The 132609-nt window shown below is 38.6% G+C and overlaps 3 protein-coding genes, 1 long non-coding RNA gene and 1 pseudogene across 8 annotated transcripts; 3 read left to right on the top strand and 2 right to left on the bottom strand.

The window, feature by feature from the left end:
* The first annotated feature begins 25133 nt into the window (after positions 1 to 25133).
* On the top strand, positions 25134 to 26333 carry LOC146723354 (uncharacterized). The gene is made up of 2 exons (XM_085482451.1): positions 25134 to 25604; positions 25917 to 26333. The coding sequence occupies exons 1-2, from the start codon at positions 25134 to 25136 to the stop codon at positions 26331 to 26333; spliced, it is 888 nt and encodes a 295-aa protein (XP_085338577.1).
* Positions 26334 to 38267: 11934 nt separating this feature from the next.
* Positions 38268 to 39214, top strand: LOC114940755 (toll-interacting protein B-like). Its single transcript, XM_085482450.1, has 4 exons — positions 38268 to 38340; positions 38420 to 38648; positions 38867 to 39035; positions 39104 to 39214. Exons 1-4 carry the CDS (start codon positions 38268 to 38270, stop codon positions 39212 to 39214), a joined length of 582 nt encoding a protein of 193 aa, XP_085338576.1.
* A 13693-nt stretch (positions 39215 to 52907) lies between these two features.
* Positions 52908 to 53851, bottom strand: LOC146723353 (uncharacterized; annotated as a pseudogene).
* A 13055-nt stretch (positions 53852 to 66906) lies between these two features.
* LOC114940758 (uncharacterized) lies at positions 66907 to 70376 on the top strand. Of its 2 annotated transcripts, none has more exons than XR_003821532.2 (4): positions 66907 to 67193; positions 67818 to 67931; positions 68126 to 68241; positions 68314 to 70376. It is a non-coding gene; the product is annotated as an uncharacterized LOC114940758 (long non-coding RNA). The 2 variants fall into 2 exon arrangements; XR_003821533.2 differs by lacking the exon at positions 66907 to 67193 and adding an exon at positions 67421 to 67436.
* A 1309-nt stretch (positions 70377 to 71685) lies between these two features.
* On the bottom strand, positions 71686 to 87625 carry Usp16-45 (ubiquitin specific protease 16/45). Of its 4 annotated transcripts, none has more exons than XM_029315504.2 (13): positions 87440 to 87624; positions 86773 to 86906; positions 86515 to 86699; positions 85359 to 85524; positions 84747 to 84914; positions 84162 to 84383; positions 83630 to 83892; positions 82746 to 82954; positions 81580 to 82066; positions 79701 to 79998; positions 78585 to 78854; positions 73253 to 73434; positions 71686 to 72677 (listed from the first exon to the last, which is right to left on the bottom strand). In XM_029315504.2, the coding sequence occupies exons 1-13, from the start codon at positions 87522 to 87524 to the stop codon at positions 72605 to 72607; spliced, it is 2742 nt and encodes a 913-aa protein (XP_029171337.1). In that variant the 5' UTR covers positions 87525 to 87624; the 3' UTR covers positions 71686 to 72604. The 4 variants fall into 4 exon arrangements, 2 of the variants coding, with proteins under 2 accessions (XP_029171337.1, XP_029171339.1); XR_003821530.2 differs by lacking the exon at positions 71686 to 72677 and adding an exon at positions 75687 to 75942 and having other exon boundaries at positions 73382 to 73434; positions 87440 to 87625; XR_003821529.2 differs by lacking the exons at positions 71686 to 72677; positions 73253 to 73434 and adding exons at positions 74205 to 74271; positions 75687 to 75942 and having other exon boundaries at positions 87440 to 87625.
* Between the last annotated feature and the right edge of the window lie 44984 nt (positions 87626 to 132609).

Genomic DNA, 132609 nt, shown 5'->3' with positions numbered 1-132609 from the left:
GGCCTAACCTTTTCATTTTTATGATTTTTTTAGGATATTAATATATTCGAGAATATTTAGGATGTATTCAGGAGCATCTAAGGATAGCTTGTGCTGTTTAATAACTATTTTTTTAATTGCATATATTTTGAGATAAAAATTATCACAATTTAAACTTTAAATTTTTTACAATAATATATTTTTAAATTAAACATTTTGTAAATTAAATAATTCAAGAAATTTTTTTACGTAGCAGACAAAATTTAGATATACTCTAAGAATTATTACTTTTTTGTTGTAAAAAATTATATACTTGTCTTATGGGAATCCTATTTGCTATTACAATAATAGACACAATCTGCGCTAATAATTGTCATCATTATCTACGAATTAAATTTAAAAATTCTATAGAACCAATTAAAGAAATAAAAACAACTTAATTATTTTATTTTTTTTAAATACTTTCAAAATCTTATTTAATATCTGTCCACACGTATACATATATCTTTCTTTATCTAATCAAGTGATATAGAGTATGTGATATGAGTGTTATAGAGTATATTTTATTGGACTTTTACGTCTGAGTTTTGGATACTTGGAATTGAAGTTTTAGTGTGTTTTCGTTCTGGCTAGGCAAGATCTAGTATTTAATGAGGCAGATAACACAAGAAATAAAAACAACCAATATAACTCAAAGCAAAAATTTCACAAATCTTTTATTTTGAAACGTTTTTTTGAAATTTTATATTTGTTCGATATACATATACATATATAATAATTATAACAAGAAAAAGCATGATATTTTTATACATAAGTACGGGCATTTTCAACATACATTATTATATTAATTGTTACACTCATTTAGGTAGAAAGATTATTAAGTGAAAATAAGAAAACAATCTACACTTTAATTGGATATTTTAATTATAACAAACTTGCTACACTTTAATTGGATATTTTAAGTATACAAAACTTGCATAATCGTTTCACATTGAGTTGATATCAAATATTTTGTTCTTCGTTCTAATATTCTTATAATATTATTTATTTCGCGTCTGGGCCTAATTACGACGCTTTGGGGGTGAAAGCATTGAGAAAAGTATTGTTTCGTAAGTGTCTGAATAGCTCAGTTGGAGAGCATTCGCCCGGCAAGCGAAAGGTCTCGAGTTTGATTCCTGATTTAGCCACTTTCGGACCATATTTTTCTCACCTATTTCTTTACAGGGGAAGTTAAAAGAGAACAAGGAGAATTCTTGAGATCCAACCATAGGATACAAATTCTCAGATTCCTTAATTTTCTTACTTAATTTTCGCAATAACATCGCGTTTGGCTTTGTGGCCGAGAAGAAGGAGGTGTATATCGTGTAATATAGATATACCTATTATATAACAAAATATTTAATTTGTGAAATCCCAAAATCATGATAAATTATTTATTTGATTTCAATATCACATATATTAGTATCATCTACAGTTTCAGTTTGAAAAGGGATAGTCTACATTTTTCTATTCTTTCGCTTCTGTATGCAAGAATAAAGACTTAAGCCAATTCCTCATTAAATAAAGTTGCATTGAATAATAATGCCCTTCTAAAAAAATAGATGCAACTACATTATTTACAATCCTTATAAATCCCTAAATCACTCCAAGGCTCTTTAATGATCTTGACTGTTTCACTTCTTTCATCCCTTCATAAGCTTCCAATACATGTCTTCCACTGATTCGAACAGCTTATCCTTTATATCTTCTCATCCTCCTTCTCCTCAGTATTATTTAACACCCTTATCCTGTCTTTCTCAAGAGACGCAATCTTCCTTTAATAATATCTTAATCTGCGTATAAACAGACTTTTTGAAAAATAACTCTCTCTCCTACTCAAAAGTTTTTGATTTATATAGCTTTACTTGTCAGTAGCCAATATCCGTCTTGGTCCGGTAAATATGTATTAATTTTATTAATCATGTAAAAAACCAAATTCCTCACGGTTTAAATCTATAAACAGAATTAAAACGAAACATAATAAAACTGAAATTTTTGACAAAAAAAATCAAAATTTCAATAAAAGAGAATAGAAATAATAAAATAAATCTTTATGTCCAGTTCCCTGGTGGAACAATACATGCCAGAAACGCAAACTCCTTTGCACTTTCAAGAAAGTCCCAGCTTATAAAAACTATGTAGCGTTGTTGTTATTTTTGGGATTTTGGCTTGCAAGAAACAATAGATATAGTGAATAAGTACAGACTTTATTTGGATATAATTCGTAGCATGTACCTTCACAAAGCACTTGAACCGGAAGAGAGAGAGAGAGAGAGAGAGAGAGAAGGCGAGCATGAGATTACAAAAAATCTTAAAATGACGCTTATTAGTGACACTTATAGTAACTAAGAATATCTGTACTTGGTAATTAATTCATCATGGAATACATAATGCTAGCGATAGAGGCAAAATGTTATTACAACAAAAGAAACTAAAACATAAATCACAAATAAAAACGGCCTAAATTTTTGTTGGAAATAAACCGTGCACAAGGCACATATCAACCACGGTGTACTACCAAGACTTAAAATTTGAAATAATCTCATACTTGAGATTTAATTTCAAAAACCCTCTAACCCTCCTACAAAAATAAATTACTAAAAACATAAATTCCAACACTCCCACTTTGAGTTAACATTTCGTTTTACACAATGACCAGCTAAAAGCAAAACGAAAATTATAATTATTCCTGTCTCTGCCTTCGATTATTCCCAACTTATCACGTATTTTCTCGAAGCTTATCTTAGGTAATGATTTGGTACATATATTTGCTACCTGATTACTTGTGTGTAGATGTATATATACTGTAGTATAAATACTTCTTCCTCATGAAGCTGCCTTACACAATGATACTTCACTTGTATGTGCTTGCTCCTTTTATGAAACTCGAGGTTTTTTACAAGTTTTATCACGCTTTGATTATCAACATACATTATCGGAGTTTTCAAAACTCTTATAAACTAAATCTTTCATAATCTACTACTCCAGACTAACTCTTTTAGTGTCTGACTAACCGTGACATATTCCGACTCGGTAGTAGATAGAGCTACGCACCGCTATTTTTGCGACTCTATGCTATCGGAGCATTTTCTAATTTAATTACAAAACCGCTTGTTGACTTTCTAGTGCCTTTATCGCCCGAAAAGTCTGCGTCACTAAATGCTGTCAAAGTTGTCTCCTTTAGAGCTTTCAAATTTTATACCGTAGTTAGCAGTTTCTTTAACATTTTTGAGTGTCAGGCAAGAAAAACGCTTGTGTGCCAAGGATACTATTAATGATATAAACTTAGAAATATAAAGTACCGTCACTTTTTCAAAGTTTTTTGTGGTGCCGATCATAAATCCAAGGTCAGAATTCCAAAATTCAAAACAGCGGATAACAACCTCAAACATTTTTTCAATTCCTTATATTGCCAATTATTGGGTAATTTTAAATTTTCAATATAAAAAAATGTTTTATCTTTACATTGAACCGGTATTTGAAAAATAAAATAACTTTTGAACTATACTAATTTTGAAGAATTATTATCCGCCATATTGGATCCGTAATTTTAATTTCTAAAATCCGATATCAAACTTATAATCAGCGACCTCTAAAATATTAAAGTATGCATTATTAGTTCAATTACTGCATTGCAAAAGTGATTTATTGGCGTTATAAAATATGCGAAATTTTCCATCATGAAGCACTTTTGGCCAGTTTTATTTTGGCGGGTTTTTCCGTCATTGACATTTAAGGGGTTAATGTATTTAATAATACGTTTCACCGCGTTCCAGTGTTCTTTGTTTGGTGATTCAGCATATTGACTCACTACGTTCACAGCATATGTCCGGTCTTGTCACCATGGCTAGATAGAGTAGGCTCCCCACAGCCTCCTTGTAGGGTACTTTGATTGCCTTTTCTTCGTTCCTGAAGTGCCTCAAACTCAAGTCCTGATATTGATCAGCTGGGATTAACACCGCATGCACATCCTCCATTCAGAAACACTCTATGATCTTTGCGTAGTTTGTTTGATTTGCTAAAAGCGAACCATTCGGGAAGCATTCTATCTCCATGCCTAGGAACAAACGTAATGGCATTATTGTTATTTTGATTTTGTCGCTAAGTATTCCAAAAGTTCGTTAGCTCTTTGTTTGCATCTTGAAGCAATCAAACCGTCGCCGATGTAAATTGCCAGGATCAGTTTTTTTCTTACAGCTATCTATTGTAAAAACATGGATCCGCTTCGGTCGCCCTTAAGTTGAATTCCCTCAGGCAGTTTGGAAAACTTTTGGTTCCAACATCTGGCCGATTGCTTGAGACCGTACTGTGCCTTTTTTAGCTTGCACACTCGATCTGATCCATCTTCAAAACTTTTCGGTTGAATCATATAAACGTCCTCTTGCAGATCCCCGTATAAGAAGGCTGTTTTTACGTTGAATTGTACCAAATGCATCCCTGTGGCTGCTGCTACCGCTAGATTGATCTGATTGGGCTGAATTTTATTATTGGACTAAACGTTTCACCATAATCAATTTCTGGTCTTTGATCAAAATCTTTAACGACAAGCCTAGCTTTGTATTTTTCAGTGCGACTCTCCACTGCTGGTTTGTATCTAAAGACCCATCTGTTTTGAAGAATCTGCTCATTTGTAGGCGGTCTCACCAGTGTTCACATTTGATTTCTGTCTAGAGACTCCATTTCTTCTTTCATAGCTTTATTCCATGCTTCTGAGTCTTTATTTTGGATTGCCTCCTCATACGTCAGAGACTGCTTGCTCTCTGCAACAAATGGATTCAATGTCTAGATTAAAATCTCTGTATTTAAGCGGCTTCTGAATATTTGCTCTGTCTCTAAGCTTTCGTTTTTCTTTCTCCGGCTGTTTATTATTCTCCTGATTTCTCGGTCCTTCTTAGATTCCGATTCTTGATCAGCTGTATCTTCGTGTTGCTTGTTTAGCCGTTGATTTGCTTAATATTTTTTAGTTCCTCTTGTTACCTTTCTTCGAGTTCTTTCTCGCTTTCCTTATTTTCAGGTTCCTGAGATGAGGTTATATCATTTTCCGTTCCTATTCCTATATCTATAACTTCAGTTCTTTCAAGCAGAAATTTTGGTCTCTGTGTATCTCTATCTTGTTTTTAGCTGCAAAGTAAAAAAGGGAGTTTTTATCTGATTCTCTTTTTCGCTTTGGCATTCCATTTTGTCCTTTTTTGCTTGGGCATGTACACGAAGACTTCGGTTTCAAATATCTTGTACTCAAGTTTGCCTGCAGTCTGACCATGCCATAACTCGGATTCTTTCCTAGTACGCTACTAGTTCATGTACGATTTAATACATAGATTGCTGTATAAGCAGCTTCTGCCCACAGTTTTATCGACATTTTCTTGGCATACAGCATGTTTTTTGCTATCTCGACTACAGTCCTATTTTCTCTTTTGATCGCCCCGTTTTGTTCCGATGTATAGGGAATACTCCTTTCATGCTTCTGTATTGGCTCAGGATCTTCTGTACTTCTTTGTTCACAATTTTTGAACCGTTATCGGTTCTCAGCCTCTTGATTTTTCTCTCTGTTTCCAGCCTGTTTAGAAAGTTTTTAAACTTTTCTGCTACTTTACATTTTTTCTTAATGAATTATACAAATCTGTAATATCAATAATCGTCCTTTAGCAACATAAACTATCTGAAGTTTCCGATCGAAGAATTTTCCACAGATCCGCAGAGATCCATGTGAATGAGTTCTCCTGATTCTTTAGTTCGTGACAAACTCGTTTGAAGAGCTTTCTACTCATTTTTCCTAGAGCACATCTTTCGCAGAACCAATCTCCTTTTAGTGCAGACACTTCTGTGATTCCCCACTTCTTTAATACCTTTTCGACATGCGCTGTGTTTTGATGCGCTAGTCTCTGATGCCAGATCTTGAGCTGGTTTTCTTTAATATGTATGCACACTTGCTCTGGGCTATCATCCTGAAGTTTCGGCAGGTAGGATTTGAACTTCATTTTGTACAGATTCTCGTATCTGTTTCCCACTGCAATTATGATCCCGCCCTTTCGCAGTTTACATTTTTGACCAAGGACGATTCTTTACCTAATGTTGATGACAGAGAGAACAAATTAAATTTTAATTTTAATACGTACAAAACTCCAGTAAAATAATTACGCTGCCATTTGTTCTCATTGTAGGCATAGATGTCAATTTCTTCTTTTCCTGTGGCGTAAATATATTTTCCACTTTTGGTTTTTACTGAAATAGTAGGTCCCAACTCCTCACAATTCACAAACCAATTGCACATTGGTGACATGTTGCACCAGAATCCAAGTACCATGCCTTTGTATCTTCTTGACACATTAAAGCTGTTGCCAATACAATTTTTCTGACTAAGGCTGCACCTCGATTTTCAGTTTTAATACTTAATTTTTCATTTTTTGCATTATTTGCATTACCTGTTGTTTACCTGCAATCTCGCTTCCAATGATCAATCTTTCCGCACTTGAAACATTTTCCTGCCGGTTTCGACTTCCTTTGTTCTTGTGAAGGTTGTTGCTTTGCTTTCACCACGAAAGCGCTGTTTTCTTGGCTTTCCACTTGCTTAGTCTACAGTTTCTCCATTGTAAGTCTTGCTGTAAGATTTGACAAGGTCCTTTGATCCTAACTTGTCAATTTCCATGCGGTGTTGAAATGTTGATAGGAAGATGGAAGCGTCATTAGAATCTTGGTCATAATCATACTAGAGGTGTGCGAATCATGGTTTTAAAAAAATCGAATTGAATCTCTGAAACTATATTCGAATTCGAATCGAATCAAATCTCTAAAAATCTTTTCGAATCGAATCGAATCGAATCTTTTTGATTCGAATACAAATGGAATTTTAATTAAACTTTACAAATGCCATTATATGCTAATTTCAATATTTTTTTAATGACAGAAGTCTATTTTTTAAATAGCCAAAAAGGAAAGGTATTATATAATTTTAGTTTTGAGTACATATATGTCATCTATATGTATATATGTCATCTATATACGAGGGCAGTCCGATAAGTACTTAGCCTCATCGCCCGATGGTGCCAGTATTGCAAGAGAGTTTTACTATCGTGTAGTACATTCTCGTAGACGGCTACTGTCAAAATTTCAGCCGAATCGGGCTCGTAGTTTTGTTTTGACCGCGTGTGGAAGCGGGCGTGTCCGCGAATTTTAGAAAAAATGAAAAAAAAGCAATATCGGTCGGTGATTCGATTCTTGTTTTTGGAAGGGAAATCGCGCAGCGAAATCAAAGATGTCGAAATGAAGAATCTTTGATTTCGCTGCGCGATTTCCCTTCCAAAAACAAGAATCGAATCACCGACCGATATTGCTCTTTTTCCATTTTTCTAAAATCCGCGGACACGCTTGCTTCCACACGCGGTCACAACAAAATTACGAGTCCGATTCGGCTGAAATTTTGACAGTAGCCGTCTACGAGAATGTACTACACGATAGTAAAACTCTCTTGCAATACTAGCACCATCAGGCGATGAGGCTAAGTACTTATCGGACTGCCCTCGTATATAGATGACATATATACATATAGATGACATATATGTACTCAAAACTAAAATTAGCATAACGAAAAATAAAACTTTAAATATTATATTAAAATTTACTAAACTACAATAATTTATAATTATATTCTTATTTTTGTTTTATTAAACGAGATTTACTTCTGTTGTGTTAAAAAACTTTTATTATAACTCTGTTATATTAAAAAACTAATAAACTAATAAACTATGTAATAAACATGAAATAAATAAAAGGTACTGTATATTCACTAGTAAGACTAGTAACATCTGTTGATATACTAACACTTATTGAACGATTTCACTAAAACTTAAGAACTTCCAAGTTATCACAAAATACCATTTCTTTCACACGTTCAGGCAAGATAGTGATTCTTTTAGGCGTTACTATATTCCCACCGACAGAAAAATACTCTTTCACTTATCGTTTCTGTTGCTGCTAAACCAAGGAAATGACGAGCAAGAGGAGCCAGTAATGGAAATATATTCTGATTAGCCTTCCATTATGTCAGTGGGTCTTCATTGCCACCAATAGTTGGCTGACTCTGATAATCATCAACCCTAGAATGTTGAAAAAACGAATAAGCAATTATATTTTTATTATATATATAGTTATTTGTATCATGTTGTTGTGCCTCTGGTGAGACACGAAGAATTTTTCGGGTCTCAGCCGTTGAAAGGATGGGGATCCTAAGAATCGGCGGGCGTCTCCACTTTTGACGAACTCTAATTGTTTAGTTGAATAAATCTTTTATTTATCTTATTTCTCTTGAGTTGATTTAATCCTGGATTCAGCGAGTTGTACTTTTGGTTAGGTTCGAATTAGCTACTTGTCTCTCTGGATTTTGTTAGCGATTGCCTTCATCGCCTCGCTCTCCGTTCGCGGTGGTCTCCTGTGTTTTTCACATCTTTTGGGAGAAGATGTAGAAAAGCCCTTCTATTGGCTAATTTATTCACGCGTTTTTTATCTAGATGCAAGCGAAGCAGGTTAACTCTTCGCTTGCGATCCGCAGTTTCCGGCGTGTTGTTTGTTTTCTGTCGCGTTTGCGTCTTCTTGCAATAAGCGCTTCGCAAAAGCGTGAGAACGTTTCTCAAACGATTATATAATGCCGACTTACTAATTTATTACTAATATGATATTTAATATAATATAGTTATAGTCATTCGAACTATAACATTCCTTCCCCGTTGAAAAAGAAAAACGGAGGTACGAAGTTTTTCGTTCCTGTTTTTGTTTGTATGTGGTTACAATAATTTCTTAATTTACGTATAATAGTAGTTTCCCGTTACAATATAGTATTACAATTGTTTCTTAAAATCTAGTACTTTGACTCCTTCTTAGGATTGATCTCGGTATTTTGAAGTCATTGCCTATTATAACTCTCGGCTGTTTTTTATTTTATTTTTCCTTTTTATTATTATTATCCAGGTTATAATGGATATTGCAGCTACTGTCATTACTATTCCGGTAAATGTCATTGGGTAGACAAATTGCTTCTGTGCATAAAAATTTTGCGCGTTGTTTTTTAAGTCGTTGTCTATAGTTTCTATTTTGGCTCTTAGTTTTGTCAATTTCAAACGATGTTGTGAGATGTTTTTCTAATGTGTCCTGGTTATGTCCTACTTTTTCGTCTTGTGGAATTGTTATATTTATATTTGGTAGGAAAGTTTCTAAGGTATTTTCGTACGATTTTTCTGCCGTTTGTAATGTTGTGTCCGTTGTCAGTTTACAGTTTTCGTTTAATGTAATTTCGCCTGTGTTTTTTATTACTTTATTTTCTGATCATCCGTCGCATCGTATAGTTATTGTCTGTTCAGCGGAGGTCGAGTATAGCCAAGTGTCTTCTTGGAGTAAGGTTATCCATAGCATGTGTGGTTCGAGGTATATTTTCTTACATTACATTTATCCTGATAACGCTGTCGTAGTGTATACATTTGGATTTCGCACGGTGCATTTACATCTATACGATATATAGGTGTATTTTGTTTGCATACATATTGTACATTTATTTTGCTACATTGCTCTAACTTCTTTCCGTCATTATGGCGTACGTTAATTGTTCCTTACCTACAACAATAATTAGGTTGTTTACTTTAATATAATTATATACATTATTTATGTATAGCGCAGGAAATTCTATCGCTTTTATAATGTCATATGTCGGTTGTACAATTAAAGGAAAACGCAAAATAGTATATACTTTATCTGATTCGTGGTACGCTGTTATCGCAGTGTTCTCTTCTATCGCTAACCAGTCGTCTGTACGAATTTTAAAGGAGAAATACAATCCTTCGGGAAGTTGTGCTGCCGCATCCTATAAATTATTTATAATGTCGTCTATTGGTATTAATCTGGGGTGCATTTTGCCTTTTCGTATATATGTTAAGTATTCTAATACGTTTTCTGTGTCCTTTATTAATTCGTTTACATCTGCCTCTATCGCCCTGAAATGTTCGTTTATTTTTTCTAAGGTAAAAGTTTCGGTCATAGTCTGTTTTATCAGTCTCTCATTATGGTCGATTATGTTTTCTAGTCTATCTAAATGTGCTACTGTAGCGTTTATTACTTTTAGTTGATTTTGAATCGCGTGTTCGGATACTTGTTGTTTATTTGTTATTAATTCTAGCTGTTTGTTTATTTGTTTTTCATCGTTTGCGGTAATGATTCCGAATAATGTCTTTGTTATTAACCCTATACCGTCTATTAGTCCTCGACGTTTGTTTGTAGGTCCTTTGTATAGGGTATCAATTTGATTTTTTATATTGTTTAGGTATTTTAATTTCTGTTTTATGATATTAATTGAGTTTACGCATGTACTCTTTGTTTTGTCGCACATCGTTTCTGTCTGTTTCATGTAATTATCAATTTGCTCGTGTCTGTAATTTAAGGGTGCGAGGTTTAATTTTATTACTAATTTCCATGTTTTCTTGGAAAAGTGTAGTTGTCCGATTTGCTCGAAATATATCCCTGGACTGTGCTTGAATTCTGTTATCTCATACGGTTGATCCTTCTCACTTTCCTTCTTGAGTACTGCAGCGTTGCAGACTAAGAGTGAGAGTGCCCTGTAATAATATATAGAGTATTTATTTTATCTTCGATCGTGGGCATACACCTTTGTTCGCAATTTTTTATCAGGTGAGAGGAGCGTTCGTTCTACGTGTCTTCTGTAGTCACGTTTTAGTCTTATGACAACCTTTTTTGCGAGACGATGTACAAATACGATTATTGTTCGTATTGCGGGCAACACTTTGTGCCCTGGTTTAAGTCCAGGTGCTCGGGGTGCTCCGATGATGAGTTGTGCCCCTGGGGTGCTTATCGGACGCCGGTTGTGGGACCGGAGTTGCCTCGTGATCGGCTGGCGCAGGCCTATGAGGCCGTAGGCCGTATTGTTAACTCTTTTTGATCCTTTTGAATTACTTTTGATGTGCGCACCGGTGTGCGGAGTGTGCAGAAAATGCGTGTGAGGGGGGTGAGGGGCGGGGGGGAATCGGGGGCGAGGGGACGTCACGCGGGAGAGGGGGTCTTATCAGCAGATAAGCTTATCTTATCAGCTCAGGTTACCTGATAAGGGGCTCATGTTACCTAATATGTTTATAAACAAAAAATAAACATATATCTATTACAGCAATATCTATTACAAGATAAGATAAGCGGCATCTTTGTAAGATATCTATTACAAGATAAGATAAGCGGCATTTTTGTAAAATATTTATTACAAGATAAGGTAAAAATTCTGGTTAATCAAATTCTAAGAATTATTAAAAACAAAAGGGCTGCCGCCGTTTCTTTGGCGAGCGCCGACAATCAGATATCTATTACAAGATAAGATAAGCGGAATTTTTGTAAGATATTTATTACAAGATAAGGTAAAAATTCTGGTTAATCAAATTCTAAGAATTATTAAGAACAAAAGGGCTGCCGCCGTTTCTTTGGCGAGCGCCGACAATCAAGGGGGGTTGCGTTTCCATACGTGGCTGCTGATCTATACGTTATCTGTATATTTCTAAGAAATATCAGCGGGGAAAGTTTGCGTCATCGGGGGCGAACGCGTCGCGACATGTCTTCGCTGCTTGTGACGTGTTTTCGCCGCTTGCGACGGGGTGAAATTTACATCAGAAAGGTAACAGGCGGCTTTATCTATGTATTTCGGAGAATTATCAGCAGGTAGATATCGCAAATATTTCTTGCAAATTAACAAAGGGTTGATCGGGATATATAAAATATAATGAGGACCAATGCCGCTGCCGAGTCATAGTACAGTGACCACGCGAGCGCACGCTCTCCTCATTAGGGGTGCACGAAAAAAAAAAGTTTAGTGATCACAAGTAGTAATACAATGTGAAAAAGTGAATTTTTTTTTTACCAAAATGGAGAACGCGGAGAATGTTGAGCGCGACCTGTTGGAGCGTTCCTGCCAAGTCGCCACCTTGGGTGAATATTTCGGATGGCTGCAAGAGTGCGAAGAGTTTATCGAAGAGCTGGAAGAACGCAGCTGTGTCAAGCGTCTGCGTATCTTGATTGGACATAGGCAATCTCTGGTGGCGAGAATAGTGCGACTGGAGGGTGCAAAGGTGCGCTTGCAGAGACGGAATGTCGGTGAATCCATGCCTGGATTCAGTGGCGGCGGCGGTGGTGGATCCATGCCTGGATTCAGTGGCAGCGGCGGCAATAACGCGCAAAGACTCGTTTGGCGCGAGAGCGATACGGCGTTCGATAGCCGTATACTGACCGGTGCCGTAATTAACGCAGACTATATCGAACCGCGTCAATTTTTGCCGCAAACATTGTAGTCGAGAACGTGGAGAATGTGCTGCAGAGACACATCAATGTGAGAGTGAACACTGTTTTCAACGGCGAATTTGTGTCCGGTGACAAGCGCGCCAATAAAAGTATCAACACGAGAAACTTTGAACTCTTTTGCACGTCTGATGTACGCGAGTGGTACGAGCACCACGTAATCGAGCCCACGCTAGCATCGCTAGAAGAGTTCCAGGAACGCGATTAGCGGCTGAGCATTGTCGCGGATAATCGATTTAACTGTGAATATCAACAAGTACAATCCAATGCGTGCGGGATGTCGTATTACATTACCACGAAAAATTGTGGCAAAGAAAGCGGTTGTTAATGTGCGATCAGGTGACAATGCGTGTTTCGCATGGTCAGTGGTGGCCGCTCTGTACCCCGCTGATATACATGTAGATCGGCAATCCTATCCGCATTACACCACAGTGCTGAATCTCCAGAACATTGAGTTTCCAGTGACTGTGAATCAAATAAAAAACTTTGAACTGCCAAACGACATCTCCGTAAACGTGTACATCATCGACAACGAGAACATTGTTCCGTTACGTCTTTCGGAAAAAAAGAAAGACAGACACGTCAATCTGATGTACGTGGAAGACGAACACGGAGTGGGGCATTTCGCGTGGATAAAGAATCTGTCTTGCCTCGTGAGCTCGCAATTGAGCAAACACAATGGTCAAAAATTTATATGTAATCGGTAAGTATATATTGTATATTTATTAAACTTAAATTATATTAAAAATGATTTTAATTAAAATTTTTAATATTTTTAGATGCCTACATTATTTCTATTCGGAGAACTAATTACAGACGCATACGATAGATTGTGGAAAATTGAACGCCTGCGCTATCCGGTTGCCGAGCGACAAGGACAAGTGGCTCAGCTTCGAAAACTACACGAAGAAGGAGCGGCTTCCGTTCATCGTGTACGCCGATCTGGAGTGTGTTTTGGCAAAGACCGAAGATGCCAAAAATTATCAACACCATCAAGTATTCAGCATTGCGTATTACGTACAGTGTTCGTATCACAGTTCGTTGTCCGCGTATAATTCCCGCCGTAGTGTCGATTGCGTCGTATGGTTCGCCAAACAGCTTAAAATTTTAGCAATTCGCGTAAAAAATATTTTAACAACCAATGTCCCCATGATAAATTTAACGCCTGAAGAGTGGTTAAAATTTCGCACCGCGACGCATTGTCACATTTGTGAGAAACCATTTGACGAAGACGATACACGCGTTCGCGATCATTGCCATCTCACCGGACGGTAAGGGGTCCCGCGCACTCAAATTGTAACTTAAATTACAAAGAATCATTTTGTATTCCTATAGTCTTTCACAATCTGTCCGGCTACGACGCGCATTTCATTGTCGAGGACATAGCCACAGCGTTCGAAGGGGAAATCGAATTACTGCCGATAACGAAGGAAAAATATATATCATTCTCGAAAACTGTTACATTGACGCAAGACAACAATGCAAAAAATTATATCAAATTACGCTTTATCGATTCGTATAAGTTTCTCAGTGTTAGTCTTGACAAATTTGCGTCATTTTTGGATAAAGATAAACTAAAAATTTTACATTCGGAATATCGAAATTTATCGACAGATACGTTTAATTTATTGATACGGAAGGGCGTCTTTCCATATGAATACATAGACTGCGTGGACAGATTACAAAACACATGTTTACCGCCGCGCGACTTTTTACAGTTCCCTAACCGGCGACACAGTATCCGACATTGACATGGTAATGTTTATCGAACGAGGTATACGCGGCGACCTTAGTCAATGTTCAGGTAGATACATACAGGCTAATAACAAGCACATGCAATCGTACGACCCATCAAAACCCTCATCTTACCTCATGTATTTTGATGTAAATAATTTGTACGGATGGGCAATGTGTCAACCATTGCCGTATGCCGATTTTTGGTGGGTCGACGATGTATCGAATTTTGATATATCATCTATCGCGTTCGATTCGCCTATAGGCTATGTTCTCGAAGTAGATTTAGAGTATCCGCAGCATCTTCATGAGGCGCACATTGACCTACCGTTTGGCCCAACGCGCGATAAGCCGCCCGGCAAGCAGAAGTATAAACTCTTTGCAACGCTTTACGATAAGAAGCGCTACGTAATACACTATCGTAATCTGCAGCAGTGCACGCGCCACGGGCTACGCATAACAAAAATATACCGCATACTACAATTTACTCAGTCAGCGTGGCTTCAAAAATACATCAAACTCAACACACAGTTTAAAACACAAGCAAAAAACGATTTTGAAAAAAATTTATATAAATTAATAAATAATGCGGTATGCGATGGAAAAAGTGCGCAATCATGTGAATGTAAAATTATTAACAAAATGGGACGGACGGTACGGTGTGAAGGCAATGATCGCGAAACCAAATTTTCATAGTACAAGCATATTTTCGAAAAATGAGTTGCCATAGAATTACGCAAACTCGAAGTTAAATTCTACAAACCAATCTACGTCGGCATGTGCATACTCGACATATATCAAAAGTATGTCTTTATAAATTCCACCATGAATACATGTAACCGCTCTATCGTGACAATTGTAAAGTAATGTACACCGACACGGACAGTTTAATATATCAAATTAAATGCCAGGATGTCTATGAAAATTTAAAACGCGATATCGCTCGATTCGATACCAGCAATTACGCTGCAAATGATGCGTACGGTATACCGCTCGCGAATAAAAAGGTGCCGGGTCTGATGAAAGATGAGAATAACGGCGTGATAATGACCGAATTCGTCGGGCTTAGAGCAAAAATGTATGTTTTGCGGGTGAATGGTAAAAAGGACACTAAAAAAGCAAAAGGCGTCAAAAGTAACGTTGTAGCGCGTAGTATAACATTCGACGATTATACGCGCTGCCTTAATGAAGAAATTGAAATGACGTGTCAGCAGTCATGTATAAGATCGAAATTGCATAAAGTGTATACCATCAGCGAGACAAAAATTGCTCTAAGTTCCTACGACGACAAGCGGTATGTCGTACCTGATTCGACCGACACCTTGCCGTGGGGACATTATCGAATACCGTTGTAAATAAAAATTATATTTAATATATTTAATATATTTATTGAATTTATATTATATTTATTATATTTATTATATTTATTATATTTGTATTATATTTATATTATATTTATATTATATTGTAAGGATGTATTAATGAGAATTATATATTTTTTGTTATATATTTTATATATGGTATACAATATATATTATGTTATAAAATAAAAATGATTGAATAAAATATGATGTACATTAAATAACATTGTTTTTATGTATCTAAGAATTGTGCGAACTGTCGAATCCCAACCATTTCACGTAAACCTCGTCACCCCTCCTGCGCAGTATTTTCTCCACAATGTACACACCCGGATAATTTGCGCGATGCAGCTCGAATAGATATGTTACGGGATTAGTATGCTGCACTTTAACAATCTTAAACACCTCGGTTGTCCAATTTGGCGTGTATCCCTTCTCGAAAAGTTGTTTGTACTTGCTGACGCGTACCTGATCACCTACTTTAAACTTTGCCGGGCCCGCGATTTTTACACGATTGTACACGGTAGCCAAGAGTCTTTCGGCGATCGCGGGGGTAACGTCGGCGGGTCGCATACCAATCGTTCGATGCTTGCGTGCGTTGTAATCCAATACGAGACGCGGCAGCATGTCGATCCGCTTGTAAGTGCCATTCAGCGTAAACATTTTCCACATGTCGTTCTTTAGCGTGCGATTGAATCGCTCGACCACCGACGTCTTCAATACCGAATATGTAGAATAGTGATTAATGTCATGTTTTCGCATAAGTCGTTGCACATTGGCGTTGTAAAATTCCTTCTCGTTATCAGTTTTTAAATCTTGGCCGTGTCCAAGTAAAAATTTAGTGCCTTGTGCACAGGTTTTTAATCCTAACGAAAAAAATTTAGTTTCGCGTTGGGATAACGCACTGTCATCCGCGATTTGGCTCTTATTGCCTGTTTGACACTCTCAATTTATTTATATTTATATTACAGAGCCTTGTTAAATTCTTAATTTAATAGTGATTAATGTCATGTTTTCGCATAAGTCGTTGCACATTGGCGTTGTAAAATTTCTTCTCGTTATCAGTTTGCATGTTTTTCGGGCATCTCTTGCTATCTCGAATTATCTCGGCGATTGCGTCAGCTGTCTCGTTTCCTTCTTTACTCTTGAGTGGTACAGCCCACGCATACTTGCTCAACACATCGATGACGGTGAGTATGTAATGGTAACCTCTGTTGAAATGGGAGTAAGGACGCATTTCGACAATGTCGGCTTGCCACAGATCATCGTATCCTCGCACTATGACATGTCTTCGAGGGAAATTTTTTCTCGCTGACGCGTGCAACTCGTTTACCAACTGCCGTCTCTCCAAACTATGTTGCTCGTTGTTATTTTCACTATTCATTCTCGTTCTTTCACGTTCGTGCCTCGTTATTTCGAAATTCTTTCGGGTTCGTTCGGGTTCATGCCTCGTTATTTCGGGTTCTTTTGGGTTCGTGCCTCGTTATTTTGGGATTCTTTCGGGTTCTTTCGGGTTATTTCGGGATTCTTTCGGATTATTTCGGAATTCTTTCGGGTTCTTTCGGGTTCTTTCGGGTTTTTTCGGGTTATTTCGGGATTCTTTCGGGATTCTTTCGGGTTCTTTCGGGTTATTTCGGGATTCTTTAGAGTTCTTTCGGGTTCTTTCGGGTTATTTCAGGATTCTTTCGGGTTCTTTCGGGTTCTTTCGGGTTATTTCGGGATTCTTTCGGGTTAGTTCGGGTTCTTTCGGGTTCGTGCCTCGTTATTTCGGGATTCTTTCGGGTTCGTTCGGGTTCGTGCCTCGTTTCTTTCGGGTTCTTTCGGGTTCGTGCCTCGTTATTTCGGGATTCTTTCGGGTCCTTTCGTTTACTCACGTCCTTGACAGTTTCGAAAATCGTTCTTGACTCGATCGCAGCCTTTTTCGCAGTCGCTTCTGACCCGTTCGAAGCCCGCCTTGGCCCGTTCGCAGCCGTACCTGAGGCGATCGTACTTTTTAAGTACTTGTTCGTAGCCTCGTTCGCAGCCGTTTCTGATTTGTTCGTAGCCTCGTTTGTAGCAGCCGATACGCCGTTCACTGTTAGACTTGTTACTGCAGAGTTTGGCGGTCACAAAACTCTCGTTGCTCATTGTAGATTAGTAGTAGTAGTAGTAGCTGCTCGTTTGCAACTATTCCTTCTAACCGTTTCTATTAGATAGATATTTCTGAGGTAGTGTTTGGCGCACGCAAAAGTTCTTTTATCACAGTCTCCAACGCTCGTACATCCTTCTCTAACGCAGTCAGCTTCTCATTTAACTCTTTCTGTTGGATCATCAATGTTTTAAAGCACTCTTCCAGGTACAATTTGTTGACGGCATTGGTATCCGCCTCAGGTTGCGCTACACGGCGAATCTTGCGCGATCTCGCGTCATAATCTGTAGCGACGCGACATAGAGCGTGTTTACGCACACATCTTCTCATCAATGTGTACCAATGATCGCCGGTTGTATCAATTCTCCTCTCGAATAATCCAAATTTATTGATAGACATTTCTTTTTGCAATGCTTTGTAAAGTGTCATGCGATGGACTGAATAGATTGTCGGGACCCCCGTTTAATTTATAATAATGCCCGCTTCCCGCAGTTCCTCGATGATCGACAGAATCTCGTTGTCGTGCGCGTTGTTGCCGGCTTGGCGCGAAGCGTCGAGCAATCGTAGGCGATCCACTTGCTCGTTGGGGTCGTCCCAGTGCACGTAATCAATCTTATTGTCGGTTAGCGTCATAGCGCGAGGCATTCCCATGCCAGATTTTGGGCTCTCCACCCGCGTCAACGGTGCAATTATATATTTGTACTTGTCACCCTTGTGAGGGGGGTGCAAGGTGTGAGCAAGATATGAGGACTAACTCTCTTAGCCGCTCACACAAACGTCATCCTCATCTTCTCGTGGTGCACCCTGTTTATACTAACGAGGCTCTGGCGCCCGAGTACTGCCGGGATAAGCAGTCCCCCTACAATGGCCAACAAACCCAAGGTAGGGAGGGCACTCTATTGCCCTGGGGCCGGGAAACCAACCCCGAAGGCGGATGAACTGCTATAAAGGCAGCCAACGGCATTAGGATGCAGAAGGCCAGGGGAAACCACTGCATTAAAGATCCTCACGGATATTCCCTAGTAGCCATCATGATGGGTTTCAAGATTAAATACTCCGGAGCTAATAGTCCCCCACTCGGATCTCCGGGAGGGACAATTTTGAACAAAGTCGTGAGAAAGAAAAAATCATCAAAAACAACAAAGATATGCACTTGGAATGTGCGTACCATGATGCAGCCAGGCAAGATCCATAATACTATCCAGGAGATGGAGAGGCTAGGTGTTACCCAGCATACTGGGTGTCAGCGAGATAAGATGGCCTAATGCCGGCTACTGTGATATAAACAATCATAGAGTATACTACTCGGGGTCACCTAACAACGAACATAAGCACGGAGTAGGAATGATGGTCAGCAGAAACACAGCAGAGTGTGTGACAAACTTTGTACCAGTCTCGGAACGGATCATGTTGCTTCAGATAGATGCGTGGCCCGCAAATACCATATAAATATTCTCCAGGTGTATGCACTAACTACGGACTATAAGGAAGAGGAAGTTGAAGAGTTTTATACGCAGATCACTACGATTCTGCGTAAAATCTCAAAACAAGATCTGACAATAGTCATGGGAGACTTCAACGCGAAAATGGGCAAGGGTAGAACAGGAGAGCACATAGGACCATGGGGTTTAGGAGAAAGGAATGAACGTGGAGAGCTGCTGAGTGTGTTCGCGGAGGAACATAAGCTGATTGTAACAAACACCTTCTTCTAACTACCGACAAGAAGGCTGTACACTTGGAAGTCACCGATGGATACGGAGGAGAATATGGTCAGGAACCAGATTGACTATATCCTAGTCAACAAACGATATAGGAACGCATTCTTCTCGGTTAAAACGTATCCAGGGGCCGACCTGCAAACGGATTATAATCCGCTTGTCGGGGTCTTTAGAGTGCGTATGAAGAGAATTTCTAAGAGACAGAAACCGAGGTATGATCTTCGGAAACTCAAAAATAAAACCATAAAGAAACAAGTACAAACTCAGCTAAACAAATGTAAATTAAACGGGGATCCAATCAGGATTGAAGAAGAACTGAACCAACTATGTGACGTTACAAATGGCATCAAGAAGGAATGGCTCAGGCCGGAGAAGCAAATGAGGAAATCATGGATGACCAAAGAAATCCTGAAGCTAATGGAGCAGAGACGCAGGAATAAGAACAATCCGACAGAGTACAACAATCTCAACAAAACAATAAAAACTAAAATAAGAGAAGCAAAGCAGAGGGAGTTGAGTGAGAAGTGCTCTGAAATAGAAAAACTTCAGAAGAGATATGATAGTTTCAATATGCACAAGAGGGTGAAAGAACTAACGAGAAAGGGGAAATCAAGACCGGCAATTAGACTGGTAAATAACGACGGACAAATCATCATAAACAAACAGGAAGCATTGGAAAGATGGAAGGACTATGTGGAAAAGTTATTCTATGATAACAGATCAAACTTCTCTCGACCTGAAGCTAGCACAGGCCCGTCGATTCTCAAAGAAGAAGTCCGAGCGGCAATTGCGACGCTGAAGGAGAGAAAGGCGTCGGGGCCGGATGGGATGCAGGCAGAGTTCATCAAGTTGCTGAATGAGAGACAGGTGGAATGGATGACGACAATATTTAACCACATATATAGTACGGGTAATATCCCGCAGGAATGGCTTAAATCAGAGTTCATCGTTATACCTAAGAAACCTGGAGCTAAGAAATGCAAAGACTACAGAACAATTAGTCTGATAAGCCATTTACTGAAGTTATTCCTGAAAATCATCCACAGAAGAATTTATAGACTATGCGAGGATCAAATGTCCCCTACGCAGTTCAGTTTCAGAAATGCGATGGGAACTCGGGAAGCTCTATTCGGTATCCAGGTTTTATTCCAGAGGTGCAGAGACATGAGCTGTGATGTATATGCATGCTTCATTGATTACCAAAAGGCATTTGACAGAGTCCAACACCAGAAGATGATAGAAGTGCTACGGAGTATTGGTTTGGATGGCGGAGATGTAAGGGTGATCAGAAACCTATACTGGAACCAAGAGGCTAGTGTAAGGATACAAGGTGAGAATACAGAACCAGTTAGAATTCAGCGGGATGTGAGACAAGGATGTATACTGTCCCCCCTCCTTTTTAATATCTATTCGGAATATATATTTGGAGAGGCTACGGAGAATCAGGAGGCAGGTATCATTCTAAATGGTAAGAGGCTTAATAACATCAGGTACGCGGATGACACAGTTATCTTCGCGGACAGCCTTGAGAAGCTACAAGAACTTATAGAGAGAGTCACGCAGATCAGCCAACAGTATGGGTTAGACATTAACGTAGACAAAATTAAATTAATGATCATTAGTAAAAACAAGATCCAGTGCGACCACCTCAACATAAATGGGAACCATATCGAGAGAGTCCACAAATATAAATACCTAGGCACCAACATCAATGACCAATGGGATCACTCGCAAGAGATCAGATGCCGAATAGAGAAAGCTAGAACAGTCTTCAACGGAATGTCGGGCGTCCTGAAAAGCCACGATTTGAGTATGGCGATCAAAACCAGACTCCTGAGATGTTATGTCTTCTCAGTCTTGTTCTATGGGGCTGAGTCGTGGACGTTGACAGCAGCGATGGAGAAGAAACTGGAGACCTTCGAAATGTGGCTCTACCGTAGAATGCTGCGAGTATCCTGGACGCAAAAGATAACCAATATAGAGATTCTGCGTAGGATGGGCAAGGAAAAAGAGATACTCAACACGGTCAAGCGCCGTAAGCTGCATACCTGGGTCACATCATGCGTAACGAAACGAGATACCAATTACTACAGTGTATTCTCCAGGGCAAAGTCCAAGGCAAAAGAGGAATTGGTAGAAGAAGGATATCTTGGCTGAAGAACTTGAGGACGCGGTTCAAGAAGTCAACTTCGGGACTGTTTAGAGCGGCGGTCAATAAAGTGATAATCGCCCAGATGGTAGCCAACATCCGGAACGGATAGGCACAATAAAAAGAAGACTTGTCACTCTTGCTACTCTTCACACGGCCTTGCGCATCAAAATTGCGTTTATGTGCTTGTATTTTTGCAAATCGTCCTCCTGGTAATCAGGTCTTTTTTTGAAGATCAACTCGTACAATCCGGGCGTTCCAATGTACCGCGTGTCGCCTATGATTATATTGTCATCTTTGTCAATCGCAAATTGCTTGCTGCCGAGCCGCATTTCATTCTCGCCGAAATAGACTCCGTGTACATTATCAATTTCTTTCTTCTCATCAGCACCGAGGAGAGCGTCCATGTACTCTTGTCCTAATAGCCCCCAATCCTTTCGCATCATTTGTCGACCTTCCGGCGATCTTAACCAGTGTCGAAGGGATATTTCGGGCGGGTTACGCGTGGTTTCGAAAACATTTTCGTCTACGAGTGTTTTGGGTATCACAGGTAGTACGCTTATCGGGGTAGATGTTGTAGGCAGTGAAGCGTCCAATGGCTTCGAAATATCATATTTTTTTTTTTCGATGCCTCCTCCTCCTCTTTATATCGCTTGATAGTTTTATGTTTTCTCTTTTTTGGTGTCTCCCCCTCATACCGTGTCTCGATTTTTACACCGTCATCGTCGATGTTAGGCTCGTTTTTCACCGAAATCGTCGCGTTGTCGACAATCTTTTGTAGCGGCTCGATAATAGGTTTAAAGTGAATCTTGACAGCGATATCGTCATCGATCTTTCCGGTCTTCAGAGCGCGATGTTTCTTGCGGATCAATTCGGCCGTCTTCGCAATCTCCATGGCAATCTTTTCACGCTCGCGAATATTATCAGCCATGTCGCCTCCCGGTCGAGAAAAACTCTAGAGAGTGCTGCCGACGACTAATGGCTCTGCGGTATCGCGAACTCATTAAATCCTTTTCTGTATCGCTCGTTTGTAAGCGAGCTGTCCTTGTCTATCACTAGAAATCCATTCTTTTGCTGCCAACAAGTACAACATAACTCACTGAAATCCTCATACGACATGTCGGTATTCACGTAATCGTTGTACACGTGCTTCAAATTGGTGGCGTCCTGTTTAAACAGGATTAGCAGGTTCGCGTTGTCGCGTATAAGATGTTTCGGTATTCTCGCGTATGTCTGACAGAGATAGAAGCAGTCGATGTTTGAGTGGCGCTTCATTGAGAAGTACTCTCTTATCGTATCTTGCTTGTCGCATGCCACGTCATCAAAGACAAAAATTGAATTTGGATATGCCTCGCTCGGTGGAATGACGTCACTGTTATTGGAGAATGTAAAGTAGCCGATTTCGTCAATCGGCGTCAATAAATCTTCCAAATAGCGATATTTCGGTTGTTGCACCGATTTAGAATACACGTACACGTTCTCGAAACGTACGCCGTGCGGACTTTCCAGCAGGCTTATCAACACGTTGGTTTTACCGCAGTTTGAGGGGCCGCAAACGATCGCGCGTATAGTTGTCGGTAGCATTGTACCGTGTTTGCGCACACCTTTGTTCACGCTGCAGCGTACTCTGTCGTCGTAATTCATCACTCGTATCGTCAGAGGTTGTCGCACGAATTTCATTTTCTCACTCCCGATTTGACCTCCAACGTCCGCCTATTTATAGCTGCGCGGACTCGCGCTTTGCTTAGTAATGTCTAGAGATTGCAGCGGATGTCAACGAAAATAGGTACAGGTCTATTAAATCGTGCGATAACGCACTTCCGGAGCTTCATATTTCCGGCTATCAATTTTGCGGTCCGGGAACTCGTTTGGAAAAGCGATTGGCTAGAGGTGATCAAGGCGTCAACTCATTGGACGCGGCGTGCCGTGAACACGATATAGCGTACTCTCGGAGCAGCGAACTTACCGAGAGACACGCGGCGGATAAGGTACTCGCCGAGAAAGCGAAAACTCGCATCGTCGCGAAAGACTCGAGTCTCGGTGAAAGAGCCGCGGCGGTTGTCTGGGCAGCGATGAAAGCCAAGACAAAGCTCGGCATGGACTTGAAGACGAAGCTCGACATGGGCTTGAAGACGATAGAGAGGACGAGGAAGAGGAGGATACTTTCAGCAGCGAAACGAGGCGGATTTTTACCGATTTTACCAATGCTGGGCGCGCTCGGATCCCTGGTCGGCGGAGCGGCTGGCGTAGCAAAAGCGGTGAACGACAATAAAGCCGCGCAACGTCAGTTGCAAGAGATACTACGCCATAATCGCGCCATGGAAGGCCGCGGACTGTATCTCGCCCCTTATAAATATGGACAAGGAGCGAGGAAAAAAAACGTCAAAAAAACGTTAAAAATGCCGAAAGGTGTAACTACAAATGTGCAATTGCTACAACTTGCAAAACGTATGCACATTCCATATTTTAAAGATGTATTTATGCGCAATAATTTACTGATGGCTCGCGAGAAAATGAGAGCGGTATCGTCAATCTGGACAGCACAGACGATCCTGGCACTCATTGGGTGACGTATGCAAAAAGGGGAAATCGCGCAATCTATTTCGACAGTTTTGGCAATCTTCGACCACCCGAGGAATTGGTGCAATATTTAAATGTGCCAAAATTGGAATACAATTACATCTCTTTTCAAACGTATGATCAGAGTATCTGTGGACAATTGTGCTTGCAGTTTCTTCGAGAGGTTGAATTCTCGCCGCGAATTTAAAGACTGACATTGCGTTAATTAACTCAGTTTTGTCAACATGTCGCTAACACTAACATTGACTGGGAAGAGTAGCGTCCTCGCGGCGACCTACTTTCCGCCCATAGATTTGAGCGACGCGGACTACGAGCTCGGTCTGACGGATTTTGAAACTTATCACACTATATCGAATGTGAACTCCTCAAATAATAAATTTTACTACGGCAAAGACGACGCGAAAATTACGATTCCCGAGGGATCGTACGAGCTGCAAGCGATACATGAATTTTTTAAACGCGCACTTTCCCGCAAACATAATGCTGTTAGTGATAAAGGTGTCGCCGATGAATTATCCAATTGTGCTCCGCGCTAATTACAATACGATGAGAAGCGAGATCAAGTGTGCATACAGAGTAAACTTTAACATGCCCAACAACATTGGATTGCTGCTGGGATTCTCGAATCGTATACTGCAACCGCGAAAATGGTACGAATCGGACATGGCGATTAATATTATCAACGTGAACATTATCCGCATAGAGTGTAACGTGACCGCGGGTGCATACAGCAACGATAAACTCGTTCACACGATACACGAATTTTCACCGAGGGTACCACCAGGATATAAGATATCGGAAACGCCGGCGCAGATCATTTATCTGCCGGTCTTCATACGGAGCATTACTGATTTAGTGTTACACGTTGCTGACCAGGAGGGACGATTGCTCGATTTTCGAGGTGAAGAGATAACAGTTAGATTACACGTACGACGGAGGGCCGCAGCAACACCTCGTGCGACGGAATGCTCGTGTTGAATAAAGACACAAAGAACACAATCAGGCTAGCGGCAACATCATTCGCTAATATCAAATCAATCGCGAAGAAGAGACTCACCTCGTCAAACGTTGCATTTTTACAATCTTTGGGATTTGCGGTGCGTGCCATCTGAACAATGACTGAGATTCTCAACATCGAGGAAGAGCCAGTCTTTGACGATGGCATCGTCAAGATTGAGACTCACACATGCAACCCGTTTGCCAACACAACATTTGGACACAGCGACGAGATAAGAATACCCATACAACAACAGGATTTATATACGTTGCCGTATGAGAGTTTCCTCTACATCGAGGGAGAACTGCGGATAAATCATCCAGTTGAGGGATACAATGTGATGCTGGAAAATAATTGCGTCGCATTCATGTTTGATGAAATTCGCTATGAGTTCGATGGTGTGGAGATTGATCGCAACAGGAATGTGGGAATAACAAGTCTGCTGAAAAACTATGTAACAATGTCATCCGATAGAAGTGTGATTATGCGAAATGCAGGCTGGGATAGCCCGACTACTGTGAATGGATACTTTAATTTTTGTGTGCCGCTGCACATGTTGCTGGGATTTTGCGAGGATTACAAACGCGTGGTTATTAATGCGCGTCATGAGTTGATTTTAATACAAGCGCGCAACGACAAGAATTGTCTGTATGGAGATTCTGCACTGGAGCCTGCGATCAACATATTCAAGATACAATGGCGAATGCCACACGTGTTGTTGAGCGAGATTAAGAAGCTGTCGATGCTGCGCGCTCTGGAAAGCGGACGTTACCTCAGCATGGGTTTCCGCTCGTGGGATTTATACGAATTTCCGCTATTGCAGCGTACGACCAAGCATTTGTGGGCCATTAAGACCGCGACTCAACTGGAGAAGCCGCGATATGTAATTTTTGCTCTGCAGACAGGGCGGAAAGACATCATGTCCGAGGATACAAGTCGATTCGACAACTGTAAATTAACCAATGTGAAACTCTATCTGAACTCGGAATGTTATCCGTACGACGATATGAATCTGGATTTCGATAGAAACAGATGGTCGATTCTGTATGACACGTATGCGCGTTTCTGCAAAAATTATTACGGATACGAGTATCTCGAGCCGAGCCTAACTATCTCATTATTTCTATGTTACGGTCCGTTTGTGATTATTGATTGTTCTCGACAAAACAAATTGGTCAAGAGCGCAACGGTGGATGTGAGATTAGAGTTTGAGTGTAAGGAGAATATATCTAATAATACCACAGCATATTGTCTTATCATGCACAATCGCGTGATCCAGTACAACCCGTTGACCAACGTTGTGCGCAAAATCACCTAAAAATGTTTATACAACTACGCGTGTGAGAGAAGGGGAGGATACATAATCATGATGATGTGAAATGTCTGAAGAGTATCTTAATACCTCTCGACTGACTCACATCGAAGAGATCATGTCTGCACCAACGTTTGTCGACCTGCAAGGATTTATCCTAAACAAACGATTTATTGTGAAGGAAGCGGCAATCCTGAGAAGAGGATATATCCTGTCGCACTATTTCTTCGCATGCCCTGTGCCATGGAGCGTGATTATAAAGTCGGAAAGGCGCCAGGCCTCGTGGTTAACTCAGCATCATCACAGCTTGCAATGGGAGGATGGAAATGTTCCATATTGCATGGCTCAGCGCTTGATCACGGCAGCTATCGTTGGCATAAATGAACAAGAAGAGGAGGAAGAAGAGTCCTCTCTCGTGTATGTAAAAGGACTCGAAAAGCGAGAATGGCTGGCCGAAATAATGGACGATGCGAACAGCTGTTTCACCATTGAGACCTTGGATGCCATATATGAAGATGTGCCTTTATTAAATAAATTAGATCCCACATACACTCTACGGTGTAATAAACATGTAAAAAATTGCGCGTTACAAAATGTATTTAATTATGTATTAAATATAAGACGAATAAATACTTATATGTATATATCATGGTGTACTTTATTTGCGCGCCACCCGTTACATACTTTGCGAGAGATAATTATCGTGTCAAGGACATTGTTATATCCAAGCCTGGATTCAGCGGCAGAATCGATATTTTTATCTTACGAGATAAGACGCGGCGAGAGAAAATCGATAATTTTATCTTACAAGGCGCACGCGACATTAAGAGACAGAGAGAAAGAAGACGGGCCTGCGGCGCGAGAGAGGCATGAAGGAGAAAGACGCACGCATTCGAGAGAGAGAGAAAAGACGCGAAAGAGAGAGTGAGAGAAGACGCACGCCTTCGAGAGAGAGAGAAGACGCGAAAGAGAGAGTGAGAGAAGACGCACGCCTTTGAGAGTGAGAGAGACGGTGATATAAGACGCATCGTGAGAAGACGCTGCGCCAAACAGCGGCGAGAGAGATTCAGCGGCTCGGGCCTGCGGCGAGAGAGATTCGGCGGCTCGGGCCTGCGGCGAGAGAGAGATGCGAAGGAGAAAAGAGAGGTGTGTGAGAGAGACGCATGCAATAGGGACGTTCATAAGGGAGCTTTTAAAATAATTTATAAAATAATTTATAATAATTAATAATAATTTTTAATAATTTCTTTATATTGTCTTATAATTTAAAAGGACACAAGAGGTAAGGAGGACATTTTAATCTAAAATAAATACATTTATTCGATAATAATATTTATATATATTAATTATATACAATTATATAAAATAAAATTACATAAAATAAAATTATATAAAATGTATTACAATTTATAAAATGTATTAAAATATATAAAATAAAAATATATAAAAAAGATATATGAAATAAAAAATAAAATTATATAAAATGTATAAACAATATATGAAATAAACAAAATTAAACAATCATATATAGTAGGCCAACTAAACGAGCAAATAAATAAAATGTAAAAAATTTTTTTATTAATAGACTCTGCTAGACATTCGGTTATCACGGAACACATTCTAAACGAACAACATACATTTGACTGGGACAATATTAAAATTATGGATCATGAAAAGAATTACCAAAAAAGACTAATATCTGAAATGATCCACATTAAAGAACAGAAAAATGGAATTAATTTAAATACAGACACCGAATTGTTAGACAGTAGTTATTTTGACATACTTAAAAAATTTGCTGAATCATAATTTAGAAAAAACATTGGTAATAAATAAATACATCACGCTCTCTATTTTGACATTTGGTATTCAGACTTCGCAACACATACTTGAAATATCGGGGAAAAGGACTTGTTAAAACGATAATGTAAGTTGAAAGATTTTTTAATTTTTTCTGACATTGATTTAATTCGCGTATTATATCCGTAGCATGCTCAAATGTCGCATAACTTGGCATCTCAGACCAATCGCCTTGCATATCTATTGGTCAACAGCGAAGAATCGTTTCAATTTTATATTTTAATATTTAACTAACTTTGTATTTTTAACATCTAACTTTATATTTTAATATTTAATTTTTATGTATTGATAAAGACTGTAGTGCAGTCGAAACGTTTACAATTTATATCGATTCTGTAACGGAATGTTAATTTAATGATTTAACTATTAATAAAAAAATTTTTTACATCTTATTTATTTGCTCGTTTAGTTGGCCTACTATATATGATTGTTTAATTTTGTTTAATTTATACGAGCCTTTCATTAATTAATATGAAATAAAATTATATAAAACTAAATATAAAAAAGGTTGGAGGCGAGAGAGGTACGGCGGCAGCGAGAGAGCCGGTGAGAGAGAGCCAGCGTGTCGCATCCATGCGGCGACTGCGAGAAAGCGGGTCGCGTCAACCATCGCTGTCAGACTGTGTCTCGGCACCTGCACATAGAAAAAATATAATAAATTATTATATTTACTATTTTATATATATATTTTTGACATATTATATATACTTACAATCTCGGTTCCTCATATTTGACATTCTCATAATACCTGAATGATTTTACTGCGTTCTCCATTTTTATCGTCTGTCACTTTTTCACACTGTATTACACTTGTAACCACAGCCTATTTTCGCTGACATTCGCTGCAATCCCTGATCATCGGTGCTGGACCGTCAATATGCGTTCGCATCCACAGCCGATTGTAATGTTCGAGGCAGCAACAATATGTCTGAACCTCCGGATCCACCTTGATGTGCTCCGGAAGCTTGTCCCACAAATGCTTTACGAAATAGCCGCACTTTTGCAGTAAAACAATCTTCGGAATATATTGTAACTGTTCGGCACTTAAACTGAGAATGTCGGAAGCACTTGATAGCATTACAAACATCTTGAATGAAGAGAGCGTGCGCTCGCCAGTGGTACTATGGCCCAGCAGCGGCATCGGTCCTCATTATATATCCCGATCATCTCTTTATTCTTCAACGTGCGATAATGCAATTGTTAATTCGCAAGAAATATTTGCGATATCTACCCGCCGATAATTCTCCGAAATATTATCCGAGTCACAAGACACGTCGCAACCTGCGAAGACATGTCGCGAGGTTGCAGGCAGCAACTTGTTCGCCCCCCATACTTTCACCGCTGATATTTCTTAGAAATATACGTATCAACCCGCTTGATTGTCGGCGCTCAAGCCTGGATTCTGCGGCAGCCATTAATAATTCGCAGACTTTTTACCTTATCTTATTTTGTAATAAATATCTAATTGTCGGGGTTTACCAAAGAATTGGCGGCAGCCATTAATAATTCGTAGAATTTGATTACCCAGAATTTTTACCTTATCTTATCTTGTAATAAATATCTAATTGTCGGCGCTCACCAAAGAATTGGCGGCAGCTATTAATAATTTGTAGAATTTGATTACCCAGAATTTTTACTTTATCTTATCTTCAGAGAAAATTTAGATGCCGCTTATATAAATATCTCACAAGCTTATCTTAGATTTTCTACGAAAACTTAGATATTGCACAAGCTTATCTTATCTTCAGAGAAAATTTAGATATCGCTCAAAGACGCCGCTTATCTTATCTTGTTTATGAAAACTTAGATATCCGCTTATCTTATCTTGTTTATGAAAACTTAGATATCGCTCAAAGACGCCGCTTATCTTAACTTGTTTATGAAAACTTAGATATCCGCTTATCTTATCTTGTTTATGAAAACTTAAATATCGCTCAAAAATGCCGCTTATCTTATCTTGTTTATGAAAATTTAGATATCCGCTTATCTTATCTTGTAATAGATATCCGCTTATCTTGTTTATAAACATATCAGGTAACATAATCCCCTTATCAGGTAACCTGAGCTGATAAGATAAGGTTATCTGCTGATAAAACCCCCTCCCCCGCGTCACCCTTCTCGCCCCCAATTTCCCCCCGCCCCTCACCCCTCCTTATTGCCCCTGATCTAGAACTCTTCTAGTATACTTACTAACTCCGCTCGCGCATTCAAGATCGTTCAGACGAAAGTTAGACAAGACCAAAGAAGACTCACAATTAGTGTATTTATCCGTCACTGACGACAGTGACAATAATAAAACATTAAGTGACGGGAATTCTTCGCCTGAGAAAAAGAAGGGTTTGTTTCATTGGCGCAAATTATAATAATGGAACTCGAAAAATTATATTACGTTCCTTCGCATTACGCTGGTTATTCCGCAACGGAGAATTTATCTCGAGCTGCTAAACCGAATTTTACGCGTAACGATGTCGTCGAATGGCTTAAATCTCAGGATGCATATACGCTACATCGTCCGATGCGTCGAAAATTTCCACGTTTACATTATAACGTGTCAAATATCGACGATTTATGGCAAGCAGATTTAATCGATATTCGTAATCTCAAGAGTTATAATGACGGATATTCTTACTTACTGGTTATTATCAATGTTCTTAGTAAGTTTGTTTGGGTAGAATCATTACGTGACAAAACAGCTACCTGCGTGACAAAAGCCTTCCAACGTATTCTTTTGAGAAACAAAGAGCGTCTACCTGCAGACGGATAAAGGTAAAAAATTTATAGCTCAGCCTGTACAAAAGTTCTTGAAAGAAAAAGACATTTGTTTTCGCGTGGCGCGTAATCTCGATGTTAAAGCAGCTGTAGTTGAACGTTTTAATAGGACACTCAAGGAACGGATGTGGCGTTATTTTACTCATAAAAATACGCGACGTTACATCGATGTTTTACAGAATATCGTTTACGCTTACAATCATACCCGACATACCTCTATTAAAATGTAACCCGCTGCCGTCACGCAGGAAAATACCCGTATCGCGCGTGAAAATATGAATCGGCGATGGAAAGTCAATGACGACGACGACAACGACAACATCGAGAAGAAAAAAAAGAAGCACAGCGATAAACAAAAGGCTAAATACAATCAGGGAGATCTCGTGCGTGTCAGTAGGGCAAAAGTAGCAAAGTAGTCTTTGAAAAAAGATACGAAGCAAAATGGAGCGAGGAAATATTTCGAATTCACCGCGTTCTCGAATGGAGAAAACCTCGCGTATACGAATTAAGCGATTTAGCGGGTGAGAATATAGACGGCATATTTTACGAACAAGAATTAACTCCGGTCAATAAAGATTTGCAAGGGGAAGAATTTATCGTCGAGCGGGTAATAAAAAGCAGGAATCGCGGTAACAATAAACAATTGCTAGTTAGTTTGCAAGGATATCCCTCAAAATTCAACTCTTGGATACCCGCTTCGAGTTTAAGATCTTTGAATTAAAAAAAATGAAGAAGGATAAATTTTATATGATTCTCCCGATCAACAGTAGCATGCGTTACTTCCCGGAAAATACAACCACGTGTTTCACCACTGAATTACCCCAACGTATAGAATTGCACGGGCGTTGGGAAGTAGCGCTCACGGAGATTCAGTTTCCGTGTAGTTTTTTACATATACGCGATAATGAAGGAATAATCAGATTTATCGATATCGACGAAAACAATAAATCAATTACGGTTATGAGATCTCAAGTACTCATGGGTATTTACTCGAGAATGCAAAATATTGTCGCTGGTGTAAATTTCGCAGCTAAATCTGTCGATTCGCATATTGTTTTTCATTACGGCGATTTCGTGGGTGGTAAAGTTTTCATGAAACTTAACTGTAAAGAAAATAAAAAATTGCGCTCAATAATTATATTAATAATACGAGAAAAAAGGTTAAAATATTAGCATCAAAAAGTAGTCAAATCGAAAAGTTGCACTAAGTAAGTGACAACATAATATATAATATTTAGATAAATTACCTATAATGATACAAATGTATAATTATTGCTTTATTTTAAAACGTTTATAATATATACAATAACAAAATAAATTCAGTAAAATATATATATATATATATTTATTTATCTTTATATTTAAATAACAACAATAACTATGTAATTAATTTAAACTGGAATGTATATACATTGTAAAGTTATTATATATTGTTATAAAATATTTAGATAAATAGATATATATAATAAAATAAATTATTTATCTATAAATAATTATTTAATTCAAATATATTATATTTAAACGTATATTCAAAAAAGGTAATATAAGGCACAAAAAATTAAATTTAGAAAATTAAAAAATTTAAAAATAAATAAAAATTTTACATTTAAATTAAAAAATAAAAGTAAAAAAAATGTGGTGTACAAAAAATACTTAGCGCTGTTTTTTATTGTAGCCCTTTGGCCCTTTGACTACGAAACGTCCTTAAAAATAATGATCAGTAACGAAATGTGTATATTTTTTGTAACTCTGGGGAAACCTCATGGTATCATCCGCCTCCGGGTAGAGGCGGGGGTTATGTGGGACTCCCTGCCCCGCCTGGCCGGTCCGCCGTAGCGGGCCGGAGAGTCGGGATCGGCGAGCCGGAAAGCCGGGACAGGACCTACCGCACTAAAACCCCAGAGGATGTCCTTCACGGGCGTTATACAGGGGACGGTCAGGATGCTGGAATCCCATGCCGTCTAGCCGCCCCCCCGCCTTATCCCTCCTTGAGAGGATGCCGCGGAAGGCGACACCCTCCCCCCCGTCATTGTACGGGTTCTTCGCGGTTGCGGCGCAGGGCGACATCGACCCCACGCCCTCTCAAAGAGTTTGAGGGGCGGAGCCATGGTTCGAGAACTCCCGCTCGAGCCATCGCCCCTTGCCCCCTTAGTGTCGCAACCCCCGGACCCCCAAGAGGGTGGTCCGGTTCGGCGGTCACTGAGGAAGCCCTCATCAGGGGGTCCCTCTCAAAAGGAGAGAAACCCCCTTCCGTGGACGGTGTTGCCCTCCCACCGGTGCCTTATGGCTCCCGGTAAGAGGGCCCCACGCGTCACGTCCCGTCTGTGAGAGGGGGCCAGGCACCCATGCGGAAGGACAAGTCCGCCTGCAGGGGATACGTGGCCCCCCCTCCCTAGGTCCCTCCGACTGCGGCCTCCCTCTTTCCCTTAGGAGTCAGAGTTCGCCCGCAGCCAGGGAGGCCCCTCCCTCTCGAAGGTTGTGGAGGAGGGGAGGGACGCCTAAGCGTCCCCATGTCCCCCCCGACACCCTCACCCGGCGTCTGACGACGCCGGGGTTTTACGGGTCCCCCTCCCCCGATCCCCGCCGCCGCCCGCGATCGCAGCCTTAGCCATGACCACCGACGACGGGGAAGAGGGAGGTAGACCCCCACCCTTAGGCCCCGCAGATGGTGCCGCAAGGCACCCCCGCTTCCCAAGCCTATGATGCTGCCGAGCCGGCCGGAGAAAGTCCACGCATAGTGGACATCTCGGGCCGGATCGGCACTCCGCCGCCTTGTGGGCAGGGGAGCCGCAGCGGTAGCAGCGGCTACCCCTGTCCACCCGCGAGGTGCATCGGCGCCAAGCATGCCCCGGGAATAGGCACCGATAACACCTCGCGGCCCCCATGGCGTTTGCGACCGTCGGCCCACCGTCGCTGTTGACGCCTTTCCCCTTCTTCTCCTCACCACAAGTGGTCGTCCTCCCCCCACCATTGGTGAATTTGTCTCCCCTCCTCCTCCTTCCCCTCGTTCCCCTCACCACCCTTACCTACTCCCCGGTGGCAACGGTGTTGATCCCCTCCTTTAGGGTCCCACTGACCTTTTCTCCCCTCCATTAGCTCGCCGAGGCGTCTCTCGACCAGCCCCACCCGGTCCGCGGTGGCAGCCAGTATGGAGGATATTTCCTCCAGCCTGTCCCCCACCGCCACCGGTTCTGGGGCCTCGATCTCCATCACCTCGGCCTCCTCCGTTTGTGTCCCCTGGTCCCGAAGTCCCCCCCCGGGGCCAGGGGCCCCATCCGTCTGCACCCCCTGATCCCGGGATCCCTTTCCGGGGTCAGGGGGCGCCCCTGTCTGTATACCCCGATCCCGGAACTTTTTTCCGGTATCAGGGCCCGTGCCAACGCCCTTTTCGGCACATCTCTCAAGCCGGGCGCATTCACGGCGCGTTAAGTCAGCGACTATATACGCCTGATCCTGCGCCCAGCCCTACACGAACCTGGTGAAGCGCTTCACCTGATCCCTCACCGAGTCCGTGTCCTTCCTCTTCAGTAGGAGGTCGATGCCTCCCACAAACTGCCCGATCCCCGACTTCACCCTCTCCAGGATGTCGAGGGATCTATAAAATTGCTCCGCATTGGGGGTCTCAGCATCAGCGTACTCCCAATACGGGGCAATGTCTCTCCACTCGAGACCTGGCAGCAACGCCGCCAGTCTCTCGCCGTCCGAGGTCTGGGGCTCCACTCCATTGGAGCCCCAGGTCTCGCTCCTTCCTCTGCCTTCAGCCCGTCGCTCGTTGACGACGGGGCGGAAGCCGGGACTGTACCCCCCTCCCCGCCGGGCCCTGGGGCATCCGATTCCCCTGGGCCGGTACGTTTACGCTTTTTATGGCGTCCCATCATGTTTAAGTTTTTGGTTTTTTTACTTGGTGGCCTTCCAAGGGTGGCGAGCCGAAGCCCTGAGGCCCCACCAGGCCTGTTGTACCTCTACAAGAGGTACTGATCGCTCTTAGCACCCCTCGCAAGGCTATTCCCTTGCGAAGGGTGAGCCCCCCCACCACGACAAGGTGGCGATCAACGGGGGGGTCCGATAAAAATTCCTGGCGCGGGTTGTTCAGCTTTTATCACGCCTGTTTTGTTACAATTTGTTGTAGCTTGTACAATAGTTTCACTACGCGGTTTTAATAGAATCTTATTATACGGGCGCAATTTTATTACAGCGTTTCCTATTTGCAGCTCCTGTTTCCTATAATTGCAAGAAACTTTTTGTTTTTGCAAGAAATCTATTCCTATTATCCCATCATATTCCATCGGGAAATCGTCTTTCAAGACGTAGACCGCGTGTTTGATTTTTCGGTCGTCCAGATCGATGGTCGCGAAAAATTTTCCTATTGTTCGCTCCTTGTGCCCGGTTATGCCAATCAAAGTAATTTTATCTTTATAAATTTCGGTTTCGCCTTTTAATTGTTTGACTTTTATTAGAGAAACAGTAGCACCGGAATCGTAAAGCATATTAATCTTGCCGGTTTTTACTTCTCGTATCGGTAGGGTTATCAAGTTCAAGCTTGCCTTCTCGCGAAACGTCGAACGCACGTGCGTTACCTGATATTCCCGTGCGCGTGTCGTCTTATTCTTTTCCTCGTGTCGCTCGTCCTCGTCGCTGTTTTGCTCGAAATCAATATCACCTTTTCTCGTTTTCGGCTTCTTACGACTTTCGGTTACATTAACGTTACGCGATTTTTTATTATCGTTTGTTTTATCGTGGCTTGATGTCGTTTTTGGCCGTCCATTTAAAATCTAGCACTCGTCGCGGTTATGCCCACGCTTCTTGCAATAGTTGAAAAATTTTTCGACGGTATTCGCACAAAAGGGTCCTTCCGGTTTAGGGAGCAAGTACTTGCTGCTGCGACATTCTCGTTCATAGTGTCTCGATTTTCCGCATTTATAGCACTGCACGGCGTTTTTTGATGGTCGCAACGGCGCTTGATCATATCGATTTCGACTTGAATAGTAACTTGATCGCGATGCGGTTGTGCCCTTTACCTTTTCTTCGGCGGTTGCGGCAGTTATGGGTTCCTGTAGCGTTCGGTAATTTCGAGAACGAATGAGCAATTGTATTTCGTCGCGTAGTCCTATTTGGAAATTTTGCAAGGCTTGTTTTTATATGGTACTTAGAATAATCCGCTTTTCGATGGAGAAGTGATCTTCTCCCTCCGTCATGGATTCGTATAATTCCATAGCTAAAGTGTCAACGCGCGTTCCGAAAGCTTGCGCGCCTTCATTTGCCTGTTGCTTTAGAGAATTAAACTCTATCTACAAGTGCGTAGTGCTTCGCCTACTCTGATACGAAAGTTCCAATTGTTGCTTGAGTTCGTCATACGTCTATATGTCTCGCGTTTGGAAATCTAACATTGCCTTGCCCTTTAATTTTGTACACAATAAATAGCTCCCACTCTCTCTTGTTAGCAGGATGTATATTTTTCATAGCATAAGTGCATGCGCTTAAAAATTCTTGTAGTCTGTGTTGTACCGTTAAATTCCGGAATCATTTGTCGTGCTTCTTTTAATGAAATAAAATACTCATGAGGGCCTTGTCGGTGTCTAACGTCATTCTCCGTCCGTCCGTACATAAAGTCATATCTTTTATTGTCGTACTCTGGATATCGCGTTTCTCCCTCGAGTGTACGTGAGTGTGTATCCCGGCGAATCTGACACCGTTCGTCAGCGTATGCGTTAGAATTACGAATCTGTTCGCGCAATATATTTATTTCGGTGAGCATTTCCCTACGTAACTCTCGCATGCCTCTCATTATTTCGCGTAGCATAGGGTTTTCTATTCCTGCCTCCCTATAATTAAGTGTTTCGCACCTCGGCTTCTGCAACGCGTCCATCTGTGTATCGCCTAATATCGCGAGGGTTATCGGTTCCTATATCGCGATTAGTGGGTGGTGTATGTACATCAACTTCCACGAGTTGATTATTGTCACGAGTTATTATATCGTGAAGACGGTCAATCTCGCGGTCGATGGCACCCTCGGACACATCCATAACACCGTTCGGCGGTGTTCGCAACATGTTTTGATATTCGCTCGAATCAAAAATACTGCTGTCATAGGACGTAAGCGAGAATTCTCCGCGTTGCGACACGTTACTAGAAGTTTGACTTACGCGTACTTTAATTTCTTTTCTTAATTCTTTATCGACGTCGATTTCTCCTTTTTCAAATAAGCTTTCATCAAAAATATCAAACGGAAATTCGCGTTTGGTTTTCCCGTGAGTAAATAATTCTGAGTCGCTTTCGCTCGAGTAATGTGCTTCTAATTTTATTTGCACCGTTTCGAGAATTTCTAAAGTCAGTGGCAATGCCTTTATTGTCTGCTCGACTGAGTCACTAAACAGCCACGATTTATTCGCTATCGGTTGCTGAGGGGTTTCGAGTCCCTCCAACATCCACGCAATTAATAAAATTCGGACTTACAGTATTACGGCTCGCATCGTTACGCTCTATACGGGTCGGCTGCTACTGCTGCAACTTGATCACTCGTGGGCTGATAACGGCTGCTCCGTGTTGGTGATAGATACGGCGGGTCGTCGCTCGTGATGATGCGCTGCCCGTGAAGTGGTCGTAGGTCGGCGTTGTCCTTGGACGTCGGCGATTCTTTTCGATTCTCTGCTGCTTATCACTCGTTACACTGCTTATGTTGTCCGCTCTCTCTTTCTCTTGTTCTTGTCGTGGTTTCTGTTTGTTCCCGTCAGTGTTACTGACGTGCCCGTCTAACACCTTTTATAAAATTTTGTGTTTTTACAAGTCTTCGCCTTGTGAGGGAACCTCGGCGATCTCCGGCAATCCCACCGCTGCCACCAAAATTGATGTGCCTCGGGTGAGACACAGAAGGGATGTCGCCGGATTGGGAAGTGGACTTCCGAATCGTCGGGGTTTCTCCGTAGATTATAGTCTTGTTAGATGTAGAATTCCGTTTCTTTATTCAATATATATTAGTATACAAACTTAACAAGACTCAGCGTATAGTTATTTCTAAACGTCTGGTAACTTCGTTTCTCTTTTCCGCTCGTTTGACGCGACTCTAGATTTATTCGAACGTTAGTCTTCGACGTTAGTCTTCTTAACGGCTCGTCTGATTGCGAGTCGGGAGTTATCTTTGATGTGACTCGGTTGGTTGGTCTAATTGAACTCGCTCTCTGTTCACTCCCGAGTTCTTACGTGAACTCGGTTTTTCGTTATTTCGTTTGGAAAGAGTGCCTGGCGACAGGCACCCCGATTGGTGCATAGTTTTTTCTTACGCGGCTAGATTTTGAGCTAAAAGCTGTTCGAAAGATGAAGCTCTTAGCTTGCGTCTTTGCGGTTTCCGGCCCGCTGCTGTATCAGCGGTCTCCACGCGGAAAGTGTAGTAATTCTATATTTTATATCCGTTAAACTTATAATTATAGCCTTTCGGGCTATAACATCATATATATTGTATGTATAAGTGTTTCAATATTTATCTTATTGTAACCTCTTATCACCTGGAGTTATTCAAATATTCATAGAAATTTATGATGAGTGTTCCTTCATGATGGATGAATTGATTGCATGGGGTCACATAGAAATTCCGCCGCAAGTTTTTCAAAAGGGAGAGACGCACGAAGATTGGTATATGCTTAGTGGAAAACAGGGAGAAAATCAGGAAGGCATAATCAATTTAGTTTTTAGTTACACGATACAAACAATGAATATTATTTACCTTATTAATTATGTTTATATCATTTTTTATGTTTAAAAAATTACAGATTGTCCTAAATTATATAGTTATTTAAATGTAGAATTTAACTACCATTGTAGTCTGCATGTTTATGATATTTACTATAGTTAAAGAATTATTTTATCTTCAGAAATTTTATTGTTTTTTTTTTTTCATTAAAAGCTAATCTGTTGTAGAATAAGTGTCACCCATACATGAGTTTCTCGATAATGATGGTTCCTTCTGCAACGCCGATGTTCGGCGTGCCGTATGCCCCGCTAAATGTTTATATACCACCTCCAGCTGTTGCTACACCAACAGTTGCACCAAGTTCTTTGCCAAATGCTGAGATCGAATTGAAGCAGGTATTTAATACATATATCAATAAATGTTCTTTTTGTTATGTTCACATAATTGTAATCATATTTTACAGATTGCAGAAATGTTTCCAAACATTGACAAAGAAGTTATCAAATCGGTATATGATGCTAATCATGATAAAAAAGATGTTACAATTAATTCGTTACTTCAAATGTGTGAATAAGTCTCAATTTTTACAGTTTGCCATATGTCACTTTATCGTATGTTCTACAAAATTGTATTCTACATGTTCTCCATATTTGTTACTGGTTGTAAAAATACATGAATTGTTACATATTTGTTACTGGTTGTAAAAATACATGAATTGTACATTGTACATTATACATATAAGCGTAATATGTGTAAATAAACTAATTCATATTTAACTTTAAAATAAAAAATGTAACGAATCATTGTCATTGTACATGTAAATTATAGTTATATGCAAGTTATAGTTATATCAAGTTATAATTCTATGTACAAGATTTTAAACCTGAATTTGTTTAACCGAGATATTATCTCAACATTCTTAGATTATCACATAGATCACAAAATACTGTTTTACATTGTTTCAATTTTAACTCATCTTCTCGCAAATGCACACTGTTTTACATTGTTGCAATTTTCACTCATCTTCTCGCAAATGCACACTGTTTTACATTGTTGCAATTTTCACTCATCTTCTCGCAAATGCACACATATCGTATGTACACATATTAAAATATCCAACTTTTTTTTATCAATATAAGCGTAATGTGTCTAAATAAACTAATTCATATTTAATTTTAAAATAAAAAATGTAACGAACTTTCTTAACAATGTTAACTTAGAGCTACGCATGGATCATTACAAAGAATATCAAGAAATGCGAGACGTGTCAAAAATCACTGCATCCAGCTTAGCAAAATAAAAATTAAAATCTTTTAGTCAATATTGATACCACAAAGATCTTCTGCTTCACCGAGCAATGTCAAAAATCGTATTTCGAAGCGAGCTCTCTAGCAATATGGCAACCTTTGCATACCTTCTCCCAACCGTGCTAAAAACCCATCTAGCGGATCAACAGTTTGCGTTGTTGGTTCTTTTAAAGCTTGCAACGTCTTTTCCTGCTCAGAAACGCCAAGTTCGGACAGGGGAGCGTTCAATTTAAATATTCTAATAATTCTGATAGCAAAACCACAGTATATACAGTAGCGCAACTCTCTGTCGACACTTTTGATGTTAGTGAGGGCCAAAACAGAGTGCGCATGTGCGAAATAGTTAAGTTGCCCAGTATTGCCATCTGAACTTCTCTCTCTTTTCATCCTTTATTTTCCGTTCTGTCACACTCAGGCCGGCGTCCCATGGAGCGGATTATGCGGAAGCGGAACCAGCGGATCGCCAATCACGGAATCGTTCCGATAGAACTTATCGATGAGCTCCATCGGAACGATTCCATGATTGGCAATCCGCTGATTCCGCTTCCGCGTAATCCGCTCCTGGGACGCCGGCCTTACTATTACGATAAACTAATCTAAACTGAATGAAAATTACTACAAATAAATTGTTAATATATTAGAAAAAGCTAAAAATATATAAAAATTTGGAAAAATGAACAATAGTAATTAATTAACCTTAAAATACATAAAATCTATATATATAAAGAAATCTATCAATATATATAAATATATTATACTTATAAAATATTATTAATTGTAAAAATGTTATAAAAATTAATATAATATATAATTTACTTAAAATAAAATGAACAAAAAAATATAATGTGGCAACATATATTTACATAAAAGCAACATAATACATATATAGATAAGATAATTATATTTGTATTATATATAATATTGTATATATGTATATGTATATGTATATGCAAGTGTAAAATAATTTTAAAAAATATATTGTTAAATAAAATGAGTGAATATATGCACCTGAGAGAAGAAAGGAAAGATGGCGGCAAGTGGAAAGGTGTGGTGCGAGAGTGCTCCGGAAATTGTGTAACAATAGGAAGGAAGAAGGAAGAGGAGTTTGAGGAGAAAGGAGAAATATTGAAGAACTGAGGTTGGGAAAAGGAGAAAAGAAGAACAAAGAAAGGAGAGGATGGATAAGTGATGAAAAATGAAAGGAAAAGGAGGCAAGTGGAGGATGGGGGGACACAAGGAGAATAACTCGCACGAGAGGAGCAGGAGATGGGTGGAGAAAAAAAGAGACAGGAAGGAAGGAAGGAAGGAATAGGAGGAAAAGGAGGATGAGAGGAATATGGTAGAATTGGAGAAAGAGAAATACTTCGGAATTTCGACCGTGAAAAGTGTACACGTGGCAGAGATCATCATGTCGATAAGGCAGGATGGTAAGGAAGGAAATGGAAATTAGGACAGGTGAGAGGGAAGGAAGGAGAGGGCGCAGTGGAGAGGAAGGAAGCTAGGAAATGACGCGCGCACTACCACGCAGGATACGCAGGATAGTAGGGGTAGCGACATAGGGAAATGAGAAGAAAGTAGAGAACAGAAGCAAGGTGAGAGTGGGAGGTACTCTATACCTAGGGACCTAGGGAGAAAGCAGAAGGATCTGAAGAACGGGAGCAGGTGTAGGAGAGGTGGAAAAAAGGTGCAGGAGGAGTACGGGAGAGGAGGAAGCGGCGCGCGCAATATCACGCAGGAGAGGCGCATAAGTGAGCACATGGCATAAGAGGCAAAAGGCAGAAAGAGGTTACGAGACAAAGAGAAGGCAAGAGCAGGAGAAGGACTAAAAGGAAAAGGATCAGAAAAAGGAGAGACGGAGGTTAAGAGAGACAAAGGAGGAGACAGCTGAGAAAAACTATGTCCCGAGGAAAGGATAAGAGAGAGAAGGTAGAGGAGCGGGACGAAGAGACGAGAACAGCTGTCGGAGAAAATCTGAAGGGAGAGGAGAGGGAAAGAGGATAGGGGATATATGTGTGAATTTGTATTATATGTAACATATTGTATATTATGGTAGAGGAAAGAAGAAAGGAGACTGTAAGGGGTTGGCGTCCTCTGAAAACGTCCCGGCAACCTCAAGGGAAATCTGGAATAAACCTAAGTCTAATATGCACCTGAAAAAAAAATTGACATATGTATGTCTAAAAAATTAATTTAAAATGTGGAAAATAAACAAATCTATTTAATAAAGAAAAAGAATACATTAATATCTTATGTTAAAATAATTTCTGCTCTAAATATACACTGGTCTAAACCATATATACTCTAGAAACAAACGTCTAAAGGGAACATTGCAACGGTCATTTAAATAAAAAGAGAGCAACAAACAGAGAAAGTAAAAAAGAAGATCACGTGACAGTACAGGCCAATCAGGGCCATCTTATCTATTTCGCTCATGCGCACTCCGTTTTGGACCTCATAAAATCAGGAGAGTTGCGCTACTGTATATACTGTGCAAAACGTCAAAGATCGGTAACAAAAGAGTTAATTACTCGTACTTCGGTGCTTTCGGTGATTCACGATAAGGTTGGGCGCCAGGCGCATGTAAATGCGCCACGATATTAATGAAAACGGTACTTAAGGTAACTCTTCAAAATTCGGCAGTGAGTCGCGGGTCTATAGGATGTTAGTCTATGGTTGAGAGAGAGGTATATAGAGAGACATACACATGTTGACATGAATAGACATATATGTATATATTTCAAATACTTAGGACTAACAATTTTACATGTAATAAATATAGATTGACAATATAATTATATAACAAACATTAACATTGAGGCTAGCGGTATGGAAGAATATAATATAATGATATATGCGAATATGTCGATGTGACGGAATCGATCTATTAAATTCTCATTAATTATAACAATGTTGAATACTTTTAACAATTTCGCGACAATATTATAAGAACGGAATTCACAAAGACAAAATCGATAGACGGTTCGCTGTTTACTTATTATCGCGGACACGCGGTATATACACAGAGGTCACGTAAATATAATTCAAGAACCGGTGCGGTATACAAAAAAAAAAGGTAACCATGAAATAACGGTAATTTCGTAACTCTTTCGCACGACTCTCTCGCCGAGTCGAAAATTGAAATATTTAACACACTCGCGGAGAACGGCTGCACGCAAATTCCGAAAATCTAATGATTGAATATGTAATAAACGTTACTTTGAATATAACGGACGATGTTATTTTTCTGAGTCATTAACAAATTGATACTCTGGAATTACGAGGAACTAAACCTATTCGTATTCTAGAAAGTATATCACGATATGTATTATCGCATCTTTGTCGCATATTAATCAAAAGTTCGTCGTACTCGAACAATCTCCACAAATCACATCCACCCATGGTACCTAAATACTTCTGAATCTCTGATCGAGACATTTTAACAAACGAAAATTGTCCTTTTACAGGAGGAAGCTGCAACAAGTCCCCAAACAGGAGAATGTGTTTTCTGCCAAAGAAACCATCATCTGTATCTGTCGTATCAAAGATTTCACATAATCGTAGATTGATAAACATAAGTGTCACATTTGAAATCATGGATACTTCATCGATTATAAATAATTCGACATTCTTTAATTTGTCTCTCAAAGTTTTCAAGACCATGTCTGACAATTGCGTATATTTTGGTGTAGATTCATGACTAACGGGTAGTTGAAACATTCTATGGATTGTCAAGCCATCGATATTGAATGCTGCGATACCCGTGGGAGCAGATATGGCAGTCGTTTTTTCCAAATTTATTCTGATCCAATGTTTAATCGTTTCAATTAGAAAACTTTTCCCTGTACCACCCTCGCCACTTACGTACAGTCGCAGAATCTGATTCTTATCTTGTAAAACTTGGCATACTCCATCAAAGACTCTTTTCTGGTCTTCATTCAATTGCGACATTATTTGCGATAAATCAATCGGGTCGTCAATCTTACCAAAATCTTCCAGATCTTTCGTCGCGTCGTCAGCTTCTATCGGATTACAATCCAATTCATCGTCATCGGATTTGTCTCTGTCTGCTGTTTTCAGATCATTTTCGCGCTTCTCAATTAATTCAGCAACGTTCTCAAAAGCTTTCTGTATTTCTTCGAGCCTTTCGTGATATTTCATTGCCTTCGTTAAAACAGACTCTGAATTCTTAAAGGCATCCGTGTAAGTCTCGAATGTACCTTTGGGTTCACTCAAATCTCTCCATGGTTTGAACAGAAGAAGCAGCGAGTAAAACTATTTTTCGGGCTCAGTTTTTATATTAAATCGATAATGGTTAATTAAATAACCCTTTTTTCGTTTTTTTAAAAATAAACCCGATGCCAGTTTGTAACACTTGACTTCGTCATTATTTGGCATCTGTTTCGTAATTTCCCAGAATCTGGCAAAATCGTACAAATTCAATGATTCTAATTCCTGAGGTCTATTTGGATAGTAATCATCGATGAGTGACAAACAGTAAATAATCGTAGAATTTTCATCGAGAGCTTTAATTTCATTAAATGTTTTAACTTTTCTATTTCTCACCTCATTAACATCGATCCATTTGACTATGGTATCATTATCCGTACCGTACAAGGGATTCCCTAATAGTGTATCCGCAGCTTCTAAAGCACCGCATTCTCTATTATTCAATGAACGCATTGCAAAATTCCACAGTTTTGACGCCAAGGGCTTATTGGAATGTATCATTGCAAAGTCGGGATTGCATTTTTCCGACTTTGTCATGTATTTCGTTAAATATGAGTTTAAAAACTCTGATTTTTCTCCAATAAATTGAATGTCCATATTTCCCTCCCAGACTAATTTGATTGCCGGATTATAATCGTTAATAAACCTTTCCGACTTCTTGCGAGGAAGATCGTACAATCTACACTTACTCCGTAAATTTTTTCTACCCACTATTAAAGTGATAACGTCTCTTAAAATGAAATTTTCAGTAATTGGCCGAGGAAAATCAAACCGACACTTTCTATAAATATTTGTTTCGGTTTTTTTCGTACGCATGCAATACGAGTTATGTTTATGATTCTGATCACTTATTACCGTATCGTACAACGTTGGCGAAACATTTTCATCTGGAATTTCACACGTTACGTATTTTCGAATAAATGTAACAACTTCTTTATCCAGTGATTTTCCTAATACTGGAGCATCTTTTATCCAAATCGTACAATGCATGTGCTGGATACCTCTACTTTGATATTCCAGTCGCCAGAAGTAATTAATAACCTTTCTTATTGGATTATCGGACGAACAAATAAAATCAATCATGGCTTTGAATTTTATGCACATGAATCTAGAAGTACTTACAGGATCGTATGCGATTAGTTCGCTGATGCCTAACTTCTCTTTATCGGGATTCATATCTTGTAAATATTCACCCAAATCGGACCATTTCCATTTACTAGGACTCAAAGTCAAAAACCACGTCGCTGGACCGTAATGCAAAGTCATGCATTTTACATTATTGGACGGTTGTCGCCAAAATTGATCCGTATTTCTCAATTTTGCGAAAATACTCATTAAATTCGATTCTAATTCGTAACCTTTCAATTCGTTCAAGTATCTACCAGTAGTGTATCTCTCTCGTGGGTTAGTAACCATCATCGTATAATAGATACCATTTTTCAACTGTCGGTAGTTAGTATCATTGAGAAGGAAAAACAGATACTGCAGATTCAACCTGAATCTATTATGTTTCGACATCAATCGTGTTCTAATAAATAAATATTCCGGCAATGCAAAGTTTCTATCTTCTCGTTGTCCATTGACATCAGGATATAAATCAGGGAAACACATGACATCCAGATATTTATAACGATTATTCATTGGATATTTATCCATTGGAAAATCTTCAATTTTCATCATTTGATAAAGCTTCAATGCAGATTCGTTATCGATTCTTTTCGCGTGTATTGGGTATATTGTATACTGATCGTTAATATCCGAATGTTCAGTGATTTGTGTGAGAAAAGCCGTACGTTTTAAAACGGTTTGATCATTATTATTTTTCTCAGAAATAAATATTTTTATCGGCTCTCAATATAAATAATATAAGTATGCTGTCTTCTAAGCTGGGCAATAGAGCCAAGGAAACGAAACGAAAAATTAATTAAACGGAACTGTATCTCAATTTGAGATCCCAAAGTTCCACATATAAATTAATTTCGAAACTTACATATGGAGAAATAAGCGAGAAAAATATAGGTCCGAAAAGTCGCTGAAGCGGGAATCGAACCCGCGTCTTTCACTTTCCGGGCGACTGCTCTTACCACTAAGCTATTCAGACCCTTTCGATCCTATATTTTTCATTTGCCTTTTTAGTAGATGTTAGTAAATACCGCCGTGATTAGCCCAAGGCGTGAATAAACTCAGAAATAAATATTTTTATCGGCTCTCAATATAAATAATATAAGTATGCTGTCTTCTAAGCTGGGCAATAGAGCCAAGGAAACGACTGCTCTTGGTAAGAGCAGTCGCCCGGAAAGTGAAAGACGCGGGTTCGATTCCCGCTTCAGCGACTTTTCGGACCTATATTTTTCTCGCTTATTTCTCCATATGTAAGTTTCGAAATTAATTTATATGTGGAACTTTGGGATCTCAAATTGAGATACAGTTCCGTTTAATTAATTTTTCGTTTCGTTTCCTTGGCTCTATTGCCCAGCTTAGAAGACAGCATACTTATATTATTTATATTGAGAGCCGATAAAAATATTTATTTCTGAGTTTATTCACGCCTTGGGCTAATCACGGCGGTATTTACTAACATCTACTAAAAAGGCAAATGAAAAATATAGGATCGAAAGGGTCTGAATAGCTTAGTTGGTAAGAGCAGTCGCCCGGAAAGTGAAAGACGCGGGTTCAATTCCCGCTTCAGCGACTTTTCGGACCTATATTTTTCTCGCTTATTTCTCCATATGTAAGTTTCGAAATTAATTTATATGTGGAACTTTGGGATCTCAAATTGTGATACAGTTCCGTTTAATTAATTTTTCGTTTCGTTTCCTTGGCTCTATTGCCCAGCTTAGAAGACAGCATACTTATATTATTTATATTGAGAGCCGATAAAAATATTTATTTCTGAGTTTATTCACGCCTTGGGCTAATCACGGCGGTATTTACTAACATCTACTAAAAAGGCAAATGAAAAATATAGGATCGAAAGGGTCTGAATAGCTTAGTTGGTAAGAGCAGTCGCCCGGAAAGTGAAAGACGCGGGTTCGATTCCCGCTTCAGCGACTTTTCGGACCTATATTTTTCTCGCTTATTTCTTCATATGTAAGTTTCGAAATTAATTTATATGTGGAACTTTGGGATCTCAAATTGAGATACAGTTCCGTTTAATTAATTTTTCGTTTCGTTTCCTTGGCTCTATTGCCCAGCTTAGAAGACAGCATACTTATATTATTTATATTGAGAGCCGATAAAAATATTTATTTCTGAGTTTATTCACGCCTTGGGCTAATCACGGCGGTATTTACTAACATCTACTAAAAAGGCAAATGAAAAATATAGGATCGAAAGGGTCTGAATAGCTTAGTTGGTAAGAGCAGTCGCCCGGAAAGTGAAAGACGCGGGTTCGATTCCCGCTTCAGCGACTTTTCGGACCTATATTTTTCTCGCTTATTTCTCCATATGTAAGTTTCGAAATTAATTTATATGTGGAACTTTGGGATCTCAAATTGAGATACAGTTCCGTTCAAATAATTTTTCGTTTCGTTTCCTTGGCTCTATTGCCCACCTTAGAAGACAGCATACTTATATCATTATTTTTGTTTTGCTGTACATTGTACAAATTCAATGCTGGTAATTCCTCAACCACCTCATTTATTTCGTCATTGTCGCTTTCCTCATCGACAATCCTATATTCTGTTTCCTGCAACTTATCCTTTAATAGATCATCAGATGACGCTGGAAGACGAATTTTTGAGTAATGAGGATTGTTTTCTTTTAACCATTGTAAAGCCTTATACATTTTATTAATATCTACTAAATTTTCCCAAACGACTTTAGATTTCTTGGGTATACCTCAAACGAGAATGTGCAATTCGTGATTCAAATTTATAGGATCTTCCGAAGGACATACCTTATCCAATGTTTCTTGTAAAGGCAGAGGCAAATGAAATGTTCTACCTTTTACTTTGCGGATCATTTGTCTGTTCAGCATATGTTTGTTCGAAACAGAGCCCATTATTTGCAATACTTGAAAGCTGCTCACTCTCTTGATTAACATTTTTTCGTAATCATTGAAATCCGACAAAACATTTGGTAATGATTTTACGGTTAGATTATTCAAAATGCAACTAAAAGGCAACACGCCTTTTTGAAATTTGCTCAAACAAAGCTTACAAATGAATTCAATATCATTATTGTGTTCTCTTACGTAAGCCATCAGATCTTTCAAAAAAGGTCCGTCTGTTGTTTTTCTCAGCTTCTCGAGCTTAGAAACGTCTCTTCTCAAGCATAATTTTTTGCAAGAGATGCAAGGGATACGTGGTAAATCCAACAATCGCTTTTTCATAACTTTAAATGCTTCGTAATTTTGCGAGAAAATCTTTTCTTTGTCCAAACAAACATCAGTTACATTTTTTGGATAAAATCTTGCTTTATTCTTAAAATCATTGGAAATTTCAATTAATTTATTCATAATGTGAATACTTATTTAGTCAGCTCTTTTAATTTTTAAAGCCACAATCTCCACTTGATTTCTCTCGACCAATAGAGCCAAACGCGATGTTATTGCGACAATTATGAAGGAAAGAACATTTTGGAAAGGAATCTGAATCCTATGGTTGGGATCTCAAAAATTCCCCCTGTTCCTTCTCTTAACATCCCCTGTAAAGAAATAGGCGAGAAAAATATTGGTCCGAAAGTTAGCTGAATCGGGACTCGAACCCGAGACCTTCCGCTTGCCGGGCGACTGCTCTTCCACTGCTTGTCCCGATTCAGCCAACTTTCGGACCAATATTTTTCTCGCCTATTTCTTTACAGGGAATGTTAAGAGAAGGAACAGGGGGAATTTTTGAGATCCCAACCATAGGATTCAAATTCCTTTCCAAAATGTTCTTTCCTTCATAATTGTCGCAATAACATCGCGTTTGGCTCTATTGGCCGAGAAGAATCAAGTGGAGATTGTGGCTTTAAAAATTAAAAGAGCTGACTAAATAAGTATTCACATTATTGTTCGTCGCGTCTGGACCTAATTACGACGCTTTGGGGGGTGGGGGGTATAAACATTGAGAAAAGTATTTATTCGTAAGTGTCTGAATAGCTCAGTTGGAAGAGCAGTCGCCCGGCAAGCGGAAGGTCTCGGGTTCGAGTCCCGATTCAGCCAACTTTCGGACCAATATTTTTCTCGCCTATTTCTTTACAGGGGATGTTAAGAGAAGGAACAGGGGAAATTTTTGAGATCCCAACCATAGGATTCAAATTCCTTTCCAAAATGTTCTTTCCTTCATAATTGTCGCAATAACATCGCGTTTGGCTCTATTGGTCGAGAGGAATCAAGTGGAGATTGTAATTTATTCATATTGATGAATCTCAAAGATGAAAACAGTTGACAAAACTTATTATAATTGTTGATCAATTTGTACACATTTCTTCGAATATTTCTCACGAAAGGAAAATGAGGCAATAAAGTGTTTATCGTTGCAATGTATGACATGCAAAGATTTGGATTTGTATAGCATTCCGGAGGATGTCCTAATCTGCTACTCGTACGTGAAACGAAACAATTTTTTAGCTGCGCCATGAATTTAACATTCATTATCTTTTTCAAAGTACCTTCTTCAAACAGTTCCAAAAATTTTACAAATTTTTCCATGGAAGTATCATTTATGTGCATTTGTTCTCATCACAATGCCACATTTTTAATTTTTTACCATTGTTATCTAATACGGCAAAACATTTATTAGGAGTACAAATAAGTTTCCGCCGTTTTTTATAAAAAATTGAATATTTATTGTAACAGAACGGTAGTTTAAGTTTATTCAAAGTATTGTTCATCACTAGCAACCACTTTTTCCCATCTCTCAGGCAGCATTCGAATTCCACATCTGAAGAACTCCTTATCTTTTGAGGTTATCCACGTATCAACCCAATTTTTGGTATCTTCATATGTTGTAAACATCTGCTCCGACATAGCATGTGCCATTGATCGGAACAGATGATAGTCGGATGGCGCTATGTCTGGTGAATACAGCGGGTGGGGTAACACTTCCCAATCAAGTGTTTTCAAATAGTTTTTCACCGGAACCGCTACATGCGGACGAGCATTATCATGGAGTAGAATTCGTATGGAACCCAATTTCCTTGTTTATGAATCATTCCTAATGATTTTAAACGATGTGAAACTGCTTGCTGAGTAACTTCTAATGTGAGAGCAAGTTCCTTTTGTGTTTGAGACGAATCTTCCTCCAATAATTCTTCCAATTCAGCATCTTCGTAAATTTTAGGCCTTCCACTGCGGTCTTTGTCTTCTACATCAAAATCACCGTTTTTAAACTTTTGAAACCACTCACGACACGTTCTCTCACTCAAAGCAGCTTCATTATATGCTTCTACGAGCAATCGATGCGCCTCAGCTGCAGATTTTTTTAAATTAAAGAAATAAATTAAAAGTTCCCGCAAATGACGTTTATTTGGCTCAAATTTAGACATTTTCAGCTCAAGAAAATTATATTTTACTAACACGGAGTCACTAATATAATAAGGTTATGTTATTTTAGAACGAACAAACTAATTTTTAAACCGGTTATCATCTGCAAATTCTAACGAAAACAGCGCGCCGCGACACCTTCCTTAAAACGGCGGAAACTTATTTGTACTCCTAATATTATTCCGTGAGGAGAGAATTGTCTCATTATAAGTGGTTGTTCAAACTTTTTCCTTTGCTCGTAAGCAGTTTCATAAAAGTACGCTTCGGAAGACGAAGTATGTTTGGATAAGCCACAAAGAGCTCTAAGTTGATCGCTTTTTGGATATTTCAAAGTCTTACATTCATTGAATCGCAATAACGCAGCTTCAGCAACGTTTTTCAAATATAAAAACACTTTTCTTGCTGCATTGAGGTACGATTTTTTTGCTATTACACACCACTTAAATATCTGTTCGGCTTCCAATCGAGCACATACTGTTGATTTATTAATTTTTCTCGACATCTGTTGAATATAAAACTCGGAATATTTTGGAAACTTAAAACACTTTTGCCAAGATCGAACAGTATTACATTTTTCCTTCATTCTCTTGAACATTTTCCATCTTTGTACGATAGACTTCTCGGCACAGAAAGAGAGTGAAAGAGGACAAAGGAGAGTGAAAGAGGACGAAAGAGGGTGAGAGAGGGCGAAAGAGGGTAAAAGAGGACGAAAGAGGGCGAAAAAAGATGAAAGAGAACGAAAAAGGGTGAAAGAGGACAAAAGAGGATAAGAGGGAATGAAAGAGGTTGAAAAAGGACGAAAGAGGGTGAGAGAGAATGAAAGAGAGTGGAGAGGGAATGAAAGAGGTTGAAAGAGGACGAAAGAGGGTAAAAGAGGGTGAGAGAGAATGAAAGGGAGTGAGAGAGGACGAAAGAGAGTGAAAGAGGACGAAAGAGGGTGAAAGAGAGCGAAAGAGGGTGAAAAAGGACGAAAGAGGGTGAAAGAGGACGAAAGAGGGTGAAAGAGAGCGAAAGAGGGTGAAAAAGGACGAAAGAGGGTGAAAGAGGGCGAAAGAGGATGAAAGAGGACGAAAGAGAGTGAAAAAGGGTTAGAGGATAAAAGAGGGTGAAAGAGGTCGAAAGAGGATGAGAGAGGGCAAAAGAGGGTGAGAAAGAATGAAAGAGGGTGAGAGAGGACAAAAAGAGTGAAAGAAGGTGAAAGAGGACGAAAGAGGGTGAGAAAAAATGAAAGAGGGTGAGAGAGGACGAAAGAGAGTGAAAGAGGACGAAAGAGGGTGAGAGGGAATGAAAGAGGGTGAAAGAAGACGAAACAGGGTGAAAGAGGGTGAGAGAAGACGAAAGAGAGTGAAAAAGGGCGAAAGAAGGTGAAAGAGGACAAAAGAGGGTGAAAGAGGACGAAAAAGGGTGAAAGAGGACGAAAGAGGGTAAAAGGAAATGAAAGAAAGTGAAAGAGGACGAAAGAGGGTGAGAGAGAATGAAAGAGGGTGAGAGAGAACGAAAGACGGTGAAAAAGGACGAAAGAGGGTGAAAGAGGGCGAAAGAGGGTGAAAGAGGACGAAAGAGGATGAAAGAGGACGAAAGAGGGTGAGAGGGAATGAAAGAGGGTGAAGAAGAGGACGAAAAAGGGTGAAAGAGGACGAAAGAGGACGAAAGAAGGTGAAAGAGGATGAAAGAGGGAATGAAAGAGGGTGAAAGAGGACGAAAGAGGGTGAGTTAGGGCGAAAGAGGGATGGTAGAGGGGGGTGGGGGTGGGGGAGGTGGAGGGGTTGTAAGAGAGAAAGGGGTGGGTAGAAGTTGAGGGAGGTGTGAGTGAAAGGTGAGAAAAGATTTATATATATATAATCCTGATGACGTCAGCGGACGCGGACAGAGAAGAAGAAGAAGACGACGTTTCTTAATTTTTCATGAAAAACGTCACTTTTTGACCGCTTGTATGTCCAGTACGGCTTGACCGATTTTATTTCTTCTTCGCTCAAATTACTCGTGGCGATGCCGCCTTTCAGGTTATATTACGTGCAATTCAACATTTTTTATATTTTAGTAGTTCTATACCCCCAAAAAGTGGACTTTAATGGTGCAGGATATGAGACTTGTAGTGTCTTTTAAGGTCTTTTAGGGTTTGAATATGGCCGGAGACACTACCGCGTCTCCTGATAACATCCTACATGAGGGTATTGGACATGAAAAATTGTCTTCTATATCTATTTTCCTTGACAAACTGACAAAAGAGAGTGACACATTTTTGCACATTGAAGAAAAAGAACTTACTGCCGTGTCTCAAGGAAGTCGTTTAAAAATTTTATCATGTCATAAAATCTAAATTTGGGTTTCTGTTGTCCACTAGCAGCCGATCCACTAGGAACATAATCTTTAATGTTTTTACGCGCTATTAGTATAATTATCTCTTAAATATTTCAAACGGGCCTTTGCCTCCTTTGGATTAAAAGCTTCTCAAAATTTAATTTAATTTATTTAATTATAATGTATAAAATATTTGCATGTGTTCACAAGAGATATTAATAGTACCTCCTAGAGTATTAGACACTTCCACTCACAATGCATTTTTCCGCAAATTGGTCCTTTCATTTGCTGGTATGCGATAGTCGTACAATCCTCTCCTTGCCCTCACTGCTTCGATCAAGAGTTTATCCAAAGTATCTGTAGGATCTTCCGCAGTCTTTGCATTCTCTTGGATTATTAAATAAATAAATACATTTAATTACTATAATACAATAAAATGATACAACAAAATATATGCAAAGAATGTAGTAAACATACTGTTATAACATATTGTCACGACAAAATTTTCATCTACAACAATGCGATCCTTATCTTCCATATAATGCTTGAAGCATTCATGCTCGACAAAATTAGTAGAAAATTGGAACAGCCATCCACAATACCCGCATTTGTGCTAAAAAGATTCAAACATGCAATGTAGAAAATAATGCATTATGATGTTCATATTGCTCAAAATTCTCAAAAATTCATGCATGTAAAACAAGAAATCAATATATGTTAAATATAAGAGAAAGAGAAAACAGATTTCAAATGCAAAAAATACGAAGACCTACTAATATACAATTTAAACTTGAAATTTTGTATCACATGTCGTGAGCAATAGACTGTTTTTAATCGAACGCTATTAAAGCTTATATAATAAATTAGATTTTTGTTAACTTACTCTTATTTGATTATTCTTGTTCATTTTATTAATGTATAGGTATGGATGGATTAAAATTAACTTCTTCTTTGTCTTTAGTCTTTGGCAGAAAAACGCACAAATAGAGTTGTTTTTTTTTACAAATACGCATCAGCGTTTCTTCTGCCAGAAATTGAATTTGGTGTAACGATAATAGCGTACAAAGCATAAAATAACTAGACAAAAGCTGATAAGCATACTGAAATGAGACGATGTGATTGGTCGGCGTAAGTTACCGTAAGTTACGCGTACGCAAGTTACGTCTCATGTGACGGCACCCTCACAGCTGGAGCTACTAAACGCGACAAGCGGCCAATCAAGTGTACTCCGGAGGCAGAGTTTGCGTTTGCCGAATGCAGACGTCAACTAGCCAACATATCCTTGCTGGCACACCCAGCAGAAGAAGCCCCATTCATCTTCTGCACAGATGCGTCAAACACGGCTATAGGAGCCACCCTTTAACAACTCCAGGAGAGAAGATGGACACTGTTAGGTTTTTACTCTAAGAAGCTTACACATGCCCAGCAAAAGTACAGTACGTATGATCGCGAGCTACTCGCGATATACGAAGCCGTAAAATTTTTCAGGCACATGATAGAGGGCCGACAGTGTACCATCGCAACAAACCTCTTATATACGCTTTTGACCAGAAACTCGAGAAAGCGTCACCGCGCCAGCTACGTCATCTGAGCTACATAAGTTAGTTCTCCACCAACGTCGTTTACCTTCCTGGTGTTCAAAATGTGACTGCAGACGCACTCTCCCGCATCCAATCCATAGAGATGCCCACAGTTATATCAACCGACGACATAATCAGAGAGCAAGCAGGCGACAAAGAACTCCAGTCATTGCTAGGGACACAGACCAGTCTAAAGCTCAGTAAACTACACCTAGACGACATCAATCAAGCGATTTACTGCGATACATCTGGAGACGACGTCCGCCCATACGTTCCGGCTTCTCTACGACGCTTGGTCTTCAACACGGTTCATCGCATATCACACCCGGGAGTACGTGCAATCAAACAAATCATCGCCCGAAAATTCATCTGGCCAAGTTTGAATAAAGACATAGCTCGATGGGTCAAGACCTGTCTAGCTTGTCAGCGTGCCAAAATTCACCGGCACAATCACACAATTCCGGAGCACATTAAAGTACCAAATACCAGATTTTATCAAGTGCACCTGGACATCGTCGGCCCACTCCCGCCGTCACGTGGATTCAAGTATTGCCTCACAGCTATAGACCGGTTCACACGTTGGCCTGAGACAACTCCTATCATGGACATCTCAGCCGACACAATCGTCACCACTTTCTATTCCACGAGGTTCGCCCGATTCGGAGCACCAGCGATCGTAACAACAGACCGCGGATCTCAATTTGAATCGCAAATGTTTCAGGCATTAACCAGAGTCATAGGTGCTGAAAGGACCAAAACGACGCCATACCATCCCTAATCCAATGGGGTCATTGAGCGTTTTCACCGCTCACTGAAAGCAGCAATCCGCTGCCATGCTAACAACGAGTGGGTCGACACCTTGCCAACCGTTCTCCTAGGATTAAGAGCAAGCCTGAAAGAGGACATAAAAGCGAGTGCAGCCGAACTAACCTACGGCACACCGATACGACTTCCTGGTGAATTCTTCCATGAAGACCCAGCAACGGATCCTTACCCATTTCTCGAGAAGCTTCGTCTACACATTCGTAAGATCCGTGCCTCGCCAACCGCACACCATATTAAACCTAAAGTTTTTACGTTCAAGGATCTACATACCTGCTCTCATGTATTTGTCCGCGTCGATGCTGTCCAGAGACCGCTAGACCAGCCGTATGAGAGGCCCTACGAGTAATAGAACGAGTCAGCGACCGAGTCTACAAGATCAACATAAAAGACGAGCCATCAACCATCTCGATCGAAAGGTTAAAACCCGCCTTTCTAAAGATAATTCCAACGCAACCAGAAGAGAAAACAGCGTCAACTTCTGCAGCACCCAAGACATACCCTTCAGCAAAAACTCATAAAGCCGTCCAATTTATAACCTAAGTTCCAGGATAATTGGAGGGAGAGTAGTATGGAGACCAGCTCTCCAACACACCTGCGCAACAGGCGTCCAGATCGCAGCCAATCACTGCGTTTGTCGTACTTACCTATCTACGTACTTATCTATCTATGTAATTACCATTGTTTTCCAAAGAAGGAAGGACACTTCACTTCCGTAAAAGTCTATCAAGCAAGTAACACCTGTGATACTAGTGTACAATTATTGTATATTAAGAATAAAGACTATAAATATACTAAATTCACTCTGTTCCTGTGTGAATCTGCCACACTCACTCTCAAAGTTGTGGCATCTAGTGGAAAAGAAGGAAACTACATGTGTAATCTCCTCAAACGAGGCTCTTCGTATAATTACAATCGAACTTCACTTACAGGTAAGTTCGTTTGATCGTTTAACTATATCTATCTATTTTAAATAAGAAATTTGAAGCTGTCATTCCACTTTGCTTCTTTTTATATCTTATTTCATTTTGCAATGCTACTAGTAAAAACTATAAATAAAATAGTAAAATATTATCAGTTTATTACTTATTTTTATAAAAATGCCTTGTGTATATTGTGTTCTCTGTGATAATCGTGATAAATCGACTTCTTACTTTACGTAAGTATAAGTATGAATATAATATTAATGTCTATATTTATATTTTATAGTTTATTATATGATAACATAAAGGTAAGGTTTTGCTTAAAGTTAAAAGATACAATATTATATATTATAATTGTTCGGACGCAAACCGGCCGTCGAAGATCTGAGTCGACAACCGAGCGATCACTTTCGACTCTTCGACGCGTCGACAAGCAGTTTTTACGCACGACGGATAACACAGCTCGAACGCTGTTTTTTGACCTTGCCAGGACCCTTCCTCGTGCCTACGGGTGGATCGAGGAGTTCGGGGCACGGGGAAAGGTATGGCACCACATTCCGATCCGCGGAACTTAAGCAGTCGAGAGCCAGACGCGAGACAAGCAAGCGATTCTGTTACGCGATAAATGAAGACGATCGATACCGCTAACTGTTCGCGGTAATATAATATAATTAACTATCTGTGATATGTGTGTGTGAGACAAAATAAAACCAAGTGATAGTCAACAAAGTGATTCGTGCCCTTTCTGCCCGCTACTCCAACTTCTCTCATTCTACCTCTTCCCAACGCCGCACAGGCGGTCGGAGAGTCGACAATATTTCTGGTCCTTCGAGCCGGATGGCTCAGACAGGATACGTTTGGACAGTGCACAGTAGGCAACAATTATTTGATCTTCCACTTACAAACGATTATTAACAATTGGTGCTTAGTAGAACAAATTGGCGCGTGGCCGGCTCGATATTGGGTGGTTATAAGTGATGTGTCCACACGAATTCCATCGGATGTCCGCCGTCCCACCGCGCCCGTTTTGCCTACAAGCTCGAGCTCGGTGCCCTGAGTTTTTTCGCCGCCAGTGCCGCGTCCCGCGCACGTTTCGCCCGAGTGCTCACACCGGCTCAGTTGATTGTGATAACCTTCTCGCACTTGTACGGCAAATCACGCGCTCTCGTAGTTTCTCTCGCTCTTGTGTGCCACTTGACGCGCTCTCTCTCGCGCACATTGTGTTCGCCGTGCGAGTGCCGCCTACGCCCCGCGTGTGTCTCGCTTTAGGGCTCGCCGCGGACACAGCTGATAGTACCGTCTCTCTCGCTCGCTCTGGAGCAGCTAGGCGTACTCCCTCGCGCACACGCGTGCGGCTCGTTGCTCTCTCTCTCTCTCGTTACCGCGTCCTAAGTGCTGTCTCGCTCGCGCTCTCGTGTGCAGTTCGTCGCTCTTGCTCGCACCTGCCGTAATCGACTCGCGAGTGCCGCGTCCCGCTCCACGTGTGCCCTACCGTAGGGCTCACCGAGCTCAGGATTCGTGAGATTCTTCTTGTGCTCTTTGGTGTCACTGGTGCTGAATTTGTAAGGTGTCATCGGACAGTTTAGCCCGCACAACATGGATCTCTTCGTGAAGAAACAGATGGCCACTGCTGGCTATATAGAGAGGTTTTGGGACAACCTCATCAAGGTAAGCAAGGAAAAGATGACACGGCATTACCTTCTCGCTCGTCTCGAGCTGCTAGAATCGTATTGGGCACGATTCCTGGCAGAACACGATACGATACTATCAATGGACAAGTGGACAGGCTCCGACTACGCAAAGCTGGATGTCTACACCATTACGGAGGAGAATTACATCGCGGAATTACATGAAATTGCGTATCAACACTCGGGTGACTGCGCATACTGATCCCCCTGGAAGAAGCGATGCAGGCTCCGTTTTGAAACAGATCCAGCTCCCAAAAATTAATTTGCCCACGTTCAACGGCAACCAGCTGGCGTGGGAGGGATTCCGTGACCTTTTCAAGTCATTGGTGCATAACGTGGACGGACTTGCTCCAACTTAACGGCTGCAATATTTAAAGGCCAGCCTCATCGGGGAGGCTGTTGCGGTCGTCGCGAATTTACCGATCACATCCGACGGATATCTGCAAGCTTGGGAGGAGCTCACATCGCGCTATGACAATCAACAAGTGCTGCTCGCGACACACATGCGAGTATTGATAAATTGCGCAACGATGTCAAAGCCGTCGGCGGCCGAGTTCCATCTGTCGAATGGTCAATGTGGGAAACCAGGCGTTACGATCGTTTAGAGGACTGGCGCGTTTGGTGGAACATTGGGACGACTGGTTCGTCCACATCTTGGTCGAGAAGTTAGACTCCACAACTCGTCTGCTTTGGGAGTCGTCACTCTATTCAACCAGAAAGTTCCCGACTTTTGACCAACTTAAGGCCTTCCTCCTCTCTCGTTCACACGCGTTGTATGCCACCAATCCGCGTATGCCGACGGCCGTCAGCATCAATTCAACCAAGCCGAAAAGAAGTGTCGTATCGTCAAACGCCACCTCCGCCAGTACGGACCAAGGACCACAGTGTCCGCTGTGCAAGGAGCGCCATTACCTAGGCGCACAATTTAAGGCATTTATTGCGGAACAGCAACGCGAGCAGGCGCGCAGGAAACGGGTCTGTTTTAACTGCTTGGAGGAGAAGCACACGGTAGCCTTCTGCCCCTCTGTTCACAGGTGCCACCAGTGCCCAGACAAGCACCACTCGCTCCTACATCACACCAACACCAGCGTGACGCCAACCTTTTTGGCTTCCAAAGACAACGCGGAGACGACGACGGACCGGGTACCGTAGAGGCATCCCAGGTGAACGTGCATTCCACCACAGTAACGGGATCGGTTCTTCTTGCGACGGCTGTCATCCGCGTGATCTCGGAGTCGGATCGGTCTATCGCCGTCCGCGCTCTCCTGGGCTCAGGATCAGAAGCGTCATTCATGACGGAGTGCGTGGCCCAGCAGCTAAGACTACCCCGGCGCTGCGCCAACGTCAACGTCTCGGGACTTCAGGATGTCCCTACCGGCAAGGTTTCACACTCGGTTTCAGTGATGATCGGCGCTGACCGGAGACCCTCGCTGCGGATTGCGTTACCACGAGTCTTGGTACTACCCAAGCTCACGGCTTTCACGCCAAACAAGCAGGTCCAAAGACGAAACTGGTCTCAACTTGATGGGTTGAACCTGGCTGACCCAAACTATCACAAGCCAGCGGCGGTCGACGCTGTCCTGGGAGCCGACATCTACGGCATGTTACTCGAGGGCGGCGTAAGGCGTGGCGCGGAGGGATAACCCGCCGCTCACGCCACCGTATTTGGCTGGGTGCTCATGGGGGCCCTCGCTGATTCGCAAGATGCAGTGGCAAGTCACGTTGCGACTCATCACGTAGTGGAGCATCAAGACTTGCACGAGGATCTTCGTCGATTTTGGGAGCTGAAGGAACTCCCACCTGACAAGATTCTGACCCCGGAGGAGGCGCAATGCGAGCAGCTCTTCGGGGACACGCATCGCCGCGACAAGGAGAGGCGCTACATCGTGCGTCTCCCTTGACGACAGGACTCCCACCGCGGGACCCTACAGATGCTCGTTAACACCGAGCGACGCCTTCAGCGAACTCCCACGTTGAAGGACAGGTACAGAGACTTCATGGATGCCTACTTGTCGTTGAAGCACATGAAGGAGGTGCCAGGAGATGAGATGTCCGGCGATACATATTATTTGCCACACCATGCCGTCGTTAAGCCCACGGATCTGGAGGGCAAGATACGCGTGGTGTTCAACGGTTTATTTCGGACCACAACAGGAGTCTCCTTAAACAATGTGCTTCTCCCGGGACCAAAACTACAGTCAGATCTCTGGCTGGCCCTCACATGGTGGCGTCTCTTCCAATTTGCATTTACCACTAACATTATTAAAATGTTCCGACAGAACCGCATCAAGACGATGTCAATCTCCAGCGGATCCTATGGCGGGCGGAACCAGACGAGACGATCCGGAACTACCGGCTCACTACGGTCACGTACGGCACGGCCTCAGCACCATACTTGGCCATCCGTACACTGAGGCAGCTGGCACAGGACGAGAGAGCGCGCTTTTCGCTTGGAGCAACCGTTCTTCTAAACCACACCTACGTGGACGACTTACTCGCGGGTGCGAGTTCACTGGACTAGGCTTTGGAGGTCAGGCGGCAGGTCGTGGATCTTCTGAAGGCTGGCAGATTCCGGCTGAGCAAATGGGCTGGCACGCACGTTACGCTGTGTCCGGAGAGCGACCAGTCGGATCGTCTTTTTACTGCAGAGAATAGCGTGGGCGCGCTCGGCGTCCTGTGGAGTCCAGCAACAGATGCGCTCAGGCTACGGGCCATTCCAGCGCTCTTCTCAACGCAGACGCCAACAAAAAAAACGGTTCTTTCTGACGTGGCCAGATTGTTTGACCCAGCGGGCTGGGCGGCTCCAGTGGGCGGCTCATTTTTGCGAAGATTCTGCTGCAGGAACTCTGGATGGCAAGCCTGGACTGGGACCAGCCCCTGAAGCTCGCTCTGAGTGCCAAATGGGCGGCCTTCACATCCTCGCTTCCGCAATTGGAGAGCGTAAGCATCCCAAAATGGACAGGCACTTCCGATAACCTCTGCCTGCAGCTTTACGGCTTTTCCGATGCCTCAAAGAGGGCATACGCCGCGGCGGTCTACCTGCGTGGACTCGGGCCCTCCGGCTCAACGACGACGAGCCTGCTCGTGGCCAAGACCAAGGTCGCCCCGGTAAAGCCGGTCTCCATCCCACGACTGGAGCTCTGCAGTGCCCTGTTGCTGACGCGTCTGCTGCGCCTGGAACGGCTGATGATCTTGGCATCCCGGTCCATCAACTGCACGCTTGGACAGACGCGCGTGTGGTACTGGCGTACCTGCGGGCGCACCCATCGCGCTGGAAGCCCTTTGTCGCGAACCGAGTTGCGGCAATCCAAAAGCTGGTCCTGGCGGTCCAGTGGCGGCACGTGCCTATCGCGGAGAACCCGGTAGATGCGGCTACGAGAGGCGTCAACCCGAACGAGCTGGCCGCTATGCAACTCTGGTGGACGGGACCATCGTGGCTGACGGGTTTTCTGGACGACTGGCCGACTACTGATCAAGACAAGCAGGAGACGACCGAGAAGCGTCACATTTTCACCATCAAGAAGAACTACGATGACGGTTCCGACTTGCTTCTTCGGTTCTCTACCCCTTCACGTCTTCTTAGAATTACAGCCTACTGCCTGCGGATGCGCCGCGCTGGAACACGGTCAACAACTACAGAGCTCACTGCCACTGAGCTGGAGAACTGCCGAAGGCGGTGGCTTCTCATCGAACAGCAGCGACACTATGTGGAGGAGCGTGAGACCCTCACCTGAGGGACGTCTCTGCCGTGTCGGTCATCGCTGCTTGCGCTGCATCCTATCCTGGAACCAGCGGAACTGATTCGAGTCGGCGGACGACTCAAGCACTCACCGTTAATCTTTAAGGAGAAGCATCCAATGATTCTGCCAAAGGAGAGCCACCTATCACTGTTGCTGGCGTGGGAGGCCTATCTTCGGACCCTTCACGGCGGACCACAACTGACCCGCAGCGTGTTGGCGCGCCGCTACTGGATTGTCCACGCCAACTCATTGATTCGAGCGATCATTCATCGCTGCATGCGGTGTACGCGGTGTACGCGATTCAGAAAGGACACCGCCCAGCAACAGATGGGCCAGCTTCCGGCCGACCGGGTGCGGGCCAATCAGCCGTTCCGCTGCGCAGGTGTGGACTACGCGGGGCCGATATCTCTGCGCACGTCTAAGGGCCGTGGCCGCAAAGCTTACAAGGGCTATATTTGTTTATTTGTTTGTATGGCCACGAGAGCCGTACACTTAGAGGCTGTTTCAGATCTCTCCACCTCCGCCTTTCTCGCAGCCTTCAGGCGGTTCACGGCCAGAAGGGGTCGCTGTTCGAGACTGATAAGCGACAACGGGACAAACTTTTATCTCCCCTTTAACCCCGTATTTTAGAGGGCTGTGGGAGACGGGAGTTAAGTCCACCAAACACCATCTTCGGCACATCCTGAGCGAACACACGCTGACATATGAGGAGCTTTCGACCCTCCTCTGTTAGATCGAGACGTGCCTGAACTCCAGGCCGCTATATCCGCTTAGTGCAGACTCGGCGGACTTAGCGGCACTGACGCCCGGTCACTTCCTGATCGGGGAAGCCCCAATCGCTGTGCCAGAACCTTACACTCTAAATGACCCTCCGGGTGAGCTTCTACTTCGTTGGCGATTAGTCACTAACATGCGTGACATTTTTGCCACAGGTGATCCAGAGAGTACCTGTAGCACCTGCAACAATTGGGGAAATGGCGACTGCGCAAGGATGACCTTCAACCTGGCACTCTCGTCCTACTGAAAAACGAACTGCAGCCTCCGGCCAAGTGGGCTCTCGGACGCATACACGAAGCCCGGCCCGGACCAGATGGGATGGTACGCGTGGTGGAGGTCGACACCGCTTCTATTCACTCGCCTCACCCGGTCCATCACAAAGATTTGCCCGCTGCCGATCCCTCTGCATCATGAGGGTGCAGCCACACCATAATCACCGAGCGCTACTTATTTCGTCCCTTGGACGAGGTGGGCGGGATATTCGGGCGCAAGCCGGCCGTCAAAGATCTGAGTCGACAACCGAGCGATCACTCTCGACTCTTCAACGCACTGACAAGCAGTTTTCCCGCGCGACGGATAACACAGCTCTAACGCTGTTTTTTGACCTTGCCAGGACCCTTTCTTGTGCCTACGGGTGGATCGAGGAGCTCGGGGCACGGGAAGGAGTATGGCACCACATTCCGATCCGCGGAACTTAAGCAGTCGAGAGCCAGACGCGAGACAAGCAAGCGATTCTGTTACGCGATAAATGAAGACGATCGATACCACTAACTGTTCGCGGTAATATAATATAATTAACTATCTGTGATATGTGTGTGAGACGAAATAAAACCAAGTGATTGTCAACAAAGTGATTCGTGCTCTGTCTGCCCGCTACTCCAACCTCCCTCAGTCGACCTCTCCCCAACGCCGCACAGGCGGTCGGAGAGTCGATAACATTTTTTAATATATATATATATATATATATATTTCAATTAATTAATAAAAGGCTCGTATAAATTAACAAAATTAAACAAATCAAATATAGTAGGCCAACTGAACGAGCAAATAAATAAGGTGTAAAAATTTATTAATAGTTAAATAATTAAATTAACATTCCGTTACAGAAACGATATAAATTGTAAACGTTTTGACTGCACTACAGTCTTTATCAATACATAAAAGTTAAATATTAAAATACAAAGTTAAATGTTAAAAATACAAAGTTAGTTAAATATTAAAATATAAAATTAAAACGATTCTTCGCTGTTGACCAATAGATATGCAAGGCGATTGGTCTGAGATGCCAAGTTATGCGACATTTAAACATGCTGCGGATATAATACGCGAATTAACTCAATGTCAGAGAAAATTAAAAAATCTTTCAACTTACATTATCGTTTTAACAAGTCCTTTTTCCCGATATTTCAAGTGTGTGTTGCGAAGTCTGAATAACAAATGTCAAAATAGAGAGCGTGATGTATTTATTTATTACCAATGTTTTTTCTAAATTATGATTCAGCAAATTTTATAAGTATGTCAAAATAACTACTGTCTAACAATTCGGTGTCTTTATTTAAATTAATTCCATTTTTCTGTTCTTTAATGTGGATCATTTCAGATATTAGTCTTTTATGGTAATTCTTTTCATGATCCATAATTTTAATATTGTCCCAGTCAAATGTATGTTGTTCGTTTAGAATGTGTTCCGTGACAACCGAATGTCTAGCAGAGTCTAATTTAATATTATTTTTATGTTCTTTAAGTCTCGTTCCTAACTGTCTTTTTGTCTGTCCGACCTCATAAAAGTTCAAAAGGACAGAAATAATTGCCCCACGAATTCTAACGTTATTTATAAATTGAATTGCAACGATTGTGACGCCACATATGTCGGACAGACACAAAAAGACAGTTAGGAACGAGACTTAAAGAACATAAAAATAATATTAAATTAGACTCTGCTAGACATTCGGTTGTCACGGAACACATTCTAAACGAACAACATACATTTGACTGGGACAATATTAAAATTATGGATCATGAAAAGAATTACCATAAAAGACTAATATCTGAAATGATCCACATTAAAGAACAGAAAAATGGAATTAATTTAAATAAAGACACCGAATTGTTAGACAGTAGTTATTTTGACATACTTATAAAATTTGCTGAATCATAATTTAGAAAAAACATTGGTAATAAATAAATACATCACGCTCTCTATTTTGACATTTGTTATTCAGACTTCGCAACACACACTTGAAATATCGGGAAAAAGGACGTTAAAACGATAATGTAAGTTGAAAGATTTTTTAATTTTCTCTGACATTGATTTAATTCGCGTATTATATCCGCAGCATGTTTAAATGTCGCATAACTTGGCATCTCAGACCAATCGCCTTGCATATCTATTGGTCAACAGCGAAGAATCGTTTTAATTTTATATTTTAATATTTAACTAACTTTGTATTTTTAACATTTAACTTTGTATTTTAATATTTAACTTTTATGTATTGATAAAGACTGTAGTGCAGTCGAAACGTTTACAATTTATATCGTTTCTGTAACGGAATGTTAATTTAATTATTTAACTATTAATAAATTTTTACACCTTATTTATTTGCTCGTTCAGTTGGCCTACTATATTTGATTTGTTTAATTTTTATATATATTTCTTTATATATATATATATATATATATATAGTCCTACTGTAACACGATACACGAAGATTTTTTGAACATGATTCGTAGACAGTCATCGTTCGCTTCTCCTTCCGCTTTGCGGTGCGCCATGTATCGTGTTACAGTAGAACGTCTCTTCTCGTCGCGCGCTTCTATTCGCGTGGATTGGCCGATCTTTCTTATTTAATAATTCAATAATTATTGCAAAAATCGCAAAACGGTAGAGGACTTTCCTATTCGATTTAACTCATTTTACCAGCACACGATGGTTGAAGCGACAATTGCCGGACACCCTGTATATATACAATATTTTAAGGGTCGATAGGTCGTCCGGCCAGACTCCGTGTAGCGATCCCCTCATTGGACGAGCTACAACAGCGCCACGCAGCGACACCAACATCCGGCGCCAGCGGAAAGTTCCAGCTGTAAAGATGACTCGAATTTTTAGATTTTTGAAATCTAACAGTTAGATTCTTGCGAACGTTCGGAGTGACAATATAATAACAATAGTTGATTTCAAACATTAACGAGCATTACGTTGTATAAAGTCGTTCAATCGCGAGATGCTTGATTAAAACTATCAAGATAGAGACAAAAATTCCAATTTGTTAGAAACTGTAAATAGTGTATATGTTTTGCGATTATTTCAATTATATTAAGTGTTAGTAGATAAATAAGTTGTACAGTGATTTCATCCGGTTCCTCCTTCACTCCTTATCTCCCTTACTCCTTACTCCTTTATAGGGGCAATACCCTATATCCGAATTGATGTTGGAGACCTCGCACGGTGACAACGCGAAACTCCGATTTCAGTGTTGCCAACGCCGAGAAACCAATTCTCGGGTTTTATGTAGTGGTGCATGTCTGTACACGTACATACACCATTGCATTGCTCACGCGGACGCACCGTAGAGAGACAAGGACCGATAATCACGTGTTCTCCTTGTTCCTCTACCGTGCCGGTATACGCGAGATGCGGCCTGAAAATGCTTTAGGGTGTGTTCCGTTATGCACTGCAAGTACTGACAGTACTACCAATAGCGTTCCGATATAGATAGCAGTGCACTGCGAAAGTACTATCATGAGTATATGACGTCATTAATTTTGACGTTATTTCCTGTTGCGATTACTGCAACCGGCGAGGTAAAGCACTCGCAGTAATCAAGATGGCTACCTCCATGTGTACGATGGAACTAACTTTTAAATTCCATATCTGAATACAATGATACAATATTTTTAACGTAATTTTTACATTTTATTCTAGGTATTTTAATTTGTCGTCTCATTTCATTTATTAATTCCATTTCCAAATCGCTTTCACTTGATGACTCACTCGAATCATATATATTCTCGATTAAATTATATGTAATTAATGCAATAATGGTATTATCCATTTCACCAATTTTTCACTCGATGATTATTAGCGAAAAAGGTTAGTTAAAAGTCTGCTGAAAGCGTACTGTAGTGCGTTCCGTTTTACTATTTTGCAGTAGCTTCAAAGTGCACAAAATTAAAAAGGAACGCTGTCAACAGTACACTTGCACGACGTCATAGTGCCAGTACTTGCAGTGCATAACGGAACGCACCCTTAGCCTTCCGTAGCAGAAGGCAGTAGCGTAGCAAGGCTAATAAGTACCTACTTTTTGTAAATTTTATATATGCTTATGCAATGTGAATTTTGGTAAGAGATACATTATTTTTACTTGTGCGATGTATTCTATCATTTTTTTTCGTAACAGAGTTGTAAGTATATCGGTCTCGTGTAACGTGAAACTTTCGATCATTACTTTTGTCTTTTTCGATCGAACGTGTATCGTTATTTATTTATTTTCGGCCTTATATTTAATCTTTCGGACGTATCACGCGAATACGGTTATAAATCGTGCTTTGATATCATCTCTAAAACAAGCAGACTTTGTCCAACAAATATCGATCGTATCTATGTCACCGCAAACAGTTTCGAAAACAACAAAAATTCATATTGTATTTCGCGTCTCGTCTATCAGCTGATCGTCTAAAATGTATAAAGTCGCGTCGAACTTTGCTGTTCATGTCATCGTAAGTAATATTTCTCGTTAATTCCCGTTAAAAGTATCGATGAATATATACTATAGGATATGTTACGTATCCTATAGAAACTTGCTAGGAAAATAAGTAATAAATATTATTGAAATTAATTATGTGAATGTATATATTTTTAAATATATTAGTACAGTATGTCCTAAAAGTTGCGCAATAAGCATTATGTATATGTATAATGTATGTATATATATAGTGTATAATGTCGTCGTTACAATACAAGTAAAAATGTTCTCTGAAATTTTTTCATTAAATCATTAATTATAGCGCATTTAATAAATGCATCATTAATTATAGCATGCATCAAATTAATTATAGCGCATTTAATATAAATGCATTTATTAAATGCGCTATAATTAATGATTGGATGAAAAAATGATAATTTTTTTACTCGGATTATAACGACTAACTGAAGGTCGATTGTGTAATTTTTTCTAAAGTGAAAATGTGAAAAGTGAAAAATTTCTTCCAATCACACATCGATTTCATTTTAAAATCAATGCGTGATTGGTGGAAATTTTTCACTTTTCACGTTTTCACTTTAGAAAAAGTTACACAATCGACCCCCTGTATGCATATACATATCAATTATATAATTTTTAGGACATCCTGTGTAATATTCCCTAATCTATTCTTGCTGCGATTCCGCCGTGACGTTATGACGACAAGTCGTACACGATTTCTGCCATGTTCTGCCGTCAATAGTTGTTTTGACAAGTATGTTCTATTCTTGCTGTATTTATGTCATCGCATTGTGATAGCAAAACATATTCCATTTCTAATACATTTTACCATCAATAACTGATATAGCAGCTCTTGCTTGATATTTACTATATTTTTACCGCGACACGGTATAATGGACAGTCATGCTTAATTTTTATTGCATTTATGCCTTTATACTATGTCAACAGCTTATGCTGATAGGAGGTAAGCAATTGCGGAAACAGTGGATAGGAATCTGCTGTAAACTCATGATTGGATCTGGGCTATAATACTGTCGACATATTGCTGACATTTGGCTATCTGGGTACATTTTATTATATCTTGTTTATCTCAGTATACTTTTTATTTGTTAAACCTTCTTAAATCCATTTTTCAGTCTAAAATTCCCGAGGTCATGAACGAAATTTTTAAACGAAAAAAGATTCGAGGAAGAAGTAGACTCCAGAATTGAGATCATTTGCTTTAACATTGAATTTTTATTCCGCGAAAGCCTACAATTATGTGCGTAAAAAGTTCCGAAATTTGCTTCCAAATCCTTCAACGATTCGTTATTGGTATATTCTATGTTAAACGGCCGACCAGGATTTACAAGCGAAATTATAGATGCGTTAAAATGTAAAATTCGTAAGACGAAAACTCTCTTTTATTGTAATTTAGCATTAAATGGCCACTGGAAAATTCCACTAGGTTATTTCTTGATTGATTCATTAAATGGAAAAGAGAGAGAGCCAGTTTGTTGCAAAAATCTTCATGAAAGAAATTATTCATGATACTGGAGTGATATTGCATTCGTTAACCTAAGGGAGCTAGTATCAATTTTAGCATGTGCACTAATTTGGGAGCCAATTTTAACTTAGGAGAAAATTTTAAACCTTACATTTTTAATCCTATAACAAAAGAAAAAATTTTTTGTGCAACCGGCGCGCGAAAAGTCGCCCTTTACGCACATGATGGAATTTTAGAAAGAGTTCCCTTTCCACACACCGGTCACACAAAATATCGTAACCAACATGTGAGGGTCATAAATTGGCCGATCGTGCGGATTGTCACACTCAGCTTCACCTCGTGCACCAAACTTCCGCACTCTCGGCCGATTTACGATCCTCCGCACTTGTTAGCTAATAATACTATTGTTTCTTGGATCCTTACCACGCATTAAAATTAGTTAGGAATACTCTGGGAGACAAATTAATACAAATATTACGGTATAATGCCACGGTAAAGCTGCCATAAAATTAACAAAAAAAAACATATTATGTATAAAAATAGTAAAATGAATGTAAAACTAGCTGCACAAACACTTTTAGTAAAAGTCTTTGTGTAGCTTTGAAATTTGCGAATCAATATGTTTCCCAAATGAATTTAATCCGAAGAGACTACTATATTTTGCTCAATGTTCAATGATGCCTTTGATATATATTAAATGATGAAATATGGCTTTAAATAATGAAAATTTTGATGATTTAAAAAATCATGCAATTAGTATAATTGAATATATCCAACAGTTAAAGGGTATCATTAATCAATCAATTTTGTTAAGTAACAGAAAAACTGGCTTTCTTAGTTTCATCATCTGTTTGATAAATATGTTTGACCTGTTCAATATCTTAAAAGAAAAAGGACTTACATATTTGTTAACATATAAACTCAGTCAAGATCACCTCGAAACATTTTTTAGTGCATTACATAGTAGAAGAGGATTTAATAATAATCCCAATGCAAAACAATTTGAAACCGCTTATAAAAGATTGTTTGTTAGGCACAAAATTGAAGCGTCAGAGAAAGGTAATTGTCTTATTAATGATGTGCAGATTTTGTATGTATCATCGAAAAAGAAAAGTAATATTAATGACGGTTTGTTTTCGAAACGGATGATATAAATTTATCTGTGCTAATGCATTTGATTATAACTATTTATCAACATTAAGGGAACTTAGTTCATATGTTGATAATGTAGTAAAATATATTAGTAGATTTGTAGTTAAAAAATTATTAGGAAAAATTTGTCATATCTGTGCAATTTTTGTAACTTTAATATCAACTGATTCATCATTAATTAATTTAAAAAACAGAAATAATTTAATTTTCCCTTCAAAAGACATTATTAAAATAACACAATTTTGTGAAAAAGTTATGAGGGCAAATAGTCACATTATTCGTACTAAAAATAATATTGTATAAGTGGTGGGGGCCATTAAAATTTGTTGTACGTTTTTTCTTTTTATCTCTTATAATTTAACAGATATTCGATCCTAAAGAAAAATACCGTCATTCTTTAAAGGGGTGTTTCACTCCTTAAAACTCAAAATGCGCACATATAAAAAAATACGTGTCTTTTAGATTTGTGTATTTAACAACATATTTAAAAGAGAATCAAATCGGTTCCGAACAGCTGTGACATGTCCCTTGTAAGAAAGCATTAAAAACATGTTTAAACAATTTTTATGTATGTTATTCGTTTGTCTACAAATAGCATTTGAATTTTATCTAATTTTCGGCCGTTCAAACCTTATCATCCCCCTTGGAGATTTATATGAAAATTCCAGTAAAATATAAATGTCAACAGACTTGTATGTAGGCTTCGGAAGACTCTATATGGACTTAAAGCATCAAGAACTTGGAACAAAACTTTTGATAATTTTGTTAAAAGTCATGGTTTACGAAACTCGGAAACAGACAAGTGTCTGTATATAAAAGAGGAAATCATAAACTTTTTTACTGCTCTATGTTGATGATATAATTACGGGAAATGATTTGAAGAAAATTCAAAAAATTAAGTCAGTTTTAAGCAGATTTCATATGAAAAACCATGAATTATATTCATTCTTGAAAATCAATATCGAAAGAACAAATGATAAAAAAAAATTGTTTATAAATCAAGCATTGTATGCTCAAAAACTTCTAAAGCGTTTTGGCGAATGTAAATCTGCAAAAATTCCAATAGAAATAAAATTAATTGAAGATGGACGCAAAAATTATTGATATTTCAAAACCGTACCGAGAGCTTATTGGATGTCTTATGTATATTTTATGATAACTACAAGACCGGATTTGAGTATTGCAGTTAATTATTTCAGTAGATTTCAAAGTAATGCAACAGAAGCTCCTTGGAAATGATTGAAAAGAATTCTTCGAGATACAATTAAACTTGGTTTACTCTACAGTAAAAACAAGGAAGCACTGGTTGCCTATTCTGATTCTAATTGAGAAGGAAGTTTCGATCGAAAATCTACAACTGGATATCTATGTTAAGTTTTTTGTAATATTGTTTGCTGGTCAACGAGAAAGCAATCGACGGTGGCTTTATCATCTACGGAAGCAGAATATGTTGCACTAGTGATGATGACTGCAGAACTATTGTGGATAAAGAATCTGCCGATAGATTTGGGAGTAAGCTGTGAAAAACCAATAAAAATTTATGAAGATAATCAGTCGACTATTCATCTTCTACTATTGATGGAGAAACATAAGTGTTTGAAACACATTGCTATTAAATACAATTTTATTCGTGATTTAAAAGTAAAAAATGTTATTAATGTAATTTATTAGTTTTAATTTGTAGCCAAATTAACTCTTGTAACAATTTCTTTTTTTCTTTGTTTATGATTTTTTCTGCTGCAATGCAGTTTTTGATTGTAAATTGATTATATTAAAATATATAATTGATTAATATCTACTCAAGAAAAGTATTCCTTTCTGCGCTTTAGTCAACAAAAAATAAGCGAAAGTAAAATTCCATTAAACAATGTAAATTTTTTAGAAAATCCATTTATCAGCAATTTTTGTTACAATTTGTTACAATTATCTTATTGTTAGTCAATTATTCTTTACATTGAACACAATAATTTGTCATAATCGAAATATACAAAATCCAGAAAGAACTTTGCTTCCCATCAATATCAATTATGCATCTTTTAATTTATTATAAACTAGACTATCTCACGTCTCAAGGTATTCCATTTTTTTATTCTCCAATTTCAAATTACTTCAATATAAATCACTATATATGTAAAATGTAATAATATATCCATCTTTTAAATACTCTAAGTTTCAAACATTTTGAATTTTATGCGTTTTAACTCAGAATAATAAAAAAGAGTAATATATAATAAAATTGGAATTATTTTGTAAAGTTTATTATATAAAAAAAAATATTTCGTTATTTGCTTGTAGATCTTTTATAAATTGCTATTATAGACTAAAATCGAAATCTATATAATATTACTTATACCACATATTAATTTAATATCAAGAAAAAAAAGAAAAGGAATTGCTACAAATAATATCGGTTTATGTTATTAAAATTCATAGAAATTTGGGAATTAAAAAACTCTGAAATGTTAAATCTCTAATAATAAATTTAAATTTCTACAAAGTTTGTAAAAAAATTAATTTTTTATAATTAATACATTTATCACTAAGGCGTAAGAAACACACAACTTTTTTCAATTATTTCTAATAGTCTCCAGTTCTTTTTCTCGCAATGTACATATAACCAATAAAATTATAGTTACATTCATCATATATTCAATAGCATGCAATATGATGTAAAAAATTGTAGAATTCAGAATTTCATTAAAAGTTTGTTTTCTTTCTTCTCGAAAATCAGAAATGCGAAAATGACTCCATCGATTTTCTTCAATCTTCTCCAGCTTCGTTCCATTAAATCAGAGAATTCTTTCGTAGAATAAGAGATATGCTTGACTTTGCAGCACTGTACTCTCATCTACTTCCGATACCCTGTGATAAAAAGATGAAAGAAGATTAATACTGAAGAAAATTATAATAAAATAAAGGTTCCTTAAGGTTCCTCGCTTCTCATCAACCATGTTGTTGTAACGTCAGAGAAAACACGTTAAAAAGATCTTCAATGCCATTTCGAAATATAAAGATATTTCGATGAAATAGCACTTCAGATGGCTTTAGGATACTCTCGGTTGTCGATTGGCAACGGAAAAAATTTTTTGAGGTATTTTAAAAGTGTGCTAAAACTATCTGAAATAGTGTTTCATCAAATATTTTTTTATTTAAAAATAGCATCTAAGAATTTTCAGCGTGCTTTCTCACCTCTGACGTCATAATTTAACATAGCAAGAACCCAGGAGTCTTAATAAGCACAACTGAACTCCCAAAGATGACTGTTTGATGATGGAATGTTTGTATGTTAATTCTAATTTTTTTGTATAAACTATATTGATTTTAGAATTCTAAATTCGTATTGTAGAAGTCTATACTTTCAAGATTATAGATATTTTTGGGAAAAATACCTATATTGATACTTTTAAACTTTTGATATAACAGCACAAGGATCTTACCGAGAATCTGATACAAAATACCATCTTCCAGGTGGTGGTTCTACAACAGACGCGGCTTTCGCCGATGTTTCCTCTACTTCCGAATCTGAATTGGTACTATCCGATTTATCATCCGGCTTAGGATTCTTATCCTTAGGAAGAAAATTCCATCGGAGATCATCTGGTGGTAATGGCAGTCTTGTCTATTCATACAAAAACAATTCAAATAATTTCGAAATCAATAGATTTTTTAAAATTTTTAGTAAGTTATATATATCAGTTAAAAATTATATTTTTAATATCTTTTATTTTTAATTTGTCTTAACTATCTTAATCTTATAGATATTTTTCTTTCTATTAATCCTTCTATTAATAATTTATTTTGTTTGATGTTGCTTAATTTAACTAGAATTTACTAAATATATTAGTTCTATTCTCCGCCCCCCGTCCTCCAACTGATGCAAAAAATGGGCATAAAAGAACACGATTATGAACATAAGAAAATAATTGGATAGCAATGATATTGTGGGATCCGCGAAAAAGAATCGGGCCTTCGGGTGACTAGACCGGGACTCGAACCCGGAACCTTCCGCTTGCCGGGCGACTGCTCTAACCATTAAGCTACCTAGGCCCTCTGCCTAAACTTCTCGCATCACCCACTTACGCGTTATGGAGGAGTCCCGATACTACACTCGGCCGTCCTGAATTGACATTCGCCCTCGAATGTCGCCACGCGCTAGTGCCACTGGGCTCTTGGGCCTCTTTCCCACCCCCAGCCGACACCCGCAAACCATCTCTAACATCGTTTTGCCTCGTGCAGACCGAATCCTGCCTCCATCCCGGACGAGCCCCCAAATGTGGGATCCGCGAAAAAGAATCGGGCCTTCGGGTGACTAGACCGGGACTCGAACCCGGAACCTTCCGCTTGCCGGGCGACTGCTCTAACCATTAAGCTACCTAGGCCCTCTGCCTAAACTTCTCGCATCACCCACTTACGCGTTATGGAGGAGTCCCGATACTACAATATGTATAGCTTTTCCCTGAAAGTAGAAAAAAGTAGTAAAAAATTGCACAAATTCGGCTCTTATATTAATAATCTTTTGCAAACTCTTGGTACAATACTTTCATAAGGTCAAATTTTAAAAAATTAATAATTTTCAAAGATTATTACAGAGAAATAATTAAAATAAAAAAAATATCTCTTCAAGCATATCTTAGATGTGATTAAAAGATGACGACAGAGGACTAACTTTTCAATGAACTCACTAAAGATTGAACTCGTGATATTCACACATAAGTACAAAGTGATACCACTAACAGAGCTTATTTTAAAAGGCTAAAGTCAGTTCGTTAAAATATCTGAGAGCTGTTTTTGACAATGATTGATCAAAAGGAAAATTTGAAAAATCTACATAAGAATATCTGCACATATTTTTTAGATACGCAGAAGAACTTTTGGGCAGACCTGAAGTTCGAAATCAAAAAGAGTTCGTCGATTACACATAATTCATATAATAGACTACTATTCTTTGCGCTAGTAATAGATTACATACTAGACTGACGCTTATTTTGGACTTGAACGAATTTTTTTGCTCTCAATTGTTCAATCCATTTCAAATGTCTGGAAAAAGATATTCTCGCAACACGAGTTCTGTAGCTCAATATTAAAAGGTGCTACCGACCATCGATTTATTTATATTTAAAAATAACATGGGGTTTTTAAGTAATTTTTTTAGCTGTAATTTTTTCGATGTAAAAAGATTATAATTTTTGGTCAGTTTTATTTTTAATCGCGTCAAATATGTTATTGGAATTTTAATCTAATTTTTGCTGAAAGTACGTCAAATGCATAAGTGATTAGCACAAGATTCAAATTTTTACAATTTTTATTACATCTCAAAAAAAGTACAGCTAAAAGTTACTGAATAAACCCATGTTATTTAAATATAAATAAATCGATGGTCAATGACACCCTTTAATACTAAGCTACAGAGCTCGCGTTGTGAGGATATCTCTTTTCAGCCATTTGGAATGGATTGGACAACTGGGAGCGAAAGAATTCATTCAAGTTCAAAATAAACGCCGATCTACTACATACTTATAGGTTATTATACTTTGCGCTAGTGTTGGCCTAGACAATTAGGCCTTAAAACTGCATTAAAGTAGATCAGAACTCTTATATTAAGAGATGCAAATGCGGATCATATTGATAATACGAAGTAGGGATGCAATCCGGTATTGAACGTTCCATTATGTAGTGTAAAATAGCTGTGGTTATATTATCTTTCGAAAAAAGTGGACAATCCAAATGTGGAAATCTTATCTAATCTTGGCCCTTTAAATGGTCCAGGACAAAATATCAACGATAGTTATACTTAAGAAGACAGATAAACTCATCTGAAATTGCTTAGAGAATCAGAAATTGCTTAGACAAATGTCTAAATAATGGTCATACTTAGGTGGACAGGTAAACCCATCCGAAATTGCTAAGACAGTTTCAAAGATTTTCAGAATTCTTCACGTTTCATTCATTGCCTCATGACTGGTCTAGAAATTACAAACGTCCTCAATGACGTTGGTCTTCGATTAATTGGAAATCAAGGGCAAAAAGGCAGATCAACTTGTTAAGGCTGATTCAATGTCAAAGATATTGGAACCGGAGTTGATTCTTGAGGGATGTTCTATTGTTTGATGATTCGCTCGGCAAGAACCTAAACAAAAGCAAGATTGGTTGATAGAAAAGATGTCAGAATAGCAGTACAGTTATTCACAGGACATGAAAATATGACATGGCATAAAATTGTTATAGCTTCTCTCTTAAGTTAACAGTAGTAATTATTTATTATTCCATTTTGTAACACGTTTAAAAAAGTAATAATTAATGAATTTATCAAAAATCACTCTATCTGTAAATAAATTGATATCGCTGTCTTGTGTCTCTTCGTAAAGTTGAGTAATGTTTTTGTACGAAACATCTTTTTGTAAAAGACGTAGGAAAAAAGATATTTAGGATGGAACATTAAATGGCCTAACTTTTAGATGATAGAAGGAAAAAATTGTTCTTTATAAAATGTTCATACAAAGTGTCCCATAGAAAATTGTTGAAACTAATCAGCTGTCATTTTTTAATGCTTGCAGTTATTGAGAAAACAAAAATTGTATTGAAAAAAGGAAAGTCTACAGTTTTTAATGGATATAAATAAAATGTTTGTATACTAGTTTATTTTATTGAAAAAAGTGCTAATAATCACATATGTAAGCTAATGATAAATATTTTTTAAAAAGTATGTACTATTTGAATTTGTACAAAATTCTGTTCTTTTACGAAAACTCGTACAGACTTTTTCTAACATGTCATTTTTAATGTTATTGACGATCCTTTTAATAGTGGCTATTAAATCTGGTACTGTTAAAAATATTTATCATTAGTTTATGTGATTTTATGTGATTATTAGCACTTTTTCATTATTTTTTATCAATAAAATAAACTGGTATACAAACATTTTATTTATATCCATTAAAAACTGCAGACTTTTATCTTTCCAACACAATTTTTGTTTTCACAATAACTGCATGCATTAAGAAATGTCAGGTAATTAATGTCAGCAATTTCCTATGGGACACCTTGTACATAATATCTCCGTAATCTGATAAGGAAATCTTACATATATAATTATAATAACAGTCACTAGTATTTAAATAGAAATTGTAAAAATAATCGACCAAATTAGCGAGTAAATAATTTATTGAGCTTTACGACGTTTCGATCATGTGATTGTGGTCCTTTTCAAGTGAAACAAAATGAATGAAGTTAATGTTAAAACATCATTATACAATAGTTGTCAGTATTATTTTTTGAAATTATACAAGTCAATCAATTGAAAAATGCGAAACATTAAATATTATAACTCGGCGAAAAGTCGTCAAATTCTAATATGTATAGATATATAGTATTATAATATGATAAAATGAATTAAGTTAAAATTAAAACATTATTATACAATAGTTGTCAGTAACATTTTTTTGAAATTATAGAAGTCAATCAATTGAAAAATGCGAAACATTAAACATCATAACCCGGTAAAGGATTGTCAGATTCTAATATGTATACATATTATAATACTATATGTGTATATTAGAATTTGACGATTCTTCGTCGGGTTATGATGTTTAAGCGGAGAGCACACACTTTTGCATAAGCGCATAAGCATATGCATAGGAAATTCGATTGGTTGAATTTCTTATGCATATATTTATAGACCAATCAAGATTCTTATGCTTACGCTTATGCGCCTATGCAAAAGTGTGCTCCCCGCTTTAATGTTTCGCATTTTTCAATTGATTGACTTGTATAATTTCAAAAAATATTACTGACAACTATTGTATAATGATGTTTTAACTTTAACTTAATTCATTTTGTTTCACTTGAAAAGGACCACAATCACATGGTCGAAACGTCGTAAAGCTAAATAAATTATTTACTCGCTAATTTGGTCAATTATTTTTTACAACTCATAATTATTAAAATTGTTACCTTATGTGAATTTGTTTACTTTTTACATTTTTCTGCCCAATTAAAAAAAAGTTACATAATAATTGCCCAAAGTGTGATAGTATGTTAGATTGAACTGTGCCAGATTAAGACTGTATTCAGATTGTATGAAACTTGTACAATTGGAACATAAATGTCAGCTAAATTGTCTTTACTCAGTATGAAGATTCCTGGCTCCTGGGCGACTATGTTGGAATTGTGACGTCAGAAACGAGAAAACACGCACCAAAAATTCTTAGATGTCGATCATTTTATGATTGTTTATTGACTGTCAAAGGAAAATAATAGTTTCAGATATATTTTAAAAGTGTGCTAAAGCCATCTGAAATAGTGTTTCATGGAAATATCTTTTTATTTCAAAATGTTATCTAAAAATTCTCCGTGTACGCTTTCTCGCCTCTAACATCACAATCAAACATTGTCACGACGAGAATCCAGGAGCTAAAATTATTTTCGTTTTTCATGCAACTGCAAACTATCTTTTCTAGCAAGCTTTTAATGCAAAAAAAATTAGTTTTGTACGACTGTATAGATGAATAAATTGAAAATTAGTACGATTGTATAGATGAATAAATTGAATGCATGCAATTGATTTTTTTTATTTATTATATTATTTGCCAATAAAAGATATGCTAGCAAAAAAATATTATGTAAAATAGTAATAATTCGATATTAGTTTTACTATTAATGATTAAACTTTAAAAATATCATATCTTATTATTTAATATCAATAAAATCTGAAAACATATCTGCTATTTTAAAAAAAAGTTTTAAATTGTATAAGCCAAAAAAATAATCTACCTTGACATAAGCAACGTAGTGACCACCATGAACGGTACCACTGTGCTCGACGACCCCATAAAGCGCATAAAGTCGAGGTTTTTTTTGATTCGTGCAAACCGGTGCCAAGTTCAATAACATCGGAAATGAAACATGCTTGAAAACCTTCCGAAAGCCAACTCTCTGCGTTTGAAACCTCTTCAGATGCAATATCAACACTGGAGGTACTTGAGAGATGAGATATTGCTTGGTATTCGAAGTGCATACCATCTTGGTCAAGTTCTCCTGATTCTGAAAACATGATAATAGTACAGAGTGTATACTCAAATCTTAGAAATAAATTCTCTGAAGATTCCATGATTTTCCAGGTACTTTTGTTCAAAATTTCAGGTAAAATTAAAGTATTTTAAATAATATTTAGAATACAATTTTGAGATAAGTTTATATTGATCTATATAATTTTTTAACATAAATAAAGTATTTTTTTAATATAATGTAATATAGTCTTATATTATAATAAAATTTATTTTAATATATACTTTACATAAAACTAATTATATTCTTGAAAACTATATTTTAAAATTTAAAAAGGGGCAATTTTAAAAAAAAATCCCTGAATTCAAATCCATGATAATTTCAGGATTTTTTAACATAGAACAAAATTCCAGGTTTTCCAGATTTTAAAATAAGTAATAAATTAAAAGGCCAACTTAACGAGCTAATTAATTAGGTGTTAAAAATTTTTTATTCTACGTCATGAAAATAATACAAATGATAATTAGTAAACGTTTCAACTGTACGACAGTCTTTATCAATACAAATTTACTAATTATCTTTTGTATTTACTAATTATCATTTTTATTATTTTCATGACGTAGAATAAAAAATTTTTAACACCTAATTAATTAGCTCGTTAAGTTGGCCTTTTAATTTATTACTTATTTTAATTTTACACGAGCCGAAATTTATTTTTCATTATATATATTTCCAGATTTTTTCAGGGAGTATACATCCTGTAGTACTTCTTTTGTTTCATAATTTGTTTTATAATAATTTTATTAATTTACAATTTTTTGATTATAATATTAGACTAGAGAGGTTTTAAAAATTTTCAATGTTAAGTTTAATTTAAAGTACCTTCTTTTGGCGAGCTGTGCACGCTTCGCACACGACTTTGTTGCTTCCCGTCATTAATTCTAATGCAGTAAATTGATTTAAACATGATTCCACAGAACATTCGCCTTCCTTGGTTGTATATCTGCCAGACGATTGATGTTCAGAAATTCCCAATCTAGACATTCCCGTCATTATATCGCCGAGTTCATTATACAAGTCCTGCTCTTCGGGATCATCACCATTAGAAGTTCCGTTATTGTATTTCTTTCTATTGCACTTTGATAGAGTAGTTGCCATCCAAGTTTCGATACCGTCCAATCTAAAGAAATATGCTTATCAATATCATGCTTATGCAGTTCGTTATTCTAAAAAAATTTTTTAGATATTTTTAAATACATAAATATCAGAATTTCTCGTCAAATTACTATGATTTTTAACGGAATTATGAACGATCAAAGTAAAAATGATTATTTTCTTTTAAATTTTCGATAATTTGATAAGGAAAAAGCAAAATTTAAAGAGTGATGGCAAAAAGACCTGTTTTCGCCCATTTTATAGGGTCGAATTTTGGGACCTCAAATTACAAACTTTTTTTATGCCAAATAGTACTATATGATGAGATAGTAATCCCAGAGAAATTTCAAGATGAGCATAGGCACGGTTCCTTAGATATGAAGAAGTGAAAGTGATAATTTTTGTATCTTTAGAACAGTGTCTATGTTCATTTTGAAATTTTACTGAGATTAATGCTTCATCTAATAATATTTGCCATAAAAAAAGTTTGAAATTCGAAGTTCCAAAAATAGGCGAAATTTGTCATCACTCTTTTAAAAAACGATTTTGCAGGGAAAACTTCAGGCTTCAATGCAAAAAAGTCAAATATTAAAAAAATTTTTTTTGTGCGTGCAACACGTCTACAAAGTGAGAAGAAAATTTTTCATTTCGTTGAGTTCATCGTTTTCTGAATAATGTAAAAAATAGATATAAAGAATTGAAGAAAATGAAAAACAACCGTTACTTTTCAAAAGTATAGATTTCAAGTTTTTAAATTCTTTCTCATTTTTTGAAACACAAAGTTACAGCTATTTAAAATTTGCCTATTTCTTGGACAGTTTTTTATCCCTTAATTGCGGTGTTGTGTGTTTAGATGATTTTAAAATGAGCTAAAATAAAGATGAGATAAAAATATGTAAATTCATCTTAGATGAAATTAGATTAGATGAAGATGATTTTATTTTAAATATATCTAGATAAAAAATAAAATTATATGGCGATTAATCTAGATAATTTTCTAGATAAAATTTTTAAGACTGTTTATGTAAACACAATTATAAAAAAATGTAAATTATAAAAGGGATATAAAAATATATGTATTTACATTTTTATTTATAACGTTTTATCGCTTACTGCTAAGTAAGCGCACACGCGCGCACCCACACACACACACATACACGCTCGCACACACACGCGCGCGCGCGCGCGCGCACACACATACAAAAGAAATGTAAATCCGACCGGGCAACCTTCGCGCGGTAGACTTTGAGTAATGCTAACGCCGGCGGTACTGTAACTTTCAAGCTCCATAACTCGAAAACTACTTAAAAAGAGACTTAATTATAATGTTTTGAAAAGCTCTCGAGATAAGCTACAAAAATATAGAATGAAATATAGATGCTTCATTAAAAAATTTCAAGGTCATTTTTATATGACCTTGACAACACTTTTCAAGGTCATACTGATATTGCTATGTATAATCCATTACTTGAAGCCCTACAACTTTTGTCTGAAACATTTTTGTCTGGCGCGCTCAGTTTTCGATATAATCGGCTGATACGGGTGGTCTGAGACACCCTGTATATATGTATGTAAAAATTTGAATTTGAACATCTGACTATACAACCTTTCTGTGTCATTGACAGGACTGGTGGGGCTCTCCTTAGAAGCAACGGAGCTGCTTAAACTTGCAGTGGGCGCTTCGGGGCTTGTGATGTCGGAATTGGGAATCATGGTAGATAATGCCGTGGCCGACGCTTCGTTCTCGGAGCTAACCGATCCGACATTCCCGTCGAGTTTCTCTGACGGCATTCTTATCTGAGTCAAGTCTGTCATCGATACGTCGGTCGGACTAGGACTAGGTAACACGTTAATGTTCACCAGATGTCTAATTTTGGTTGTGTCCGCATTGTTACCCAGATTACCGTCTTCCAGACTGGTCAGAGTGTCAACATCGTTATTGAAGTCGTTGCTTGAATGATGCTGATGATGATCGGTAAGAGATATAGGACTGGTAACAGCGGACGCTTTCTCCGAACTGTATCCGGATTCCCCGATTTCTGGATGAGAATTATCCACTTCGATATTATCCTCCACGTCAGCGTCACTCTCTTCTATAAATTAAAAGTAATATTAAATATTTATAATATTATATAATATTTCATATTTTTTGTACTATAAATTTTGTTTATGAGAAAATTAGTTTAAAAGATTAATTGACATTTTTTTCAAAAACATTTTATATCATTCAAAAAAATGTTTAGCATAAACACCGACGAGGTACTATTAAAGATCGACGGCCTTACGGGAATTTATGTCGCCTACTAAATAGGCCTGTCGGTACGCTGTCGATAACTATTAAATTCCTATATATAAATACTTATATATATATATATATATATATATATATATATATTTAATTATTAATTATGTTAAATATAAACCATATAATTATAATTTACAATATAGTAGAACAAATAAAATGTTCTTATTAGCTTATTGTCATTAGCTATGATTATCGACCGATGTCGGGCCCACTTGGTAGAGCCAGAAATTTACCCAGGGCCGACAGTCTTTAACAGTACCTAGTCAGTGGCATAAATAACTAGTTTTTTTTTTTTTTACTATGACAGAAGTAGAAGATTTAAATGCAATTTTCATATTAATTTTTGTATCAGTTAATATTTGGTATAAGTGTCCATTATAAAAGTCGAAAATTATAATTAAATCCTAATACTAATATATACAAAGCAAATGAAACGTTTTATTAATTAGAATCAAACAAAATTATACCTGACTTCGGAATGTTGTCATTATTTTCTTCCATAGAATTATTTGAATCTTTCAACACATAATTATGATTCTCATTCCTTTTCAGCTTTCGATTTTTCCTGGCTGCCTTCTTTTCTTTTTTTAACTGCTTCCAAGATGTATCCAGAGCTTGATAATCGCGTTGTTGATTGCTTATCGTATCGAAGGTTTCAGCTTCACTGTTTTTTCTTCTGTATATATCAGAGAATTATAATATAGGTATATTATGGTATTAGCTAAATAAAATAAAATAAATTATTATGTACAGAGTGTCCCATAAGAAATTGCTGAAACTAATCAGCTGTCATTTTTTAATGCATGTAGTTATTGAGAAAACAAAAATTGTGTTGAAAAGAGGAAAGTCTACAGTTTTTAATGGATATAAATAAAGTGTTTGTATATCAGTTTATTTTATTGAAAAAAAGTAATGAAAAAAGTGCTGATAATTACATATGTAAACTACTGATAAATCTTTTCAAAATGTGCACCATTTAAATTTGTACAAAATTCTGTTCTCTCACGAAAACTCGTAAAAACTTTTTCAAACATGTCATTTTTAATATTATCAACGATCCTTTTAATAGCTGCTATTAAATCTAGCACCATTAAAAATATTTATCATTAATTTGTGATTTATCATTAATTTGTGATTTTGTGATTATTAGCACTTTCTTCATTACTTTTGATCGATAAAATAAACTGGTATACAAACATTTTATTTATATTTATTAAAAACTGTAGAGACTTTCTCCTTTCCGATACAACTTTTGTTTTCTCAATAATTGTTGCATTAAAAAATGACAGCGCAATTCAGCAAATTCCTGTGCAATACCCTATACAAATAAAAAAAGGAACTTTCTCTTTACTTCAAGAGTGGCGGCTGTGGTTTGTCCGCTGTGACGGGCAGGCTCAGGTCCAGGAATGGCTCGGTGCGTTGCGATGAGTGATGACAATCCAAACACTGTAAAGTAGACACCAATACGCCACGAAATATTGCTTCTGGTCCCAGTAGTCGCGTGCTAGCCTGATTGCCGTAGAATTTTATACGAGATTTCAAGCCCTTCTCCACGCAATCTGGTTTTGTTTTTTCACTCAGGCCTACTTCTTTCAGAATTATGATCTGATATCTCTACAATAGAATTTTAATTTGCAATGTATAAGATCTTTATTTATCTTTGTAGAATCTGTATCCTTACAAAAAATTAAGAATTACTTTCTTATAACATCCTAAGTAGCAAACAAACGTCATTAAGCATCAAAATACGCTTGCTACCTAGAATATTATAACATATTTATTAAATTAACTTAATCACAATTACTGTAAATATAGAATATTCTAAAAAGTAAAAGTCAATGCTAATTATAAAATAAAAAGAAATTTAGGGTTCTCTCGCTTACCCGAAGATCTTCATTTCGTACTATTTCCAGTAAATGTCGCAGTAACTCGTGCGAGTCGTGTTGCCCTCCGTCAACGCATTGTGTAGTTTTTTTTCTAAGCTTACAGAGAAGATTCAGAGGTGTATATGTCTGATAGCCATTAGTGTTCTGCATTTTGGATAAGGTTTCGCATAAAATTGATGTAAAACTTCCCCATCTCTCCAAAGTCCCCTCAATTGGTGGCTATAAGTCAAGTAAATTGAAAAAAAGCAATTACATCTCATGAAAATCCCTAAACGAAAGCAAAAGAAAGAGAAACCAGTAAACATATAAAATAAACTATTCTATCGAATAAATTTGTTAATTCTGATAATGTATTTCCTAGTTTTTTTTTAAGATAAAAAAAAGATAATTTCAAACACAAAAGTAAATATAAAAAAAAAAGCAATTACATCTCGCAAAAATCACTAAACAAAAGCAAGAGAAATAAAAAATAGTAAAAATATAAAATGAACTATTCTATCTAACAAATTTATTAATACTGATAATGTAGTTCCTTATTTCTTTTTAAGATAAAAAGAAGATAATTTCAAAAGCAAAACATACAAGTTCCATTTCTTCTTCAGCATCAAGAGGTTTATGTTTTCCACCTGGTAAGACAAATTTTTGACCAGGTAAACGTAGATCATCCAGCACCTTCATCAAATAAGGAGTCTGTGCTAGACACTGAAGCACAGCATTGAAGAAGCAGGTGTTTCCCAGATTTGCTAACCCCTATAGCACAATTTAAGAAAATTTTTTCATTATAAGTAGTAATAGTAGTAATTCATTATGAGTATTTTAAATATTTTTGTATGTCTTCTCTCTCTCTCTCTCTCTCTCTCTCTCTCTCTCTCTCTCTCTCTCTCTCTCTCTCTCTCTCTCTCTCTCTCTCTCCTCCCTCTCTCTCTCATTACTTATATATCATTATGTATATAAATGTATTGAATAATTCAGTTTTATTTATTGTTAAATATAAAACTTTCTGTTCTTAAATTAGCAGGAACTGGTGCAGGAACAGAAAAAAAGCCTATTATTATATAATTATATCGCTTTTCTTTTGACCGAGTGTATATTCTGTATATTTTCCACACATATTTTATGTATTAAAAAATGTCCCTTAAAGATTTTCCCCAAAAATACAAATTAAATGAAAACTAAATTATATTATTCACATACCCCAACTTTAGGAAAATTGTTTAACGTTTTGTGCTTCTCTTTTTCCTGAACATCAGTTATTATCTCTGTTTGGCACTGGATTACTGGTGTTTTTAATTGTTGCAGCGGTATTTGCGGTATGGAGACACATTTTTTGATAAATTCAAAAGTTTCCAACAGCTTTTTACTGAAAAAAGACAATACATGTTTATAAAAATATAAAAGTAAATATTTTTTATAATTAAGGCTGTGTACCAAAATGTCATTTGGATGCAATTCTCCCTATCTTTCTGATATACAGGGTGGGGAAAAAGTATGGAAACCCTGAAAAATCTCAAAAAATATAAATTTTACAGAAAAATGTTTTGTATAAAAGTTGTGGGGCTTAAAAAACCTACTTATTAATCTTATCAGTTAGACCTTGAATGGCATTGCCAAGGTCAGGGCAAGGTCATCTTGAATTTTTTTAAATAGAATCCCCATTTTTTATTACATACTGTTGAAGCTTATCTCGAAAGCTTTCCAAAACCTTATCATAAAGTGTTTTTTATGAAGTACTTTTCGAGTTATAAAGATTTGAAATTTACAATTTTTTGACATTTAATGTAAAATATATCTTGTAAAATATTCAGTTTTCAGTAATCATACCTTAATACTTTTATGCCTGGAATAATGAGACCAATCAATTGGTGTAAAAAAAAAACAGTTGCCTTTAAAAAAATATGTTTTAAATTACATACATCCTTTTTAAAGCAACTATGTTTTTTTTTACACCAATTAGTCTCATTATTCCGTACATAAAAGTATTAAGATATAATTATCAAAGACTAAATATTTTGCAAAATATATTACATTTTATGTCAAAAAACTATTAAATTGAAACTTTACAACTCAAAAAGTACTCAATGAAAAAATGTTTTATTATAGTGTTTTGGAAAGCTCTAAAAATAAGTTACAACACTATGTAATAATAAATGTAGGGTTCCATTTTAAAAATTTACGATGACCTTGCCTTGATCTTGGCAACAGCATTCAAGGTCAAACTAATAATGTCGGTAAATAGGTTTTTATAAGCCCTACAACTTTTATAAGAAACATTTTTCTGTAAAACTTATATTTTTCGAGATTTTTCAGTTTCCATACTTTTTCCCCACTCTGTATGTACACATATATTTACCTGCTACTAGGATAAAGTTCAATTTCACACTGATAGCACCAAACACTCCAATGATGAATGTCTGTCAGTATGCAATGACAGTCGCTGTGAGGTTTTTTGTAATGCTCCATAGCATGCTGTTTCTGTTCTTTGCCACAACTTTGTTCTCCGCATTGTAAGCAAATCCATAATGGCTTCAAGATGTACTGTAAATTTAATAATTTGAAATTAGACTTTAATATCACATATGAGATTGCAATCAAATAGTATATTGCTTACAGTCTCCTCTGTTTTTTTCAAGTCTGCTTCTAATTTCTTACAAACAGAGCATTCGCTCAATATTCCAGTCTTCTTTATGTTCTTCTTTACTTTGTTCAGATTGACAGCCTTTGCTATATGCAAACATTTTGTACCTGTTGATTATTAATAAATATTAAAATATCCATGCAAATTTCACTAAAAAGTTATTTTTTGAACTTCACAAACAGAAAGAAAGAGAGAACGACAAAAAAATGTTTCAACTTATTAAATATTGTTTTTAAATGCTGAACTTTTAAATACTAATATCCTAATATACTTAGATTTTAGAATTTCCAGATCGTAATTTTTTTAAGTGTAATTTACTTTTTTGAATATAAAACTCATTCTTCAAATTTTTTGATTTTATGTATCTTTTAAAAGTTTTCTAAGTCTGCAAGAGTCATTTTTCTAACCTAAGAATTTGAATGTGTACAGAATAAACAGGCAAGAATTCAGAAATTTAAAAATCCATGGCAGGAAAATTGGAAATTTGAAAATAAAAAAGGGGAAAAAAGGATTGGAAAATCCTTGGATCCAAAATATTGATTTATATATAATCAGGTTAGGTTAGGTTAAAACACAATGATCTATAAGAACCAAGGAATCCACAGATTTGCGTGCAAATAAATTGTGTATTTTCTTGAACCTGCACTCGCTTCCTCGCAAGACTCGGTGGAGGCTTCGCTGATATCAAGATTCGCATCTGGCTCCCTGTTCCGTTTCTTACTCATTTCTCGTCCTCGCGTACGCACGTGCGTACTCGCCGCGCCAACAACCCTCTTGCCCGATTCAGCCAAATTCTTGATTCTGACGTTTGCATGAAGAAAGAAAAAAAATGCAAAAACAAGAGGGAGGAGACGCTAAAGATAGAAGTCCCTAGAAGAACTTCTAGGGACCCTAGCTAGAGATATACTTGTATAGAGAAGCGTTGCGTTAACCAATCAAAATGTGTTTTACTTCGGCTTTTTCATTGATTCAGGGGATCGATTGTCTATTTGTGTCGATTTTTCTCACTTTTTACACATTTATTTCACGTGAAGAAATACACGCGATTGGCTATGAGCAAGATGAAAATACGATATCCCTAGATTCACAGGAGCACAAACCATAGTGAACATTTCGTAAAGCGTATATGCATGCATATATGTTTCAGTGATACCTTTATCTTTATAACCTCTGCAGTTTGAACGGTGTGAATAAGAATGAATGTTACAGAGAAACAAAAAGAAATTATGTTAAATTTTATGAATAAACATTCGGATTTCGGTCGGGGGCGGATACATTTTTGAACATGCTTGAATAAAATTGACGCGGCGTATTATGAGAATTGATCGATATAAAACAATACATTAATAAAAAAGTAGTGTTTAAAAATCTTTTATTATAAAGTTAAGAAATGTACTGTGATAATCTTAATTATTAATTTATTATAAGATTATGAAATGTACTAATTTTATGTGATACAATTTATGTGATAAATATATATATAAATATATATATATATATATATATATATATATATCCTATTCAAAATACCATCACACAATATCTCTTAATTCGTACTTCTTCTGCTTGCATTATATTTATATCATTAAATGGTATCGGCACTTCTCCTTCTTCCTCCAAATATATTTCATTTAATGGAATTCTCCATTTATAAGCAATGTTATGTAAAACACAACATGCATTTACAATTAGAGCTGTAAAGAATAGATTTAAAAAATACCTTTTCTTATCTCAATTATGCACTATAATTATTTACATACCAGCAAATTCTGGTGTATAATGTAATGTCCTCTCTTTTAATACGTATTTTAATCGCGCTCTACTCTACATAACATATAATGCAGTAGGATATACGACACATTTTGACATTATTCGACACAATAATTCTTGTCGAATAATCTCACGTGAAATATTTCGTGTTTTCACTATAGTGAAAATTAGCCAATCAAGGGAATGCTCACTTTTGTCATTTTCACTAGGTTTTGAGATAATCGACCCCCAGCTTGCAAGTCCCTCAAAATGGCGTAATCAATCATATGCGCGCATTATCTATAATCTAAAGTCAAAGAATAGAAACGAATATAGAATGTCACGTCCTAGTGGCCTTCCTATTCTCTCTATTCCTAGGCTAGAAAAAATGGAGCGCTCTCTACTTTTTATGAGGCAATCTGCTTACACCGGCTATACCTCAGGAACGCCGAGAGCACGGACTATACTGTGGAACTAGGGACCGAGTATTGGGACGTTGGGGATGGGAAATTATAGTTACTAGTGAAAAAAGAATTTCTACTAGCAATTCTTTCTAAACTATCTAATGAATTTATCAATTGATTGACTGTAATTTCCCCATTTAAATAGTTGTTAATTATAAATTTAATAGCGAAAATATAATATAACTCTCAAATTTAAGGGTCGACAGGTCGGTCGGCCAAACTTCGAATTGATGTTGAAGACCTCGCGCGGTGACAACGCGAAACTCCGATTTCAGTGTTGCCAACACCGAGAAACCAATTCTTGGGTTTTATGTAGTGGTGCATGTCTGTACACGTACATACACCATTGCATTGCTCACGCGGACGCACCGTAGAGAGACAAGGACCGATAATCACGTGTTCTCCTTGTTCCTCTACCGTGCCGGTATACGCGAGATGCGGCCTGAAAATGCTTTCTGACCTTCCGTAGCAGAAGGCAGTAGCGTAGCAACAGGGTTGGAAAAGTTACTTTGTAAAAGTAACTAGTTACAGTTACAGTTATTTCATTGAAAAAGTAACTAGTTACAGTTACAAGTTACCGATTTTAAAAAATAACTCGTTACAGTTACAGTTACTCTAAAAGTAACAAGTCGTTACTTTTTAAAAATAATTATACATTGTTTTAAATATAAGGAGATTACATTTTATGCACAATTACAGTCAAGTATATTTAAAAAAATTCTTGAATATAATATTGATCGATTTGCTTGCGACTTTGCAATTAACATCAATGTATGAATGACCTTTATATACAACAGGAAAAATAGTTATAGTAAGTTACTAAATGGTAATCGCAAAGTCGCAAGCAAATCGATCAATTATTACCTTTAAGAATTTTTTTAAATATTTGACTGTGATTGGTCGATCTTAATTATGTGTTATATTATTTTATGTACACAAAATGAAAATTTTAGGTAAAAGATTAAATCATATGAAGATCCATATGCTACTGTTATCAAAATTTAATTTAATAATATAACCTACCATACTTAAACAATACTTTTAGCGCATGTTTCCAAAAAAAGTAACTAATAAAGTAACTATTAAAATAGTTACTAGTTACTAAAAAAATGTAACTAACAAGGGACATGTCACAACTGTCCGGAACCGATTTGATTCTCCTTGAAATATGTTGTTAAATACACAAATCTAAAAGACACGTATTTTTTTATACGTGCGCAATTTGAGTTTTAAGGGGTGAAACACCCCTTTAAAGAATAACGGTATTTTTCTTTAGGATCAAATATCTGCTAAACTATAAGAGATATAAAGAAAAAACGTACAACAAATTTTAATGGCTTGAAGAGTACTTTAAAGTTATATGAACAAAAATTTTTTTTTTTTTTTTTTTTTTTTTTAAAAACCCTCACCACCTAATTTTTTTTTTCAAAATTAAAAATTTTGTTTTACCTAATTTAAAGCTTATTTTTTTTTCCAAATTCAACCATGTGTAATAAAGTTATGTTACGAAATATCATTTTCGAAAATTAATTATAAACGCTCCCGTATATACGCTCATCCGTGCTATGTGCGTAAGTAATTACCGTCGAACAATAAAATATATAAAAAATGTTTTTGTATAATTCTTATTTATGTTTTCTATGTATTTATAACTGCGTATTGTGTATATTTAGATTTAAAAAAAAATTTTTAAATATAATTAATAAGAATTTTTTAAATATACCCCCTGCTTTCTTATTATTTCTTTAATATTTAATTTCTTCTATAAAAATTAAAAACAATTATATTTTATAATAAAATTATTTTTTAATTGAATCTTGCGAATACCAATGTCGCAATATTTGGCATAAACAAATTTTATATCTTACGTTAAATGAATCATAAGATAAGATTATGTGTACGTGTTCCAGATAAGTTATAATTTTTACAATAAAATCTTTAATACGTTAAAATAAATAATAAAAAATAAGATTATGTGATGACGTATTTCTGATAAGTTAATATAAATTGTTCATGTAGCAGCATAATTCTCACAGTCGGTGTAGTCTTTTCGTTGTAATAATATCTGTGTAAACTGTTCTTTTATTGCAATAGAAAGCAAAATATAACATCTTTGAATATGATTATCAATCCGCTTAACGTTGTTAGACTTTTATTGGTGTCAATAAATTCAATATATTTAACAGAAACGCCAGTAACTGAAGCAGAAGTGGAATTAAAGGAAAACATTAAAAAAATATTACTGGATAGCGTTTTTCATTATAATGGGGTGGAAGTAACGGAAGAAATATATCTCGATTATGAAGAACCTTATAAATTACATAGTTTTGAAATAATTGAAGATGACGAAGAAGCATGGCATGAAGATAGTTTAAATTCTCATCCTCATTGTTCAAATGATGATACAAATTTTGATAGTTCTTATAAAAGACGAGCTGTTGAGTATTGGCGATTTCGGGACACACTGATGAAAACAGTAATGACAGAAAAAGGAATCGTCCTCTAAGAGTAGTACAAAATAAATTTAGAAGAGTTTCATCTGAACGTCAGTTAAGGCGATGGGAAGAACAAATACAATCAGGTGGAAGTCGTACAGAAAAATTATCTTACATCTCCAAATTTACACATGATAAATTTACTGCAGCTGTCGAATCAGGATTCATGGTTCATGATATTGATTTAAAAAGATGGGCTTTACAAGCTCAAGAAGAAATAGGAAATTTAAATCCTATATTTAAAGCATCTCACAGTTGGATAGCAAGATTTAAGAAGTCTCACCGAATTGTTTCAAGAAAAGTTACGAAGTTTGTCACTAGAAGAACATTAGAAGATTCTGCTGATTTGCAAAAATCAGCTGATGATTTTCTGGAAACAGTAAAACCTCTTATTGAACAGTTTGGATCTGAAAATATTTACAATTCAGATCAAAGTGGTTTCCAATTGGAACTTCACTCTGGAAGATCTTGTCTAACCAGGGAGAAAAGAAAGTAGAACGTGTCGTGCAATCCATATCATCAACAACCCATTCATATACGATACAACCAATAATATCCTGTAATGGCAATTTGTTGTCCCCTTTATTTATTGTATTAAAAGAAGCTAATGGTAAATTTGGACCAAGAGTACAAGAAAATTTATTTAAAGCAGAAAATGTTATTGTAAAAGCATCGAAATCTGGTAAAATGACATCAGGTATTTTCCTTTTATAATTACTTTTTTTAACAACCTTATTTTATTTAACAATTTAATAAGAGTCATAAAAAAACTATTAAATTAACATTTATATTTTGTACAGATCATTTTAAAATGTGGTTAGAAGAAGCTTATTTCGCAAACATTGGTCCTAATAGCGTTCTTCTTATCGATTCATGGACTGGACATTGCCCCAATATGATTTCGGATTTAACACCTCCTGGAACACATATTACTACTATGATAATACCGAAAGGAACTACAGGGAAAAAACCATTAGATGTTTATGGATTCAGAATTTGGAAAAATTTTGCTAAAAGATTTTCAGATGCGGTTTTACTGTTGGAAAGTAATATAAACTTACATGAACGAAATAATATACATAAAATTGCAATCTTTGATACATAATCAATTGTCAGCTCCCCACGATATCAAAAACTTATTTAAATATTCGTGGTTTAAAAGTGGTTATACGAAGTCTAGAGGACAAGGAAGAATTCGAAAATCCATTAGCAGCTTTAGTTGAAGACGACACTTTAACAAAATTGATACGACTGGGGGGGGTGAGGTTGCAATGAGATAATAGGGGGCTTAGTCAGAATAGAGAGTGTCTTGGTGGGCAAAAGTCCTTCTTGTTGAACCATGGTTTTGGTCGGAAGTTCTTATTGTCTGTGTATCTGGTGGTGGACAATATAAAAGCAAATACATTTTTAAAAAAAATGCGTAAATATCACAATACACATTAATGAAATACATAGAAAGCCAGAATAAGGAAACGAGAGAATTATGCAAAAACATTTTTTTATATACTTTTATTGTCCACGGGAATTACTGTACGCACATAGCACGGATGAGTCGATAGTACGGGGGGGGGCGCGTAAGTATAGAATTAATTTCGGAACAATTGGGGGATATTTGCGGGTGGCCGATGCGGAAGACGTTGAAAGTTAACGACAGGGTGAATTGGAAAAACATAAGCTTGTAAATTAGGTAAAACAAAAGGTGTAATTTTGGAAAAAAAAAATTAGGTGTGAGGGTTTTTTAAAAAAAAAAAAAAAAAAAAAAAATTTTTGTACACATGGGGTGGGGGGAGTGGAGCGCGTTGTGGGGTTCAAGGGTGACGTTGCTGGTCATGGGTGGGGGGGGTCCGGGGGTAAAAAAAGTAAAAAGGGATTGGGTATGTTTAGCGGGGGTATGGGTTTTACTTTGACTGTCTACAGAAGATTATAGTTGCAGCAGTAATATTTGATCCTAAGAAAATGAGCCGTATGCTGTGAAAGGTGTGGTGGGGTGTCACCGAGCTTAAAAACCAATTGGCCACTATAAAAAACGGGCGTGTAAGAGTGGGGGAGTTAACAAAATGGGGCGGAGAGGAAAGCAAAGCGATAATCCGGCCAGTGTGGTATGGGTACTGGTCCCGGGTGTGTGGGTAGGGTCGTGTGACAGGATGGAGCAGGGTTCTGGACACCGGCACGATGGAGACACGAGGAGAAATCGACGAGTGAGGTGATATGACAAAAGGAAGAGAGTGGGGGTGTAGCGAACTTCTGTACAAGTAACTCTTACGGCCTAAAAATAAAGGGAGCGGGGTAGGGGGGGGTGCCCAAGCCGACGAAGTGTCGAAGCAGGCGAATAGGTACCGGAGCTTGTTTTGTAAGGGTGTTAGAGTAGGCGCTAGCACATATGTGCTAGATATAGAGTATAGAGATATATATATATAATATATATAGATATCAGGGAGACGCGGGTGGAGTGCGCCCGGGGCGGGGGCACTGGGGGGGGGGTGGGGGGCGGAAAACCCTAAAAAGACCTTAAAAACACTACCAGCTCGCTTAGCCGGCCCAGCAAAGGCCATTGGGGTGGGGGGGGGGTAGAACAGACGAAAATAAAAATTTGGAATTGGCACTACCATAACCGGAAAGGCGGCATCGCCACGAGAATTGGGCCAAAGAAGAAAACGGTCAGAGGCCGTGCCGGAGATACAAGCGGGCAAAAAGTGACGTTTTGCATGAAAAAGAAGGAAACGTCGTCTTCTTCTTCTTCGGCTCGCGGTCCCCGCGTCCGCTGACGTCATCAAGAGAGACAAGATATAAAGCATCGTCTCACCTGCACTCACACCTCCCGCAACGGCCACCCACCCCGGTCCCTCACACATCCGCCCCCACCCCCACCCCCACGCCCCACCCCGCGGTCGCCCGAACGCACCCTCGGGCGGCCGAGGGGGCAGTGCGTGTTGGGCGCTCTCACGCACTCGCTCACCTCTGTGGGCCTCGTTCACCCTCTTTCACCCTCGGTCGTCCCCGGCAACCATCTTTCGCCGCTTCATTCACCTCGTGCGGCCGCTTTCGGCCTCTGGGCGTCCTGTTTCACACCATCTTGTCGCTCTTGCACACCCGCGGGCGGCCTCGCTCAGCTCCACCCCGGGCAGGCGCGCCCGCACGCGGGCAGCCGCGGTCACTCTCGTCGTCCTCGTACAACCCGCGGCTCGCCCGCGGGCCCCTTCGTGTCGTCCTCTTTTTCCCCCTCTGGCGTCCTCCCTCACGCCTCTCACCCGCTTTCGGTCTCTTTCACCCGCTTCGTCCTTTTTCATTCAACCATCTTTCGCCTCGGGCAACCCCTCTTCGGGCCGCGCGCCCCTCTTTCCTTCGGGCTGTCTCACCCTCTTCCTTCTGTCCTCACCCTCGTTCATTTCGTCGCCCATCTTCATTCCCTCTCCTCCCTCGTGCGGCCCGGCTTTCACTCTCCTCGCTTCGTCTCTTTCCCCTCTTTCGTCCTCTCTCACCCTTTTTTGTGTTCGTACCTCTTATCATTCTCACCCTCTTTCGTCCTCTTTCCCTCTCCTTGTCTTCTCTCCCTCTCTTTCATTTTTTTCCCCTCTTTCATTCTCTTTCACCCTCTGTTCGTCCTCGTTCACTCTCCTTCCCCCCCCGTCTCGCACCCTCTTTTATTCTCTTTTCTCTTTCACCCTCTTTCGTCCTCGCTCCCACAAAAACTTCTCTCTCACCTCTTTTTCCGCCCTCGTACGTCTTTTCATCACCTCGGCGGCCGCGGTAGGCCACATGCAACCCTTTGTTGCGGCCGCGTTTCACCCGCGGGCGCCCGCTGGCGCGCGTGGGCACCCCTGTCGGCCTCGCGCAACCCGGGTGCATTGCCCTCGCACCCGCGGGCGGCACCCGGGGGGGCGGTCGGGGGCTGGCACCCTCGGGCCGTCCCGCCGCACCCGCGGGCGGCCTCGGGCACGATCAGTTCGGCCCGCGCTAACCCGCTTTCATGTCGGCCCCCCCCGTGGAAAGGGGGGGCAGGAGGGGAAAAGGAACAAGTGGAAGGGAATATGCATGAGAATTATTAGGGAGGCAGCGGCGCCCAGGGGGTGGCGAAAAGGTGGCAAAAGAAGAGGGGAGCGGCTCTCAATATAAATAATATAAGTATACTGTCTTCTAAGCTGGGCAATAGAGCCAAGGAAACGAAACGAAAAATTAATTAAACGGAACTGTATCTCAATTTGAGATCCCAAAGTTCCACATATAAATATTTATTTCTGAGTTTATTCACGCCTTGGGCTAATCACGGCGGTATTTACTAACATCTACTAAAAAGGCAAATGAAAAATATAGGATCGAAAGGGTCTGAATAGCTTAGTTGGTAAGAGCAGTCGCCCGGAAAGTGAAAGACGCGGGTTCGATTCCCGCTTCAGCGATTTTTCGGACCTATATTTTTCTCGCTTATTTCTCCATATGTAAGTTTCGAAATTAATTTATATGTGGATCTCAAATTGAGATACAGTTCCGTTTAATTAATTTTTCGTTTCGTTTCCTTGGCTCTATTGCCCAGCTTAGAAGACAGCATACTTATATTAAAATTTTATTATTTCTTTTTATTTTATATTAATTTTAAATTTGCATAAGTTTTTAAATTTTAATTTTTGACTTGGCATCTTGCATTTTAGAGCAGATAAATTTTCCAATTTTTGCTGTATTAAATAATTTTACTTTTTTTTTTAACTTTATCGGTGTGTACACACAAAACATTTCTTTGAGTAACATAATTTTATATTATTTAATTTTCTTTCTAAAATATTTATAGCTGATTTCATAAAAATTTTAGATCAGCTTTGACATAGCTTATACATCTTTTTTCGGACAATGATTTATAAATCGCTTTTTTTATTTACTCTTATTAAAAGTACATTTATTTTAGTAGTAATAAGAAACTACAAATTAAGTAGAATATAAAAGTGGCCTCCTCTGATATTATTAATGAAGAATGTTTCTCTTGTTACATAACATGTCAAAATATCAAAATTGATAATTTATATATGCCTCCTTAAATGTGTAATAGAGCATATTATAACTTCTACATACATTTCTAAATATAAGAATTAATATTTCAATGAGAAAAACTGCTGGTCAAAAATAAACTCTTCAAGTTTTTTTGCTTTACTCTAAATATAAGAATTAATATTTCAATGAGAAAAACTGCTGGTCAAAAATAAACTCTTCAAGTTTTTTTGCATTACTTACAATAAATTGATATACATCTCGTTCAAAGTCAACATTTGGTAAATCTGACATCATGTGAACTATCATCACTTTGAAGACTTTAAATATTCTGATGTATTCGTATATTATGTGATATATTTTTTTATATTATATATAATTACATATATGCAGTATTGCATATCACATGTTTAGTATATCATAAACATATTCTTTTATAAATATATATTTATATAATGATATTTGCAACTTTTTGATATTTATTAAATGTTACGTTATCATTTTATTTATACTATTTTTTCATAATAATTTTCTGCAACGCTATCCACATGTGGATAGTCCGCGACACGGGGACTAAGTTAAAACATTTAATGAAATTAAAGCTCTCGATGAAAATTCTACGAATATTTACTGTTCGTCACTCATCGATGATTACTATCCAAATAGACCTCAGGAATTAGAATCATTAAATTTGTACGATTTTGCCAAATTCTGGGAAATTACGAAACAGATGTCAAATAATGACGAAGTCAAGTGTTACAAACTGGCATCGGGTTTATTTTTAAAAAAACGAAAAAAGGGTTATTTAATTAACCATTATCGATTTAATATAAAAACTGAGCCCGAAAAATACTTTTACTCGCTGCTTCTTCTGTTCAAACCATGGAGAGATTTGAGTGAACTCAAAGGTACATTCGAGACTTACACGGATGCCTTTAAGAATTCAGAGTCTGTTTTAACGAAGGCAATGAAATATCACGAAAGGCTAACGTTGCTGAATTAATCGAGAAGCGCGAAAATGATCTGAAAACAGCAGACAGAGACAAATCCGATGACGATGAACTGGATTGTAATCCGATAGAAGCTGACGACACGATGAAAGATCTGGAAGATTTTGGTAAGATTGACGACCCGATTGATTTATCGCAAATGATGTCGCAATTGAACAAAGACCAGAAAAGAGTCTTTGATGGAGTATGCCAAGTTTTACAAGATAAGAATCAGATTCTGCGACTGTACGTAAGTGGCGAGGGTGGTACAGGGAAAAGTTTTCTAATTGAAACGATTAAACATTGGATCAGAATAAATTTGGAAAAAACGACTGCCATATCTGCTCCCACGGGTATTGCAGCATTCAATATCGATGGCTTGACAATCCATAGAATGTTTCAACTACCCGTTAGTCATGAATCTACACTAAAATATACGCAATTGTCAGACATGGTCTTGAAAACTTTGAGAGACAAGTTAAAGAATGTCGAATTATTGAAGTATCCATGATTTCAAATGTGACACTTATGTTTATCAATCTACGATTATGTGAAATCTTTGATACGACAGATACAGATGATGGTTTCTTTGGCAGAAAACACATTCTCCTGTTTGGGGACTTGTTGCAGCTTCCTCCTGTAAAAGGACAATTTTCGTTTGTTAAAATGTCTCGATCAGAGATTCAGAAGTATTTAGGTACCATGGGTGGATGTGATTTGTGGAGATTGTTCGAGTACGACGAACTTTTGATTAATATGCGACAAAGATGCGATAATACATATCGTGATATACTTTCTAGAATACGAATAGGTTTAGTAACGGATTCTGACATCAATGTTCTTCAATCTAGAAGAATCAATTTTAAAGAAAGTAGTTGCGACGAAAGATTGAATGAACTTTGCACTTATATGAATCAATTACCGATTGATACAATTTGTTTATTGCCCACGTGTTATTTGTGCAAGGTTTTGAACACAGCAATGCTCGATAAAATCGATCGACAGCGATGAAATTCTACTGATAGCAGAAGATGATGTCGACTGTGCTCCAGCAATGAAAAAAAAGGTGCATAAAATTTTAGAAGACAAAGATGATAAAGTGTCTGAAACAGCTGGCATTGAAAGAGTAATAGCGATTAAAATTGGCGCTAAAGTGATGATTCGACGAAACATTGACGAAACTTTGGGACTTGTCAATGGAACGATAGGCAATGTAGTTGCAGTTAATCGCTCTGCTGACGGCAATCGTATTGATTCCATCAAAATAGTTATTTCGGGTAACAAAGAAATCGCAATAACGAAAGTAGATATTAAATTTGAAGTATTCCACAAATTAGTGGTACATCGGATACAATTTCCATTGTCTCTCAGTTATGGAATAACTATACACAAAAGTCAAGGAATTACATGTAACAATGCAATGATGGATTTAGGAACGACTGTATTCAGTGATGGTCAAGCCTATGTAGGTTTGTCACGAGTAAGTAAATTGGAAGGCCTACATTTGATAAATTTCAATCCAGCATCAGTTAAAGCAAACTCGAGAGCCATTGTGGAATATAATCGACTGAGATCTATATTCAAATCTGAACTGCCACAAATCAATCGGTCCGAGAAAAAGGTTGTGAAAATGTACGATCGTCGATGGGCTATCCCTAATATCATTGATGATGTGCAGAATTATGATTGTGAGGAACCAGAAAGTATAGTTACGTGGAAAATATATGGCCTTTGCAATAACGATGCTGTTTCGTGTTACGCTAATGTAATATTACAATGTGCGTTTCATTGCGTACGTATTAGGCAACAAATACTGAAAAATAAAGCATCGAATGCATTGACTGATGCTATCTGCGCGTATGGTGAACGTAAATATTGCAACATTCAAGCGGTTAGAAGATCTGTCGGAAAACGCTTCGAAGAACGAACACAACAAGATGTTTCGGAATTTTTTACGGCTCTAATGTCGACGTATTCCGACATCAATGATGTATTAGAAATTAAAGCACGTAACATGTTGCTCGAATGTCAAATGTAATTACAATGTAACTAAGCTGGAAAGCAGTAGTTTGCTAATATTACCTATACATTCGACATTAAAAAGGAAAAAAGGTGTCACTCTACAAAGTTTGATTAATGTAGAATTTTCTAAATGGGAAACGATAAACGGCAATTGTAACGAATGTAAGAGTACCGTGTTGAAAAGGAAAACCGTAATCGAATCAACTTTATCCGTCGTAGTAATACAGCTCAATTTATATACTTTTGTAAACGGTGCTTCTAAAAAAATTATCAACAATCGGATTAACGCCGTGCCGACGAGTAATATCACGATTAATGAAAAAAAGTACAAGGTAATAAGCGCTATATTTCACGAAGGTGAAGAAATGAATCGTGGTCACTACACGTGTATGTTGAGAGCTGACACAAAATCGGAATGGTATTATTCTAATGATATGGAAGTGTTCAAGAAAAAATGGTCCAAAGGAGCACAAGGGGCATACATATTGTTCTTAGAACAGATTAAATAATGGCGCTGTATAAAGGCTGCCGTAAGCGCCGAAATAAAACATCGGCTGCTCTGGCGCTGTATAAAGGCTGCCGTAAACGCTACATTAAAACATCAACTGTTCTAGCGCTGTATAAAAGTTGCCGTAAGCGCCAAAATAAAATATCGGCTGCTCTGGCGCTTTATAAAAGCTGCTGTAAGCGCTGCGTTAAAACGAGTGCAATAAGTTTCTAATTTGACCTAGGCTTCATGACATTTCAAAAAGTATCATCAAGAAAAAAATTATCAGACATAAATATGTATGTCGTGTTAAAATCGGAGAGACGAAGAAAAATATATGGTTGCGTTCTCACGAGAATGGGCGATGGAGGGGCCCATTCTTTATTTTCAATATTCATACAAGAATATAAATTCATTCTGTTGCAATTGAAATAAATGTGCAATGTATCGTTAAAAGTTATTACAATTATACAAACATTTACATATATGATTAAATAAAATATATATGTATACTATAATATAATTATATATTTTATATATGTACATATATACCATATATTTCAATTATTTTGAACTGTATTGCATAAATTGTTACTTATACAAAGTTATGTAATAAGAATCGAAAATACATATATTTGTGATACTTGAATTACTATTAATTTATACATGAATTACTATTATAGAAAGCTGCTCTATATATCTGTACTTTAAAAAGTAAGTGATATCCTAAAAAAATCATAAAAATGAAAAGGTCAGGCCATGTTCAAAAGAAGGCACTCAAAAATTTAAACGATCTAATAATAAATTATCACGAAAAGTAACTGATATGTTATTCAAGGTGCCAGTTCAAAGTGAACATACGTAAAGTGTATATTATCTAAATTTAGTAATAATATATTACCATGAAAAATAACTGTGATATTTTATTCAAGGTGCAAGTTCACATTGAACATACATACATATAAGTAAAACTGATTACAATTTGATTCTAGAAAATAAGTGCGATATGTTATTCTTAGTGCACAAAATATAATAGTCGTTTATAGAGATTTGATTTGAAATTCATACTAGCTCGTACAATGAAAAATAATTGCTCGTAATTCCAGAGTACCAATTTGTTAATTACTCAGAAAAATAACATGGCGTTCCCCAACCTTACAAACTCTTACAATCTTACTTATATCTACTCTTAACTCTACTCTTACATCTAATTTACAAATAACTTAATTCTACCTTAACCTACTTATCTACTACTTTAGAGAGAGAAAGAGCCGTCCCTACCTATCGCTTCGCTTCGGCTTCCGATTCCCCATACATTCTCCACCACCTCATTCATACCTCACTCATTCTCCTCCTCATACTTCCTTCTTCCTTTTCCCCTCCCTCCCTCCTTTCTTCCGTTCTCCCCTCTTCCCTCTTTTTCTCTATTTCTCTCATCCATCCTTCCCCTTCTCCTCCTTCCTGCAGTATTTTCTTCATTCTTTCCCACCAGTTTCCCTTCCCCCCTTCTCCCCCACATTCTCCTATCACATGCTCCCATGTTTCATCTTCTATCCCGCATAACCTACACCTTCTTTTTCCCTCTTCTTCCCAGTATCTCGCCCCTCTCATCTCATTGTTCATTCTGAACCTGACTATCCTTCTCCATCTACTTTCCCCCCATCCCTTTCTCAGGTATTCCGGTAAACCCTCCTCCTTCCATTCCCCATACCATCTATTATATCTCGACTCTCTTATCCTCTCCCATCTTTCCTCCTTCTGCCTTTCCCTGTCTTTCTGTTCCCACCCCTCATATACTTCCTCTCCCCTTCCCCTTTTTTCCTCCATCTCTTTCCCTTCTATTCCTCTTTCTTCCCAGAATTTCCCCCTCTCTTCCTCCCACATCGTTCTTTCCTTTCCTCCCCTTATCCTCTCTTTCATATCCTCAAAACATTTCCTCGCTAAACTTCCTCCCCTTCCTTCCTCCAACTTCCTCTCATACCCTACCGCCCTCCTTCCTGCCCTTATCCTAAATTTGTCTTTTCCTATCTCCTCTCTTACCATATACCCCGGCGTGCACCAGTCTACTCCTAACGTCCACCTAATCCATCGCTCCTGCATTGCCTCCACCTCTCTCCTCTTCTTCCATCCCCATATTTCCGCCCCATATTCCAACACCGTCCCCACCAACCTTTCCATTAGCCATACTCTTTTCATCCAGTCTCCTGCAAACCTTCTCTTTCCCATTCCCCACACCTGTCTTATCACCGCTCCTGCTTTCCTAACTCTGTTTTTTACCTGCGCCTCCTGCCCCCCGTTTCTCTGTAGCTTATACCCTAAATATGTGAATTCTTTCACTTCCTCTAACCTTTTTCCTTTCCATCTCCACTCCACTCTCTTCATTCTTCCTCCTCCCTTTTTAAACCTCATTACCTTTGTCTTATCCACATTCACCTCTAACCTTTTCTTGTCCATATAACTTTCCATTTTCCCCAACATATGTAACATCCCTTCTTCATCCTCCGCCAACAGTACCATATCATCTGCGTACGCCAGACAATGCACCTTTTCCCCTCCCAGTTTCACCCCCCCCAACCTCCTTTTCTTAGCACTTCCTCTATATCCGCTATCAGCAAACTGAATAAGTGCGGACTCATTGGGCAACCTTGCCTCACCCCCCTTGCCGTCCAAAAATTTTCTCCCTCCTCCTTCCCCACTCTTACCTTACTCCTCGTTTCCCTGTACACCTCTTCTATCCTACTCCTTAATCCCTCCCTCACTCCCCTCCTCTTCATTGCCTCCATTAACACCTCCCTATCTACCGAATCAAACGCCGCCTTCAGGTCCATAAATGCCGCGACTACCTTTCCCCCCTTCTTGTTTACCCTCTTATTCACCAGATAGTTCAACACATAGATACTATCCATCACCCCCATTCCCTTCCTAAAACCTGTCTGACTCTCCGGTATCATATTCTTCCCCTCCATTTCTTCCTTTAACCTTTCAGTTAAAATCCCCACGTATATCTTGTATAGCGTTGGCATCAATGTTACTCCTCTATAGTTTTCCACTTTATTCCCCGTTCCCTTTTTCAACAGTGGCACTATTATCCCTTCTTTCCACCTCTCCGGCCATCCTTCTCCTCTCCATACTCTGTTGCCTATTTCCCCTACCCACTCTTCTACCCTCTCCCCTCCATATTTCCATACCTCACTTGGTATCCCATCCTCCCCCGCTGCTTTTCCTTTCTTCAGTTTTCCCAGCATCCTCTTCACTTCCTCCCTGCTTATCTCCTGCTCCTTATCCCTCTCCCTTTTTTCTTTTCCTCCTCTTACCACTTTTACCTCTATCCCTCCCAATAAATCCATAAAGTATTCCTTCCATTCCTCCGCCTTTATCTCCTCATTCACCCCTTCTCTCTTTTTCCTTTCCCTGTTAATAATCTTCCATACCTCTCCTTCCGTTCTTGCCTCTATCGCCTCCTTGTACCATCTTAGCCTCTCCTCCTCCCTTTTTCCTTTACATATTAGCTTATATTCCGCCCTTACTTTTCTATATCCTTCTCCTCCTCCTTTTTTCCTCCATTCCCTTAACTTTTTCCTCACTTCTTTCCTCTTCTCCTCACATTCCTCGTCCCACCACCCTTTCCTTTTCCCTTCTCCACTCTCTTTTTCTCCTTCTCTCAATTCCTCTTCTATTCTTCCTATTTTTTCCTCTAGCTCCTCTTCAATCCCCTCCTTCCACCCCTCTCCCCACTCTATTTCCTCTCTTATTCTTTCTCCTCCCCTCTTTGTCCATCTCCCTCTTTTTCTTATTCCTTTTCCCTCCCCCTTTTTCCCTTTTCAGCTCCTCCTCTTCTTTCTAGCGTTACAATCAATGGGTGATGGTCCGATTCTATGTTATCTCCCACCTCCATTCTCTTTATCCTTTCCTTTACTCTATCCTCTCCCACCACGTAATCTATTACCGATTCCCCTCTTCCTCCTGTATATGTGTACTCCCCTTTCCTATCCCCTCTTATCCCTCCGTTAAAAATTCCCCATCCCACCTCTTCCAACTCTTTTATCAACTTCTTCCCTTCCTCATTAACTTTCTTGTCCTTTGATCTTCTTTCTTCTTCCTCCTCCCCTCCTATCACCCCCCTCTTTCTACCTGTCCTTGCGTTGAAATCTCCTCCCAAAATCGTCCATTTATTTTCTTCTTTCTCTTCCATCCATTCCTTCATTTCCTCCAATTTCCTTTCCATGTCCCCGTTGATGTATACGCCTATTACCCTCCACTTCTCTCTTCCTACTTCTAAATCCGCCATCATTATTCCCTCCGCCTTTTCTCCCATTCCTGATACTTTTATCTTCCCCCTCTCCTCCCTTACCCCCATGATCATTCCCCCCATCGGTCTTACTTTCTTCTTTCTCTTCTTTGCTGCTTGCTTCTCCCATCTATATCCTTTCGGTAACCTCTTTTTAATCGCCTCCCACCCCCTTTCCTCTATCCATGTTTCCATCATCACCACCACCTCCCAATCTTCTATTTCCTTCCAGAACTATAAACAAAGAATATAAAACTACTATATATCATAAATAAAATTGATAATTAATAAAATCAAAAAAAGAACATCTCTCTCTTATTAATATAATAACTAAAATAATTAAAATAAATCTTACTTTATATGATAATATTTGTGAAACTGATCGTATTGCCCCTATTATTGAATAAATCGAATTAGCTGATCATCCCATAAAAATTATAACATACCTTCTAATAGTTATAAAAACAATTATTAATAAAATAGAATAATTTAAAAAATAAATATTAGTAACGTAAGGAAATACTAATCATATTATTATTAAAACAAATCTAATTATAGGACATAAATAAAAAAAAATTATAATTAGATTTATATACATAAAATAATTCTTTATTAAGTAATTTAATAGCATCACTAAAAGGTTGAAATAATCCTATAAATCCCACCTTATTAGGTTCTTTACAAATTTGTACATATCTTAAAATTTTTCGTTCCAATAAAGTTAAAAAAGCTACCCCAACTAATATAATTAATAACAAAATTAACAATCTTAATATATTTAACGCACTATAAAAATATAATCTTAAATTTTGACAAATTATTACTTGTATAACTTTTTTCTATTATACATCATTTAAATTCTAAATTTAATACACTTAAATTCTGCTAAAGTAATTTTATTTATTTACATATATTTAATCAATTAAATTTATTCATTAAAAAAAATATAATTTAAAAAAAAGTCCTTTTGTACAAAATTTTCTCAATTTTATTATAGATAGAAACCGATCTGGCTTACACCGATCTGAACTCAAATCATGTAAAATTTTATTAGTCGAACAGAATAAAATATTAAACTTCTTTATTTAATTTTTATTTTAATTCAACATCGAGGTCGCAATCATTTTTATTAATATGATCTTTCTAAAAATATTACGCTGTTATCCCTAAGGTAATTAATTTTTATAATTATTATTATAAAACAAAAAAATTTTTCTTAATTTAATAATCAATCCTTTGGAGCAAATTATACAATAGCATCAATAATCAAAAAGAAATCAAGAATAATCAACATATCCCTTATATAATATATATACACATATATATATATATATATACGCACATATGTGCATAGGCATATCATAAAATTTACAAAAAGTAGGTACTTATTAGACTTGCTACGCTACTGCCTTCTGCTACGGAAGGCCAGAAAGCATTGTAGGATATTTTTAAAATATATATATCTGGATGTGATGCCCAGCGGCGCAACGTGGAAAACGGCGGAAAGGTGAAAACAGGATTGTTTTAATATTTGACTATTTGTGCAAATAATAATAGGTTTATTATATAATGTAAATTAAGAGATATTAATCACAGCTTATCCGCGACGCGTGTATGTAGGCCTTGCCGTATATCAGCGTGAACAAATCTAAGTCCGATATATTTCTATGTCTTGATCGCTCCGTTGATATATATTACTCGAAAACGCTCAGAATCGCTTGCTATCGGCAACTGTCCCGAATTTCGTGCTCGCCCATGCTAAATCCTTGTTCTCCTTCCCTTCTCCTAAGGATGAGACACGTTGTGTACGCGTGATAGGACGTCTTGTCCTTTTCATCGTTTCCTGTTTCTCTTACAGCTCGGCCAGCCTGATATACATACGTCTCGGATGTTGCTTTTTTTTCTTTTTGTTACAATTGATTTTTCTGCATCTGAAACATCAATAATAAAATTCTGAGAATCATCTCCTTGAATTTCGCTTATACATTAATGTTATTTACATTTCTTATAACTAATTCTATTAACAACTATCTTGATTCGTATTTACAATTGGTTTAACCCATGGTTTTAGTTTATCCGATGACATTATCGTGTTAAGCGGTTTCGCTGTAATATTAAAGCCCGGTATATCTTTTATTACATAACGATTATTTTTGAGTACTTCCGCTATCATATACAGACCTTTATAATTGGCTTTAAATTTTTTGGCTTCGCCTGGTTTGGTTTGCAAATCGCGAACTAATATATACTCCCCTTTTTTATATTGAGACGGTTTTTTATGTCATTTATCATAATACTCTTTATTGTATGTACGCAGTTTCTGTGTCGCTTCTATTGCTATATCTCGATTGGTAAGACGCTCTTGTTCGATATCGTTATCTGTTTCTATCAAATTATTTACAAAGTCGGCTAGGTCACGGTCTACATGATTTTGCTGATCATATCCCAGCAAAAGTTTTGAAGGCGATTTTTTAATGGCAGAATGATTTGTATTGTTTATCACGTATTGAACTGTTTTTATTTGATCTTGCCATGTATTTGGTTCGGTCAAAACTCGTTGAAATGTATTTTTCAAAAATCGGTTAACTCGTTCCACAGGCCCGTTTGCCCATGGCGATGCTACTGCTACTTTACGGTGATAAACCCCGAATTCCTCCAATAAATTTTCAAATTCTTTTGCTGTGAAAGCCGTACCCCTATCAGAAACTATTTCTTTCGGTGCTCCGAAAATATTAAACAGAGACGACAAATGTTCGCACGCTTCTTTCGCTGTAGTTGACTTTGTTGAAAACAACCAAGTAAATCGCGTGAACGCGTCAACAATAATCAAAACATGTTTATTCCCCTTGGTCGATTCCGGCAAAGGACCAAAATGATCAACATGTATTGTCTCGCACGGTTTCGTCGATATTTTCGACTCTTGTATTTGTCCTTCTCGTGTTTGTGAAGCGGTATTTGCCATAAGGCAAGTAATACAATTGTCGATATGATCCTTTATTTTCTTTCGCATAGAAAGAAACCAGTACGAGGCATATACACCTTGATACGTTTTTTCAAGTCCACAATGTTCCATGTTATCGTGATATATTCTGAAAATATTATTGATCATTGTTTCCGGCACGACAAATCGCGACCTATCTGAGGCTTTCTTATACACAAAGCCTTCAATTAATTCGAATTTATCGTTATTTGCGAATTCGAGTTCGGTTGCTATTTCTTGAATTCGTTTATCTTGTAATTGCCGAAATTCTAATTCTCGTTCTATCGGTAAAGCGTTTACATAAGCCACCCGTCTACTTAATGCATCGACATGTGCCATTCGACGCCCAGGTCTATGCTCTACTTTAAAATGATAATTTTGAAGCGCTAAAGTCCATCTCGCTATCCGTGGATTAATGTGTGCCTTGTTTACCGCATATACCAGCGCGTTAAAGTCGGTAACTACGGTAAAATTTATACCGTATAAATATACATGGTAACGTTCAATTGCTCGAACTATCGCTAACATTTCTAATTCAAATGAGTGATATTTCGCTTCGGCTTGATTAGTTAGCTGACTAAAATACGCTACGGGAGCCCAAACTCCTTTCTCTTGTTTTTGTAGCAAAATAGCTGCTAATCCTTGTGCGCTCGCATCCGTATGTAATTCCGTCTCTGCGGCTGGATTATAAAGTCGCAAGACAGGATAGGATGTTAATATTTTTTTCAGTGTATTAACCGCCGTTACACATTCTTTGTCGAGATTGAATTTAGTCGTTTTCTTTAATTGGTTATATAACGGTTTCGCGATTGACGCATAATTTTTTATAAATTTTCTAAAATAATTAGTTAGCCCGAGAAATCTTTGTACCTCGTGCGCGTTACGCGGTTCCGGGAAATTACGGACCGCCTCGGTCTGCCGGTCGCTAAGCGTAATTCCCTCGCCCGATACCACATATCCAAGATACTCTACGCTTCTCTGCAGGAATTTACTTTTTTTATAATTGAGCTCGAAACCGTACCGTTTGAGTGTAAATAGGACTTCTTCGAGAATTTCCAAATTCTTTTCTACCGTGTCCGACGGAATCATTATATCGTCAATATATATTATAAGTTTATCTTCGCGAATTAACGGCTGAAAAATATTAATTAACCGTTTCTGAAATTCGGCGGGTGATTCGCTATACCGGAATGGAAGTCTTTTATATTCATACTGCCCGTCCGGAGTAGCAAATGAGAAATACTTTCGACAGTCCTCCTGAACTTTTATCTGGTGAAACCCATCTTTTAAATCTAACAGAGTGAATACACGCTTTTCTCCGAGTCTCGATAGGCAATCCTCTATTATCGGAAATGGAAACTTTTGTTTTACAATTCGACTATTTAACGGCCGAAGATCGACGCACAGTCGCATTGAGCCGTTTTTTTTCCTTACTGGCACAATTCTCGCGCAATACGGCGACGTACTGCTCGTAATTATATCACGCTTTAACAAATCGTCTATAATTTCGCGTATTTGAATCTTTTCCACGTGTGCGAATCGTCTAGGTGCGTACGCGTATTCGGATGTATCTTTTAAATTTACTCTCACTGTGTAATCGTCATCGATTAATCGAACGCTCGTGTTTTTTACTTTTTCGATTATTTCTCGTAATTTTTCCTCTGCTTCTTGACCGAAATCTGTGAGAAATTCTCTCGGCACGACACTCCTATCATCCGTGAGTGCGCAAGTTTCGATTCGTAATCGTCGGGAAAGATTCTAGCCCGAATTCTAAATCGTTTTTACGCGCCTTCCGTTGAGGCCGATAGACTAACGTTATTTCGTTATCGTCTAGAAAATCCTGACCTAGTACAATGTCTCTGGTCGAACCAGCGGTTTCTAATATGTGCAATTTGATCATGCACGTAATATCTGGCAATAATTCTAATTTAACATGAGTATTTACCGCGCCTCGTATTTTAATTGGTAAATTATTTAACCCTGTATATCGATATATCGACGCGAATTTATTTTCTTCCTCTATATGAAAATATTCTTCAAACAATCTAGGCTGAATAAATGAAATTGGGCTACCGGTATCTACTAACACTGTTAATATACAATTATTACCGTTAATCTCGTTCAAAATAACTGTGTCGGTACTTATCTCTAGAATTCGAGGAACCAGTGCGACCGCTCTTACCGTTGTCTCCTCGGACGCGTTCCTCCGGGTCGTCTGCTCCTCTGTCTCCGTCATCTCGACCGACGATACTGCCTTAGCCGGCTTGGGTGCCGTGGTTGCCGTCTCGCTGCTCTTCTTCTTCCTGGGACAATTCGCTTGACGATGCCCTTTTTCTTTGCAGAAGAAACAGGTCATCTGCCCAATTCTGCACTCCTGCTGCGTGTGGCCTATTTTACCGCACCCCTTGCACGTCACCGTGGCTGGCTTGATTTTCTCCGGTTTTGCGGAAACGTTATTTTTCCTCTCCCAATCGTTGGACGCTGCCGTGACCATGTTCATCCTGTCCAAGAACTGGTCTACCGTTGGCGCCAAGATTGTTGATGCTGTCGCTCGCAACGAACTCTTGCCGATTCCCCCGATCAGCAGATTGATTTTATCGCTCTCGGACAAGTCTAGCGTATACATCAATGCTAACTTGTCGATAGCATATTGATGGAACAATTCTTTGGCGAAGTTCCACTTTCTCGCTTCGATCCTCTGCATTATCGTGTAATACGGGACCTTCCGGTCGAACATCCTGATCAAGGCATCTTTCATGTCCCAGGACTCCAACTCTTCGCCCATGCGGGTCTCATACCATTTTTTCGCCCCTTTCACCAGCTTGGTGGAGGCTGCCAACAGCGTAATCTCCTCGCCTACACCGTGTACCCGCGCCACCTTGTCAATCCTCTGAATCCACAGTCGCACATTTTCTTCTTTCGTGCCTGCGAATTCCGGGATCTGTGTGGACAGCAATGTGACCGCGTTTCCCGGCGTCAAACCATTCATTGCGGTTTGTCTCGTCGTTCCTTGCTGCACATCCAGCATCCGTTGTTCATCAGCTGATCCTCTTCCTGAAGATGACCCTTGTGACCCTGTGGCTGCTCCGCTGCTTCCGTTGGCTATCAGTGGAGAAAGCTGCTGCAAAAATTGTTTCTGCTGTGCCATCATCTGTTCCTGCGCGCGTGACTGCTGCTCCAGCAAGCTGGTTCTGCTGCGATCGCATGTAATTCGCGAATTCCACAAAAAGCTGTACCATTGCCGTCGCTGACATCGGAACATTCGCTTCTTCGCTTCCTCTGCGACTTTTGTGTGATCCGTCGGTACTCTGAGTCAGATCGCTCGTACCATGCAACTCGACATGCTGCAGAATTACATTTATTAGCTCCTCGCGCGACTCACAAACAGGGAGACGATATCTTTTTTTTTTTTTTTGTAACTCTGGGGAAACCTCATGGTACCATCCGCCTCCGGGTAGAGGCGGGGGTTATGTGGGACTCCCTGCCCCGCCTGGCCGGCCCGCACATCCGCCTGGCCGGTCCGCCGTAGCGGGCCGGAGAGTCGGGATCGGCAAGCCGGAGAGCCGGGACAGGACCTACTGCACTAAAACCCCAGAGGATGTCCTTCGCGGGCGTTATACAGGGGACGGCCAGGATGCTGGAATCCCATGCCGTCTAGCTGCCCCCCCGCCTTATCCCTCCTTGGGAGGGTGCCGCGGAAGGCGACACCCTTCCCCCGTCATTGTACGGGTTCTTCGCGGTTGCGGCGCGGGGCGACATCGACCCCACGCCGCGCCCTCTCAAAGAGTTTGAGGGGCGGAGCCATGGCTCGAGAACTCCCGCTCGAGCCATCGCCCCTCGCCCCCCCAGTGTCGCAACCCCCGGACCCCCAAGAGGGTGGTCCGGTTCGGCGATCACTGAGGGAGCCCTCATCAGGGGGTCCCTCTCAGAAGGAGAGAAACCCCCTTCCGTGGACGGTGTTGCCCTTTCACCGGTACCTTATGGCTCCCGGTGAGAGGGCCCCGCGCGTCACGTCCCGTCTGTGAGAGGGGGCCAGGCACCCATACGGAAAGACGAGTCCGCCTGCAGGGAATACGTGGCCCCCCCTCCCTAGGTCCCCCCGACTGCGGCCTCCCTCTTTCCCCTAGGGGTCAGAGTTCGCCCGCAGCCAGGGAGGCCTCTCCCTCTCGGAGGTTGTGGGGGGGGGGAGGGACGCCTAAGCGTCCCCATGTCCCCCCGACACCCTCACCCGGCGTCTGACGACGCCGGGGTTTTGCGGGTCCCCCTCCCCCGATCCCCGCCGCCGCCCGCGATCGCAGCCTTAGCCGTGACCACCGACGACGGGGAAGATGGAGGGAGACCCCCATCCCTAGGCCCCGCAGGTGGTGCCACAAGGCACCCCCGCTCCCCAAGCCTATGATGCTGCCGAGCCGGCCGGAGAAAGTCCACGTATAGTGGACATCTCGGGCCGGATCGGCACTCCGCCGCCTTGTGGGCAGGGGAGCCGCAGCGGCTACCCCTGTCCACCCGCGAGGTGCATCGGCGCCATGTATGCCCCGGGAATAGGCACCGATAACACCTCGCGGCCCCCATGGCGTTTGCGACCGTCGCCCCACCGTCGCTGTTGACGCCTTTCCCCCTCCTCTCCTCACCACTAGTGGTCATCCTCCCCCCACCATTGGTGAAATCTCCTTTGTCTCCCCTCCCCCTTCTTTCCTTCGCCCCCCTCACCACCCTTACCCACTCCCCGGTGGCAACGGTGGCGTTGATCCCCTCCTTTAGGGTCCCACTGACCCCTTTTCTCCCCTCCATTAGCTCGCCGAGGCGTCTCTCGACCAGCCCCACCCGGTCCGCGGTGGCCGCCAGTATGGAGAATATTTCCTCCAGCCTGTCCCCCACCGCCCCCGGTTCTGGGGCCTCGATCTCCATCGCCTCGGCCTCCTCCGTTTGTGTCCCCTGGTCCCGAAGTCCCCCCCGGGGCCAGGGGCCCCATCCGTCTGCACCCCCTGATCCCGGGATCCCCTTCCGGGGTCAGAGGGCGCCCCTGTCTGTATACCCCGATCCCGGAACCTTTTTCCGGTATCAGGGCCCGTGCCAACGCCCTTTTCGGCACATCTCTCAAGCCGGGCGCATTCACGGCGCGTTAAGTCAATAACTATATACGCCTGATCCTGCGCCCAGCCCTGCACGAACCCGGTAAAGCGCTTTACCTGATCCCTCACCGAGTCCGTGTCCTTCCTCTTCAGAAGGAGATCGATGCCTCTCACAAACTGCCCGATCCCCGACTTCACCCTCTCCAGGATGTCGAGGGATCTATAAAATTGCTCCGCATTGGGGGTCTCAGCATCAGCGTACTCCCAATACGGGGCAATGTCCCTCCACTCGAGACCCGGCAGCAACACTGCCTGTCTCTCGCCGTCCGAGGTCTGAGGCTCCACCTCTATTGGAGCCCCAGATCTCGCTCCTTCTTCTGCCTTCAGCCCGTCGCTCGTTGACGACGGGGCGGAGGCCGGGACTGTACCCTCCTCCCCGCCGGGCCCTGGGGCATCCGATTCCCCTGGGCCGGTACGTTTTCGCGTTTTATGGCGTCCCATCATGTTTAAGTTTTGGTTTTTTTACTTGGTGGCCTTCCAAGGGTGGCGAGCCGAAGCCCTAAGGCCTCACCAGGCCTGTTGTACCTCCACAAAAAGTACTGATCGCTCTTAGCACCCCTCGCAAGGCTATTCCCTTGCGAAGGGTGAGCCCCCCCACCACGACAAGGTGGCGATCAACGGGGGGGAGGGAGACGATATCTGCCCGCTTCTGTCTTGAGTTCCTTCAATGTCAGTTGCTCTAACTTAGCGCGATCCATTTCGGAGTAATCTTCTGATGTTTTCACACGACTTAAACTGTGATCGACACACCACTCACAATCGATCTCACCGACCAAACTAATTCGCCGCCCGTTATCCCACTTCTGATTTTAATCTGTAGGATATTTTTAAAATATATATATCTGGATGTGATGCCCAGCGGCGCAACGTGGAAAACGGCGGAAAGGTGAAAACAGGATTGTTTTAATGTTTGACTATTTGTGCAAATAATAATAGGTTTATTATATAATGTAAATTAAGAGATATTAATCACAGCTTATCCGCGACGCGTGTATATAGGCCTTGCCGTATATCAGCGTGAACAAATCTAAGTCCGATATATTTCTATGTCTCAATCGCTCCGTTGATATATATTACTCGAAAACGCTCAGAATCGCTTGTTATCGGCAACTGCCCCGAATTTCGTGCTCGCCCATGCTAAATCTTTGTTCTCCTTCCCTTCTCCTAAGGATGAGACACGTTGTGTACGCGTGATAGGACGTCTTGTCCTTTTCATCGTTGTTTCCTGTTTTTTTTACAGCATTTTCAGGCCGCATCTCGCGTATACCGGCACGGTAGAGAAACAAGGAGAACACGTGATTATCGGTCCTTGTCTCTCTACGGTGCGTCCGCGTGAGCAATGCAATGGTGTATGTACGTGTACAGACATGCACCACTACATAAAACCCGAGAATTGGTTTCTCGGCGTTGGCAACACTGAAATCGGAGTTTCGCGTTGTCACCGCGCGAGGTCTCCAACATAAATTCGGAGTTTGGCCGACCGACCTGTCGACCCTTAAGGGTCGACAGGCGACATGGTGGAGACGCCTATCGGCCGGCCGGGAATTACGGATTCGTTCATCCCATATCATATATTAGCCAAAATACTTAATGAATCTTATTAAATTTACGATATTCTTAATCAGTAGGATTGTCCGCAGGGAGACAAAGATCGATTTTTTGGAAAAAAGATAAATATAAAATTCATAATATAACTTGGGGAGATGCGCAGCTAGCAGCGGGTAAGGTTGGGTTAGCCACGAGATCGTATTTAATTTATTATAAATTTTTAAGAGCAATAATGCAAAATTTGACTCTTTGTCTCCCTGCTTTATTATATAAAGAATATATTAAAAAATATTTCACGAAGCTACGTAACTTCTTTTTATGTAATATTTGGGATGAACAAATCTCACTAGATCTATACTCATGGGGAAATTTTCGTGGTAACATACTGACAGCTTGACAAGGAGAAAGTATCATTCTATCTTTGTCTCTCTTGCATTTGATATGTGTAAAATCAGTATAAATACAAAAACCAATATATTACGCACACGAATGAGAATGAGAAATATTTTACATCTGCTCATTATATATGAAAATATAAAAGTAATGCAAATTAAATTTCACATTTATTTATAATAGTATTGTGAGGTAGTAACACATGGAAATCTTATAAGATGAATGCTGTACATCGATTAGCGTAATATTATGATTTCAAGTCGCAATAAATGATTTTGCTAATATATTATTTTGAATAAAAATTTTATAAAAACAAATAAAAATGAAATGAATAAATTTTATTCATTCTTTGTTTTTTTCTATTATTTTTTCTATTATTTGAATAAAAGGTGTATCGTATATGTAATAGATAAATAATAATTTATATATGTATATATTGAAATTAATATATATATATATATATATATATATATATATATATATAAATTTCAAAACGTGATTACATATTTATATAAATTATCTATCTATTTAATCTATTACACACGATACATCTTTTATTTAAATAATAGAAAAAATAATTAATAGAAGAAGAAAACAAAGCAAAGAATGAAAAAAATTTATTAATTTCATTTTTTTTGTTTTTATATTTTTTTAATTTTTATTCAAAATAATGTATTAGCAAAATCATTTATTGACTTGTAATCATATTATGCTAATCGATGTACAGCATTCATCTTATATGATTTTCATGTATTAACTACCTCATAATACTATTATAAATTAATGTAAAATTTAATTTCCATTACTTTTATAGTTTTATATATGATGAGCAAATGTAAAATATTTCTTATTCGTGTACGTAATATATATTAAAATATAATTATTATATAAATAATTAATTAAAAATATATATAATAAATCATTTATTACATTCATAAAAAAATTTAAGTAATAATTTTTTTCAGCATCGCAAGGTCGGAGCAATAACATAGTATATATAATAAATACTTATTATATTATATAAAAATTATTGTGAATTATACTCATTGGAGTAATAATTATTGATTGAAGCTTGTTATGGCACAAACTGAACATCTTGTACATTGTCTGTATAATATTTTACTTATTTATAAAATGTATTTTATAAATAAATGAAATATTATATATATATAATATATAAGATTATAATATATAAGATTATTGATGTTACATTGTATAACTCTCATTTCTTTCTCTCTGCTACATAAGTACTTATGACGTGAAAGAACTTACGAGTAACGTATGATGGCTCAATGCAAGAATATTTAATCACGTAAAAAACTTGAGTTCAAATATATCAATATCAATTTTTTTATAATATATTGGAATATAGAAAATCATAGAAATATATTTTTTATATAGGCGATAAACTTAAAAATTTGATATTGAAAATATTTTAATCATTTTACAACTACACATACTATAAATATATAAATGCAAAATAATTCTGTAAATAAATTTCAAGTAATAAATCAATTGCACACATGCACACAGCTGGTATGTAGATTTTTATTAAATTTATTTTCTGAATTATTTTACACTTATATATAGTGTATGTAGTAAAAATATTTTCAATATATTAAAAAATTTTTAAATTGCCGAAATATATTTTTTTATCATTTTTCTATATTCTAATATATATATATATATATATATATATATATATATATATATTATAAAAAAATTGATATTGATATATTTGAACTCTAATTTATATACTGGATGATATACTGAACATCCTTGCATTGATTATACATTACTCAACGTTCTTTCACGTTATAAGTATTTGGAGCAAATTATACAATAGCATCAATAATCAAAAAGAAATCAAGAATATAATCAACATATCCCTTATATAATATATATATATATATATATATATATATATATATATGTTATATATATACGTTATGCACATATGTGCATAACCATATATACAATTTCCAAAAAGTGGGTGCTTATTAGCCTTGTTACGCTACTGCCTTCTGCTACGGAAGGCCAGAAAGCATTTTCAAGCGGCACGCGTATACCGGCACGGTAGAGGAACAAGGAGAACACGTGATTATCGGTCCTTGTCTCTCTACGGTGCGTCCGCGTGAGCAATGCAATGGTGTATGTACGTGTACAGACATGCACCACTACATAAAACCCGAAAATTGGTTTCTCGGCGTTGGCAACACCACAGATTAATAGACAGATCGCCAAAGGCCTGCCTAAAGAAGAGACCGCCATCTTCGTGCGATAGACTTTGCCCCTTACCGACACACTTTGCCCCTGGTTCGAGTCCGTGCTAAATTTCGTAGACTTGAACCAAAAGACTTTGCCCCTGGTTCGAGTCCGTGCTAAATTTCGTAGACTCGACCAAAAGACTTTGCCCCTGGTGCAAGTCCAGGCTAAATTCGTTTGACATTACCAACAGACTTTGCCCCTGGTGCGAATCCAGGCTAATTGATCATGAGACCAATTTGAGAGATTTGGCCCCCGTTGTGTGTGTGTGTGTGTGTGTGTGTGTGTGTGTGTGAGAGAGAGAGAGAGAGAGAGAGAGAGAGAGAATATTTTACATATATGCATATATATATATAAAATTTATTAAATATAAAAAATATATTTTTTACACATAAAATGTTTTTTTATTGAAATAATCACGATTTTAAATGTGATATAACACAGTGTTCAAAAATTTTTTAATTAAATTTTTTAATTAAATTTTATTAAAGAAAATTACTTGAAATTTTTTACATTAAGAATTTAAAGGCTCCTTATTCTCTTGTAGAAATTTATCACTACGCCAATTAATCACTTATTTTGAGTATTTAAAATACTATAATATACAGTAATTTAAGTATTCGAAATAAAAGTGATTAATTACTCGAAATAAAATTGTTAAATTGGCGTTACTAGTAATAAATTTCTATAAGGGTTGAAATAAAGTATAAGAGATAAATAGGCTATATGTGAGCCGTATGCGAAATGTGAGATGTAAGACGCATATTGAAATTTAATTTTTCGTTTTTCGATATAACTTTCAAAAATGTACACGAGGTACAAAAAATTAGCTTGGACATTTGTAAGACTTAAAATTGGGATTAATTCTCAATTCTATTAATTAAATTTCGATATAACACACCTTACATCCGCGCACGGCTCACATATAGCCCATTTATTAGTGCAATTTTTAAGTTCCTTATTTTTCAAAGTTCACCTTTTTACGTTATCAAATATTTTTGGTACGTTTTCAAGAATTTTATATTTTTACTTACCGCAGTTTCTTATCCAAATGTAAAATCTTTTATCGCAGTCTATAAAAAATTGAAACAATTTACAATTTTATGATATAATATTATTATTATTACAATTTCTATATATATGCACATCTGTCAAATATCGTGATTTATTTCACATTATTATTATCTATTTTAATAAAAAAAAAAAAAAAACACTTGCAACAATCAAAAATAAACCGCCTGCCGCGAACGGAAAATGCCAAGAAAGCACGCAATTTCCTTCCGCGAATCTCGTAATTTTTTTGAAAAATCAACAATTTCAACGAAATTGTAAATTCTTCAAATCACTGCACAAGTATAATTCACAATAATAATTTTCAGTAACTACGATAAAAAATCGTATACTGAAAACCGCAAACGAAAGTGCAATGGAAGTAAGAGTAAAGTCTGTGATAAAATTAATTGGCAATAGAAAATTAATAATTTTCAAATAGAAAAATTTTGAAATTACCGAGGATTTACAAATAATAAAGTAAAAATATTAAATAATTTATGTTTTCGAATTTTGCTCGCGGAGAGGATCTTTAAAACAAGATTTTTAGAAGAGAGGACCTTTAAAATATAAACAGGCAAGAACGTTGGAAAAATTAAAGCGCGCGTTTAAACAGATAAACGCAATGAAATAGATACGCAATTGTTTTTACTTATCGCTGTAAGCTCACAAGCTTCTGACGTGCTATACACTTTTATATAATATATACAGGGTGTCCGGTCCGGTAACTAACGGACCAATGATTAAGGGCGGATTCTCTGGCCAATTTGGAGACGATTTTTCCTTAGCAAAAATGTAGAGAAGTCAATAATTTTCGAGTTATAAGCGATTGAAAAAAATAGGTTTTTTGAAAACTAAACGTTTTGGAGTTAAAAGTCTAACATAATTACATTCTTCAGTTAATTTCAGGTAGAGTTTACTATAATAAAATTTTAATTTAAGGCTTAGTTATAAAGATACATAATGACAAAGATTGGAAAGTTGTAAAAAATGATGACCTTTTTCGACATTTTCGCTGAGGAAAAATCGTTCCCAAATTGATCAAAGAATCCATTTGTAATCATTGGTCTGTTAGTTACCGGACACCCTGTATATTGGACACGAGTTTCGTTTGTTTCAGATTCTCGAGAGTTGAAGTAGGAACATACGAGTATCATATATCGTTTGTGACTTGCCGAATGAAAGCAAGACAGAGAGCGAACGGAACGAGATGATGAGCTTAATAGCTCATAATGTTATAAATAAATAAATAAAAAATTATAACCTGACCTACTAGTTATTGAATCTTTTTTTAATAAAATGTTTCATTATTATTATCATCTAAGTCTAAGTCGTTTAATTAATTTTTAGTTTTTTAATAATTAATTTAATTTATTCTAATCATTTTAATATGTGAAAAATACTAATACGTATACGTTTTATAATGAATTAATATATTTCGAGAGTCGAATTATATATTTTTAATAATATAAAAGTGTTCAAAAATTATATTTGACTTTTAATTTTAATTATTTTAGCAAAGAGTTCCGAAATCTCTTACACACATAATAGGGATTTTGTTCATCCATATAATTCGCAATTAAGTATATATGTTAATTATTAATTTTAATAAAATAAAAATTAAAATTAAAGGTCAAATATAATTTTTAAACACAAATATATTAAATTAATTATAAAACGTATACCCATGATAGTATTTTTCTCGTACAAAAATAATTAGAGTAAATTAAATTAATCATAAAAGATTAAAAATTAATTAAAGAATTTAGACTTATATTTTATATAATAATAATAAAACATTTTATTACGTCAAACCGTCGTGAAATAATTAAATAAAATTTGCTAGTTACGTCGAAGTCAAGTTTTCTAAGCTTATAAAACATTTTATTAAAAAACAGATTCAATAAATATAAGTACATGTTATATATATACTTATATTTATTGAATCGACTTCCGTTTCCGGTTGCGTGTGAGAAGGTTGAGGTGCTGTCAGTGTGTGTATTTGAGTGGAATATTAGAGGTGTGTGGAAGAGAAAGGGGGAGAGAGAGTGAGAGAGTGAGAGGCTGAAGGTGGCGAATGCAAGGGGAGTGCAGGCAAGTGGGGTGAGAAGGGAATAGAGCGGTGAGAAGGAAGAGAAGTGATGCAGGTAGAGTGAGTTGGCAGTTTGGTTTGGAAGATAGATCAGGGGCACGAGGGGAGAGGAAGGTACTAGGAAAGAGGAGTGCAGGTGTAAAAGGAGAAGAAAGATAGGGGATAGGTGTAGGTGCGGGGAAAGTCTCTAGTGACAGAGGAACCAGTCGAGGATATAGGGAAAGTCACTAGCAGAGGAGAAAGTAACTGAGATAGGGTATAGGGAAAGTCACTAGGCATAGAGTAAAGGAGATATAGATGGAAAGAAAAGAAATAGAGGAGATAGAAAGATTAAAGAAGACGGAGAAATGGGAGAGAAGAGGGAGCACAGGGACGGCAGAGGAGGTTTTGAAAAGGAAAAGGGAGGAATTAGAGGAAGTAGGGTTGAGAAAGGAGAGAGAAGAAAAAGGGGATTTGGAGTGGGCGTTCAGGAGAAGTAAAAAGGTAATAAGGTCGCCGGAGGTTGAAAGGAGGGAGGAGGCAGGAGGGATAGGGGAGATATTGAAAGAGATGGATGGGGAGGGAGTGGAAGGAGGAGATAATTCAGGAGATGAGAGAGATAAGAAGAGAAATTAGAGAAGAGATCAAGGAGGGAGTAAGAGGGCAGGAGGAGTTAAGGGAGGAGGTAAGGGGGCTGAAAAAGGAAATGGAGGAGAGGGAGAAAAAGTGGGAGAGAGAAAGGGAGGAATTTATGGAAAGGATTAAGGAGATGGGGAAGAAAATGGAAGAATTAGAGATAGGAAAAAAGGGGGAGAGAGAGAAAGGGGAGAAGGGAAAGGAGAGTGAGGAGATGGAAGATAGGATTAAGAGGATGGAATGGAAATGGGAGAGAAAGGAAAGAGAAGAAAAGAGAAAGAATGTGATAATAAAAGGAATTAAGGGAGGAGAAGGGGGGGTGAAAGGGGAGGTGGAGAAATTATTGAAAGAGATAGGGGTAGGGGGGCAGGTAGAGGAAGTGAGGAGAATAGGGGAGGGGAGAGAGGGACGGGACAAGTATAGCTTTAGTAAGGGTGGGAGAGATGGAGGTTAAAAGGGAGATAATGGAAAAGAAAAGGAGGTTGAGAGGAAGGGAGGAGAGGATTGAAGAGGATCTAACGTGGAAAGAAAGAAGGATGATGTGGAGATTAGGAGAGTTGGCGAGAGGGGAAGAAAGAGAGGGAAGGAGGGCATGGGTAAGGTATGGGAGAATTTGGATGAGAGGTAAATGGTGGAGATGGGACGAGGTGAAAGAGGAACTAAAGGAGGAAGGAGCAGGGGATGAGAGGAGGGAAGAGAGGAGAGAGGAGGGAATAGAAGGAAAGGGGATGGAAGCAATACATGGGACGGGAAAGGAGGGGAGGGAAAGAGGGGGGAAGGAAGGGTGAAAAAGAGAAAGAGAGAGAGGAGGGAAGTGGGAGGTAAAGGGCAAGGGAGAGGAGGGGAAGAAGGAAGGGAGGAGGAAGGAGAAGGGGAGGAAGGATGGAAGGGAAGGTGGCATTCTGGAATGTGGCGGGATTAAGAAATAAGGACGCGGACATCTGGGAAGCGGTGGGAGAATGGGACGTAATGTTTTTTCTGGAAACATGGGTAGATGAAAAAGGGTGGGAAAGGATAAAAGGGAGGATGCCGGGAGGATATAAATGGGAGGTGCAATATGCGAGGAGGAAGAGTAAAAAAGGAAGGGCTATGGGGGGAATTATAGTGGGGGTGAGAAAAGGGGTAGGAATAGAAGGAAAGTGTAAGGCGGATAAAGAGGGAATGGTGGAGGTGGGGATAGGAAAAGGAGGGGAGAGATGGAGGTTGGTGGGAGTGTACATAAATGGGGAGATGGAGAAGAAGCTAGGGGAGATGAATGAATGGATGGAGGAGGAGGGGGACAGAGTAAGAACGATAATAGGGGGGGACTTTAATGCAAGAACGGGAAATTTAGGAGGAAGAGTGGAGATAGGAGAGGAGGAGGGAGAGGAAGGGAAGGGAAGGGGAGAAAATCAAGAGATACAAAAGTAAATGGGGAAGGGAGAAGGTTGGTGAAGAAGCTGGAGGAAAAGGGGTGGGCGATAATGAATGGAGGAATAGCAGGGGATGAGGAAGGGGGGTGGACATATATGGGGCCGAATGGGAAATCGGTAATAGATTACATAATAGGTAATGAGGAGGTAAGAGAGGAAATCAGGAAGTTAGAGATAGGTGAAAGGATGGACTCGGATCACATGCCGTTAATAGTGTGGTTAGAAGGGAAAGGAGGAGGAGGAGAAAGAAAAGGAAAAAAGAGGAGGAGATGGAACTGGACGGAGGAGGGGAAGGAGGAATTTAGGGAGAAGATAGGGGAAATTTGGGGAAAGCAGAGGGATGAACAAGAAGAGGAGGGTGTAGAGGGAGAGTGGGAGGAGAAGAAAAAGAAGATACAGGAAGTGTTAGATAAGGGGAATGAGAGAGAAGGAAAGGAAAGGAGAAGAAAGAAAAAAAGAGAGGGTGGTTTGATAGGGAGTGTAGAAGAGAGAAGGGGGAGGTGGTAAAGGAGTTAAAAAGGTGGAGGAGGATAGGGGGGAAAGGAGAAGAATACAGGAAAAGAAAAAAGAAGTATGAGAGATTATGTAGAAAGAAGAAGGAGGAGGAGAATGAGGAGTGGACGAAGAAAGCAATGGAAGCGAGGACGGAAGGGCAGGTTTGGGAGGTGGTTAGGAGGGAAAGGGGAAAAGGAAAAGGAGGAATGGGAGAGGGGATTGAGATGGAGGAATGGAACAGATATTTTAGAGATCTATTAGGAGGGGTAGAATCGAGAGTGATAATGGGAGGAAGAAGGACGGAGAAGGAGAGAGGGGAAGATCAGATAGAAAAGGGAGAAATTAGGAGGGCGATAGGTAGGATAAAGAGGAAAGAAAGGCGGTGGGGGTGGACGGGATTCCGGGAGAAGTGTGGAAATTTGGAGGAGAGGGAATAGAGAAGTGGGTATGGGAGTTGTGCAATAAGATATGGAAGGGGGAGGGGTGGATAAGGGAGTGGAGTGAGGGGCTGGTGGTGCCAATCTTGAAGAGGGGTGAGGGAAAGGAGGTTTCGGAGTACAGGGGGGTAACTCTGACACCGTCTTTATACAAAGTATATGCGACGGTGTTGGCAGAGAGATTGAGGGGAGAGATAGAGGAAAAAGGGATGTTGCCACCGAATCAAACGGGGTTCAGGAAAGGGATGGGAACAGTGGACAATATTTATGTATTAAATTATTTAATAAACAGACAAATAAGTAGGAAAGGAAAGCAAATGGTTCTACTGTTTGTGGACCTGAGAGCAGCGTTGCGTTTGATTCGGTGGACAGAGTGAAGTTGATGGCGGCGTTAAGAGGGAGGGGGGTGAAGGAAGAGACGGTGAGGAGGTGCGAGGAAGTGCTAGGAGAGATAGGGTTCAGGGTTAGAATAGGGGAGGAGGTGGGGGAGAAGTTTTGGACGGGGAGGGGGGTGAGACAGGGATGCCCACTGAGCCCGCTTCTGTTTAACATGTTGATGGCGGACTTGGAGGAGGAAATGGAGAAAGGGAGATGGGGGGGTGTGAGATTAGGAGAGGGCAAGGTCTATACATTAGCGTACGCGGATGACGTGGTGCTGTTGGCAGAAGATGAGGGGGGGATGAGGTGTATGATGGAGAGGTTAGGGAGATATCTGGAGGGGAAGGGACTGGAACTGAATGAGAAGAAGTCGAAGGTGATGAGATGCAGAAGGGGGGGAGGGAGGTTAAAAAAGGCGAGTTGGTTTTGGAAGGGAAAAAAATTAGAGGAGGTAAAGGAAAGGAGTACAAATATTTAGGATATGTGATTCAAAGGAATGGGGGGCAAGAGGGACAGGTAAGGGACAGAATAAAGAGAGGGGCAGCAATTATGGGACAGGTATGGGGAATACAGGTAAGAGGAGATTTGGGAATAACTGGGGGAGGAGGTTGTGGCTCTTCGATGCGTTAATATGGACGGTTTTAGGATACGGGGTGGAGATATGGGGATGGGAAGAGAGAGAGGGATTGGAAAGGATACAAGAAAGGTATCTGAGATGGATGTTAGGAGTGGACTGGGGAACGCCTGGATATATGGTAAGGGAAGAATTGCAAAGGGAAAAGATAAGGACAAGGATGGGTAGAAGAGCATGGGGATATGAGAGAAGGTTAGAGGAGGGTAAGGGAGGATGGTTGGCGAGAATATGTTTGGGGGAGATTAAAGAAAGGGCAAAAAAAGGAGGGGAATTGTCAGGGTGGGAGAGAGAAAGAAGGGAATTTTTTGAGGGTGAGGGGATGGGATTAAGGGAGATAGAGGAAAGAAGGGAAAAGGGGGAGTTCAGATGGGAAGAAGTTGAGGAATGGGAAGGAAAGGAACAGAGGGAGGAGAGGGTAGGAAAAATGATAAAATCGGAATATAATAAGTGGTACAAACAGATTAAAGGGGAGGGGATTCCGGGCTATTTGAAGAAAGGGTGGGCGGAAGGTAGATGGAGGAGGATGGCAAGGTACAGACTGGGAAATGAAATGAAGGGAAATAGGTATTGGGAAAAGGAGGAGGATAGGAAGTGCAGGATATGTGGGAGAGGGTTAGAGACGTGGGAGCATGTGTGGGAGGAATGTATGGATTGGGGAAGGGAAGAGAGCTGGCAGGAAATGGTAAAGGAGATATTAGGAGAGGAGGGGGAAGGGGAAATATGGTTAAAAAGGTTAGAGGAAGCAAGAGGGAAAGGGGGGGAGAAGGAGAAGGAGGAAAAAGGAGGACACGGGGATGAGAGAGGGTAGGAGATAAGGGGAGAGAGAGAGGGGGAGAGTGTGTGAGTGAGTGTGTGAGAGAGAGAGAGGGAGGGAGAGGACAGGAGTGGAAGAATAACGGTAACCGGAAGCGGAGGTCCAACATAGGCTAAGTAGAATGTAAGATTGCGTAGGTTAAGATAATTTAGAATAAGAAAGGTTAGGGAAAGGCGGACGTGTGTGTGTGTGTAGGTAGGGCAGAATGCGAGAAAAGATGAGAAAGGCGGCGAAAAGGAGAGGCGTGGCGAAAAATGTAATTAGATTAAGTTTTAGGTATAGGTTTAGGCTAAGGAAAAAGGAAGGAAGGAATAAAGGTTTGGGAACGCTCCTTTAAAAAAAAAGCGCCTTGTAATCCCCAATCGGGGCGGCAATAAATATATCTATCTATCTATATTTATTGAATCTGTTTTTTTTTATAAAATGTTTTATTATTATCATATATAATATAAATTATTTAATTACTTTTTTATTTTTTTATGAGTAATTTAATTTGTTCTAGTTATTTTTGTACGAGAAAAATACTATCACGGGTATACGTTTTATAACGAATTAAATATATTTATGTTCAAAAATTATATTTGACCTTTAATTTTAATTTTGTATTTTATTAAAATTAATAATTAACATATATACTTAATTGCGAATTATATGGATGAACAAAATCCCTATTATGTGTGTAAGAGATTTCGGAACTCTTTGCTAAAATAATTAAAATTAAAAGTCAAATATAATTTTTGAACACTTTTATATTATTAAAAATATATAATTCGACTCTCGAAATATATTAATTCATTATAAAACGTATACGTATTAGTATTTTTCACATATTAAAATGATTAGAATAAATTAAATTAATTATTAAAAAACTAAAAATTAATTAAACGACTTAGACTTAGATGATAATAATAATGAAACATTTTATTAAAAAAAGATTCAATAACTAGTAGGTCAGGTTATAATTTTTTATTTATTTATTTATAACATTATGAGCTATTAAGCTCATCATCTCGTTCGCTCTCTGTCTTGCTTTCATTCGGCAAGTCACAAACGATATATGATACTCGTATGTTCCTACTTCAACTCTCGAGAATCTGAAACAAACGAAACTCGTGTCCAATATACAGGGTGTCCGGTAACTAACAGACCAATGATTACAAATGGATTCTTTGATCAATTTGGGAACGATTTTTCCTCAGCGAAAATGTCGAAAAAGGTCATCATTTTTTACAACTTTCCAATCTTTGTCATTATGTATCTTTATAACTAAGCCTTAAATTAAAATTTTATTATAGTAAACTCTACCTGAAATTAACTGAAGAATGTAATTATGTTAGACTTTTAACTCCAAAACGTTTAGTTTTCAAAAAACCTATTTTTTTCAATCGCTTATAACTCGAAAATTATTGACTTCTCTACATTTTTGCTAAGAAAAAATCGTCTCCAAATTGGCCAGAGAATCCGCCCTTAATCATTGGTCCGTTAGTTACCGGACACCCTGTATATATTATATAAAAGTGTATAGCACGTCAGAAGCTTGTGAGCTTACAGCGATAAGTAAAAACAATTGCGTATCTATTTCATTGCGTTTATCTGTTTAAACGCGCGCTTTAATTTTTCCAACGTTTTTGCCTGTTTATATTTTAAAGGTCCTCTCTTCTAAAAATCTTGTTTTAAAGATCCTCTCCGCGAGCAAAATTCGAAAACATAAATTATTTAATATTTTTACTTTATTATTTGTAAATCCTCGGTAATTTCAAAATTTTTCTATTTGAAAATTATTAATTTTCTATTGCCAATTAATTTTATCACAGACTTTACTCTTACTTCCATTGCACTTTCGTTTGCGGTTTTCAGTATACGATTTTTTATCGTAGTTACTGAAAATTATTATTGTGAATTATACTTGTGCAGTGATTTGAAGAATTTACAATTTCGTTGAAATTGTTGATTCTTCAAAAAAATTACGAGATTCGCGGAAATTGCGTGCTTTCTTGGCATTTTCCGTTCGCGGCAGGCGGTTTATTTTTTATTGTTGCAAGTGTTTTTTTTTTTTTTTTTATTAAAATAGATAATAATAATGTGAAATAAATCACGATATTTGACAGATGTGCATATATATAGAAATTGTAATAATAATAATATTATATCATAAAATTGTAAATTGTTTCAATTTTTTATAGACTGCGATAAAAGATTTTACATTTGGATAAGAAACTGCGGTAAGTAAAAATATAAAATTCTTGAAAACGTACCAAAAATATTTGATAACGTAAAAAGATGAACTTTGAAAAATAAGGAACTTAAAAATTGCACTAATAAATGGGCTATATGTGAGCCGTGCGCGGATGTAAGGTGTGTTATATCGAAATTTAATTAATAGAATTGAGAATTAATCCCAATTTTAAGTCTTACAAATGTCCAAGCTAATTTTTTGTACCTCGTGTACATTTTTGAAAGTTATATCGAAAAATTAAATTTCAATATGCGTCTTACATCTCACATTTCGCATACGGCTCACATATAGCCTATTTATCTCTTATACTTTATTTCAACCCTTATAGAAATTTATTACTAGTAACGCCAATTTATCAATTTTATTTCGAGTAATTAATCACTTTTATTTCGAATACTTAAATTACTGTATATTATAGTATTTTAAATACTCAAAATAAGTGATTAATTGGTGTAGTGATAAATTTCTACAAGAGAATAAGGAGCCTTTAAATTCTTAATGTAAAAAATTTCAAGTAATTTTCTTTAATAAAATTTAATTAAAAAATTTAATTAAAAAATTTTTGAACACTGTGTTATATCACATTTAAAATCGTGATTATTTCAATAAAAAAACATTTTATGTGTAAAAAATATATTTTTTATATTTAATAAATTTTATATATATATATACATATATGTAAAATATTCTCTCTCTCTCTCTCTCTCTCTCTCTCTCTCTCACACACACACACACACACACACACACACAACGGGGGCCAAATCTCTCAAATTGGTCTCATGATCAATTAGCCTGGATTCGCACCAGGGGCAAAGTCTGTTGGTAATGTCAAACGAATTTAGCCTGGACTTGCACCAGGGGCAAAGTCTTTTGGTCGAGTCTACGAAATTTAGCACGGACTCGAACCAGGGGCAAAGTCTTTTGGTTCAAGTCTACGAAATTTAGCACGGACTCGAACCAGGGGCAAAGTGTGTCGGTAAGGGGCAAAGTCTATCGCACGAAGATGGCGGTCTCTTCTTTAGGCAGGCCTTTGGCGATCTGTCTATTAATCTGTGGTGTTGCCAACGCCGAGAAACCAATTTTCGGGTTTTATGTAATGGTGCATGTCTGTACACGTACATACACCATTGCATTGCTCACGCGGACGCACCGTAGAGAGACAAGGACCGATAATCACGTGTTCTCCTTGTTCCTCTACCGTGCCGGTATACGCGAGATGCCGCTTGAAAATGCTTTCTGGCCTTCCGTAGCAGAAGGCAGTAGCGTAACAAGGCTAATAAGCACCCACTTTTTGGAAATTGTATATATGGTTATGCACATATGTGCATAACGTATATATATAACATATATATATATTATATAAGGGATATGTTGATTATATTCTTGATTTCTTTTTGATTATTGATGCTATTGTATAATTTGCTCCAAATACTTATAACGTGAAAGAACGTTGAGTAATGTATAATCAATGCAAGGATGTTCAGTATATCATCCAGTATATAAATTAGAGTTCAAATATATCAATATCAATTTTTTTATAATATATATATATATATATATATATATTAGAATATAGAAAAATGATAAAAAAATATATTTCGGCAATTTAAAAATTTTTTAATATATTGAAAATATTTGTGACGACCCGTTTTGTCGTCACTAGAAGCCGCGCAAGCACGAGGCCGACCGTCCGCCCGCGCTCATATAAACGGCCCCTGTCGGGGCCACCACACATCGAACACGTGGGAATTTGCCTTTTCGCCCCACCCGACCGGACCGCCCCACTCCAAGCTAGTTGGAGGGGGCTGACCGACGGGTATATAAAGTGGCGCAGCCGAGACTTCGAGACCAGTCCCGTCCTGGTCTCTTGAGCGTACTCAAGGACCACTCCTCACCTCCTAACCATCCCGGGCGACGAGCGTTCTCGTCGCGTAAGCCGAGCGTTCTCGGGCACCGGATCCTCTCCAAACATCACCCCGGCCGACGAGCGTTCTCGTCGGGCAGGCCGAGCGTCCTCGGTCACCGGATCCTCTCCAAACATCACCCCGGCCGACGAGCGTTCTCGTCGGGCAGGCCGAGCGTCCTCGGTCACCGGATCCTCTCCAAACATCACCCCGGCCGACGAGCGTTTTCGTCGGGCAGGCCGAGCGTCCTCGGTCACCGGATCCTCTCCGAACAGCACCCCGGTCGACGAGCGTTCTCGTCGGGCAGGCCGAGCGTCCTCGGTCACCGGATCCTCTCCGAACAGCACCCCGGTCGACGAGCGTTCTCGTCGGGCAGGCCGAGCATTCTCGGTCTCCGGATCCTCTCCGAACATCACCCCGGTCGACGAGCGTTCTCGTCGGGTAGGCCGAGCGTCCTCGGTCACCGGATCCTCTCCGAACAGCACCCCGGTCGACGAGCGTTCTCGTCGGGCAGGCCGAGCATTCTCGGTCTCCGGATCCTCTCCGAACATCACCCCGGTCGACGAGCGTTCTCGTCGGGCAGGCCGAGCGTCCTCGGGCACCGGATCCTCTCCGAACATCACCCCGGCCGACGAGCGTTCTCGTCGGGAAGGCCGAGTTTCCTCGGTCACCGGATCCTCCGAGAGCCACCGACATCTTGCGGAGCTCGCCCTTCTCAGGGCGCCCGAATCCAAGGCGGTTTACGGAGCTCGCCCTTTTTAGGGCGCTCGTATCCACGCCGCGTTGGGTAAATTTCGTCCGCCACGCTACTATCTTAGTTATAAGTCGTGTCCGCGTCCGTATGATTTGGTCGCGTTTCGTCCGTCGCGTTATCATTTGTAAACCTTAGTTATAAGTCGTGTCCGCGTCCGTATGATTTGGTCGCGTTTCGTCCGTCGCGTTATCATTTGTAAATCTTAGTTCTAAGGCGTGTCCATGTCCGTATGACTTGGTCACGCTTCGTCCGTTACATTCCTTGTATTCCTTAGTTATAAATCGTGTCCGCGTCCGTATAAGTTGGTCGCGGTCCGCACTTCCTGCGATTCTCCTCTGTACGCGTAGACTAGATAATAAGCCAACTCTTGCAGGGCGGCTTCAATAAACTCTGTTTTTACCAGAACGATTGGCGTGGTTATTGCGAACCTGAGTCTCCCCCCTCTTCCCGAATCCTGGCACCGACGAGCCGATCCGTGGCGTCGGGAAAGGAGCCCCGTTACATATTTTTACTACATACACTATATATAAGTGTAAAATAATTCAGAAAATAAATTTAATAAAAATCTACATACCAGCTGTGTGCATGTGTGCAATTGATTTATTACTTGAAATTTATTTACAGAATTATTTTGCATTTATATATTTATAGTATGTGTAGTTGTAAAATGATTAAAATATTTTCAATATCAAATTTTTAAGTTTATCGCCTATATAAAAAATATATTTCTATGATTTTCTATATTCCAATATATTATAAAAAAATTGATATTGATATATTTGAACTCAAGTTTTTTACGTGATTAAATATTCTTGCATTGAGCCATCATACGTTACTCGTAAGTTCTTTCACGTCATAAGTACTTATGTAGCAGAGAGAAAGAAATGAGAGTTATACAATGTAACATCAATAATCTTATATATTATAATCTTATATATTATATATATATAATATTTCATTTATTTATAAAATACATTTTATAAATAAGTAAAATATTATACAGACAATGTACAAGATGTTCAGTTTGTGCCATAACAAGCTTCAATCAATAATTATTACTCCAATGAGTATAATTCACAATAATTTTTATATAATATAATAAGTATTTATTATATAGACTATGTTATTGCTCCGACCTTGCGATAATAATAATGAAACATTTATTAAAAAATAATTATAATAGGTCAGGTTAATATTTTATTTATTTATTTATTTATTTATTTATTTATTTATAACATCATAAAATTCTGTCCTTTCCGAAATGCGCGAACGCTACGAAAAGATCAATCTCGTACATGCCGCCGGACGAGTTCATGAGCATGAGACGCTCTTATCTTGGGAACGTATTAATAGTTACTGCATTGACCACTACTGCGATATGACGCTGAAATCAGTGAGAAATGCTGGTCTCTCCTTCATCCAGACCTTTGGCGATCTGTCTTATAGCGTTTTCGATTGGGGTGCACTGGCTGCACTGAATGTCAGGCGCGTGTTCGATTGGTAGTGCCAATGCGCACTTGGCTAGTGTTGCGTGTTCGTTTGAACGCACAACACTCGCATAGTGCGCACTCAGTGCGCACTAAGTGGCACGAGATATTTTGACGGTGCCAGTTTAGTGCACTGGATGCATGCAAGCAGTAGGGCATTCTTTTGAACGAAAATTCGACATAATGAGCAATTCGGATTTGGCTCTCTTTAATATTTTGGAGACATTTTTGGAATTTTCTTCTAGTTTAAGCGAGCAAGAAGAAATAATTACAACTCTTCGAACTAGAAGAATAATTCCAAAAACTGTAAATTATGTAGAATGTGTGAAAAAAATGGATAATGACACCGTAAGTGTTATATCTTTTTATATAAACATCGAACCTATACTCTTTTTTAAAATATAATTAATGTATTTAATGTAATAGCATTTTTATACTGAATAATAATAATTTTTATATTTGTCATACGTGATATTCTTGATCATATTCTATATTTAATTACATATAATAAAAATCATTACTTAACTGAACACAAGATGTCGAGGTTACTTTTTCGTTCTTCCCGGAATCTAGTCAACTCAAGTGGCACTGAAAATTTCGACGTGTTCTTTTTCACCTGCACTATTCAGTGCAACCCATGGAACTTGTCCAGTGTTCGTGTGAACTGAGTGCGCACTGGTGCGCACTAACTTTTTCCCAATCGAAAACGCTATTAATCTGTGGCAACACTGAAATCGGAGTTTCGCGTTGTCACCGCGCGAGGTCTCCAACATCAATTCGGAGTTTGGCCGACCGACCTGTCGACCCTTAAGGGTCGGCAGTACACCCAGGCAAACTCCGAATTGATATTGGAGACCTCGTGCGGTGACAACGCGAAACTCCGGTTTCAGTGTTGCCAACGCCGAGAAACCAATTCTCGGGTTTTATGTAGTGGTGTATGTCTGTACACGTACATACACCACTGCATCGCTCACGCGGACGCACGTAAGAGAGACAAGGACCGATAATCACGTGTTTTCCTTGTTCCTCTACCGTGCCGGTATACGCGAGATGCCGCCTAAAAATGCTTTCTGGCCTTCCGTAGCAGAAAGCAGTAACGCAGCAAGACTAATAAGCACCCATTTTTGTAAATTTTATATATGCTTATGCACATATGTGGATATATTATTTATATATAATTATATATATATAAAATATACTAATTTACTCTCAATTATATATGCTACTGTTATTATTTATCATTAGACAATTATAAAACAGAGGTTATAGATTTGGTCTGACTACACTGGCCTCAAATTAAAGTTGTATATATATTTATTTTAACATTTCGACCATACGGGATGTGGTCCTTTTCAAAAATACAGATTGGAATATCAGAGAGTTACAGCATTTCGTCTTTAAGATGTAAGCGCAAATTATGATTCGGAGAGATTTAACTTGTCAAATAATAAAATATAAAATAAATTATAAAACATATACATATAGAATTTGTAGTGCTATATATATATATAAATATGTTTTATAATTGTCTAATGATAAATAATAACAGTAGCATAATTGAAAGTAAATTAGTCTACAATGTTAGACACGGGTACTTGTTAGATTTGATAATTTATTGCTTATACTTTTTCGAGAGACAAGAATAAGAGAACGAATATAAATTATTATTAGCTTGTATAGCAATCATAGATTGACGAATATGCGTTGGTTATTCTT

This window comes from Nylanderia fulva, unplaced genomic scaffold (genome assembly GCF_048542155.1).
Source record: "Nylanderia fulva isolate GAGA-0341 unplaced genomic scaffold, ASM4854215v1 Scaffold204, whole genome shotgun sequence".
Classification (NCBI taxonomy): Eukaryota; Metazoa; Arthropoda; class Insecta; order Hymenoptera; family Formicidae; genus Nylanderia; species Nylanderia fulva.
Note: the sequence above shows the minus strand (reverse complement) of the source record. Positions and strands in the feature narration are given on the sequence as shown.

What these genes read in the sequence shown, in the direction of transcription:
- Usp16-45 (XM_029315504.2), bottom strand. Translation starts at nt 87,524, where the DNA reads ATGAGTAAGAAACGGAACAGGGAGCCAGATGCGAATCTTGATATCAGC. An exon ending in TTGCGAGGAAGCGAGTGCAG is followed by an intron (nt 86,907 to 87,439) that starts GTTCAAGAAAAT and finishes AATAATCAACAG; the next exon opens with GTACAAAATGTTTGCATATA. An exon ending in TATTTTGTATCAGATTCTCG is followed by an intron (nt 72,678 to 73,252) that starts GTAAGATCCTTG and finishes TTTTTATCACAG; the next exon opens with GGTATCGGAAGTAGATGAGA.
- LOC146723354 (XM_085482451.1), top strand. Translation starts at nt 25,134, where the DNA reads ATGACTGAGATTCTCAACATCGAGGAAGAGCCAGTCTTTGACGATGGC. An exon ending in GCGAGGATTACAAACGCGTG is followed by an intron (nt 25,605 to 25,916) that starts GTTATTAATGCG and finishes TTTGCTCTGCAG; the next exon opens with ACAGGGCGGAAAGACATCAT.
- LOC114940755 (XM_085482450.1), top strand. Translation starts at nt 38,268, where the DNA reads ATGAAGCTCTTAGCTTGCGTCTTTGCGGTTTCCGGCCCGCTGCTGTAT. An exon ending in AATTTAGTTTTTAGTTACAC is followed by an intron (nt 38,649 to 38,866) that starts GATACAAACAAT and finishes TAATCTGTTGTA; the next exon opens with GAATAAGTGTCACCCATACA. An exon ending in CTGAGATCGAATTGAAGCAG is followed by an intron (nt 39,036 to 39,103) that starts GTATTTAATACA and finishes CATATTTTACAG; the next exon opens with ATTGCAGAAATGTTTCCAAA.